Raw genomic sequence first — 121896 nt, forward strand, 5'->3', positions numbered from 1 at the left:
GCATCCAAATTCCAGTCCATTTTAATATATTAATCATAAACATTTTAACTAAAATCATCCCATAATGAACCTGAGTATTTACTAATAGTTAGCTGGAGTAGGATTAAAATTTTATTATTTATAAAAATTAATTAAAAAATAATAAACTTTATTAAAATACTTTAAACTATTTCACAAATATTATTTTTAATTTTTTTCAAGACACAAGAAAGAAGTACTCTGGATATAGATTATAGTGTACTCTTGTATGCATAATAGGAAACATTAATAAATATCAGTTTTGTTTATACAAATCTTAAACTACAGTTTTACGATGTCACATTATTGTAATCATATTTTTCTCAGTTTATCAATACTCATTTTTTTCTTTGAATATTCTGACATCTCTCACATTAAGTGACATTCTGCTTATCATATATAAGAAAACCAGATTCAGAGGGTTAATGAGGCAGTTACAGATATCACAAAGCCCTGGGGGCCTGGTGAAAGGAGGGAGCAGAGAACATCTCAAGAGTCAGGAAAAGTGTGAGTTAACGGACACAGGATATTGCAAAGGCTGTTTAGTGAAATAAATGCTGAAGTATTTTTAAAAGACTAGTATAGATCCTGCTAACCTACATCCAGTGTTCGTTTTGGTTTTATTCCAATAGGAGAATAATCTAGTTCATTTTTTCTTCCAGAAACCGCAGGGTTCACATAAGTAGCAGTATGGTTACTGGGAGTCTATGAAAACCATCACTTTATAAATGAAAGTCTGCTCCTCACCTGGCTATCTGCCAATTTAGCCAGCTACTCACTGTAGCAGTACTCTGGGTCTGGCCCTTTGCCAGTATCTGAAAAGGGATCAAGACATATGAGCTTCACTGGCTCTCACTTGAGGCCTCCTTCAGCGGACACCTTCTCCTGGAGGCCAGCAGTCGCCACAGCAGCAGAAAGACCCCTCATAGCCTACAGGGTTACCTCCTAATAGAGGTTATATTAGCAGGAGAATGCCCACATGTCCCAAAACATTTTAACGACATTCATCATGACCATCTGCATGAAAAGGCAACAGAAACACTACAGTGCCTCGTACCGGCATCCTGCATAGCAGGTAGGTACTTAAAGGGTAGTAACTACCTCTGCCCTGGAAACACGGATATGCACACTCTCATCTGCTTGCTGACTATGATTCATTTCCTCCAAGAAATTTTAAGCAATCTGTTTTACAAGATGGTATATGGGAAGATGAAAATTCTTTAAAAAAATAATATGGTAAAACCCAAACTCGAAACTGGGGCAAACGTGGCTGTGCTCTTCTATGCTTCGATTTTCTAGAACCAGTTTTGGGCAGCCGGTTCAGGAGCTGGACAAATTCAGGGGCCATTTTAGGGCAAGCCAGGGTGGGATTAGATGTTCCAGTCTGCACTGTTCTCCTAAGCCTGCCATGATCTGAAACTTAGCTCTTGGGCCTTGGCCAGAACCAGACTGATGTCCAAGGGTGAGCAAAGAAGGCAGCAGTGTTCAGGCAACTGCTGCACGGAATGCTCTAGATAATGCCTTTTCGCTCTATTCTCCCCCAATGCTGATCAAATGCCCCGAGTCCCCTGGAAAATAAATGCTAACCGCTATCTTTTGGCCTCAGTTGAAAACAGTTATCCTTTATCAATCTTTCACAGTACAAGTAACTTGCCCAATTTTACTCAGGCTACACTTTGCTCCATAACTTCATTAGAAAATTATCTGTAACAGAAAAAAAAAAAAGGACCTAGTTAATTAATATCAAGACCAATTAATATAAAGATTTGTATCCCAATTAGGAAAACATCATATTACTTCACGTATATCAAATATACGTATTTTGTCGTCATTCACAGTACATGTGTGAAGAGTGAAAATTTAATTGTAGATGCTTTGTTCATGGTTAATTCACCTCATATTCTCTGTGAGAACTTATGATAATGAATGTATTTGATATTTGGGTAGTTTTTTTGTACTTTCATTTGCAGTTCAATAATTGGTGACTTGAGGTGCATACAACATGAAAGAGCAAAACATCTCAATTACTAGAATGAAAGTACAAATTAGCTATTCTGCTATGTTTTTTTTAAAAAAATTAAGTCTTACTGGGTTGTAAGAAAAGTCTGTAAGATGTTATTCTTTCTGAATTCAGCTTTGAGTAGTGTGTTAAATATAGATTCCTTGAACACAGCATTACAAAATATTAGAAATGTTTAAAAAATACCTTGTCTATGCCTCAAACTAGAGAGGGAAAAAAGACGAATTTTAATTAATTAATTTTAATTAGTTTAGCCTAGATATAGCCAAATATAAGGAGATCCCATTTGTTTTCAGATGCATTTTCAAAAATGTGATTGGAACAGCTTGATATGTTAAAATTTTGAGATGTAAGGGAAATAAATGTCCACAGAATATTAGTTTACTTATATTTATAAAATATACTAATTTAGATATGTTGCTTTTTCCACTGTCATATTTAAAATATATTTAGCTCCACTACAACAAAATAATTATTGTACTACATTTTAAAGTCATTTTAAAAGCTCATTTATCTTTTTTTAAAAAATGCACATTCCATATTTTACAGATTTAATTTATGTTAGGCTAAGTGACTTTTCCAATCAATATGCTGTTCATCAAAATTAAGTAATTAAGAGAGTGACCCATAATATGAAAAACTGTAAGAACTGAAGTACAAAGTGACTCTATCTTTTCTGAGAGGTAACTGGGGTTAAAAAAAAACACACAAAAAACAACAAACCCAAACCACTATTACCTAATAAATATATATGTATGTTTACACAATAGGATATTCAAAAGCTATAAGGGGTTATAGTGGCCCAACTTAGGCGCTCAACAAATATTTACTAAATAACTCAGTAGTGAATATTTTTATACTATCTTCTTTCTGTTTGTTAATATGTATTATTTTTACAATCAGAAAAAGCATAAAGATAAGTAATTTATTCCCCCCAAAAACTGAAAAGTGTAGCTGGACTTGTGTTTCATTTTCTGAATATATTATACTTGTTAAAATTCCAGATCTCCATTGAAATTTTAGCAAAAAGTTCCAACCCTTATACTACCTTATACTAGTCTAGATCACTTTAGGTATTGTTTTAGTGCTATTAACTCTGTTTGCAGTTTCAGAGATCCCGTCATTCTTCCATTGTGTAAGCAATATGGGGAAAATTATTTGGAATGAAAGCGTACTAAATTTAACAGAGTTATTGCATTGAATTCTTTTCTACTACCTAGAAGTAAGGAAGTTACTATGAAAACTGTCTTAATGTTTTAAAATTATTTGGATAGTGAAGTTGTAAACAATTAATTACTCTTAACTAATTAAAATCCTGTTGACATCAACGAATTCAATAAGTTTCACACATTTATACTTTGCTCCTGGAAGTACTTGGGAGAGTGGCAAATTTTTCTAACTGGGACATTAGTTGCCAGGAGCAGCCCAGTCAGGACTATTGAGAACTTTTTACCCTGAATTTCATGTGTGCCCAAGTGTATTCTGAGTTCATTTAAACCTGTTGTTCCTCTCAATCCTGCCTTCCTCTGCTGTTCAAAATGTAAGGCGCTATTTATCTATACTATTGGATGGTTTCAGTCCATGTTGCTATGTGCCACCTTCCTGGTGACCCAGCTATGGTTTACTGTCCTCAGAAATCTTTTCATCATGCTCTATGGAACCCTCACTTTACTATTTAAACTAAATAAATAGATGAAAACCCAACTCCTTTATATCTTTATCTTCACAGATTGTTTTAGCTGGTTTCTCTGGGAAGTAGATGCTAAAATGGAGTTAGGAGTGCAAGAGGTTTACTGGAGGGTAACACCTGTAAAAGATAAAAAGGGAATGAGATTGGAAATGAAAGGCTCAGACAACAACGCAAATCTGACAAGGTCTCAGTCAGCCCAGCGGAGAGCTAGAGAACAGGCTGATGATTAGAAGGTTCTGCATGGGAAAGAACGGCAGGCCCCAGTGTCTCCATGGTGCTCAGTCACTGGCTGGGGCTATCCAGGAAAAGTGTGGCATCCACTGAAGAGCTGAGGCAGATCCCAAAGGTGCTGATAGCTGGAGGCTATCAGCCAACTGCACTCCTTGCAGCTGAACATCAAGATCTTTCTGAGAGATCAGAGAGCTGCAACTCCAATGCTGCCTCACAGATTAATTCCTCCACTGCCCCACCTCTGTTTTACCACTAACCTTCTTTCAACATTCAGCCCTCCCTTGATTTCACTCTTTTCTCCAGATAGGCTAGCCTCAGTTCCCTATCACCTCATCAGTTCTCCAGCCAATATCCGTAAATTCCTTGTCTCTTTGTCCCCAAGTGCCCACCCTGCAAAACCCTATTTATCTATCTGCCTTCTTTATTCCTATACTCAGATTGCTGGCTGCAGCTAAAGAAAATCACACACCACTGATTAATGTTCCATGGTTTCCAATCTTAGCTGAACCCTAAACACTATACAGAAATCCTATAATTAGGTATTTCCTTCTCACATGGCATCTGAAGAAACATCTTATAATTTTTGTTTTGCAACATGTTGAAGAGCATGATGGGAAAAGCATGAGGTTTGGGTCATATAGATTAAATTTGAATTCTAGACATCTTTACTGCATGTAGGCCTTACTTCTCTGGATCTTCTTTCTCAGTCTTGAAAATGGAGCTAATATTAACTGTTGATTACAGATTGTTTTGAGGATTACAGAAAATGTGTAACTGGTTTAGTGAGAAGTCTCAAATCATTGAAAGTATATATTCTAAGTTATTTTTCCCCACTAACTGTTTCCAACTGTACTCTTTTGAAAACCCCCCTTCCCACTGACTACATCTCAATCCAATGCCCTAATGTTTTGGACATTTGAAGTTATTTAAACTGTCCTTTTCTCTACAGTGCAGGTTAGCTAGGAGGCTCTTTCTCTCTCTCTCTCTCTCTCTCTCTCTCTCTCTCTCTCTCTCTCTCTCTCTCTCTCTCTCTGTGTGTGTTAGTGAAGGCATGATCTGCTTTCTTGAACTCCACACTTCCCTCCTTCCATTTATCCCTCTGGTGTCTGAAAAGGAAGACAGGCAGAGAAGAATTTGTCTCTTTATACATTGTAAAGATTGCTGTCTTTCATTGTGAATGGCCTTGCATCTTTTCTATAGGTTTAGTGCCGTGTTACCCCGAAAATAAGACCGGGTCTTATACCGTATTTCCTTGAAAATAAGACCAGGTCTTATATTAATTTTTTGCTCCAAAAGATGCATTAAGGCATGTTTTCATGGGATGTCTTATTTTTTCATGTACAACAATCTACATTTATTCAAATACAGTCATGTCATCTTCTGGAACATTGTCATAATGTACAAAATGCGTCCCTCTGGCTGATGATCTTAACTGGGGCTTATTTTCAGGGTAGGTCTTATTTTCTGGGAAACATGGTATGACCAGATAGTGACCATAATAAGTTCCATTGACAAAGACATCAGTCCTAAGCAGTTCCAGTAAACATTGATGGTCCCTTGGAAGACTCATCTTTTGGCTGAATTCCATCCCTCCCAGCCTCACCTCCCAGCCAAAGCACTACTCAGTGATTCAGTGGTACATATCTTACCTATTTTCTCATTGGCCATTGCAACCCAACTCTGGAGTCATAGGTGCAGGTGGAATTCATTTTCTGTATCTCCCAGGTATCAGGGACTTGAGATAAGGTGTCCTTGCCTCCTTGGCTTGGACAAACCATCTGGCCACCTCTCCACAACTTCCTTCCTCTATTTTGGTAGTGCCAGGCAGGGCAGGAAACCCAATAGCTGAGCAGACATCCACAGGGGAAGTTCAGGGAATCACAGCCTAGAATGAAGGCATCAATAAGTTTGGCCCCAAAGAATTTGGTAAATATTTCTCAAGAGTGTACCATTTCACCATAATCCCTGGACTAATTTGTATAATAGTAACCTCAAAGGGTGAGGAAAAGATGTCAATCAGTAGTTTACTCCATTCTGATACATGTATGCAAAGCATCATCTATAACTGACCTGGATATACCAATGGATGTTATTCTTTCTCAGAGCTCCATTTCTAGACTGCATGTCTATATTACCAACGTAGTTGCATACTTATATGTTCTAAGCACTTTACAAATATTAACTCATTTCATCCCCACAATAATCCTATGAGGTAGTTACTATTATAACCCCCAAATTGCAAATGAGGAAACTGAAGCACAGACAGGTTAAGTAACCTATATGTTTCCTATTCACCTTTGTATAGTTGAATGTGTCTGCCAGGAATCTAGTTAAAATTTTCAAATCCATCATCAAAACACAATTTCTTAGTTTTCTTTTTTTTTGTTGTTATTATAAATGATTATTTGAAATTATAACAACCCGTAATAAATTCATTAACTTGTCATTTTTATGGTCTAGAAGAGGTTATACTCATATGCTATGGTCCTTGTTACACCCTTGATACACCAGAATGAACTGTTGCTTGGAATTTTAGACTTTATGTACAAATCTATTTCTATTAAATAGCAATTGTTCTTTAGGAACTATTTCAATTATTATTGATTGGTTTAATTTTTCTACATTTTGTTGGTTTTGCTATTTTACATTTTTGTAAACATGAAATTCTCTTGAGGTTTCCCCATATTATGTACAAGATTTTCTTTTATTTTTAAAATATTACTTTTATCCATTGTTATATCACTCTTTAGTTCTCTGGTAATTTGTCAAATACGATAAATTTATATAAGAAAACTACATGTAAGATAATTCAACTTAATCTGTTTAGAGATTCGTATCCAAAGAATTTAAGATTTATGAATGCAACATTTATCTTTCATTTTTAAATAATCTTTTTTTGAATGCAACATTTTAAATGAAGAGTTTAACATGGTTTGATACTAAATATGGTGCTTTAGGTACTATTTTCCTCTTTGTGATCTAGTTTATATTTTTAAAAGTCCCTCACAAAACATTAAGTATCTGAATTTCATGTAAGCAACAAATTTATATATATTCACACACATACAAAGTCACTATTTTCATAACTTACTGTATTATCTCTGCTTACGATCTTGTGCTATGATAAATTTAATCATTCTGAGAACTATGGATACTGGGTGTACCACAGATGTGGGGGGAAATGTTAGTTCAGTATATACTCAGAAACCATATCATTGAAAAATGGATGGTTACAGTTTACTTCGTATACTATTACTTCATATAAATTTTCACTTAATATTTCAATTATTTTAATTGGTTTAGAGTTCTGTCCTTCCAAGTTTAAATAGTAGGAACGCAAAAATATTTTATCTTTGCTGCCAACTGCCAAAAATAGCAACACGTTTTTACTATACGCTGAAAAACTGAAAAACACATTGAAATATCTTATATAGTGTCAACTTCATATATACTTTTTTTTTGGTGTGTAATAGCATGCCTTTCACATGGATAAAATCATGTAGAAAAACCTGAGTAAATGATTTTTTAAAAATACTGCTTTGAATTGAGTGGAAGTTAGCAGAGTTTTGGAATAACAAATAAGTATATTTTTAAATCACAAAGGACCAAGATATGGCAGTAATAGTTCATACATTTCTTAGAACTGTATAAAAATGATTGGTATTTAATAAATGTAACTAATATGAGACTATAGTAACTATAAATCATGAAAAAAAGGATACTCTGCTATACAGTTGACCCTTGCACAATGTAGGGATTAGGGGCATGGACTCCTCCTACCCAGTGGCAATTAGGGTATAACTTTTGACTCCCGGGGTCCCTCGGAATCCACGGGGGATTGGTTTCAGGAACCTGCAGAGTACCCAAATCCACAGAGACCCTTATACAAAATGGCGTAGGACAATGCATACAGTCAGCCTTCACATCCACGGATACCCAAATGCGGATGGAAGATACTGTTTTCCATCTGCAGTTGGTTGAATTTGTAGATTTGAAGCCCTGGGGATACAGATGCTGACTGTATGTATATGGAAAAAATATGCGTATAAGTGGACCTGCATGGTTCAAACCCATGTTGTTCACAGTCAACTGTAGTTTTATAGCTTCTGATAATTCTTTTTGGAATTTATATTTCTAGGTTTCTTTTTGAACCTATTCAAGTGTCCTATTAAATGAGCTAATGCACATTTAAATCAGGAAGAGAAAACAATCCCATTTTTCTTTGATGTTTCTGTTAATTTCTGTTCTCAGGAAAAGTTGAACCTTGGCCAACTGCTTAAAATTTGGAGAAATAAGTGGAATTCTACCAGAGGGAGACTAAATGTAAAACTGCAATCAGATGAATTACAACACAAATGTGGTAAGTGATAGACTACACACCTCTAAATTTAACCTCTAAAAATTTGAAGGAGTATTTCCCAGTTAATAGGAAACTTTGTTAGCAAACTTCAAAAACAGGTAAAAACATCACTGGACTCAAAGCCTATTGAGCGTAGGGACTTTTTTGTGGTTTACTTCTGATTCATCTGCCAAGAGTAGCCTATTCCTCCTAGCAGTGCTCGACCAATATTTATTAAATGAACTATTTTGTATCTAAATGTCTGAAGGATTATAATATTGCCAATGAGAAGTAAGATTTATAAAAGTGGATGCCACACCCTTTTGTCCTTCCTCGGATACTTGCTCATGCCATCTGGGTTCAGGTGAAATGTGAGAACTGACCAGGCAGAGGAGGAACATGACAGTGTGGGTGGTAAAAGGAGTTACACTCCCATTACAGACTTTGCTGCCATTTTGACTCCTTTCTGGTATCTGAAACATTGGTGTGATGCAGCGTCCACACAAGAATGCAGGATATGGCGAGGCCAAAAAGGAACACCAACAGAGCCATAGGTAGGGGCGTCATACCACTATATTCTTGCTGGTGGCTGGGTTGGAGACACAGGAAGCAAGAGCCACAAGATCCGCAATCTGCCGTCTGCTTCTCTGCCAACCAACCTCCTAGCAAAGCCACGGCCGTTATATTAGTGGCTAATGGCTAACTGGTAACAGCTGATGGCCAGTGAGTTACAGATGATGGCCACCTACTACCTGTCCCAACACCTTTCCATGTGAGGCCAAGAGCCTGGAAACTGCTCTCTGGGACTCTGTCCCCACAACTGGGCTACTAGATTAAAATTCACAGCTCTTCCCTGAACCCCCTGGTACTAATCACCTTTGGGTATTTTTTTGCCTCTGCTTTTAACTGTGCACATCTCTGTGTTGCAGCTGTTTTACTTCTCTCCCCCTCCATTGAATGTTCGAGTTAAGGAAAACGACCTCTTTTCTACCCCCTGCCCCCCCCCCCGCAATGATTTATAAACGATTTTTGTGTAACTCATTATGATGATTTTAATCCCAATTCCAAATGAGACTGGGAGTCCCCCAACCCTTCCTGGATTGGTCTCTTTATCTCAGCAATAGTGCTGGGAAGGCAGGTCTTCCAGGTGTCTTTCGGAGAGGTGCACCGGAGGGCATGACAGTTTACCAAAAGGAGTGGGGGTACTGAAAGAAAGGGCCCCGAGCCACGTTATCGCCCTCTTCTCATCTCCCAGGGCGCCGGATGGGGAAGGAGGGGCGCAGCTGGTGGGTCGGGCCGAACTAGCCGCCACTTGCAAAGCAAAAGCTCATTAGGGTACCAACCGCGACCTGCCCGCAGTCTCCGCCCCGCGCAGCGCACGCCTTATGTAAGCGCCCGAGGCCCCGCCCCCGCCAGGCCCCGCCCCCGGCCCAGCTCGGGCTCCGACTCCGCGGGCGGAGGGGGCAGAGAGAAGCCGCAGCTGCAACTTCGCCTGGAGCCGCTGAGCCGGAGCTCAGCTGGGAACAGAGCAGCCGTCCTCGCGGAGCCGCCGCTTCCCCGACCCGGGCCTCAGCCCAGCAGGTTCGGCCATGGCAGCCGCCGCCGCCGCCGCAGTCGCGGCGAATCTGGCCCCTGTGCTCCCCGCCGGTCTTTGAGCAGCCGTTAGCCAACCCGCCCTCCCGCCGGTGCCGCCGCGGCCCAGGCTTCGCACAAGTTTCCGCCGCCGAAGAAGCAGGAGGCGAAGGCGGCGGAGAACGGACGTGGGGAGTCGGGCGCCCCCGGCCCACCCGCCCGCGATGTGGGGGCGCTTCCTGGCCCCTGAGGCCGGCGGCCGAGACAGCCCGGGCGGAGCCCGCAGCTTCCCAGCGGGTAAGTAACGGGACAGTCCCCGGGCTAGGGTGGGGGTCGCGGCCGACCGCGGCGCCTCGGGACCCCGCCGCCGCTCCCCTCCCTCCTCAGGCCTGGCTGCCCCCGGCCGCCGCCCCGACGCCGCCGCGCGACCGCCCGCGCGGCGTGTTTCCTCCCAGCTGCCGGCCCCGCGGCCGCGCCGGCTGACATCTGGCGGGCCTCCGTCCGCCCCGCATCACGGCCCCCACGCCCCATCCTGAAGCTCTCCGGGGCCTCCTTGGTTTGGGCTTTGTCCTTCTCCTTTTCCCTCGTGGGGTGTGTGGCGGACATGGATAACGGGGCTCCGGGGAGCCCCTGCGGGAAGGTCGCTGCGACCGTGCTGCGCGGCAGCGATTTAGAGCGCGCCTCCGGGGGGCCAGGGTCTGCTGCGCCCACGCCCGCAGCCTCTACTTTAGGGGCGTTGGGGGCGGGGGGGGGCTGCTGTGATGCCGTCGCTGCAAGTGACTCCCAAGGGGACTTCAGCCCCTCGCTGAAATCTGGTCACCGCCCCGCATCCCTCTTCGGAGTAAAGGGATGACACGTCCTGCAAGAGCCAACCGATGTTTGAGCAACGAGAGTGTTAATCCTTCCCCTTTCCCCTTCAAGCAAAATTTGGGGTTTGCCGCCTTGGCTGTGCAAAGGGAGCTGTTTGTGTCGGACAGCCATTTCATGCCTGCATCGCTCAGAAGTTGTGTAGGAGCCTCCAAATTAGGATAAATCTTCCCCTGATATGGGATGAAAAAAATAGGCTTGGGTTGCCTGTGACAAGCAGTCTAATGTTGACATTTCCTCCAGGCATTTTAATTTTAATTGAGTTTTGGACCTCTTTGAGAAGCTGCAAGTTATATGAACCTTTTATCCAGAAAAAAACCTACCATATTTACATATATACATTTTTCTACAATATTAAATGGTTCTGGAACTCAACTATTAAGCAACGTTGTTCCACAAAATGTTTGCTCTGTAATTGTGTAACTGACATTATTGTAAACATTTTCAAGACTACAAAACAGAACAGAAGCAGCATTTAGAAGTGATTTTTTGCTGGTAATATTTTTTGCTATTTATAGAATATCAGCTACAAACTCAGATTGCTACTTAAAGTGTCAAATAATGCAATTCTATGACAAATAGAAATTTTATATAATTTCAAGTTGTACACCTTGATGCTTTTTATGTATACATTCCGAAATGATCTCCATAATCAAACTAGTTAACATTTTCATCACCTCACATAGTTACTCTGTGTGTGTGTGTGTGTGTGTGTGTGTGTGTGTGTGTGTGTGTGTTTGGTGAGAACACTTAAGATCCACCTTTTTAGCAATCCAGGGTTAGATTTGAAATCATTCTGTTAAATTTGGTCATGCAGCACTTCTAGAAATGATAGAATTTAACGTAGGCATGAGTTTCGTGATAACAATATAAGTAGGGAATTATTTTCTCTAAAATGTATAATATTTGTCCTAAGAAGAGGAGACAGCAGTTCAGAGGTACTTACTGTGTATTTACAAATTCTGAAATCAAAGTAACTTCAGTGAGTGAGAAGATATTTCTTTATCCCTAAGGGGCTAGAGGGAGTGGTTTCAATAATTCATACATGTCAAAAGTCATCCGTAATGCCTTTGTAACCTAACCTCTTAAAATTTATTTGTAATAATATGTTTGGAGGTATACTATCACTAAAGCATTGTATCAATTTTTCTATTGTTTTCTGTGAGAAAGAAAACAGTGCTTAGAGGTTAACTGAAGACAGATTATATTGTAGTCTCTAAACCTTTGCTGTGGCAAAGAATATAATGAAAGAAGGTATTTTATAAATACTACCCCAGTTTAAGGAATTTGGACAGTATATCTTTACAAAGCATACATTTTATTTCAGCTTTGACAGTGACAAACTGTAAGTCAGGAATTTTTTTCAGCTCTATGCTGATAATTGATTACTTTCACAGTAATAGTGACAAATAGTAATTATTTGTTATGTTTATTCTCTATTTAAAATTTAGTTTTAAAAAGTTATACATTAGATGAAAAACTTTTAAGTGTGGTTTCCGTAGCAAATGAACAGATGGTAAAGGTCAAGATAATGACCTCTCAGTTGATTCATGTAGGGATTTTTTTTCCTTTCTGAGAATTTGAAGAAAATTTGTATTTTTGAAATATTGTCCAGTATGCCTTTTGACTAAGTTGAGCGATTTTAGGGCTTTTCTGAAAAAAAGAAAACCAGACTTCTGATTGAATTTATCAGCAATCATTTTAGTCCCGAGAGCCAGTGTGAAAACGGATATTTTAGGTGTCCTAAAACTGGTTTGTTTATACAAATATGTAACTAAAGGGAAAACCACAGGTAACATAGAACTAATATTCTAAAAGATTGGAGGAAACTTTCTTTTTAAGGTAATAACAATAAAAACAAATAGGAATAATAACGTGGTTTGGAAAATACTGAACTTTTAAACTTTGCTTTAGGATTTAATTTTATTATGACTTTATCAACAATTTTTCAGCTTTATAGAGTAACTATATTATAAGTGAAAATTAGATGAATATTTCTGTACAATCAAACAACCCCTGCCCCTTTTTTCTATTGGAAAGTGTGATTAGAAAGTTAATTTTAAATAGAACATGTGTTATGTCTTTTATGCATTTGGTTGAGTGTGTTTGAGAATATCCTGTTATTCAAAATGTATAATAGTTTCAAAGTTGGGTGAAGAATGGATGAATTTCCTTTAGGCTTCAAAAATCTAGTATGGTATAGTGATATTTTGAGTAGTTATATCTAGTTATACTGAATTTGTTACTTCCTGTTTATTTGTTATACATGAAATATTAATATATTCAGCCATTAACATTTAAAGGTAGGGTATGACAGTTTTTAAAATGTGCTAAAAATAAAAATGTTATGGAAGACACATGATCTGAAAAAATGTTATTTGTTCAGTGCCTGGAGCTTTAAATCTTCCTCTTCCTTGTTGATGCGTTACCATAAGGTGTTTAGTGATGTCATAATGGTAGTAGCAATAACTGGTATGACTACATCAAATACTAAGGTTTTCTGCTGCTGTTCTTAATTAGATGGACCTAAAAGTAATGTGGTAACAGTGAAACATAACTCTTTTGCTTAAACTCAGTTAGACATGTTCTTTTATAATAGGAACTGGGGGGGGTGAAGAGTGAATTTCAACTTCAGTGATGAATTTCGTAAAATGAACTTGATTAGTCATTGAGATTCAATCACTTCTTGGCTTGAATGAATCTGGTAAATTAATTTGAGGCCAGGCAATAAATGGTGAGTTGACAACCTCTTTTTTCATATTGTGAAAAATATTTCTGCATTTTGAGCACAGAAAGACTTTACAGAGTCATGATTTTTCTGACTGGATAAAATGTGTTTTATATACATATACACATATGTACTCTCTCTCTCTATATATATATATATACTGAGTAAAAGGTGAAGATGTGAAGTCTCCTAGGTAGTGTTTTATTGAGTGAAAGCTTAATTAGTTCCCTCAAATTGTGCATTGAAAAATGAAGAACGTGATCATTCTAGATAATTTCTAAAGCTACAATTAGATACTAATTATTATTTCTACTTTAAGGATATTCATATTGCACACTAGCAAAATAATATTCTACAAAGTGGAATTTATTTATTTATAAGCATTTTTTGTTGTTGTTGGGTAATATTGGGGAACAGTGTATTTTGCCAGGACCCATCAGCTCCAAGTCAAGTTGTTGTTTTCAGTCTATTTGTGGAGGGCACAGCTCACTGGCCCATGTGGGAATCGAACCGGCGACATTGGTGTTACGAGCACTGCGCTCTAACCATCTGAGCCAACTGGCCGCCCCCAAAGTGGAAGTTATTGTATAAGGTTATTCATTTTAAGAATGGGAATGATCTACATAAAAAGAACACCAAATTGCTCATTATACCAATATTTTACTTCCATTATCTATTTTTCTTTAATTAAAAAAATCCATTTTTTGTTACCTAGCATAGCGTTTGGCACCTAAGTGTTTGGTAAATGTTTATGAGTGGTAGGCATTGTACCATTGGGCTCTAGGTATACATCATTGAATCTGAAAGATACAGTCCCATCTCCAAGGGAGCTTACGTTATAGTGGGGATAAACAGTCTATAAGTAAACTAACAGCAAGATAACTCAGCCAGTGTTAAGTACTACGACCGAAAGGAAACTGAGTGAAATGGTAGAGGATGGGAAGAGAAGCCTACTTGGTGCAGGCTGGTCAGGGAAGGGCTCGCTGAGGAGGTAACACTGTACTGAGCCCTGAATGGTGAGAAGGAGCCACACACGAGGGGAGGAGTGTTCAGGTGGAGGATACAGAAACAGCTCATGGTAGAAGTGAGTTTGGGGAGTTTGAGGAATATCAAAAGCAAGAAAGTCTGGAGCATAGTGAGCAGGTATGTGAGGTGAGGGAGACCTGATAATGGAAGGCGCTGTAAGAAGTTTGGATTCTGTTCTACATGAGGGGAAGCTACCTGTGAAAGGGTAGAGGAGATGATTGTTCTTCCACTCAGCCCATTGAGTGTCTACTATGAGACAGACATTCTTCTATGCACGGGGAATGAAGCAGACATTTCTTGTCCTTAGTGTTTATAGGTCTCTTGTGGCTTTTTTTGTTGGGGAAGAAACTGTGGACCGGTAGGGGAAAATAGCAGTACAGAAGCCGGTTAATATTTTTGCAGTAATTACTAGGTGAGAGATGATGGCTTCGATTAAAGTGGTAAGATTGGATTTGGAGAGAAAAGAATGAGTTTAGAATAAACTTGAGAAATAAAGCTGACAGGTTTACTGATAGTTCGGAGGTGGCAGATGAGGGAAAGAGGAATCAAAGATGATATCTTAGTTTTGGCTTCAGTAGTTAATAATGGATGGTGGTTGTCGTTTCCTGAGTTGGGGAAGAGTGTGAAGAAGATAAGTGTAATCGAGTTCTCTTTTGGCCATGTCAAGTTTGAGATGCGTTTTAGAGAGGTGCAGGTGAGATGTTGAGTAGGAAGTTGGGTATAGAAATGTGGAACTCAGTAGGGACATGGGAGAGGTGGAGGGATGAATTTTGACAGTTACATGTATATAAATATATGGCATTTAAAGGTAATCACATGGAGAGGGTATAGAGAAAACAGCAGAGCCTATAGATAAGACAGTAGAGGATCAAACTCTGGGACAATTCCAGTTTCATTGAGATGTAATTTACATACAACACTGTATTAGTTTAAGGTGTACAATACAATAGTTTGATATATGTATATATTGCAAAATGATTGCTACAGTAAGTTTAGTTAGCATGCATTGCCACAGTTATAGTTCTTTCCTTATGATGGGAACTTTTAGGATTTACTCTCTTAGCAGCTTTCAAATATGCTACAGTATTGTTAACTATAGTCAGTATTGTTAACTGTACAATATTGTTAACTATTGTCACTATGCTGTAAATTGCATCCCCAGTTATAAATTACTTACAACAGGAAGTTTGTACTTTTTGACCACCTTTACCCATTTCCCCCACCCCCGTGCCTGGCAACCACCAATCTGTTCTCTTTCCATGAGTTGGTGTTTTTAGATTCCACCTTTAAGTATGCTCCTACAGTAGTTGTCTTTCTCTGTCTGGCATATTTCACGTAGCATAATGCTCTTAAGGTCCATACATACTGTCATAAATGCCAGGATTTTCGTTTTCTAAGGCTGGATAATACTCCATAGTATATAAGCACCACATTTTCTTTATCCATTCATCTGTGAATGGACACTTTAAGATTGTTTCCATGTCCTGGTTGTTGTAAATAATGCAGCACAAATGTGGGGGTGGGATATCTCTTCGAGATAGTGATTTTGTTTCCTTTGGATATATACCTAGAAGTGGAATTGCTGGATCACATGGTAGTTCTAGTTTTAGTTTCTTGAGGAACCTCTATACTGTTTTCCGTAGTGGCTGTACCAGTTTATATGCGCACCAGTAGTTTTCAAGGATTTCTTTTTCTCCACATCCTTGCCAGTACTTGTTATTTCTTGTCTTTTTGATAATAGTCATTCTGACAGGTGTGAGCTGATATCTCAGTGTAGTTTTGATTTGCATTTCTCTGATATTAGTGATGTTGAGCACCTTTCCCTGTACCTGATGGACATTTGTATATCTTTGGAAAAATATCTATTCAGAACCTCTGCCCATTTTTAAATCAGATTGTTTGTTTTTTGACTATTGAGTATGAGTTCCTTATATATTTTGGATATTAACCCCCTATCAGATATGTGATTTGCAGATATTTTCTCCCATTCCGTAGGTTGCCTTTTCTTTTTTCTAATAGTTTCCTTTGCTGTGCAGAAACTATTAATTTGAGGGAGTTTGCTTGTTTATTTTTGCTGTTGTTGTCTTTGCTTTGGTGTTAAATCCAAAAAAAAAAAAATCACTGCCAAGACCGATGTCATGGAGCTTACGCCCTGTGTTTTATCTTCCAGGAGTTTCATGGTTTCAGGTCTTATGTTCAAGCCTTTAATCCATTTTGAGTTGATTTTTGTGCATGGTATAAGATAGGGATCCAGTTTCGTGCTTTTGTGGCTGTTCATTTTTCCTTACACCTTTTATTGAACAGACTATCCTTTCCCCATTGTATATTCTTGGCTCCTTTGTAATAAATTGACCATTATGTGGGTTTATTTCTGGGCCTTTTATCTTGTTCCATTGATCTATGTGTCTGTTTTTTATGCCTGGCACTTCTTTTTTTATATCTTTACATATTTAATTATCACAATAACTATAAAATAAGTTATAATTTTTTCTCGTTTTGCATGTGAAGAAACTGAGGTACAGATTGTCTAAGTGACTTACTCAACGTCTCAATGCTAATGAGTGGTGGTACAGAACTTGAACCCAGAAAGCCAGATATCACAGCCCACATTCTTTTCCATTAAACTGTGCTATTAATTTTATAATAAAAGAAAAAAAAATAAGACTATTGAAGTCACTTACCCTAGAGATACACAATATTGAAATGGAATGGACTGAGATGAAGAAAATAAATATTACCTTATTAAGTTTCTTCCATCTTAGCTAGATATTCTCCAGTGTACTACAAGATTTTTCTGTCGTCTCCCCCCTCGGGTTACTATTAATATGGATATTTTAAAATTTGTTTTAATGTTCTATTTTAATTTTTTTTTATGTTTTTTTGTCTTTTGACCCTGTTGGAGATTATTTTCCCGTGTTTATTAGGAATTTTGGCCATGAGCTTCTCAAACCATTTATAATTTTAGCTGCTTTAGAAAATGTTTACTGATCTTTAAATAGATACTTAGATGCAAACTAACTCAAGGAATAGTTTAAAATCTCCTGGATTTAAAAATAAACACAGCAACAACCAAAAAAAAAAAAAACAAAAAACTGTTTTACTCCTTCTAAAAGGAAGAATATTTTTTAGATCTAATTATAAAGTTAACAAAATTTTAATTTTATACTATGAACATTTATGGGGTACCCAGTGGTAAAAATGACTACATTTATTGAGATCCTACCTAACTGTGCAGCTTTGTGTGAGACTAAAAAAAGAAAAAGTTTTCTTTCACTGTTTCCAGTTTGGTGAGGGAGAAGAAAGTCATATACATATGGGTTAATTTAATTTAGTAAATGCTCCTGTGGAATTTTGAATGATATATTGGGAAAGAGCACAAAGTAGTAGTTATTTAATGCCATCTGGAGGAATCAGAGAAACATTTAGAGTAAATTAAATCTGTACTGGGACTCTTAAAGAAGGTTGAGAAGGGAAATAGCTTGGAGTCATGAAAGAACCTGATCTGTTCGGAGGCAGTGATTAGGTATGTGTGGCTAGAGAGTGTTTGTAGGGGAGCTGGAATGGGGGAAGCAGGGGTTGCAAAGTATTAGAAAGTGAGGCTGCCAACTGGTGAAGAACTTTGCCAAACTTAGTGAGTTTGAGTTTAATATGCAGTAAGGAACCCACAGACCTATAAATCAGAAGAACGACATAAATATATTTATTTTAAGAAGATAGGTCTGATAGTAGGGTAGAAGCTGGCTCCAGTGGAGTTACTCCGGCAGGAGATCCTTGCAGCAGTCCAGCTCAACGATAAGATCTGCGACAGTGGGGACGGAGGAGAGAGATCTAATTAATACTTTTGAAATGGACTGATTCAGAAACTGATTAAATGTATGGGTTAAGGAAAACAGTTTTTTGTTGTTGTATTCCCTGGATTTATTCCCTTTTAACTTAGTTGTACATTAATTTCTATTGGTAGTAGAACTGGGGCAGTTGAAGGCCACTGTTCTGAACTTTGTGAAAAAGGAAAAAGTACTGTGTGCTTACTAACGTTTCAGAGATGTTAAAATGTGAGATCCGTGCATCTTCTGTCATATAAGGGTTACTGTGTTTTGATATTTTCTGTTTTGTTCTGTTCTATTTTATGTAAAAAAGTTGGTCTCAATCTACTGAATGGGTGATAACCTGCATTTTGAAAAACACTGCAATTTTTATTCATGATTTGTAGTATGTATTCAGCTTTTTATGTAAAATTGTAAATTTGCTTTGTCACTGGTCTTATTTTTATTTTCTTCTGACTTATAGTTGTCATTAAAGATAAGATTAGTTATTCTAAGTGCAGTTACAGATATATTAAAAGTATTGTAGAAGACCTGATATTGTATGCATTTTTGCTTCCAAGTTTAAAAAAGCTTAAGAAAGAAAATAAAATATAACAGGTTATTTCTTTATTTGATGTTAATCTTCGTATATTTTTAGTGTGAGGTATAGTAATAATTTTTAAACTAGGTTAACTCTGGGCATTTAGTATTCTGTGTGAAAGAATTGAAATTGATATTAAAAAAATGTAACATACTGTCTTCCATAGAAAAGTCCAGTGTATGGTGTCATGGGATCTTTACTATTCTTTCAGAAGTGCTTTTGTCTTTGTTCTAGAGAAACTGATTTTGCCCAGTCATTGAATTGCTTTAATATGATAGGACCTAGGTAAGACTTTATTGTCAGAGATCCTTTTTTTAAGTGCATAGCACATGTCTAGAAATTAAGTAGTTCCCATTTCATTAGCATAGTCATAACTATTATGTGAGAACATTTTCTTTATTATATCACCTGGTGAGCATGTTTCATGGTGAGTTCTGACTGCTTTGTGATTCTGGATTGACTTGAATGGAGACAAGACACATTATCAGATTGAATGCATTCGATCTAAATGAAAGATGAGAATGTTATTTTATTCATGACATTTGTTGTCTTCAGTGGTCTAGGCATATAAAATATATTGGGCCTTTTTTTTAAAAAAAAGCATATTTAAAGATTAAGACAAATCTGAGTTCAGGCTGGAGGAGATCAACTTATATAGGTAATTCTGTCACTTTCTTATGTTATTGTCATTTTGGGAAACCTGAGTTAATTGCTTTGCTTTCTTTAAAAGGAAAAGTTTAGCAAAATACCAAAAATAAGATGATTGTGATACCCTCATAAACAAATTAAAATATGTTACTGATTTAGAAGAGTAAGATGTTCTAAATAGGAGATCTATTTTTCCCATTGGTTGATCCAGTGATTTGTCTGCTGTGAATGGACATGCTATCTACTTCCTTCCTCTAGAGCTCTTTTGATGAAGATACCTTCCTGGAAAAAAGGCCATACTGGTCTTTGTCAAAGTATGGGAGTTGCTGTGTTTCCCCGGTAGACTCTCCTACAGCATTCAAAAGCTTCATAATTATTTTAACTAGGCCAAATAAAGTTGTGTACCCATTCTAGGAAAGGTATCTCCAAATACTTTCATTGACAGTTACTTAGCACAGGTATAGAATTATTAAGCAGTGCTTAATGACAAGTAAATTATTTGGTACATTAGTGGTAGGGGTTAAGCATTTTCAAAAAATAAAGCTTTCCCCCCGATTATCAAAATCAACAGTAATAATTACCAGAAAAATAAAAGCATAAAGGTCAAAGATATTGGTAATCCAACCATCTAGACGAAACTGCTCATAGTATTTTGTTGTATTTCGTTCCAGTTGCTCTGTGCATTCTTTGTTTGTTTGAATCTTTATTTAATCTGCTGGCTGCAGCACTGAATAAGATCTGGAACATACAGTTTTTGCCCTCAATGAGTATTACTATAGTCTAGAAGGAGAACAGATACATGAACAGGTAACTGCAGTTTCATGTAGTGGGTGCTCAGCTAACGACAGGTAAAAAGAGTTCAGAGAATTCCTAGACAAGATGAAATCCGAGGTTATTTGTGAATTTCCCATTAAATATTATTATTTAGATTGGCACATAAGCATTTTATACTTTTAGATATTTTTCATTATTTAAATGGCCAAAATTCTCTTCCTTTGTCTCTTTTGGATTAATTTGTAATTGGTTCTTATTAGAAATACTGTTAAGGGACATTCTTTTGTCTGTAACTCCACTCCCCCAAATGTTGGATTATTTCTTTTATTCCCATAGCTTTCTTAAGATATAGGCGAATACAATAATAACACATTAAAGTGTAAACGTGATGATTTGGTATAAATATACATAGTGAAAGGATTCTCACCAGAGTTAATTAACACATTTATCACTTCATATATGTTTATCTTTTTTTTAAAGCTGAGAATACTTAAGTTCTACTCTCTTAGCAAATTTCAAGTATACATGGCAGTGTTGTTAGCTGTAGTCATCATACTCTGCATTAGATTCTCAGACTTAGTCATCTTATAACTGGAAGTTTGTGTACTACCAGTCTCTTCCTGTTTTCCCACACCCCAGACCATGGTGACCACCATTTTACTCTATGAATTTAACTTTTGTTTTTTAATTCCTCATATGTTATACTATGCAGTATGTGTCTTTCTTTGTCTGGCTTATTTCACTTAGCATAATGCCCTCCAGGTTCATACATGTTACCGAAAATGGCAGGGTTTCCTTCTATTTTATGGATGAATAATATTCTATTATATATATACATCTCACATGTTCTTAATTCATTCATCTGTTGATGGACACTTAGGTTGTTTCCATACCTTGGCTATTGTGAATGCTTCAGCGAACATGGGAATTCAGATATCTCTTCGAGATAGTGATTTTGTTCTCTGGATATATACCCTGAAGTGGGTATCAGTTTATGTATTCACAAAAGTATATGAACATTTCCTGTACTATGTTGGACATCAATTTTTGAAATATTTGTCAGTATATAATAGTATGGATAATTTTATAGATTTTTAAGATTAAACACCTAAAAGCTTCGTTATCTTTTTTATTTTTCTTGTTATTAATAAGATTGCACATCTTTTCATATTTCTGGTTGCTATTTATATGTACTCCCATACTATTTATGCTGTTTGCTGGGTATTTGTAAAAAAAGAAATATGTCTAATAGATTTGTGCTTGGGAGAGAAAGTAATGGGCTGGTTGCCCTTTTTGATAAGAGTTCAGAGAGTTCATCTAGATGGGATATTACCTGCAGAGCTCATAGAAGAAAACATGTTGGTATATGGACAGATCAGAGTTAGGGTAGGGCTAGTGACAGATTATCTTCACCTGGTGCTTTAATGTGTGAGTGTTTAATCACATGAATTAAGGTAAATCCCATTCTGAGAGAGGTCTAGAATCCACAAAGTTTTAAGTGGTTGTTCTAGACCTCAAAGCTAGGAGGAGTGTCTAGTATTTTTTAAGCAAGGTTTTAAATGTATATAGTTTTTAAGGCTACTTATATACTTCATATATCTACAAAACCCAAACAAATTTAATAAATAGATTATACATCAATAAAAACTCAAAATAATATTAATGTTGCATAATATTTTATTAAAACTAAATCTTTAATGTTGGGATTAATATAGTAGAAAATAGCATCAGGTCTTGTTTTATTATTAATCTGTTTATGTATTTTGATTTTAATATTGGTATTAAAAGTGTGGAATAAAAATAGTTCACAGACTGGCACTGGCCTATGGATATACTTTGATTGGCATTGTAATAGACAATAAAATAATGAAATGAGCAAAAAAGTAAAATGATCGATAAATCAGAAAAAGGCAAATAAAAATTAAGTAACATGGACAACATAAGTGAAAATAATGTTCAAGAGAACATTGAAAAGTGAGTAAATTAGCTAAAAAATAATGATTTAATGTATTTCAAAAGGGAAAATGGAGCAAAGAGCCAGGAAGATGCTGTGATGTTAAACTTTTATCGAAAGATAACTGAAGAAATAAAAATTAAAATAATGCAGGGGTGGCCGGATGGCACAGTTGGTTAGAGGGCGAGCTCTCAACAGCAAGGTTGCTGGTTCAATTCCTGCATGGGATGGTGGGCTACGCCCCCTGCACCTAAGATTGAAAATGGCAACTGGACTTGGAGAGCTGCGCCCTCCACAACTAGATTGAAGGACAATGACTTGGAGCTGATGGGCCCTGGAGAAACACACTGTTCCCAATATTCCCCAATAAAAACAAACAAACAAAAAATAATGCAAAGTAATTTTAACCTTTAAGTGGTTAGAATATAGTAGAAAAAAAACGTAGATTTTTTTGACCTTCCATGAGCATATTCTACTTATATTGCCATACAATATGATTCAGTTCAAGTGTACCTGAGCCCCAGTTCTCAGTTAATGCCTATGTATAGAATCACACATGCTTACATATCAAATATTCCAGAGCAGAGTGTTGACATTTCCAGATAGATGATAGATTTGGCGTTTCAAATAAGACAGCAATATGTGTTTAAAAGTTCAGCTAACTAGATGCAGATATGAGGTTCCTTCAGTTTTGCCTACTCATAGAAATTATAAATGTGTTAATTTTTGCCTATTTTTCTTTGTAGGCACAGATTATTCTTCATCAGCATGGTTACCTGGTAATGAACCATTGTGGCAAGTCACATCTGTTCCATCCAACCATCGGAATAACCATATCAGGAGACATAGTATAGCTTCTGACAGTGGTGACACTGGCATTGGAACTTCCTGTTCTGACAGCGTGGAAGGTGAGCTAAAATTCTTAATGCGTAGATATGATTATTCGGAGAATGGTTGTGATTGAGAATATTCAAAGGACTGTATTATTGTTCATAGCCAAAAACTGGAAACAATCCAGATGTCTTTCAATGGGCGAATGGTTAAGCAAAATGTGCTCTGTCCAATACTACCATTGCTGTAAACATATTGATACATGCAACAGCCTGGATGAATCTCCAGAGGAAAAAACGCAGTTCCAAAGGGCTGCGTTCTGTATGGTTGCATTTATACAGCATTCTTGAAATGACAAAATTATAGAAATGGAGATTAGTGGTTTCCAAGAGTTAAAGGGGAGGGGAAAGTGGGAATGAGCAACATGAGTTGTGCTGTGGTGACAGAAATGTTCTCTATCTGACTGTATCAATGTCACTATCCTGGTTTTGATACTGCACTATAGTTTTGTATGGTATTACCATGGGGAAGGGAGAGCATAGAATCTGGACTATTTCTTAAAATTACATGTGAATTTATAGTTTACTGAAAATAGAAAGTTTAGTTAAAAAAGTGAATGAAGGAAAAACTAATATGATCAGAGGGATAAATCATTTGACAATAAATAACACTGAACATTATTAAATATTCAAAAACTATTTTTAAATTTCTTAGTTCAGAACAATAAAACACGTCCTTTGAACGTTCTCAAAAAGGTTCAGGAACTGGTAGCACCACGCTTGCCAGGTTTGACCACTGTATAGTAATCATGTTTCCGCTTTCTGTAGTCTATTCTTTGGATGCAAGTCAGAGGGGAAGAATTCAACTACACCTTCTAGAAGAGGAAGTATCTGAATTTAATATCTGGAATTATTCTTTAAGATACAGTTATCCCTTCTTTCCCATTTGTTTACTTATTCAGTTATTTGTATCAATATGGGCTCATGTGTAGACATGCTTCCTTTTTTAAATTAAACTTTAGACTATTAGAATTTCACCAATTTTCCATTGAGTCCTTCTGTTCTTAGTTCTTATCCAGGAGACCACATTACTTTTAATTGTAATGTCTCCTTAACCTCCTCTGATCTGTCACAGGTTTTCACTGTATCCTTGTTTTTCATGACCCTAACAATTTGGAGGAGGACTGGTTAGGCATTTTATAGAATGTTTCTCAAATTGAATCTTTCTGATGTTTGCGCCTGATTAGCCTGAGGCTATCGTTTTGGGGACGACAACCACAGAGATGAAGATGCTCAGATCCTATCGGGTACATGATGATAATATGACACCACTGGTGATGGGAACCTTGGTTACTTGGTTAAGATGTGTTCGCCACATTTCCCCACTACAACACCATTATTTTTCTCTTTCCATACTCTTTTTTGGAAGCAAGTCTCTAAGCCCTCAGTATACAAGTAAAGCAGTTTAGAACTGTTAATCCATACTCTCCTGTATTAGTTTCCTAGGGCTGCCATAGCACATTACCACAAACTGAATATCTTAAAACAACAGAAATATGTTTTCTCACAGTTTTGGAGACTACAAGTCCAAAATCGAGGTGTTGACAGGGCCATGCTCCCTTCAAAGGTTCTAGGGACAAATCTACCATCCTTGCCTCTTCTAGCTTCTGGTGGTTTCTGGCAGTCCTTGGCATTCCTTGGTTTGTGACATTATACGCGTAACTCTCTCGATCTCTGCCTTCTTTACATGGCCTTCTTCTCAGTGTCTCCTCTGTGTCTTCAGAGCTCCTTGTGTCTCTCTCTATCTCTCCCTCCCTCCCCACTCCCCACTTTCCCTCTAAGTACACTGGTAATTGGATTTTGGGTCCATCCTATTCCAGTATGACCTTATCTTAACTTCCATCATATCTGCAAAGACCCTATTTCCAAATAAAATCACATTCACAGGTACCAGTATTTAATATTTTTATGTATTTTTATGGACACAATTCAATCCACAACACTCTTTATTTTAGACTTTGTGGTAAACTGAAAGGCATAAAATAATTGCTGAAGAGTAATTTGAAATGAGTTGAAAATAAAGCAGGAGAACTGCTTTGAGAGTTTTTAAAAACGTGTTACACGCTATTTGGTCTCATCAGTGAACTTAAAAAAATAACTTTTTTAAAGGAGAGAATAATGTGGGAAAGATTACAGATCGGAGGATTTAAAAGTTGCAGAGTAGATGTTTGGGGATTTTCTTGGTGCTATTGTAAAGCTGTTTGCTTTAAGCAAATCATACTTTTTAATTTTGTTCCTGTCTTACTACTTCTCAAAATAATTTATTGAGAGATAAATTCTTTAGCTTTTTGAAACTTTAGCTTAGAAACACAGTATTACTAATCTTTTATTTTATAGTCAGTTACTTCATCATCCATAGAACATTATGATATTGATTTGGGTCCAGCTGGGAATTTTCCTTCCTGTCTGTCCAGGGAGAGCCAGACTGGGCAACAGTATGTCAGGGCTGGGTTGCTGCCTTTTAATAATGACTGACTGAAAAACTGAAAATACCCCATTGGGAATATGACTATGCTAGTATCTTTTTCATAATCTCTAGAAAGTCTTTAATCTTGCTGTGTATAACATCTTTTGTGTTGTTACTTAGAAAACTGTCTTTTCGCTTTATTCTTTGAATTATTTTAAAAAGAGTTTATTTGTGTTAACAGTAGCAAAAATCACTGCTTTTCTCATGGACTAATTCATGCAGTAGTAAAAACAAGTTCCTGTAATCTTTTAGGGATAAAGTACATGATGCCACTTTCTCCTTGAATTGGGCTGATATGAAAATGTTGTATTTTTTGGCCTTCCATTAGTTCTTGCCAATACCTCCAAACTGAACTCCAACTCCTTTCCCTGCCTGTTTTTTATTAATACGTGAAACAACAAGTGATTTTACTGGTAGGTTACACAGCACTGTACGGCATATTTTAATGAACAAAGAGTCCATTGAGTTGAAAGCGTGAGCATAGTAGGTAGTATTATTTAGAGGCTATTCTATGGATAAAGCACTGTCAAAGTTTGAAGACAAAGGACAAATAGGGTGAGAGTTCTAGGAAAGGGTAAGGGTTATAAGAAAGTGCGGATGAAAATAAGATAGCGTAGCAGGACTCTGGAAAACTGACAGTAAATAACAGAAACTTGGGACTTCTGTGGAAAATGAATCGTAAGTATGGTTTGAGTGATTGGTGTAGTGATGAATGATTTTGGTTACATTTTTTATTGACTGGAGAAGTGAAGTGTGTATACTCATGTTTAAAAAGTCAGCTATTTAAAAATGTTATCTGAATATAGGAAGTAGTTTTATCAGCTATATTGAAAACTATTTAGGAGGAAAGTTTGATGTCTTTGCTTATGTAACACTTGATTCCAATTAGTATATGGTTTTCCTCCTGAATTTATGTCTTTTCAGAAGTGCTTATGTTACCACTTTGTGGGAACTATTCATTTGTTTTTTACCTTCTCTGTTCTTTGGTAAGTGTCCTGAGTCTTCTAATTTATAAATCTTTGTTTTTCATTGTTGGATTTACTTCATGTAAAGGACTCAGGAAGATAACCTTTGTAGAAGGTTACTGAATGTTGAAAATGGCCTTGTCTTAGAACAGAGCTAATAGGTTGATATTTGTAATATAATCTAGATTTAAAACATGCTATGCATTTCGAGTATTTCATGGCAGTCTCATGTGGATGTGTTTTATATACTTTGGTCTTGATTATATAAATCTTTTTGTCGTCTACTAGCCATAGATCTATAAAGTGTTTATTTTTTATCATTTTTAAATTAAATAAATCTTTTTATATTATAAATATTATAGAATAATCTGAAAAGTGTTCATCTTCTTTGTACTATAACCTCCAGCTGAAAATTACCGTGGCATAGAATTATATTAATTTCTAAATAATATACATGAAGTTTGGACCAATGTTACCAAATGTAATTTGAATTTGTTCTACAGAATATTTTAGTTATCTGCCTTTAACTGTTATTATCATTTGACAGTGATAAGCACTTCACTGCATGGGGATTGCCCTGGTTCCTTTGGCAAAGGGAGTTAGTTAAGGTAGGTATGGTGGGATGTAAAGTTTTGGGTTAGGGAAGATTTTAGATCAGAGAATTCTTGGAATTCTGAAGAGTTCTGTAGCTCAGTTGGTGATGGGGAAAAGGAATAATGTTAGTAATTCCTGCTTGAATTTTCTTATGGAGTGTGGGGGCAGAGCCCCAGAAAGTAGTTTACAGGCTCTCGGCCTCACGTGGAGGGGTGCTGGCTCGGGTAGTAGATGGCCATCAGCTGTGACTGATTGGCCGTCAGCTGTAGCCATTGAGCCATTAGCCACTAATATAACTGCTGCGGCTACGAAGGAGAGCCGAGGAGAGTGGAGGAGAGTGAAAGAGAGTCGCCGGTGGGTTGCAGACAAAAGGGACAGCAGGTCGCACGTCCAGTGAACCCAGCCTCCAGTGAGACCATAGTGGTATGACTCCCCTGCCTATGGCTCCGTGGGTGTTCCTTTTTGGCCTCACCATATCCTGCGTTCTTGTATGGGGAGCGGGAGCAGAGACTCTGCATGACACCCCGCACGACAGGGGTCTGGAGTGCAGGCCCTCAGACGTAATTAGGAGGGAGGAAGGAACATTCCTCTGGAGTCTCAGAGCACAGTTTGCTGCTGGGCCAGTAGGTAGCCACGTGGAGGTGAGCAGTTCCAAGGGTATGATTGTACCAGGCTTCCATTTACTTGCTACCAGCTTCCAAAATTTGCTCTTTGCAAATAATAAGATTATGCTTATGCTATATAATTCAAATGTTTAATCTGCAGTAGTAAAATTTGAGTTCTTATTGACCTTAATAACTATTTCTCTTTGGATACAAGACAGTTACAGTTGAATATAGGTGTACCTCTATATACTAAATGTAAATTCAATTTTGGGAGTATAGATCAAAGTACATAGAATAGTTTTTGCATGAAGTCTGTGGCACATGACTTTAAGTAAACAGTACGTCTGTGAACTAGCAAACCTTAAACAAACGGAATGGTACTGTCTGGTTTGACCCCCCACTCTTCCACCCCACTCTCTGTTCTTTCTTTGTATTGTTTGGTTCAACCTGATGTTCCGAGTGATGCTCTTTGGACACTGCTGAATCCTCAAAGTCTCCTGTGAATCATCTGAAAAATAACTTGCATTCTTTTTTATTTTAATGTGTTTTATTTTAATTCCTTAAGGATCAATACATGAGTATAGAGTACATGAATACATGATTCTTTAAGAATCAATATATGAATATTGCATACATAATATATATGCTCTATGAATGGCATATATCCAGTTTTATAAGTAACCATTATATAAATAAAGGTACCTTTCCTTTCTTTCCGCTCTAACCTGCAGCTTTTAGAGGCTCGTTCATTTTTCATTTAATAAATTCTTATTGAATACTTACTGTGTTTCAAGAACTGCAGAATTGGAAAGAGATCAAAATGGAGGAGAGGATTACATCAGAATCTCAACAGGGATGGGCCTCTTGTACAGAACAGTGTTCTAAAATTGCCATTGAGTGATTTGCTTTTAGCTATGGTATTTTGAGATTTAAATAATGCTAATTGAGGGTGTGAGATTTTTATATTTAACAAGAAGTTAAGACACTAATTTAACCTTAGCAGCATCACTTTTTAGCTGTGGTAATTTGTACATGAGGTGTCAAGTTCCGGCTGGTAGGAAATAGATCTGTGACATGAGGCTAGATGCATCTGCAAGATTACTAAATCGTAACATAAGCCACACCAGTAGATCACCAGTTTCTTCTTAGGTTTTCTTTGCGGAGACCTGGAGTCCGTGTAAATAGCTGCTGTTGCCACAGAAATTAGTTTGAGAGGGAGTTGTTTTTGAAATATGCAGCACTTGTGTAGGGCATCACCTAGATGTGGTGCCAGAGCTGAGTGATTAAAGGAGAAGCAAGAGAAAACGGGGAGTCTAGGACCCTGAGACAAAAAAAGAACTTAATCTTTGCCTGGGCTTGGCTTTGTAACCTTCCGCAGGCTGTCTTCCTGTCCTGTGTCGCATGGCACTGGAGGCAGGCTGGCTTACAGGCAGTTTATCTTTTAAAATCTGAGTTCTTAAGTGTAGCTCAGGACAGTCTGTCTGGGCTAATTTTGACGCATATTTATATATTTTACTTTAAAAAGGTACAGATAGAGTTAAATAATTTTAAAAAATTCCCACCTGGTAATTTGTATTGGAGATAATTTTCTTATCTAATTAACCTCATTTATTTCAAATAGGAAGGACTGATAAAAATGGACTTAAGTCATATCTTCATTAGTTAGTTGTTTTTACTAAAAATAATAGGGCTGTTAAATAATATAAATTTTGAGGTCATCCTGCAAATATGTATCAGAAAGGAAAAAAATCAGAGAAGTTACCATTTGGTGCATTGTCCTTTATCTTATGAAGAAAGTAAGGCCTTTTAAGGTAAGGACTTGTTCAATCATTCATTTATCCACATAGCTAATGCTTATTGAGTGTCTATTATGTTAGAGGTTAGAATTAAACAGAATTTCCCCTATTCATTGTATACATACAGTTTAGTAGAGAAGGCAGACTTCCTGTCTGCCTTGTCCTAAAGCATGATGAACGGTGTGATAGGGGAAGTACGAAGTACTGGAGGGGGGGATGCATACCTAAATGCACTGGATTAGGGGAGGGACTCCTGGCAGAAGTGATGGTTTTTAAGCTGAGGCCCCAAAAAGTGAGTAGGAACTAGCAGAGCATCGCGGGTGGGGCAGGGGAGCAGCCTAGGCTGAGGACAGTGTGCTCAAAAGACAGAGGTGAAAGAACATTCTGAGGTTGCCTCAGAAGGGAGTAAATGATGCCAGGAGACCACATGAGTTGCAAGTAGGAGCTGATGGTGACTTGTTCATAAAAAGAGACAGTGGGAAAGGAGAAAATGGTATTATTCAGGAGATATTTAGGAGATGAAAATCATACATTCATTCTTTTTGAACAGTTCTATTTAGATGGAATTTACATACCATACAATTCACCCATTTGAACTGTACAATTCAGTCGTTTTAGTGTAGTCACGTAGTTGTATTTGTATTACCAGTGTTAGTTGTTGGACATTTTCATTACCCCGGAAAGAAACCCCACTCCCCTTAGCCATCATCCTCCAACTCCCCTTTACCCCAAATTCTAGGCAACCACTAATTCTGGAGGATGTCATAAAAATTTCCCAAGGCTTTCTCTTTTCTTTGCTTCTATATTTTACTGCAGTGGTTAGGTTTTATTAGCGTACTTTGCCAAATTGTTTCTTTAAAACACCTCATCTTAATGTAAAATATCCTTTCATTGTTACTCTTCATCCTTTTTTTAATAGAAAATTTCAAACATATACCAAAGTGGAAATAAACTAAAATGGTGAACACACATGTAGTCAACATCAGATTTATACAATTACAAATTATAATACACGACAATCTCATTTCAGTTATTCTCTGCTTACCCCCACACCTTGGTAATATTTTTAAGTAAATTGAGAGTTCCCTCTTAACTTTTTAATTATAATAATAATATTTATTGAACATTTACTATGTACAAGGCACTGTGATTAAGAGGTGTACAGATTGTTACAGTAAATTCAAAAATTAGATGTTAGGTACAATTGTATACCCACCTTATAGGTAAAGTAAGTGGTATTTAGACCATTCTCTAACCAGTTATCCTTGTTTTATTTTATTAGTGGTCAGTTTATTGGTGAATAATATTATGTTTTTGCAACTTCATAACTTTGGAACTTTCAGGGCTCTGATAATGCATATTCCAATAACATGACTTCTAGACATTACAATGGATTCACTGGTCAATTGGCTTTAATTTAATAAAAATATGCCATAAATTTTTGCAGTATGAGGTCTTATACTTTATACTTGATTTAACACTTTTTTTAATATTAGAAATCCTTCTGAGGTAAAATATAATCTTTTTACTGGTGGAAAATTAAGACTCAGAGGACACTAGTAATATATCTAGGATTATAGCTTTTCAAGCGTTGGAACTGAGATTCTTCAAGTTTAACTCTAAAACCCTGCCCTTAGGCCCACTATGTTTGTTAGATATCTGTACTTGGAAGGGATAAACTAGAGGGAAAGAAGCCCTGAGAGGTGTAGTGTAGGATAGGTTAGGTAATACTACACTGAGAAATAGGAGACTAGGATTCTATTTTGAGATCTGTACTTGGTCAAGTAATTTAACCTTTTTGGACTTTAGTTCTTCATTTGCATATGGGAGTAGGTCAGAGGTTATGTACTGAACACTCTTTTGCTTGTGAAATAAAATAATTTCAAGGCAGTGTTCAAAACAGTTATAATTTCCTTTTTTTTTTTTGCCAACCAAATAACCCTTTTCCTTTGCCCTGCATCTCTACTTAAATTTTCTTGCTAATTTGCATTATTGCTTAAAATGAAATATTTGAATTTTAAATGATTTAATGTGGCATATAGTGGCATTAACAGCTCTAGTAATTTTGCAGAAATTAAAATTGTTGGAGCTATATTTTGTTTTTTAATAGACCTCATTTGTATCTTCAGTGTTATTCATTTATCCATCCATCCATCCATCCACCTATTCATTCATTCATTCATTTTTTTCTGTTGTTTTGCTTCCTGTCCTAGTAGAATGTGAATACCTGAACCTGACCATGCGGAACTGAGTTGAGTCCATTTTAGAGACCGATGATGAACCCATATACTTCTGACCTGGAAAGGCTCTTTCATCACACAGCCTTGGGTTTAGGGAAGACTCTCCATCTCCCCAGACTTGCAGATAGATAGAGGACCAAATAATTTCTTGTCTGTTCTATCACAAAGTAATAATTTTGTTTTTGAGAAAATTTGCATTTTCAAAAATCACATCCCATAATTTAAGAGATTAAGTTATAGTTTGATTTGTAAAAAAAATTATAGAAATATGGCTCTTTGCAGGTAAACTGCCTGCCTGATGCTACTTACATTGAAACTAGTGGAAGACATCCAGAAAATGGTAGTTTGATTAAATTTTAAAAGGCACTGAAGAAAAAAATACTTAAGTTTTTGCGTTTAAAAAAAAAAAATCTGTTTTTACTGACCAGCTTTTCAAATGGCTTTTGCTTTGAATTGTTGACCTCTTTAAACTGTACCTCAGATTGTCCAAACTGTAACTAAATTGCCAACAAGCCAACAATCTGGCTGGAGATCAGACATACCCCTTTAAAAAAAATACAGGGTTTTATCTTGTTTTATATAAGCTTAGAGAAAGAAGTTTCTTTGTTGTGAATGGTTGCTAAGAGAATGGCCAAAAAAGACTTGAGAACTGCCTAATTTGTAAATACTAGACTTATGTAATTATTTTAAACAAGTAATTTTATAACTTTTCACTCATTTTCTGTTTTAGTAGGATTTAAGGTGGCTTCACAAAATACAATTGAGAAAAAATATACACTAGAAAACAATATGATAGGTAATAATGATTAGACAATAACAAAATGAGAACTAAGGTTTGCACAGAATTATGTACTATTGCTATCTGTACAATTGCTAAAAGAATAAGCCATACATTTGGCTGTAGGGAAACAAGTTTCTCACTATCTTTAAAATACAAGGAATAAAAGCAAGCAGTTTAGGAAAGCATGCTTTTCGTGATATTGATACCTGACATACAGTTTTCCTAATGTTCTTGACAGTTATTTTTGAATGATTATTCTCTTTTTGTAATCATTCTCAGACTCAATGCAGATACCATAATGCCAAAATAGGGCTTAATGTTTTAGGTTTATCTTTTGTAAACATTTTGCTGGCTTAAAAAAATTATTTGGAAAATTCTAGTCTAGGATTTTCACTTACTGTGTTAATTGTTATATTTTGATGCATGTAAAAAATCCTACGGTATACTTTTTCTGCCTTTCTCAAACTTTTTTTCTATCTTTTTTGCCTTCTTTTGATTGACTCTTCATGCCATTTTTCTAGTCTGTTAGAGTTATATACGTACTCTACCTATCTTTTTAAAATATAGCCTTATTGGGATATAATTTACATTCCATACAATTCACCCATTTAAAGTATACAGTTTAATATATTCTCAGAATTGTATAATTATTACCACAATCCAGTTTTAGAACATTTTTAGCCCCCACCCGAAATAAATCTATTAGCTGTCTGTCTCTCCCCATCTTCCTAGCCCTAAGTAACTATTAATCTTTCCATGTCTTTAGATTGCTTTGATCTGGACATTTCGTATAGATGGAATCATGTAGTATTTGGTCCTTAGTGAATGATTTTCACTTACATGTTTTCAAGATTTATTCATGGTGTAGCATGTATTAGTACTTAATTTTGTTTTATCCCCATATACTATTCCATTGTTTGGATGATACTCCATTTTTTAGAATACATTTTATTTATTCATCAATTGATGGACATTTGGGTTGTTTTGACTTTTGATTATTAAGAATAATGCCTCTGTGAATCTATTTTTCTTTTTCTTGGGTTTATACCTAGGAGTGGAATTGCTGGGTCATGTGATATCTCTATGTTTAATCTTTTTGAGGAACTGCCACTGTTTCCTAAGCAGTGATACCACACCCCCCAGCATTGTATGAAATTTAGTTTCTCCACCCCCTTACCAACATGTATTGTCTGTCATTTTGATGATAGCCATCCAAATGGGTATGAAATGGTATCTCATTGTGGTTTTAATTTGCATTTCCCCATGACTAAATGATATCAAGCATCTTTTCATATGCTTTAATAAGGCCATTTTTGTATCTTCTTTGGAGAAATGTCTATTCAATTTCTGCACCCATTTTTAAATTGCATCATTTATGTTTTTATTATTGAGTTTTTAAGGGTTCTTTATATAATGTAGATACACGTCTCTATTAGATATAAGATTTGCAAATGTTTTCTCCCATTTTGTGGGTTGTCTTTTTACTTTCTTGATGGTCTCATTTGCAGCAAACATTTTAAAAATTTTGATGATGTCCAATTTATTTTTATTTTCTCTTGTTGCTTGGGCTTTTGGTGTTAGAGCTGAAAAACCACTGCCTGACATGAAGATTTACACCTGTGATTTCTTCTAAGAGTTTTGTATTTAGGCTTGTGATTCATTTTTGGTTAATATTTGTGGATGGTATAAGGTAGGGATCCAATTTTATTCTTTTGCTGGTGGTAGTGTAGCTGTACCAGCTCTACTTATTCTTTTAATTGTTGATATATAAATTATAATATGCATCCCTAATTTGACTATCTATAATAGTGGTTAGAATCTTTTTCCTCCTTTCACAAATATAAGGACCTTTAAACATTGGAATGCTGATCCACCTCTGTTTTGAGTTATAGTCATAATTGACAAATATTATGGTTTTGTCCTTTTTTAACCTACAAATTAGATATTGTCTTATTGTTTTATGCAATCATTGTCCCTATGGGTTTTTTTTTAGAGATAATCATAAGTTTACTTTTAAAGAAATTTGTTCCTTTCAGGCTTATTTTTCTTCTTCCTGAAAGAAACTAAGGGAATTTTAGTAGTTCTATTTATGAGTCTGTTGATAATAAGCTCTGTTTTTGTTTAGCTGAAAATATATTTTGTCCTGAGTCTTGAAAAATAGTGTACTTTTCCAAACAGTACTTGGGTACCAATACTTTTAACCTTTTGAAGCTACTATTTCACTGTGTTCTGGATTTCATTATTGGTGATGAGAAGTTAGCTATCATTCTGAGAGTTCTTTTATGAGTAGTCTGTCTTTTCTCTGGCTCACTTCTCATTGTCTGGCTGGCATTTTGTAGTTTCCTTATGATAAACTTAAGTCCTGCTCTACAGCTGTGTGTGTAATAGTGAAACTGTAAACACCAAAGGGAAGGACTATATTCATATTTTTATTGCAAATAATATGTTTGCATTGTCTTTTCTACTTAGCACAGTGCCTTGTGCATAATACATTCCTAGGAGATTCTTTAGTTGATCTATTGTTGAGATTCTGTATATAGCACTTTCCCTACCAGACTGTAGTTTAGAATATTTAAAAATATTTACCTGAAAATATAATAAATGCTTAGAAATGTTCATTTTTTTTTTTTTTGAAGGATGGGGTTACATGTAGCATTAATGTTTTTTTCTCATGATATGATATGGTTGTGACATTAGCAGCAAAGGGAAAAAGTATCATTGTGTTGTGTAAAACTGAAATATTGACTTTGAATTAGTTAACACTTTTGTTTAAAAATGTAAAATATAATATTTAATATTGACTGATACGTATATTAAGCTGTTAATTTAAAATCAGAATATTTTGATACAGGCTTGTATAGCTTCCTGATTACTTTTTTTTTAACTGTAAAGACTCATGTTTTGTTGTTATAATATATGTTTGGAGGGTATGGTCTTTTTAAATTTAATTATTTTTTACTTTAATAAGGATAGAGCAGAGAGAGACTATCCCCATATATAAGAGAAGATAGAATCAATGTATTCCACTACAGGATAAGAAAAACATGACAGTAAAACAGCACGTTGGAGTTTTGTTCAGAATTCAGAGTATATTAGCTTAAATATAATTGACTCGCATTATGAGGTCACAGCAGTGCCCTTATATTATTCCCTTATGAGCTGAAATCTGTCTGAAACCATTAGCTCTTCGTTGCTCTCTGTGAATGCTGTAAGCCCTGTCTTTGGTTTTTAAGAGAACTACCCTCTGCTGGTTTCAGATTTCATTCTTACCTTAGATGTGGGCTAGATGCCATTGTAATAATTTGCATTTGGGATTTGTGGCTACAGTTAGATAATATAATAAAACACATTAGGAATCGCATTGCATATACCTCTAATTGACTGTTTCATTAGGGCAAAGTGACATTTTTAAATTGTTAAAATTAATATTTCCTGGACTAGTATCTAAAATCTAATAGTCCTTTTCTCAGATATTCATACTGTCAAATGTTTAATTCCTTTTTCATTAGTTCATGTGTGTGCATGTGTATATGTATGTGAATAGACTAAGCTTTAATTCTTAGTTTTTACAGTAATGAATTCTGATTGTCACAGGAAATCAAGTTTTACACTAGAACTCAGCTGTCGGTGATGGTTGAACTTGGGGTATTTAAGCATTAGTGAATAGAACCACAGAATCACTTACTAAAAAGTGTTATTTCCTGACCCTTCTCTATTTGGACTGAACCACAGTCTCTTGGAGCGCCACATCCCAGGTAACTTCTTTTCTATGCTAAAGTTTGAGAACTTCAGATAAGTGACTTTTAGTAGTAAATTCTACCCTCTATGTAATATTCTATGAATACCGTGTATCAGTTGTTTTCAGATTTGAGGGAGTAGATACTACTAGTCTGTTATGGAATTGGTTTTTATCACCAATTGCTGATTTTCTATGCTGTTGGGAAATACTGAGCTAGCAAAGGTAGACAAGAAAGTAGCACATTATCAGATATAAGTAGCAGCCAAGACAAGTGATCTCTGCTCTCAGAGGTTTTAGCTGTGACATGGAAAGTGAGACAGTCACCTGATACATCCTTCATACTTTAGTAACAGTGTTCTTTGAGATATTTCAAACTCTTCAAGGTCACAAAACAAAACATCTTTGCAGAAGTTTGACCAAATACAGAAGTTATGCTCCTTGAAAATAAAACAAGACCTGTATAAAGTTAAATGTGAAAGAATCTTTCTCCTTTTCTTCTGTTTCTACTATGTAGGGGGTTACCTTTGTTTATTAAGATTTGAGTGTATTCTTTCAGATCGTTTCTCTGCTCATAAATATATGTCTTTACATATACTCACTTATATGTTAGCATATTTTCAATATTGATATATGTGCAAAGAGATTGCACCTCTTCTTTCAAACACAGGCTATAACAATTTGTGTTCCCATCATAGAAGGATATTATAGCCTTTAATAATTTTATGACTCTGATAAGGCCTGCACTTTACTATTAGTGAGTTTGAGCATTTTTTTTTTAACGTCTTCTTTATTTTGCATTTCTTATTTGGTAATTTGCTTGCTGATATCCTTTCCCTATTTTTAAATTAGGTTGTTTTTTATTTTTAGTTTTGAAGTCTTTGTGTCATATAGACATCCAGCCTTTTGTCTGTTACATTGAAAATAACATTTTCTTTTAGCTTTTTCAATGTGTAATTATAACGAACATTTGCTTTGTGCCAGGAGTTCTTTTGAGTCATTTATGTGTAATATTTCATTTAATCCTCAGTGTTGTCATCTCCACTTTGTGGATGAGGAGACTATGATGCAAGGAGGTTAAATAACTTGTTTGAACACATATGACTACTAAACAGGAGAGTCACGGTGTGCATCTAAAAAGACTGATTTCGAAAATTACACCGCACCTTTACACTATATCTTTACTTACAATTTTTTCTAATGTAAAAAACTGAGAATTTCAAATTTGATAATGAATCTCATTTTTGTTTTAAAAAATTAAAGATATTTTTAAGAGGCGTGATGATTTTAATACAAATATTCCTTTAGGAATACTAACAAACATTTATCTAGTAAGTAGATATAACACCATAATATAGTAACACAAACAATCGTTAGACTTTTGGGGACATTTGCCCCGTTTCTATTTAGAATTGACCTGAAGGAGCATATTCCCCTCTGTTTTCTTCTTGTACTGATTTCATACTCGCCCATTAATCTTCCTGTTGCCAATCATTTTGCCTTAATCCATCCTCAACAGTGCTACCGGAATCATCATCATAAGTGCAGTTTTGATCCTGTCACTCTCTCCTTTGTTTGGAAACTTTCAGTGATACTACATTTCTTGCTGAATGAAGGCCAGGCTGTTTCCTTAGCAGGGTCTTTGAAGGCTTGTACAACTCTGCCCCATTTTTACCTTTCAAGAATTATTCTTGATACTTCATACTGCAGATAAATTATATAATTTGTTTTCCTTCTTTTGGAACCGTATTTTCTGACTTTAAACTTAGATCAATTAGTGTTCTTAATCAGCAGAAGAAGCTGGCTGGCTGATTGAGCAGATGAGCAATTTATTTAAGCGTGTTTGGTACCTCCCAGAATTTGGGGGCACGGCTGGAGAACCAGGCTTAAGGTTATGCTTGCGGGTAACATGCTTCACATCACCCCTGAGAACTGTCACTCCCCTGCCCGGCCAAGTGCTGGAGGAGACCCACTAGTGCTGCCTCACTGCTGCCACCTCTGGCCGGAACTTGATTTGGCCACCTCTGCTGCTGCCATTGTGGAATGCTGACACCTCTGCCAGCCAAAAATGGGCTTCGCGCAGAAGCCCGTTTCCTCATGGGACTCACTTCCAAACTGCAATCTTGTGCAGGTGCTTCAGAATGTCTGCATCTGAGTGGCAGGGTATATGTTGGTAATTTGAGGTCTGAAATTTATTTTGGGAGGTTGGACTTACAATGTGGGAATTTTCCTGAGTATAAAAAGGATTCTGCTGAAGTTGATGAGACGCTTGAATATAATAAGTGTCCACTATAATACTTCTGCTTGTATTCCTCCTTCTGTAATATATTTTCCCTCTTCATCTCCAGATGAATAAATTCTTTGCAAAGTCCTGCTGGAATTCCATTTTTTGAATTAGTCCACCTGTTGTTTTTTTCTCATCTGAATTTTCTTATGACCTCAGTGTTTCTTTTCCCATTACTTTATTTCTTTAAAACAATATAAAAGCTCAGTAGTAATATTTAAATGTTTACTAATATTAGCCAAACAATATAGAAAGATAGTATATAATCTATGAAAGTTGCTTTTCACCACTCACCTCCTCTTCTCCCACACTTGAAATTGCTATCCCTTTTCTAGATATCCTCTGATAAAAATTATAATCTTTGCTTTTTAATTTGGCATATTTGATAATAATTTGGCACTTGATGGTAGTACATTAACTGCGTACAGAGTCCCTTATTTATCCTTTGGGCTTGCATAGAACCTGCTAAAACTGTTCCTGTGTGTAGAATAATATTATGTGAAGACCTGACGTAAGGCAATAGCTGTGGAGTCATTTTGGAAGTGGAAACTTACAACTTGGGGATATAGTGAACGTGCAGAGAAAAATTGGAATCAAAGTATATTCCAAGAAGAATTCTAGCTTGGGAAATAAACGATTGATGATGCCATTAGGAAAACTGGGAACATAAGAACTATTCTGTATCTGCAGATAAATTGCTGGAACCTTTTCAGATTATTTTCCAATATTTCAGGAGCTCCTTTATCCGTATTTCGGATTTGAATAGAGTTTTGGGAAGGTGCTAAAATGTTCAGTTTTTGGCATAGATTTTCCACAGTTTAGGAAAGACACTGAAAAATACCATTTTCTGATAGAGCTGTGTCTGAGTCTTTAATGCTGGATTATGAGTAACCCCTTCAGTGGGGGATGTATTTTTCTTTTAAAGGCACAGCACTTAAACAGGGTGAATTCAAACCTGTTTCCAGTTATTTTTCATCTCTTAGTAGATGGTAACTGGGCATGTATTTTGTCATGTATACATTTTCAGAAAATAATGTTTAAAAGTTTGATCTGTTTCAGATAAAAGAATAATGATAATAATAACAACTCTCTCATTTTGATAAAGTGCCTCTGAAAAACTTGTACTGGCAAACCATATTCAAATTTTTGTTTTGGCATTTTGCCTCATTTTTTCCCCTGTTAATTACAACTAATTTGACATCTTTTCTCTTTTCCAGATCACTCAACTTCAAGTGGCACATTATCTTTTAAGCCTAGTCGGTCATTGGTTACTCTCCCTACTGCCCATGTCATGCCGTCTAACTCCAGCGCCTCAGTTTCCAAACACAGAGAATCATTGACATCAGATGGCTCAAAATGGAGTGCAAGCCTCCTGCAAACATTGGGAAACCACAGTAGGGGGGAGCAGGACTCTTCATTAGACATGAAGGACTTCCGGCCCCTCCGGAAATGGTCATCTTTATCCAAACTCACTGCCCCGGATAACTGCGGCACAGGTGGCATTGCTCCCACTGAAGAGTCAAGGAGTGGTTTGGAAAAGACAGGGATAGGCAAGGCTTTACCATCACAATTAAGGACAGTTGGCCCTAGCTGCTTACATGATAGTATGGAGATGCTTAAGCTAGAGGACAAGGAAATAAATAAAAAACGATCATCAACCCTGGACTGCAAGTATAAATTTGAGAGCTGTAGCAAAGAGGACTGTAGAGCTTCTTCCTCCACTGTTAGGAGGCAGACCTTAGACATGACATACAGTGCCTTACCTGAAAGCAAGCCCAATGTGACAAGCTCAGAGGCTTTTGAACCTCTGAAATATTTAATGCTTGGTCAACAGGCAGTAGGCTCAGTTCCCATTCAGCCTTCTGTGAGGACGCAGATGTGGCTTACAGAGCAGTTGCGGACAAACCCTTTGGAGGGTAGAACTACAGAGGACTCATACAGTTTAGCTCCTTGGCAACAGCAGCAAATTGAAGAGTTTGGACAAGAAAGTGAAACACCAATGCAGGTAAGGCCCAAAATTGAGTGTTTGCTTCCCTCTAGTGGATGTTATGAGTACAGTAGCACACTTGGTAGTAGGCATGCCATAGTGTGTTGTTTAGGTGTTATAAACTCCAAAAGTGTTGCATTGATTCAACAAAACTTAAAAAATATTTGAGGCTGATTAACATGAAAAACTTGGTATCTAACAACTTTTAATTTCCTTCTTATTTGTTAAATGGGCATAAAAATAAAGCAAAACATATTCGTTCTAAAGACACTTGAAACAAGCAAAGGAGCTGACATGGTATCGTAGAACATTAACTTGGCAATATGAGGCCTTGGATTTGGTTTCTGGTTCTATCAAATTCAGAACCTGGATGATCCTCTACCTATCACTTACTACTTAGTATCTCTGGGCCTCAGTTCCTTATTCTTTTGAGATATAATTGACATATAACATTAGTTTCAGGTGTACAACATAATTATTTGATATATTATGTATATATTGCGAAATGATGACCGTATTAAATCTAGTTTACATCCATCACCATACATAGTTACAATGGTTTTCTTTTTTCCTCTTTATTTCCCCTGTGATGAGAACTTTTAAGATTTACACTGTTAGCAACTTTCAGACATATATTAGGCTGGTGCAAAAGTAATTGTGGTTTTTGCAATTTTTAACCTTTTAAACCGCAATTACTTTTGCACCAACCTAATAATACAGGCCCCCTGCCCTAGCCTCTGGCAGCTACCACCATTCTGGTCTCTGTATCTATGAGTAATTTTTTTAAGATTCCATATATAAGTGAGATCATATGGTATTTGTGTTTGTCTAACTTATTTCACTTAGCATAATGTCCTCAAGGTCCAACCATGTTGTCACAAATGGCAAGATTTTCTTCTTTTTATGGCCGAATAATATTCCATTGTATATACACCACATTTTCTTTATCCATTCATCCATTAATGGAAACTTAGTTTGCTTCCGTGTCTTGGATATTGAAATAATGCTTCAGTGAACATGGGAGTGTATATATCTTTTCAGGTTAGTGTTTTTGTTCCCTTTGGATAGATACCCAGAAGGAGACTTGCTGGATCATACAGTACTCTTTTTTATTTTTTGAGGCATCGCCATACTGTTTACTATAGTGGCTGCACCAACAGTGCACAGGGTTCCCTTTTCTCCACATTCTTGTCAACACTTATGTCTTGTCCTTTTGATAATCACCATTTTCACGGGTGTGAGGTCAGACCTCATGGTGGTTTTGATGTGCATTTCCCTGATGATTGGTGATGTTGAGCACCTTTTCATATAAACAAATTAATTCTGTCAAAAATTGCAAAATTTCCCTAGAGCAAACATTTTAAATTACTGCTTATTGTTGCTACTAGTTAAAAATCGTAAAGATTAAAGGAATCATTACATAAATTGTGTAAGTGTCTAATCATTGTGCGGTACACCTGAAATTAATATAAAATAATATTGAATGTCACCTGTAATTGAAAAAAACAATTAAAAAAAGATTAAAGGAATATATTCTATGAAAGGGTAAGGAGACCACTTATCTAGGAACCTCACAAATCTGAGTACAACCCTGAAACACACACAACATAATGTGCTACATTCACAGGAGAACCCCAAACACATCCCGTGTGCCGCCTTTATTCTTGTTTTGGAAACAGTTCTTATAATCTTGATTATGTATATTTAAAGCACATAACCAAACAGCAGCATCATTATAGTATCTGAATTACAAATCATAAAAGAGTAATTTAACCAGATTTATTTGGGACTTAATCAGTTCAAGTGATTGAAAGATAGGAAACCTAATTTTAAAACTACTATTATGTTTTAGTTCTCAAGTGCTTGTGATTATAGAGCAGGAATCAGGCATTTTACCAGTTGGTGTCTTTATACAGAATTGCAGTTGTCCAGGGAGGCTGAGTATTCTACTCCAACCTGAAGTATGTGTGATAGAAAGGTAACAGAAAATTGGGTGAATTTAAAGGAATATGTATTAATTCACTCCTCTTTTATTCTGCTTAGAGGAACCTGTTCTGTAAATAAAGTTTCCCCCGACCTTACAGTGTAGCCGAGGGTAGGGATTTGGAGGGACTTTGTGGAGAAAAACTTATTTTTAAATCTTCCCAGTATATAATAGAAGAAGAAGGCTACTGAGGGACGACATTTGCATGTACCCTGGAGCGTCCTATTTTTTGATTAGCCTTATTTGGGATGGACTCTTTATAGTGCTTTTAAGTTTTGGAGTAAAAAGATGAAACTAGGTAAAGAAAACTTAGACACTTCAGTTGCAGTATTTAAATGACTGCTTCTCTTCTAATTCTCTTTTTGGACTATTACAGAAAAAAATCCTTAAATACCTCCTCCTTGGAGTATCCAAGTACTTATCTTTATTTTAAAAGCTCTCACCTTAGTTGTTTCTTAAAAGACTCCTAAAACACTGACTTCCTTTTAGTCTAATTTTTAATACAAAGGAGAGAGGCATAATAAGGATCAAACCATCCTCTCCCATGTGTGAATGGGAATGATTTTTAAGCACAACTGCTAAACTCTCACCATGAAACAAACAATTCTTTTACAATAACAAAAGGAATTTGGCCGAGAGTCTCAGTCTAACACCATCATCGATTTATCCAGAACTTTGTAGCTCTCAAGCTTTTCATTTCATTTGATCCTCACAGCCTCCTCCTCCCTCAGAAGGTTTGTATTGTAACATGAAAGTTGTACTCTCAGGACTCAGTCCAGAATAAGTATTGAGTCAGCTTCAGTCTTATGTGTTCAGTGTTCCTCAATTCCTATGGTTTCGTGCTAAATCAGCTACAGTGCAGGTAATACAATACTCTGGAGCGTGTTCCTTTGTGAATGAAGAGAGGCCATCTTGGTTAGGATATAGGCCTCCATGTGCAATGTTCACCAGCGTCTTTTGAGTCTTTCCTCTGTGATACATAACCTCTGTCCTCCCACCCTACCCAAAGCTGTCTGATCCTACAAGGACTATGACAGAGAGAAAAAACAACCAAGTCTTGTTTTCTCTTTGGAACGAATGTATCCCTTTCCATGCCCCTCTTGCATTTCTTTCTTTTTGGTGGGGAGGTGATAGTGGATGGGAAGGGAATGGAGGGTGTGTACTTTCATACACAACAATATCCATTGGATGATTCTCGTAAGTTTACAGTGGATCTTCCAGACAGTAGTGAAGAAGTGGTCTCTTTATTGACAAAGTTATTTATCCTCTTTTCTTACATTCTCTAGGAGTTTCTAAGTTCTGGGTTATAGTCATTAAAAAGTGGAAGATAAAATTTCGTACCTATTTAAGTCATGGAGGGGCTTGATCAGCCAAGATACAGGCTCCTAATAATTTCAACGTATTTCACTGAAAATTTTCACTGAAGTATAAATAAAAAATATTAATAAAATTTTGGTAAACATGACAAAGTTAAATGACTTGGATTTTTGTGTAACATGATATAAGAATGAAAAAGTTTTAACGTGAGAGCATTTTATGTATTCTGTTACATCCTCTGAAAAGAAATAGTTTTGTTTTTCTTATTTTTGCACCCTGTGTTTGTCTTAAAATTTGTTAATGTTTAAGATAACATAACTGTGCAAAGATATAGACATTATGAAACTCCAAATAGATAGTAATTATGACACATTAATTAGCTAAAAAGCATGTAAATGATTTTTGTACACTCGTACATGCTTTAATAAATAAAATTACTAATGTATTTGACCTTTTTTCATCTGTTAACTTTTCTGTGTAGTATTGGCATATAATTTTTAGACATTTTAAAGTGTGCTATTACTTAGAAGAGCAGACCATTTTTGAAATTTATCATTTTTCCACTTTGCCATAAGACTCAAAAGTAATCAAAGGGCAAGTAATTTCTGGGTAGAATGAAATTCATTATTTTATGTAGGTGTGCCCTCTTGTGTCTGTACTAGGGAATCTTGATTTTATTTTTTTGGAGAATGTCACCGTACACAACCTATAAAATCAAAACTGCTTATATTAGATTTTTTATGCTCATATCTATCATGAGCATATTAAAGAGCAGTTTCACTGAGTTCACGAAGGTTCATTTTAATACAGGTGATTTACATTAAATAACAATTTTTAACCAATTAAAATATAAAAGGCAACATTAAACATTTAAAAATTAGTTCATTTTTAGGACTGTAAATTAAGTTTGGAGTTTATTCTACAGTAGGAAGTATTTGAACATTGGGTATTTAAAAATTTTTAAATACAGTGTTTTATTATTTCTTTTTACACATCATGATAAATAGAGTAAATAAGTTCCATTTAAAGAATGAGTTTTTGTTCTACATTATACCTCAGTTAACGCAATCAAGTATAAGGTTTTAATTTCTATTAAAGGCAGAATGAAAAATATATTTCTGTTTTTTTTAGGAAAAACCCCGTATCTTTACAGTTTATAGTTTGAAGTTAATGTTGTAATGAACAATGTAATGAATGTATTATTTCAAATTTTCCACTTATTTTTTAAGATCATGCTGCTAATTATAGAACTTGGTTACTTTTTGCATGGGTAATTACTGACACCAGTGAGGTGAATGTATCTCTTGTTATTTATAAGCTTTTTAGTTGATATTAGGAGTCTCCAACCCATAAATGAGGCTTTGTTCAAGAAATCCCCCTGTCAGTTGAAGATCTCTTTTCTCTCTGTCCTCAGATATTAGTGAACCCCCTCCCATCTCCAGTGCCACTCAGGATTCAGAAAAATTTTAAAGCAGTGTGTCCCCTAACTAGTCTGCTAACAGCACTTGTGTTACAAACCAAAGTCAATATTGACTTTTCAAGTTCTTTTAGTGAGTGACTGTATTTTAACAAATCGTATAGGAAACTACACACTCTCTGTTCTTTTAATAATTGCTATATTAGTAATACATGTGTATCTTTAACTGAGGTTAAAATTACTGGACGATGCAGGATAGGTGTAAGCCATTTTAGACTTAATTTTAAAACAAGTCAACTTAAATTAACCAATTTTAGTGAATGAATTTTCTATCACCAATTTTTACTTCTGTTTTATGTGTTGTTTGCAGGTATTCTTAAATGACAGAAGGCGAACTGAAAATGTATTCAGCAAGAAAATAATTGTAAATTAGCATTTCTGGGTGTATAATTTAGTGTACTCTAGTGGCCTACGAATACGTCTTTACCACCTGGTTGACAGATTAAAGAAAGTAGCTATATCCTGTCATAGACAATTGTGGGACAAAAATTTATTTCAAAATGTTATCAAAGAATTTTTTTTAGAGAAAGAATTCAAATTTTTATTTTTTAATGCTTGAAATATTACATTTTTTATATTTCTTTCACTATTTTCCTTGCCTACATTGAGTATGAGGGTAGAATAGAATAGAAGACAACCTAGCAAATCATTCTGAAGTGTTAAGATTTCATGATTCCACAGATATAGTATGGCAAGTTATGTACTCTAACTCAGATAATCAACTAAGTGCAATAAATTAAGGTTAGACTCTATTAGTATGTTATTAATTATGGCTAATCACATTATCAGCTGTTAAATTAACCAACAATTCTCTTCTATTGATCAAAATGTCCTACAGAGAACAGATTTCTGGTTACCTACATGTGCTAGAATGCTGTAATTCTTTGAAAAAAATAGTTAAGAGAAATTTTATTTATGTGAAAGTATGGCATGTCTTTTTCTACTTGATTCTCATAAACTTCAAAAAATATTAAGTATAGAAAAAGAACACAATTTCTAATTTAGAATGTAGGTTATGATACTTACTACAAAGACTATGATAATAATGATAACCGATGTGAGGAATCAGTGGACTGTTTCAAATGATGACATTTGATTTGAATGATTGGTAATTGGCGAAGACGTGAACAATACCTAATAAACACCAGAGGCTTTTATTGTACAATATAAATTATATTTACCCCAAAATAGTGAAGCTAATGCTTTTATATATGAAGTGAACTTCTTAGCAGTGCCGTTTCAAAACTAAATCCCTAGTTCATCCTCAGAAATGATTTGGGATAGAAAACTTACAAGCTCTGCTGTGGAAATCAACATTTACATTATGCACACTTATAGTCATATTAAAGTTAAGTTTGAAAATAGAGCCCTTTTCACATTTTTACAAGATGCAGCAGATGAATACATTTGCTAACAATTTGTTCTGAATCTTGACCTTTTCACAAAGAAATTCTTCTACTGAAGAAGTGGTCTGTTCTCCTCTCTTCATGGCATGACAGATTTTAAGCCGGTGGTGATCAGTTGCAGCACTAGCGATCGCATCGGAACTTCAGAGAAGCATCACGATGATGCAGATCAACAAGAGACATATTAAGATGAGACAGAAATTGATAAATAGGTTCTGGAGATTTTGACGTGCTTGTTGAGGCATTTCAATGGTTGAAGCTCTTCTTATAGCAGAACGGGTAAGGTATTGGACTTTCTCCATGACACAGGAAAGCAAGGAAGTCTGAAGTTTTAAACGATCAAGAGAATGGTAAAAAGCGGACAGCCAAATGGGAGATCTCTCTCTTAGGTCGTCTGGAATGTAAAAATAGTACATAGATTAGGATCATATGTACAACCTAGTCTCTGAACAGATAAAACACAATTTTGTATGAATTAATCTTTCTCAACGTTGTATTTGTGGCATTAAGTGTCTCTATGATCTGTATATGTGTGTGTGCACACATAAGTGTTTTCCTTTCTGTCTTTTTTGGTGAGAGTCACCATGATGACTCATTTGTCTTATGTTTGGAGTGGAGTATCTTCAATTTTTGCCTCCTCCTCTCAAAATGACTAGACTATTTCGCTGTGAGCATAATTGTTATGAACATTAGAGTATTAATATCTCCAGAGCAAATCTCATAAAAAGAAATGCATGCAATGAACTATTCTTCGGATGTTGAGTTTAGTCCAAAATAAAATAGTTAAATGTGAAGCATTTTACCAGTACTATATGAGGTCAGACAATGAAGTCCGTGAACTTGTTGCAACGATGTTGCTGACCTTTTTTGATATCAGAGGGATTATTCATTATGAATTTGTACCAACTGGACAAACAGTTAATCAAGTTCACTATTTGGAAGTGCTGAAAAGGCTGCGTGAAAAAGTAGACGACCTGAACTTTTCGCCAACAATTCATGGCTCTTGCATCAGGATGATGCACCAGCTCACGTGGGACTCTCTGTGAGGGAGTTTTTAGCCAGTAAATAAATAACTGTATTGGCACACCCTCCCTGCTCACCTGAACTGGTCCCCAATGACTTCTTTCTTTACCGAAAGATGAAGGAAATACTGAAAGGAAGACATTTTGATGACATTAAGGACATCAAGGGTAATACGACGCCAGCTCTGATGGCCATTCCAGAAAAAGAGTTCCCAAATTGCTTTGAAGGGTGGACTAGGTGCTGGCATCAGTGCATAGCTTCCCAAGGGGAGTACTTCGAAAGTGACTGTAGTGATATTCAGCAATGAGGTATGTAGCACTTTTTCTAGGATGAGTTTGCGAACATAATTGTCCTATCTCGTGTAGATTCAAATGTCATTCCTTTTTATGATTTTAGAGCTTTGTAGAATAAGCTATTTTAAGGAACATTTTGACATGACTTGATATTAAGTACTGAAGACTGTTGGGCTCAGAAATCATAGTAATAAAATTATCATCTTACTGTCTACCACAGACAGTTCCTGTTTACAAATGACCTGTACTTACAAGTGGTGGTTTCCATTTGCTTTCTTTCTTATTTGTACTAATTAATAAACAAAACAAACAAAAAAGCAATACATTGTTATAGAAAAATTAGATATAGATTAAAAATGAACTGTAAATTAAATGTCCAGAGATAATAACTACTATGATTTGGGCATATTTTGTTGTCAATCAGGATTCTACTTTATAAATTTTGAAGTAAGAAAAATTAGAAATGGAATAAAAATATAACTAACTGCCCAGAGATAATGGCTGTTAACAGTTGTTGATACATCATTGTTAGTTTAGATAGTACTACCTTACCCCAGCTGCCAGATTTAATTTTCTTTCATCTCTATACATCCCATGAAAACTCAACTCAGCCTGTCAGCTCTGTTTCTGACAGAGACTAGTGATGAAGAAAGCACAGGGGAGAAATGAAAGAATGGGAAAGGAAAAGAGATGCATCAGACACGATCAGTGGCAACTTGGCATTCCTTTTTACATGGAAATCACGTGGTATATGGTGGTTAGATTCTGTACTTTTCAGTATTTCAACGTGGCTGTGTTATTAGACTGGACTTGAATTTGGCTGGAGACTCTGGCCTCCTTCATACGAGTAGTGTTGGTCTTTAGTGAGGCTATCTTGACAGCCAGCTTGTATCAAACTTCATTCTCTTAAAGAGTTGGTAACAATCTGTGTTTCTCTAGTATATATTCTCTAGCATATATGTGTGTGTGTGTGTGTGTGTGTGTGTGTGTATGTGTATGTATACAAAAGGTGCCAAAAAAATGAAAAAGTGTACACACATTTTAAGAAAGGAAAAGCTGTATTCAAATTACGCTGATGGTAACCACTTTGAGCACCTCTTGTAACTACAGAAGTCAAACGTGACTTGTGTTCAGCGTTTTGTTATCAGTATATATTGACTATTACAATTTTAATACAATTTTTTCCTTAAAATGTGTATGCATTTTTTTGGCACCCTCTGTATATGTGTATATATGCCTCTAGCATAGATTCTTCATTGTCCAACACAAGGGGCTATTACGTAAGTTATCTATTACACTCCCTACTTAAAAAATGGCAGCTTAAACTTGGTATGTATTTAATACCATGTTTCCCTGAAAATAAGACCTAGCCGGACAATCAGCTCTAATGCGTCTTTTGGAGCAAAAATTAAGACCTGGTCTTATATTATATGATATATTATTTTACTATAATATAGGACTGGGTATAATATATAATATAATATAATATAATATAATTAATATAATACCGGGTCTTACTATAAGACCTGGTCTTATATTATATGATAAATGTTATTTTACTATAAAATAGGACTGGATATAATATAAGATCGGGTCTTATAGTAATTTTTGCTCCAAAAGACGTGTTATATAGAGCTGATTCTTATTTATTTATTTTTTTATTGGGGAAGGGGAACAGGACTTTATTGGGCAACAGTGTGTATTTCCAGGCCTTTTTTCCAAGTCAAGTTGTTGTCCTTTCAAACTTAGTTGTGGAGGGTGCCATTCAGCTTCAAGTTGTTGTCCTTTCAGTCTTAGTTGTGGAGGGCGCAGCTCAGCTTCAGGTCCAGTTGCCGTTTCTAGTTGCAGGGGGCACAGCCCACCATCCCTTGCGGGAGTCAAACCAGCAATCTTGTGGTTGAGAGGACGCGTTCCAACCAACTGAGCCATCCGGGAGCTCAGTGGCAACTCAGCTCAAGGTGCCGTGTTCAATCTTAGTTGCAGGGGGCGCTGCCCACCATCCCTTGCGGGACTCGAGGAATCGAACAGGCATCCTTGTGGTTTAGAGCCCACTGGCCCATGTGGGAATCAAACCGGCAGCCTTCGGAGTTAGGAGCATGGAGCTCCAACCGCCTGAGCCACCAGGCCGGCCCTGATTGTCTTATTTTTAATAAGACAATCGGCTAGGTCTTATTTTTGCTGAAACACGGTATAATTATTTCTGTCTGGATTCCTCAGATAAAATACTATAGATATAAAGGGGTTTAATTTTTTCTTTAAGAAAATACATCTTTTAAGTTGTTTTCTGTTTCTATTTGTTCATAGTAGATATAGTGAATTTATATGCTATTAATTATGGGGAAGAATTCCTTTATTCGTTTATATATTTGACTAGTTGCTTTATATAAGGATATGTAACAATACAGTTAAGAAAGGAATAAGAGTTAGCATTGGTAATTCCTATTTGAACTTACATTTTTGTGCAGTTTTAGGACTTAAGTGGCCTAAAAGGTCTGAATTTAAAAATTATTTTGAGACAAAACATGGAAAAAGAGGAAGCTGGCCAGTTGTTCATCATGAAACATCGTATACGAGTCTACAAGAGTCATCCCCTATTCTGACTCTGATGAGTAGTGCCTCACTCACATGAAACATGTCACCGTGCCATAAATACTTCATTCCCTTTTATGATTCTGTCTTTTGCACATGTTGTTCTAGCTCTGCCTGGAATGTCTCCCCACCACCACCTTTGATTCTTTGCCAGGCAAACTTCAGTTGATCCTTAAGGCCCAGTTTAAATAGCACTTCCTAATAAAACCTTCCATGACTCTTTAAGGCAGTATTGATTATCACCTCTGCTAGTTTTCAGTAGGGTGTTCGTGTATCAGGATAGCTATTGGGCTGTCTTGTGATTTTGATTTATATGTCTGTGTCCCCAACTAGACTTCCAGTTTTTTGAGTAAAAGGACGCACCTTATTTGTTTATTTTTGTATACTGGTATGTAGTGCATAATTGGTACTATTCAAATCAATGAAGTTGAATAAGGGAGTTTTATGATTTACTTTAATATTTTTAGAAAATTGATAATGAGCAAAGATGTCAAAGATAAAGTGCTGTGATTAACAAATTAACCAATTAGAATAACAGAATGATAGTTGAACACATAATCTCCAGTATCCTTCTCAAGTCTCTTCCTGTTACAGATGAGGAAACTGAGGCTTACAGGATTTACACTAGAGGATTAAAATTTTAGATAAGTTGTTGGTAATGATTAGTACAAATGGGTATTTGGTGTTAGTGAAATACAAAATGGTGTGCCCTAAAGCAATGAGTTCTCTCCTGATGGAAGTATAGTGAATATACTTTAAAGATGATCTCATAATATTTTAACATCCAACTATTATTCAGAAAGGAAAGTTTGCTCCTGGAAACAGATTGAGTATAAAAGAGAACCAAAGATAGTGTCTTGTTGCTAGTCAAACTTAGAAATGTTATCATTCTAAAGTGATTTGTAGTCACTTTATAATCTTATGCTAAAACCAAAACCAAACCTACTTTACATGCTAAAATGTTAACTGTTGGCGTTCATTTTATTGGGCCCAATTTATTTTAGTGGTATAATCTGAAATGTGTTGAGTCCTAATTCTGATGAACTTCCAAAATCTATATGATGATGATAAACCAAAATTCACCCATACAAGATGAGGCTTCCTATTATATATTGAGAATTGAAAAGCTGTGTGTGGGGACAGCACAGTCCTGCGTTTGGAGTTGTCTGTGACCTTCATAACGTAATAATTAATGGCATAGTTACCAGGTATTGATCATTCTTTTCTCTGTACTCATAACCGTCTATGAGTTTAGAACTCCTGCAGTTTTCCCCCCTTCCTTTCTTAGAGCCAGCCTGTTAATAGAGTAATATTTGGTAGAGCCTAGAAAAATAGTTTCCTTTATTTTTCATTTTATCTGATTTTTTTTTTTTTTTAGAGCATTCATTTAGGATAGTCAGAAATAAATAGATCTTGTTGGGATGTTCTGAATTTGCATCTGGCTTAAACAGCCAGGGAGACGGACTGTCCTCTACCCCTTTTAAAAGACGCCAATATGTGTAAATTAGGTGTTTGGGACAAGAGGAGTGAGGTCACTTTAAAAATTAATTTATTACCCAGTCCCTAGAATCAGAATATTGAAAATACGAAAGATGCTTTGATAGGAGTTTGGTTGTAGAAATGCCAGATCGCTGTCACTTAACATTTGAGAGGCAGAAAAGTGCCCACGGAGTATCTTGTATGTCGGTGGGATCTATGATTATTGTAATTTGGTGGTGGTGGTGGGGGGATAACTAACTCCGAACTATTCTTTGTAAGATTTATAAAGCCTTTGGTTGGCCACTGTTCCTCTTTTTCACAAAAACGTGAAATTGAGAAGTAAATGCAATAAAATTCAAGCTAATCTTCTGTTTTTTGAAGTGGAAGAAGGAGAGAGACAAATCATTGGCAGTTCTAACCCTTCAACAAATTTGTGCCATGTTACGCAACATTTTTGGGGAAAGGTGCTATGTCGGCTCTGTAGGAGTCCTCACATTGTCTCAAGGATAGGAAATAGAGAGTCCTGTTTCCTAACGTAATGGCAGAAGCATTCTTGTGCAAAAGGAACCTCAGTAGACTTTTTAAAACTTGGTAGTTTACTTTATGAGTTGCTGGACAAGTAATACCATAATGGTGTCATATATACTGAGAGTCGTCCCACCTATAATTTAGGCACATTCAGCGCTTTGCAGAACTTTCTGAACTTCAGTTTTTGGGTGGTACTCCTGCTGAAATCATAAATTCCTGAGATTTTTTTTGTATTTGTGGAATTTAGAATTTTGCCTCCCTTTTATTTTTTGTCTATTTATTTTAGTAAATGTGGGCATATTTTGCTAGTAAATTTAAGTAATATACATCAAAGATTACAGCCTGACAGATAGATACTTTTTAGAATTTTTTTCCATTTAATTAGTTCACAAGGTCCGAATTCTCTATAGATTTGAGATTACACGATTTGTCTATATTAGAATTAATTGGGGGTTTAATTTTTTCCACTTTTTGCAGATAATCCAGAGGTGATTGTGCATACATTTTTTTAGCTTGTTCAATTAAATCAGGACAGTTCATCATTAGCTTTATCATCAACCTGTTAGCAACCAAAAGTTACTTTGGTAGAGCCATTTTCGTTTTGAGATTGACTAATGCTAAACTTGGAATTTCTAATTGAAGTTATTTTGTGTCAGCAACATTCTGTAGCTTTGTTGGACCACACTGGCTATTTGAAAGAATCTTCAAGCTCCTTCTGCCTGTTTATAAAAAGAATTGTGTAAACAAAAAAATTAATACATTCTCAACCCCTAAATTGACCTCATAATGAAATGCGTCCATTGCTTTAAAGCTGTGCCTTGAGCAGCCTTTCTTAAGCAACAGCATATGGAGATTTTTGTCTTTGAAATTGGCACATTGCTATTGCTATTTTGTCTGTAGACTTGTCTTCATTATGGTTATTATGTTAAAATTAATTTCTTTGCAAATAAAATATTATTTTTAACCCTGTAGTAGCTGAGACTTCAGATTCTTGTTTTAGGGAAGATAAGGTGGGGAGGGAGTGAAGGGAAACTTTTAAGGAAAAATGAATGCCAGTTAAATATACCCCCACTAATGTGAGTGAATTGGCTTTTGTTGTTGTTTTTTAGACCTGAAGGTGGAGTACATTTTGAAAAGCACTAGAGGTCCTCAGTTACCTACAAGTATACTGGGGTGGAGCTATGTATACTTAGGCCTCATTTTCATGTGTTTATTTGGTACTAAATGCTTCAGAATTATGTAGGGTGAGAACATTGATGGACTATTTCTAGAAATGTTCAAAGAGAGTACATATTTTCTGATTTAGGTCACTGTAATTTAGAAGGATTATTTCCCGGATTTCTAACCTTTAGGTTTACTCCTTGGTTGGTATGATCAGCACTGTGTTAATTCACAGTTGAGATGAAGGTTAGTGATTTCCACCGCATAAAAAGCAAAACAAGATTCATCTGTTCAAGCATTTCAGAACATATGGGGTTGAATATTTTAAATGGTAGAATATGAGGAGGTGAGAAAGGAAATTGAGGAAAGCTAAAAGATTTAATATAATACTGGAATAAAGTGTGAAAATGTGGCTTTGTGAAAAGTTTTGAGGAGAAATTAACCTGGATTTTAGGTAATCAAGGCTAAATAGATGAAAAGCATTGAGTAGTTTAGCAGTGAAACAAATTAATAAAAGGGAACTTTAATTTGATTGATTGTTCATGTTGTTTTTTTAAAAGTCTTCGTAATTGTTTTGAGTTTTACCTTCCAGGGTGTATTACTTAATAACTAAGATCATCTATAACATGCTTACATCCCTAGCTTTGAAAATAAGCAGGATAGTAGTATACTCATTGGCTATTAAGGACATAATGCCTTATACATAAATTAACTTGAAATGAAATGGAGAGGTTCTAAATAAAATAGAAGTTTGTGTCCTCTAACTTTGCCTTTTAGAGTACCATTAACAGTATTTGAGGACTTTCAATTTTTTTTGCTTTGCCAGTGACAGGTTTTATTTTTAAGCCATGTTGACCCATGGATGGGATGGATGTACATGTGGTTTAGAGTCAGAAAATCTTGGCCCCAGCCAAGGTTCCACCATTTCCCATCTGTGACCTTGGGCAACTCACCATTTTCACATCTGTTTTTTAAATTGTAAAACAGAGATGTAGTGTCAAACATATAGGGAGCTAAAAGGATTAAATGAAGTATTTGTATACATTAGTGCATTTAGAAAATTGTTCAAGAATAAAGAAGGAAGTTTCAATTGACTATTTATATTTCTAGGATTGTTAATAAATAAACAGTCTTGCTTAGAGAGGTAATCTAATCTTTACATTTAAGTTTTACTTAAAATTTTAATGTTACATAATTTATTACATAATTAATAATATTGCATAATCTATTTAGTAAATTAAATTTTTTATTCTTTCTTTGAACTATTTTATCTATACCAGTATTCTTCTATCTCTAATTAGTGAAATTAAGAAACAGTATGGATAAGTATGTAACCAAATGCAATTTTCTCTGGAATATTATTTTTCTTTATGTCTACTAAAATACTATTAAAATAATTTTTGATATTTGAGCCTTAGAAAATGATAGTGTTGTGACTTCTTTTAATAAAGCAAGGTACTCTAGCTCTTTTACGTGTTTTTAAAATTTAATCAATTTTTCATAATTTAAACATCTGGCACATTTCTCCCATTTTATTTCATCTGACAGTCTTTTTTAGCACTTAATTTTAAACCACATGTCTTTATAAACAAAGACAATACTTAAATTTCACCCTATGTTAGAGATGAACTTGTTGGGACATAATATCTGACACTAGCATAATGTGTGAAATTTGAACAACAGTCACCGTAACTAATTTCTGTTATTCTGGACACATTATCTAAGGATATCTTTAATAGCAGAATTTCTGCTCTTCCTAGATATTGTCAACGTTTTGGAGCAATAGGTGATGTGGTGATAGTCTGGTACTATAAAAACTCACAGACAGTTGAAATGTGAGAATGTAATTTGATAGGGATATGAGTAAAAATAAATAAATATGCATATAAGACACCTACCTACACTGAGTGACTTCTGTGTAATATCAAAGGAAAAACATTTTATCAATGTAAAGATACTGAGAGGCAGTGAGGGTGCCTCATTGGTAGGCAAAAACCAGGAATGTTTTTGCATGCCTTAAGGAAAGCTGCTTGTGGAATTACAGAGTTCTTATTTGTAGCAGTAGAGTTAACATTTGTCATAGGAATTCAGAATTTTAGAGGTGAATTTTATTTTGACCTATATATGTGAAAATGAAAAGAATGAAATAAAATCAATGTAATATTCTTTATACCATGACTGAGATTTAAGAAGGAAGACACATTTCATATAGTAAATTGAGATTTATAACATAAAAAGTAGAGTAGAATTCAACCAGAAGTTATTTTTCTTTTTCCCTTTCCCTCCCTTCTAAATGTGAGAGAGGAAACTGAAGATTGTAACTTAGTATTTTCATTGCTAGGTAGACTATACACTCATTTTATCAAATTCATTCAAATGGGATATTTAGGAATGTTTGTGCTGCTAAAATAAGATCTATTTTTAAAGTGCCACATTGTATTCTGTGCATTTAGAAAGAATTTTACACGTGTTCTTGACAAGTGTTTTGGAATTTCCAAACTTGTTATTTATGATATAGTATTGAAATTAATATAAGTAACTCAATTTATTAAAAGCTTGGATTTCTTTTTAGCAGTGTTTGTTAAAGTTGACTGGACTTTATAGAAAGGAAAAAAGTCGTCAAAAGCATTTTAAATAGTTTTGATTATATATTCTTCAATTCTACTTTGTTAATATTCCCTGTAAGGAATCATAATGATAATATTGGAATAGTTATGCCAATAATGTGCATGTTGTACAATCACAGGACTGTTCATAGTATTCCAGATGTAAATAGACATCCCCCTCCTACCCTGTTTCTCAGCAGAATAACAAATAACAAAATGAAGCCATTGTTTTTGCCTGAAGAAATCAAATCACCACTATCACCAGCCAAATTTGAAAGGTATTTTAATTGGCAGAAATTCACTTTGAAAAGCAAAATAAACGTGAAAATTAAAATGAAAAAACCAATAACCAAGATCAAAGATGAATGCAACCCTTTTCATTTCAAAGCTAAGTCTTATTCTTAGTCACTGAATTATAAGCATTTATTTAGAAATTAAGCTTTTTGTCATATCAGACATTTTATTGTCTAACTTTGAGCTATAATTTACAATATATGATTAATTCTTTTTAAAGAGTTTAGTAAGTTTGAATTACAGAAGCTAAAAATTTCCAAAATCAGTGAAATCTATTTCTTACCTTAGCTGTTGTGATGATCACAATATATAGAGTATTGTGAGTGGTATGAAGTCTTTACCGGTGTTTAGCTGGAAAGTTTTCTGTTACCAGATTTATGGGAACAATTGAAGTTGGTAGAGGAGAAAAAGTGTTCTAGGGAGGTCTTATGATGTCACAGAGGAATTCTGCAGATATGATTGGTTAGCCATAGTCTTACCACACCCAAACTTTTTAGAATGTCATTTATCTTACTTTAGCTATGGAAAGGTCATTAACACTTTGTGCCTCATTTTTAACTTTTAAAAGCATATGAGAGAGAAATGAAAAAACTGTTTGGGGTGGTAGAAAGCTCTTTTTAAAGACTTGTGCATCTTTGGGCTTAGAAACGATTGTATACTGATGATGATAATGTTGAAGAACTAAAATAGTTATAGTAATAGGAACTTCCATAGAATGAGAATAATACTGGTTTAAGCCAAACAAGTTGTACTGAGTTGCTGTTGCTACAGGTGCTTTGACATTGCAACTTCATGTCAGCTTCTAGCAAGACAATAATTAGACATGAACTCAGCCTGCTTCACTTTCTTATGGGTAACTTATGGGCAACTAAAATGTGTTGTGCAGCAGCTGCTGATGTGCCCTTAAATGGAGATGATTCTGGCTTCTTCCAAAGAAAGATAAAATCATTCTCTAGAGCAAATCTCTCATTGTTTAAAGAATCAGCTACAACTAACAGAAAACATATTTCACTGATGACCCTCTGTGAACATTGCTAACAGAAAATTTACAACTTGAAAGTAAAACTCAAAATTAAAAATATTTCATGAATAATGTTTGACATTTGCTCAGTGCTCTACAAGCATTCTTTCCTTCATTCCTTACATAATAAGAATCTTGTATTATCATCAATTGCCAATGATGACTGAAATATAAAACCTAGGCTTGAAATGCAAGCATAAAATGGTTTACAGTAATTTGTCAAAGGGGATACATCTGCTAAGAGAGACACTGAGGATTCAAATCCGGATCTGTTTAGTTATAATTCACTGATAGAAGGGCATGTTGTGGGGGTGGAAATCATACTTTGGATATAGATTTCATAGAGTAGCATACATCAACTAAGAAATTTTGATGAATATAAATGAATTATTGAAAACTTTTACTATTTTTAGCAAGTTTGCTTTAAGTGTCTGCCAGTTACACATTCATTTGAAAATATATCATTGTATCAGCATCTCTAGTTCTAAGAAAATAGAATTAGTAATACTCAGTTGGATAAACTAAGAAACTGCCATAGACTGAATAAAATATGCTATGGATATCTCACATGTTGCTATATTTGCTTTAAAAACCTACATAGGTGTGCATACGCATGCGCACGCACACACACAGACACACACACACACACACACATTAGAAGGATACTAACGAACTGGGTGTGTCAGAGTTGGTAAATGGAGACAAAAATATACTTTTCAGATTTGTACGAGGGTGGGGAGCTTCTGTGTTTACCTTTTTCCTTTTGGTTAGCTGCTGCTGTTTATTAGTACCAGTAGAGCTCTAGGAAGTGTTATATGTATTTCAGTTTTAGCCTGATTTAGCCTAAACAGAAAGTTGTTTAGTAGGAGCATTGGTGAGCTACTGTATAATCAGTAGTGTTCCTCAAAATTCCACAACTAGGGGCTGGAAATTGTTTTTAGAGGTGCTTTGTCAGACTCTATTTTGCATCAAGCTATATAATTTGAATTTTTGGTCACATGATCATGTACAACTTCCCTAAGCTGCCTTGTCTGTGGGCTGGGTTTGTTGTGAGGGTTTAATGAGATGAATTATGTGTAGTGACCATCAGAGGCCCTGCAACACAGTGTCCATTTAGTGTTAGTATTTAGTTTTTATTTGCCTTTAGAAGATGATTTTTAACCGGCAGTCCATGGGTAGAGTTCAACGGTCTTTGAACTTGGATAGGAAAACAATTACATCTTTATCTTTAGTAACCTTTAAATGAGATTTAGCATTTCTTCAGTTTTGACTATAGCCCACAAACTGCAGAAGTGTTAGCAGCACATTTGACTGTCACTGTAGCAATCTCAGATAATTTAATATGTTACAGTTGTTGCAGATAGCTTGGAATACTGTTTACTTTAATCACTACTTTGAAATTACCATAATTAAACCTGCCTGTAAATATTATTTATTGTGTTAAAGAAGCCCAAATACTACATCTCAAATTTGTTTTTTAAAATAAGTATTTCAGTGTAATTCATTTTCTTTCTAGTTCTGTGCATCTTAATTTTTTAAAAAAATTTATTTTAGAACAACCCTAAATTTACAGAATAATTACAAATACAGTACAGAGGGTTCCTGTATACCCTGCACCAGGTTCCCTCTATTGTTAATATCCTGCATTAGTATGGTACTTTTGTTACAACAGTTACACCTATGGTAATAGATTATTTTAACCAAAACCCATACTTTATTCAGATTTTCTCAGTTTTCCCCAGTGTCCTTTTTCTTTGCCAGGATCTTATCCAGGACACCAGATTGCCTTTAGTAGACATGCCTCCTTTGGTACCCTGGATTGTGACATTCCTCAGAGTTTGCTTTTTTTTTTTTTTTTTTTTTTGGTAACCCCAACCATTTTGAAGAGTTCTAGTGATATTTTGTAGAATGATCCCCAGTTGGGATTTGTCTGATGTTTTTCTTATGGTTAGATGTGTTTTTGTGAGGAAGACGAGAGAGGTAAAGTGCCATTTTCATCAGTTGTCAAAGTGTAAACTATCACTGTGACATCGCTGTTGTTAACCTTGATCGCCTGGCTGAAGTGTAATGTTCGTCAGGTGTCTCCATGGAAAGTTACTCTTTTCTGCCCCCTTCCTTACTGTGCTTTCCAGAAGAAAGGCACATGCACAGCTACGCTTAGGCTTCACTACCGTAAGAGTTTCAGAATGTCTATAAAAATTATTTGGAATCCTGTGTATTTTATGTATATAAAAACATTTGGAGAACAGATCAGTAAGCTTTAGCAGTCTGCCAGAAAAGTCCATGGCACACAAAAAATGAAGAATTCCTTTGTTAGAGGATGTTTTTCAGTTGTGTGTGGCGGCCTTTTTGAAAGAGGAGGACTGAGCTCCCAAAGAGGCTAAAATCCTGACTTCCGAGTTGGCTTTTTTAGGCCCTGTCTTTGCAGCTTCGTCTCTTATCACATTCCTTTGTAGTCTGTCTCTAGCCTTGTACAATTAGCTGCCAGGGACTCTCTGAACAGGCTGCTGTTCTATTTTCAGCCCCCCTGCTTTTTGTAGGAATGTCCTTCTTACCAACCTTTGTGCCCATCAAAGTGCTGTCAGTTTATATGTGCTGTGCAGCCCTCCCTGCCTTATATCAAACAATTTGCATGTACCTCTGGTATCATCTGTCTCTTTTATTGTATTTATTAGTGTATGTGCCTAGACTAGACTGCAAGCTCCTTGAGAGCTGATCCAATAATTCATATTTACATCGCTGTTTGTTCTTTATAGTACTATTACCTCATAGTAATTGTTAAATATTGATTGAACGAATGATTGGATGAGTGAATAAAGGGGGGATCAGGAAAGATTACAAGTAAATTGGTAGTGAATGAGTGATCCTGCAGAATTAAGTCTTAGGGACAATTATAAAATCCTTCTCAATTTTAAGACCATTGTGGGGGGAGTGAGGAAGGATAATTTCATATATTAGTTGTTTTGATAGTTTGAAATACTGTTTACATTAATCACTGCTTTGAAATTGCCATAATTAGACCTGCCTGTAAATATTGTTATTTAATGTGTTAAAAGAAGCTCAAATATTACATCACAAATTTGTTTTTTAAAATAAGTATTTCAGTGTAATTCATTTCTCTTTTTAGTTCTGTGCATCTAATTTGGGAGGTTAGGGATAAAAGTGGAATGAGAATAAATTCTGTCAAAATATTTCTTGTCCTTTAAAAATATTTTAAATATACTTGGGGGGAAAGAGTGGAGGAAGGCCAAGCCATAAGCTCGTACTCCCTAAACCAAGCTTTTAAAAACTTAAAAACAAATCTTTTTCTTTCCTCATTGGATTCATAATAATTCATAGTACTTTATTTACTCCTATCTGCCTTCATTTATGTGGTTACTTAGTTTTTATTTTATTGCAATAGTAGTTTCTTTAAATTTTAGTAATAAGCACCTCTAAGATTATTACCTAAAATAAAAGCCAGGATGTTAGTAATAACATATCTAACTACATGTTCTTGCCCTGTTTCTCCTATTCTCCCCACCCAAGCAAATGATTATTCTGAACCCTGGGTTTATGTCTTTCCATTTGTTTTTATATAGTTTTATGGCATTTAAAAAATGTATTCCTTAAAAGTATTTTTTATTTTACTTAACTTTATATAAAGAAAATCATGATGTATGTAATTTTTTACACTGAGTATTTAAACTCCAACTTGTAGTTGTGTCGGAGGCAAAAGAAGCATCAAGATAGATAAGTTTTTCTGGAAATTTTTTGACAAAACTAATTGAAGTGATAGTGAAATTAAAACATTTTAATACTTAGACAAATATATTACAGTAAAATGCAGGCTTTGAATAAATTTTTGTGATGCACACAATGCTTCAAAGATAGGAGGTTTTTTAATTAGACCTTCTAGACACCCAGGAGGAAGATTTTACCTAACCCTTAAGGATACCATATTATTAAAAGTTTGTGAATCACTTTTAAAGCTACCTAAGGAAGGATTAGTTGGAAAAACATCTAAGAGCAAAAATGAGAATGAGAATGCAGTCTGAGCCTGAGGGGATGGGAAGTGCCTAAGGTCATAGAGAAGGGAGAGTAGGGGGTACTCCTCAGGTGTGGGCTGAGGGCACGATACTGAAGTAACCTATGACACTTACGGTCATTGGGGAGGGAGATTCACTTTTAGAATTGACTTGCCAGATATTTGAAGGCCCAAGTATTTTATTTTCTCACAAATGTCTGATCTCTGGACAGACTGTCTTTATTAAAAATCTCAGTTAGCGACGGGGAAGAGTTAGGCATCAGGAGAGGCCAGATAGTTTAAAGGAAGGGCTGATACAGATTTGTACAATGTTGGGAAACTTTACAGAGCACACTGCGTGATAGAAAGAAATGCCTGAGCATGCTCTGTGGCTTCAAGGAACTTGTCTATCACTGCACAGCTAGTACGCAAATGAAACCTTTAACATTCGGAAATTAACCACCAGTGCAAGGTAACAGGAAGACAAGGAAATTCAGGATCAGGAGTCAAATTAGCACATATAGTAAAAAGCAATATGATTTCTAAGACAACTGCGTATTTTATACAAAGGAAGCTGACAGAACTGAAGCCATAAAAGATGGAATAACACACACATGCACACGCACACGCGCGCACGTCCCCAGCAACACCACTACCACCACCAAAACTTAGCAACAACAAAAAACAGCCCTCAGGTCTCCAGATACTTGCTTCGGAACTGCAGATCATGATGTTATTCCACTGTTAGAAAGATTTTAATTCTGTTCAATGAGTTTTCGTCCTCCCCCACATTAAATTCCCTTCCTCTGTGCTCGGCATGGCAGCACGCCAGCCTCTTGCATTCCCAGTCATTACAGTGGCACCATCATTTATTTTGTCATCCAAAATGGAAATTTGAGACTCATCCTTGTTTCTGTCTTAGGCCAGACTCCCCATTCACTAAGAAATCAAGTACAGATTAGCAAATACAAGTCTGTGTTCCCCTAGCCTCAGCAGCTCTCCTCTGAACTGTACAGAGCCTATTAACTAGTCTTTCTACCTTCTGTCCTGACCCTCTCCTATTCAGTCTTCACCCTGATATCCAAGTTGCTTTCGTAAATGCAGATTTGTTACTCAAATGCTGAGGACTTTTCTTTATACCTACATCTCCTTCAAGGTTAAAAACCCAAACTTTACAGCATTACCTACAAAGGTCTTTCCTGATCTGACATTGTCATCTGTTCCCACCATAATGGATATGACAACTGTACCACTATATGCATTATTTCTTTTAACCAAAAACAATTTTAGTGTCTTGTTCCTGGGGAATACCTTGATTGTTCAAAAAAACTTACTGGTTTACTGGTTGCCAGACACCTTACTAGATAAGGGATACAATATAAAAAAGTATTATCCTTGTCTTTATGCATCTTACATTTTTAAAAACTCTTTAAAAAAAACAAAACAAGAAAGGAATACATGTTCATTGAAGAATAATTTTGCTAATTAATATTTTGGTCATTTTTAATGTGCTTATATATTAAAATATATTATAAATTTTAATGACTTTATTTTCAGCATATAAATGTGCCCTAATTTATTAAATTAATGTTAATGGATATTAGGTAATTTATAATTTTTGCCATTATAAACCATAAAAAATAATACTGTGATGAACATTTGTGTAAATAAACCTATCTCCTTTTGTCTTTTTTAGTCTCTTGGCTCTGTAAACTTGTTATTTACTCATGGATGATCAAGCTCTTAAATTATTAGGTTGGTACAAAAGTAATTGCGACTTAAAAGGTTAAAAATTGCAAAAACTGCAATTACTTTTGCACCAACTTAATAATTTGATTTGTATTTGAATTCCAATTTAACAGTTTTCCAAGGTTTGTTAGTTAGTTGACAGCATTTCCTTTATCAATAAAGTTCTTTGAGAAGATAATCTAAGAATAGAGTTTTTCTTTGGCAGTATTAGACTGAACCTGGTAAACATTCAGAGTGATGTGACTGGGTCACCCTAGCAACTAAAGGAGTCACGCTTGTGGTTTAGAGCCGGTGGCCTCTTGAACTGTGTTCCTGCAGAAAGGATAGGGCAGATAACTCTACCTTAATTTAGGTCTGAGCTTTTATATAAAGACTGACAATATCAACAATTAAGATAAATTCTGAATTGTGTCAGGTGAGCCCTAATAAAACACAATAGCTTTGTCCTTCAGTTACACGTTTAGCCCTCTTTTAAGTTTACAGAACAAAAGTGCAACTGACCCTTGACTTTTCAGCATAGGTACATTCTTGAGAAGATTGGAATTTGATACGTAGAATTTGTAGAATTTGATATGTAAAGTGGATTCTGATATGTAGAATTCATATTTACCTTATAAATCAAGAGATGTAAAGTGTCTTAGTGGAAAAGATTAATAAGCCTAATTTTGTAATGTGTGGACGTTGTAACCTTTTATCAGCAATTTAATGAACTGAGAGTTGTACATCATTTTGATATATTTCAGTGAATCTGTACTTTCTCCTTAACACATCTCTAACTTAAAAGCTTAGAAAGCATAGCAAAAGGATGTGAACATATCATCATCATCTGCTGTTTTCATTTGCTCCCTGAGTTGGTCAGAGGTGGATGGGGAGTGGGTTCCAGGACCAGCCCTAAATAACACTGGGCTCACGAGGGTACTTTTGGCAAAGTTGTTTGTTAGGTTTTCCTGTGAATGTATTCATTTTTATAGGTTTATTGCTTAGTTGGGACTGTGGATAGGTGAAGAGTTGATTGTTGGCTCCATCCTTAATATATTGACTTTTAAAAATCAAACTTGATCGCTTCTCGGCCTTTTGGCTAAAATCAAGTATAAAAATCAAACTTGAAAAAATAAAATACTAAAAATTCAATGTTTGTATAATTATAAACCTGTGTAACGAATGTTAGAGAATCAAAAAGTGCTGGAGACTTCACATCTCCAAAATAGATCACAGTATGCGCACCAATGACTGTCTTTCAAATTTATCTCTAAAATGCATATTAAAATTAAAAGTTACGTAGATTACTCAGAGATTTACTGGGTCTGAAAGAAATGAAACTAGACCTTACGGGCTAGAAAGCATGATTTTTACTGAGATTAAGTTTGTAGACTGTTCGTGGTGGATAAGTTTACATTCTGCTTGTGGTATAAGTAAAATTCTGATTAATTTTAAATGGGAAGACATAATCTCTCTCTTTCTCTCTCTCTCTCTCTCTCTCTCTCTCTCTCTTTCTTTCTTCCGTTGAGTCTTCCAATTGACTTGCTCCTCAATCTAGGATATACCATTTCCTCCCTTCACTTTTGCGCTATGACTATGATGAGATCATGTTTCCCCATGAATTATCCCTTTGTTGGCATTTAAAAACAACAAAACATGGTAGTGCTAACAGATTAAATGTAAACCAGATTGAGTTTTGAGGGGAAAGATACTCCTTCCTTCAAAAAGAAAAGTTAAATTAATAGTAATTAGTTGTTTACATGGTGAAAATCAGTAATATTTTTAGGGTTCTCCTTATTTTCATGCACATGTGCTTTTAAGATATAAAATATAGGTATGTATTTCTCTCATCAGTTTAAAAAAATTTTTTTTCTGGAATCTTTTACCCTTGAAGTAACTCAATATATTTGCATTGTTATTTCAGTAAACCATACTAAGATGGCAAGGACAGCAGTGTAGAGTTAGTAATAAAGACAAATTAAAGACAGTGATAGCATTAAAAACTCAATTCCTTCTATAATTTAAATTTTAAGATCAAGATGTATGAGAGAAATTATGAATGGTGTTTTTAATGTAATTTTTTGTTTTTGTTAATAAAACAAAATAATTACTTAGTTTAAAATACAGTTTTTAAATTAAATGTACAGTTCTTTTAGGAATCATATAATCCATGTTTTTCCTTCTCTTGTTGAATAAAAGTTCTTTAAATTCTATGTAATTTGTAGTTTATTTTCATTTTTATTATTGAGCTTTGTGAATTTATTTTTGGTGAGGCATCATGATCTTTTACCAAAAAGCACTTGTAGAGTAACTCTTCAGATAGACTATTCCAGGAAACAGAGGAAGACTTGCTGTGTTATTTGACATGTTGTGAGTGATGAATGAGCTAAGGAACAAAGGCAAATGAAGGAGAGATAACAAACTTGAAGAATTGCAGAGGTTGTATTCAGTTAAGTGTGGTAGCACTAGATTATCTAAATTTAACAGTATTTGTCCAGGATGAGGCCAAAGAATTTTGAGCTATTTTGGGCTGCAAATAGTAAGCTTATTTTAGAAGCATGTTTGACCATTAAGTGACATATTTTGGCAACTTTTCATATCATCTGGGTCTCATCTAAGTAACATGTGTTGGGGGTTGTTGTAGATGCCCACTGCCCCTATTCAATTATGAGAGTGGAATTTGCTGTTTACAATAAGAAGTGCCTGTTTATGTGTTACGGGTCTATAAATCTGGATGGTTTGGTCTCGATACGGAAGAGTTATGATACTTCTTTGCCTAGTAAACTACCGTTTTCTTCTTTTAACCACCATTGCAAGACTGTATTATATGCATTTTTAGGTAAAACATTTAAATGAGGAATTTCTTTCCCTCCCTGAGATTGATAACTACAAATATATATGGAAAATGTTTACTTGTAAAAAGTATCCTTGTTTCACCTATACAGATTTTAAAATGTTTGTTACTTTTATGATATCCTTTCTATTCTATACCTCAAATTAGATCACACAGTTACGTGCCATTATAATTATCTTTTAGGTTTCATATTCATGTCTAGTTAATGTTTTGTTATTGACAAGCTATAAATATAAATTATGTATTCCTAAGTTTAGGCTATTATTTTCTCCTTGATTACTTATATTGGCTACAGTCAAGTAGAATCATGACTGACTACTTGAGATTCTGAGTAGAACAGCATTAACAACAGCAATTTTCTATTTTATTGATATGTGAATTTTGAAACTTTTTTTCTACAGATATTCAAAGATCTCTTCAGTGTCTTACTCAGCTTCTATCAAAACAGTGTCTATGTTTTTTGGAGTATTGTCAAAATGTATATTTTGCTACCAGTACGTAACTGCTACAAAATTATATGCCTCTCATGACCAGTTATGATTTTATTTAATAGAAATCCTTGTTTTCTAACTACTTGGGATAAAAATGTGTATATAAAAAAAATTGAATATAAAATACTTTACTCTTTTATATATTTGGAAGCAGGGATTGTCCTCTGTCTTAATAGAAGCCTTCTTTGTCCTCCTAGAGTATTGACAAGTCTTAAGAACCAGCTTGTAGGTTGTTGTAAGGAAGGAAAAATAATGTTCCCTCTACCCTTCTGAGTTCTTAGCTGAGACCACTGTCATAAAAGACAGATTAACAAGGGAAAAAACGAACAAATTTATTAACATGTATGCCTCATGTACGACACATGCAAAATGCCCAGGGAGAAATGAGGAACTCAAAGAGATGTCTTTAGAATTCAGGATTAAAAACCATTTTAATAAGGAAAGGGGTGGGCCTCTAAGGGAAGAGTAGATGATTTTTAGGAAAGGTGAATGGGAAGAACAGATGGGAGATATGATAGTCTGTGAGAAAGTTTGTCTGGTGTGGTGTCTGCTTCTAGTCTCCTCTCGTGTGATAAGAGTCAATTCTCCCTGATTGATGAAACTTGCAGGGAGGGCATTTATGACAGTTGAGGAGTTCCTTTTGAACGATCTGTCTTTAGGCAGATGAGTGGAGTTCAGAAAAGCCTCTCTCTGCATTTGCTTTTTTACAAGTCATACACACGACACACACACACACACACACAGCGAGAGCGAGAGCGAGAGAGCGAGAGAGCGAGAGAGCGAGAGAGCGAGAGAGCGAGAGAGAGAGAGAGAGAGAGAGGGAGGGAGGAAGAGGGAGAGGGAGAGGGAGATACAAACTACTCAACTTTGTTGTTGGGAAAGCAGCCATAGATAATATGTAAAAGAATGAACATGGCTATGTTCCAATAAAACCTTGTTTATGGACTGTGATTTTAAAATTGTATGTAGTTTCCACGTATCATAAAATATTTTTTCTTTTGATTATTAGTCATTTAAAAATGTAAAATTCATGTTTGGTTTGCAGGCCATATAAACATAGATGGTGAACTGGATTTGCCAACCCCTCTTCCACCTGATTTTTTTCTACTTCAGAAAGACGTACTCAGGTTCAAGTCTTCACTATGATTATGGATTCATTGGTTTCTCCATTTGTTTTTAATAGTTTTTCTTCATATGAAATACATTATTAAATGTATAAACATTTATGATTATTTTATCTTCTTGGTGAATTTTACCTTTTACCAATATAAACTTTTCTGATTTTCATTTAATGCTTTTTTTGGGGGGTGGGTGGATGAATTTTATGATATCCAAGAATGATACTGCCACTCCCGCTTCTATTTTGTTCATATTAGCCAGTATTGTGCAAGGGTGTAGTGGGCAAATCATAATAACTCCTGATCCACAATAAAACAGAAGAAAACATTAACTTTTATATTAGGCTTGATTTTCAATAACTTAGTGTGACGGTTTTAAGGCAGTTGCTTGGCAGCCCTCCTTTCTCCACTTGTTAATGTTCCAAATTTACGATAGTGCTATCTAGAGTGTAAAGTGTGCACTTACATGTGCTTATGATTCCTATTGTGTCACTGTCACAGGGAAAAGGCTTTTGGGGATTGTCGCTGGGAAAAGGCTTTTGGGTACAATGATTGGAACCTGCTAAGTAATTGATACGCATAAGATTCTGTAAGTTCTATTCGGCTTACCAGGTGTGTCATTAAGAGAAGACAGTTTCTGTTTTATAAATAAAGGGGAGGAACATTAAATTGCTGAAACATTAAATTGGTAGTTTTTGGACTAACCTCTGTGAGACTGTAATGTGGAAATGTAAGGAAGAACCAATTTGAACATAATCTAATTCCCTTTTCACTCTTCAGCCCTTGTGTTAGAACTTACAAAAGATAAAAAGTACCAGGGTAGATAACTGATTTTTCCCATGTGTAGACAACAGAATCCTGTGCTGGTTCTATCAGATTCTTGGTTAGCCTTGTCAAGACTGGATTCTGAACCGGTGTACATTATAATAAAAATAAATTTTCATCAATTGTTCCTTTTCTATATGTTTTTAGTAGTGTAGCATTATTTATATTGTATGCCAAATCATAAAGGTACGTTGCTGTCTTGCTATTTGAGACTTCACAATATGATTTTTTAGAACAAATCTTGCTAGGTACTTCAAATTGCTTTCTATAACTTCATTTAATATACATAGACTATGGATTCATTATAAAAGCCTTAGAAGGTAAAATGTCTCCATAAAGGTTATTTTTAGTGATAGGCAGATATAAACAGGTGTTTAAAATTACTTTCAGGTCTACCTGCAGCTTTTGGTTTTTGTTAGGTTTCGTTGTCCTTTTCAACTACTTTTAGGACTCAGGGTGAAGTTTAGTGAGGAAGACTATCTTGCTGCTGATTTGGTAATTCTTTGTATATTGCATCTTCATTACAAAGAAAGGGTTCCTTTTTCTTTATTCCTATTTGCTCAATTTCATAGGTTAATTTTTAGTTTGTTTTCTAAAGGGTTTAAAGGGAACTCAAATCAGAAGAATAAATTCTCATATTTGTTTTACGTGTATTCATGGAAGTATTTGGCAAGTCCTTTAGCAGTCAGTCCATCCTGTCAATGGAGCAAGTGTTGTAACCAAGTACCGTGTTTCCCTGAAAATAAGACTGGGTCTTATATTCATTTTTGCTCCGAAAGACGCATTAGGGCTTATGTTCAGGGGCTTGTGTGCCATCCTGAAAAATCATGCTAGGGCTTATTTTCTGGTTAGGTCTTATTTTCGGGGGAACACGGTAGTACTGTCATTTGCTTTCCTCTTGTAGATCTATTTTTTCTTTCAGTTTTTGCCCTCTCTTGATGCCAAGATGTGTTACACAACAAGAAAAAGACTTTTCCTTGGGAAGTTGTCAACCATGGAAAATTTTTTAGCAGATGACTTGTGAGAGTAGCATAGTTAATATCTTCTTGAGAAGATCATCATCTTTTGTGTAGGCACTTGTCTTTCTTACTGAAATAGGTGCAAGATGTATACGGCAAAACATAGCTTCAGATATTATGGTGTAGGTCATGCCTGGTGTGAGCTGTTTTTGATCTTTGGAAGAGAAGACCACAGATCCTTAAGCTAGCTACCTTAGAAGTCTTTGTTAGGCATGATAACAATATACAAAAACCAATATTTAAAATATTTGTCATCTGGTATCAGGATATTAATTACTATACAACTCAGTGGATAAATAAAATATATATAAATAAAACATGTTATTGACCTTTAGTCTCCAAATAAATGGAATACTTAGTACTACAAATTAATAGTGCAAATTTTTTACCAAATCATTCTGATAATTTCCAAATCTGATGTTGGATTTTGGAATTATTGATATGGTGTTTTGTTTTGCTTAGCTTTTACTAGTTTTAATTCCTGTTTGAGTTACAGTTTGATAAAATAAATTTCATGAAATTATTTACCTATAAATTGAGTCATTAACTAACATGGAATTTGATAAGTAGATACTTTCTCTTAATAGCGACAATATTATTTGTGGTGCTTAATGTTCTTTTAGCTTCTGACAGCATTTAGTTTCAATTTTTTCCCCAGCCTTTGTGATGACAGGAAATTTGGAATACCTTCTTAGTTAAGAAGGCCATAGCACTAACAGTGTAGCGATGTGGTACCTAAGAACATGTGCTTTTTTGTTGGGCTGCCAGGGTTGAATTCCAGCTCTGTAAACTAAATGTAAGCTGGTAGGTAGTACTGAGATGAGATGGGAGAATATGGGGGTTGCTGACTAATGTAGGAACTAACCAACCAGAAAGAATACCATTTATGGATGGAACACGACCCTAAAAGGGCCCCCTTTTATGCCAGGAAGTAATTTGTTGGATGATGGGGAGAATTCTGAGTGGTGGCCTGGGTAGTGGAGAGGATATTCGGGGGGGGGGGGGGGGGGGGGGAGGGCGGCAGCTAGTTATCAGTCACAGTGAGAGTACGTCAGTATTGTAACAAGTAACGTATCCTTATTGGTACATACTGGCTGAATATCAGCCTGGGTTATGTGTTGGGCAAGGGAAAGAATGAAATTCCGAGACAGGACATCTGATTAGCCTGCCCCTGTTACACTATGTATCACCTATACTGCAAATATCTGCCCTTCTGACAGTTGTGTACCCTGTTATCACCTAGTTTCTTTTCTTCTTAGTCTGTTCATCTTGTCCTATCTTTCGCCTCCCTGAAACATCCCATCCTAGTATTACTTGATAGTCATCTTAATTTAAAGGGTTAATCTAGGACTTGTTGATGTTACACAACTAGTGGTTTATTTAGAATTTGGTCTTGTCAGTAGCATCTTTGGAAAACAAAGGAAAAAAATACCACTGCACATTTAATTCTCCTAAAGTTGCTTTGTGATGTTTAGATCATCATTTAGATTGTCAAGGAATTTATGTTCTTACTTGATTTACCAATGTCATTAGTTTCCTAGAGCTGCCATCACAACACAAACTGGGTAGCTTAAACAGCAGAAATGTATTGTCTCACAGGTCTGGAGGCTGGAAGTCCTAAATCAAGGTGTCAGCAGAAGTTGGTTCTTTCTGAGGGCTGTGAAGAAGATTCTGTTTCAGGCTGACTGTCTAGTGGTTTTCTGGCAATCTTTTGTGTTCCTTGGCTTGCGGATGCATCACTGTAATCTCTGCTTTCATTTTCACATGATGTTCTTTCTGTCTCTTTTCATCATCTTCCCTCTGTGTATGTCTATTTTCAGGTTTCCCCATTTCCTGGGACACCAGTCACATTGGATTAGGGCCCACCCTAATTACTTCATCTTGGCTATATCTACTTATTTCCAAATAAGTTTACAGTGAGGTATTGGGAGTTAGGACTTTAACATATCTTTTTGAGGGGACACAGTCCAACCCATAACACAAGTATTAAATTTTGTTTTTGTTTCAGTGATAGAAATTTGAGGATATCTGTCAAATTGGTTTTTATTGTTGATTGCTTTTAAATATCTGAAATATTTCTTAAATTCTAAGCAGATTATCAGAGGGTAAGAGGGGAGACGGGGGTGGTAGATGAAGGTAAATGGGGTCAAATATATGGTGATGGAAGGATAGCTGACTCCTGGTGGTGAACACACAATGTGATATATAGATGATGTGTTACAGAATTGTACACTTGAAACCTATGTAATTTTACTAACCATTGTCACCCCAATAAATTTTAATTAAAAAAAATTCTGAGCAGATTGTTTTTCTAAATATGATACTATTTACCCTGGAGACTAGTAATCATCTAGATTATCTGCTTAATCGTATTTTCTATGGGTACATTTACTACTTTGTGAAAATATTTTAACTTTTGAAACTTTAATTAATCAATGATGTGGTGAATGACAGTTTGAAGTCTGAATGCTGCAGATACTGTATTTCCTTGTGGAAACCCAGTAATATTTGTGTAGTGTAGCCATGGTACATTATTTTGTTGTACTCTTTCCTTAGGAAATGATTAACCTCTTATTTCCAGGAAGCTTCCACAAGATAATGAGAACAAGATCTTATATATAGTATTATAATGAGCCAGATTAAGTGTTCTGCTGTCACTGATTCTTTGTTAGACTTGTACATTTACTTTGAAACTTCCTTGAAAATTTTCAAGTTATGTTGTATTCACAAATGTGATTTCAAGTAATCTTTTTAAAAAATCAAAAGAAGAATTCTCTGTTTTGTTAATGAAAATCATTGGGAAAATATTAGATGATCTATAAATAGTTCCTTTAGACACTTTGAGTATACTAACAGTATAAACATATTTGTGCAGATTTTGACTGGATCATCTCGTCCAAGTTATTCACCTTCTGGCTATCAGGATTTCACGAAGTGGGAATCAATGCTGAAAATAAAAGAAGGACTCCTAAGGCAGAAAGAAATTGTAATTGACCGGTGAGTCTGTTTTTTAATTACTAAGTATATTTCAGGCATGCAGAAATGTAGATGAAAAAAAATACCTTTGTATCCATGACGTAGAGTTTAAAAAAATAGAACCTTACAAATACATTAATGTCTCATGTCTGTGCTTCCCTGATCCCAGTCTCTTTAAGAACCACTATCAGAAATGAGGGTTGGTTGGTTGATCTGTCTGTCTGTCTTCTACCATCCTTCCATTTATATGAGAGTCATTATTTGAAAACTCCTCTTCTTCTTTGAACATGTATCAAGTTAGCTGCAATGCTAATTAACTGTCAAAGCTTCCAGATAGTGTCTTTGTATTTTACACTTGGGGACTATCAAATTGCAAGGCTACTTTAATTTCCTTTAACTAATGTATGTTAGATATGGAGGCACAGAAACTATGAAAATCATGAATCTTTAAAATTAAACGAATTAGAGATAAGAATTTTGGAAATTTGGGGGGACATTCTAAAAATTTTGCATGTTTGAATACCAAAGTCCTGAAAAAAAATTCTGTTGTACTTAACAGTCTCCTGATTATTTTGAGCAATAAACCTTAATATTACTTAATTATATTATCTATAATGTATTGTGGGTCCACATTATTTATATGTACTTAATTAAACATGTTATGTGTCATAGTAATTGAGAAATAGTTTGAGGAGGTATTTTTTTCTTAACCTATGGTTACCACTTATTTTCATGTGCTAATATCGGATAAAGTAGTAAACATTTTAGCTTTAAAATTAATCCAAATTCAAACCTTTAAGTGTACTTAATAGTTGAAATTTCAAAAGATTTTGCTTACAAATGTATCTGTATTAAGCAAGACGTACTGGAACATAAACTAGAGCATGGACATCTGGACTTTCTTATTCGGTACTATGTTCTCTACGTCTTGAACAGAGGCTGGTACATAGTATATGCTTAATGCTTGATACTTCTTAGAGGAATGAGGCTCATAGAAGAGAGTTTTAATTGACTTTATGAAAAAGCTATTTAAAAATATTTGAGATTTCTAATCCAAGTGAATTTTATATATGAATAATTACAGACCCAGCTGGATTTTATTTTGAACACTTATAATTTAATTCATTGTATGTTCTTGAAATTAATACATTTTTACTTTATTTTTTTTAAAAATTTTTTTCCATTATAGTTGACATACAGTGGTATATTAGTTTCAGGTGTACAATTTAGTGATTATATATGTTCGTATACCTTATAAAGTGATTATCCTCATAAGTCGAGTACCCATCTGGCACCATACATAGTTATTATAATATTGACTATATTCCCTATGCTATACTTTTTTTAAACAGACCAAAATTCAGACTTTTGTTAATATGTATGTACTTTCCCTGAAGCAGTCAGAATCAATTGACTTTTATTATTTTTTTGAACACCATTATAATTACCATTTTATTACGTACAATAGGTGCCTTAGTCCATTTGCGCTGCTATAACAAAATACTACAGATTGGGTGGCTTATAAACAACAGAATTTTATTTCTTCCAGTTGTAGAGGCTGGGAAGTCCAAGATAAGGCACTGGCAGATTCAGTGTCCTGTGAGAGCCAACCTCTTGGTCCATAGAGGGCCGTTTACCTTACATGGTAAGGGGCAAGCGAGCTCTCTGGGGCATCTTTTTTTTCTTTTACAAAATAAGATTTCATTTTGAAAGTCATTTGAAAGACACTGAGTAAGGAAGAACACCTAAGATCCAACGAATGTAGAGTCTTATTCATATTCTGTCTAACCCTCACCAATGGTCTCTGTTGTGCCAAAAAGTTGCTTTCTTTGGTAATTCCTATTTTCAGCTTCCTGGAGAAGAGATCTTTTCCCATAAGCCATCTACTTTTTTTTTTTTTTTTTTTGTAGAGTAGAGCTTTATTTCCAGGAAACAGCGTGTTTGTTGGAGATGGGTATTTTCAGAAAAACATCAAGGTAGATCTAATATGTTCAACAAAGTGGGGGCTGGGGCAGGGCACTCCCCCAGAAGTGAAGTGGAAAGGCTCTCTAGTATTTCCTTATCATCTTGCCGTGACCAGTAATCCCCATGTGGAGACGGCATCCAGGAATACGGTTCTGTACGGAGCTGTTCTGTCTTTGCATTGTAAATACTAATCATCGGTCCTCCTGTTAAAGCCCATGCAGCACACAGAGCCTCCTCTGGACCTCGATCTTAGAAGGAGGCTCTGTAAATCTCTGGCTTAAGTTTTATTGTTGACAGCAATGCTGTAAATTATTGGAAAGTGGTTTTCATTTTCTTCCTGGTCATTTAGTTCTGTCACATATAATGTCACTAAGTGAATGTCATCTTGTCTGTCAAATTCACTAAGAAGTTGATGAGTAAGTTTTTGTGGCAACTGCCTGTCGTCATTGAAGCTGCCCTTGAGGTGTACTGCCAGCCTTCCACATTGAGCGTGGTCGGAAAGGATTTTATGGAGTTCGTGATCAAGGGGACCTCAGCTTCAGTGTTGGTTCCATCACAATGTGTCAAGCAGGTCACCCCATTACCTGTGTGCCTCAGCACCACAGTGTGACGCGTGTAGAATCAGCAGAACGTGGAATGGAGATGGAGCCATCCTACGGGGAGGTCACTGCAGTCTGTCTTTGCTGAACATACAGAAGTCCACTTGTTCCACAGACTGACCCCTGAGAAGTCAGGCTCTTTCCTCCAGAAGCGGGTGAGCTCCCCAGCGGACTGCGGCAGCCACCCTCGCTGCCCATGGACCACAGCAGCAGCATCACGGAGGCCGGTGGCCACTGCGGGCTGCTCGCCGCCGCCTGGGGCATCTTTTATAAGGACACTAATTGCAAATGTGAGGGTTCTGCCCTCATGACCTAATCATCTCCCAAAGGTTCTTGCCTCCTGAAACCATCACATTGGGCATTAGGATTTACTGTATGAAATTTGGGGAGACACATTCAGTCTTTGGCAGTAGACAGTTATTGACATAATCTATTAAAATATATAGTCTTCAATTTTGCATATTGTAGGAGACCAAGGAAAACCAGTGTTACCCCAGTAAATTTAATTAAAAAAAATTCAAAGTCATTCAAGTTCAGTTTCTTATTATGAATTTTAAGATCAATAATACTTTTAACTCTTATGTCAAATTATTAGAATACTGAAACTTTTGCTTTTAACTATCTCTTAGAAAAGTATATTTTTTATAATGTAACCTCAATTTATGATTTGCAGGCAGAAGCAACAAATTACCCATTTACACGAGCGGATAAGAGATAATGAATTACGGGCACAACATGCCATGTTAGGACACTATGTAAATTGTGAAGATTCTTATATGGCTAGTTTGCAGGTAAGATTATAGAAGATTTTGCAGTTGTTTTGTTAGTAAAGCATGTGTTAATTTTATACTTAGCTTGTAAGATTGGGGTGTTTTTTGAATTAATAATTTTCGCATGGTTCATGTTTATATGTGTAGTAAAAGATATCCATGTACTGTCTTTCATCTGTCCAGTTCACACCCCCTCAAATATACTTACAGGAACTACTGTTAGCAATTTCTAGAATATTCTTCCAGAATTGATACATATCACCAGTAGATAAAAATGTATTTTATCCCCCTACTTTCACAGAAAGCATCAAAACGTATACATTATCTGGTACCTTGTTTCTTTTCCCCTTTATATTACATAAAATTACATAAAATACATTGATTATTTTCATATCATTACATAGACAATTTCCCTTTCTTTTGCTTTTACAACTGCTTGATTTCTCATTTTATGGAGATAGCATAATTTATTCAGCCTGTTCTTACTCATCAAAATTTGGTAGTTTTCTGGTTTGAGTCTCTATAAATAATGTTGTGAAGATTAATCTTTTTTTAAGCATTCTTTTGCTCATTGCAAGTATTTTTGTAAGTGAAATTTCTAGGCATTGTATGAGTTGGTAATTTTAATGATATTGTCAAATTGCTATCTAGGAGAGCTTGTTCTAATTTTTAGCTCCTACCAGCAGTGTATATATAAGACAACCCACTCTCAACTCATAGCCGGCTGAGTGTGTTATCAAACTTTGAGTTTTTTGCCCTTCTAGTAAGTTTATATAAAGGATAGAGTGAAAGAGTTACCTTTCTTTGTATGTTGTTTTTTTCATTTCTTTTGTGTTAAAATACATATAACATAAAATTTACTGTCTTAACCATTTTTAAGCGTACAGTGTTGTTAAATACATTAGTTCTATTGTGCACTACCATCCATCTCTAGGGCTCTTTTCCTCTTCTAAAAACTGAAACTCTTTACCCACCAAGCAGTAACCCCTCATTCTCTTCCCCAACCCCTGACATTTACCATTCTACTTTCTGTCTCTAAGATTGTGATTGCTTTACGTATCTCATGTTAAATGGAATCATACAGTATTTGCCTTTTTGTGACTGGATTATTTTACTTAGCATAATGCCCTCCAGATTCATCCACGTTGAAGCATGTGTCAGAATTTCCTTACTTTTAAGGCTGAATAATACTAAATTGTAATGTATATCACATTTTGCTAATCCATTCATGGCAGTGGATACTTGGATTGCTTCCATATTTTAGTTTTAGTGAATAATGTTGCTATGAACATAGTTTATATTTTTTATTTGAACATTGGTGTACAAATATCTCTTTGAGACCCTACTTTAAATTCTTTTGAGTATATACAGAAGTGGAATTGCCAGATCATACGGTAATTACATTTTTAATTTTTTTGAGGAACTACCATCCTGTTTTCCACAGTGGCTACACCATATTACATTCCCACCAACAGTGTACAAGTATTCCATTTTTCTACGTTATTGCCAACACTTGTTATTTTCTGTTTTTTTGATAGTAGCCATCCCAATGAATATGAGGTAGTATCTCATTGTAGTTTTAATTTGCATTTCCCTAATGATAGTGATATTGAACATCTTTTCATATGCTTATTGGCCATTTATATACAGGCACACCTTGGAGATATTACAGGTTCCATTTCAGACCACCACAATAAAGCAAATACCACATATAAAGCAAGTTATATGAGTTTTTGGTTTCCCAGTATGTATACAAGTTATGTTTATACTTTACTGTAATTTGTTAAGTGTGCAATAGCATTATGTCTAAAAAACAGTGCACCTACCCAATTAAAAAGTACTTCATTGCTAAAGAGTACTAACCATCATCTGAGCCTCTTTGAAAAATAGTGCCGTTAGAATTGACACAAACCTTCAATTTATAAAAAATGAAGTATCTGCCAAGCATAATAATGAGAAGCACAATAAAATGAGATATGCCTGTATCTTCTTTGGAGAAATGTCTGTTCAAGTCCACTGCCCATTTTTGATTCCCATTGTTTGTTTTACTATTGTTGAGTTTTAGAAGTTATCTATGTATTTTGGACATTAATTCCTTATCAGATATATGATTTGCAATTTTTTTTCCATTCTGTGAGTTACCTTTTTACTCTGTTGATAGTGTCTTTTCATGTACGAAATATCTTCATTTTTATAAAGTCCAGTTTGTCTACTTTTTTTTTTTTTGCTTATGCCTTTTTTGTCATATTCAAGAAATTATTGCCAATTCCAGTGTCATGAAGCTTTTGCTATATGTTTTCTTCTAAGAGTTTTATACTTTTAGATCTTATGTTTAGGTTTTTGATCCATTTCAAATTCATTTTTGTATGTGATGTTAGATAAGGGTCCAACTTCATTTTTTGCATGTAGATAATCCCAGAACCATCTGTCTCATCCCCATTGACTAGTCTTGGCACCTTGTCAGAATCATTTGACCACATGTGCAAGGGTTTATTTTTGATAACAGGATAACAGAACAATGCAGTTTCTCTTTATAACTTTATTATTTTGAATATAGGTGTTACTTGAATTATACAGTTACTATCCAAAGCAAGTACAATTTAATGTTCATCTGAAAGCAAAGAAAATACTTTTTGACACAGCATCAGGCCAGTAGAGGGCTCTCCGAGTCAGTCAACAAGAACAAATGGAAATAACTGGAAGGATATGGAAAAGGGGGCTACTAAAAATATTAGAAGGATTTTAAATTATGCGGAGAATTAAAATATTGTTGAGAAATTTGATTTTAAAAGATAAAGGCAGTTGATAAAAGGGAATATCCTAAGTATTAAATGGATATGATTAATATATAAAAGAAACTTTTTTCATCAGATAGCTGTAGAGAGCTGATTAAATGGCAGCAGTTAGAAGAAACAACAAATATGATAATAAAATATTTCTTTAGCAAGGGAATTTTTACCTTGGATCTATGAGCGATGTTATTTTTAATGCACAGCATTTTGTATATGCACATTTGTAGGTTGTGTGATACTTAGACAAAGTAGGTAAAGGCTGAAAAAATCTTATTAAATGTAGAAATTAAAGCATTCTGGCTTCAGACTTTTTATTTGTTTAATTTTTTCTAGAGGTTCAACTACAGCTTTTCATGCTACAGAACTCATTTCTGTAGTGCAAGTTTGCTCATATACAAATGGTAAATAGGGGAATGATGTCAGTATAGTTTTGAAGTCTCATTGGTTCATAAATGGTCCCCTCCTGCTAGACAAGGGAATTAAAATAGTGGGAGTAAAATTAGAATCTATGGAAGACTGCAGAAGAGACCTAGGCTCACCTACTGCATTGGCAAACATAAGCCTCCATAAGCTTCATTTTAAGAAAATTATGAGTCCCTGTACTTTCTTAACAGGTGCATTCCCTTCTGTAGTGGTTTGTATGCAAGTCCTTTATCAGATGTGTCTTTTGCAAATATTTTCCCCCACTGTGTGACTCGATAATTGTCTTTGGCAGAGGAGAAAATTTAAATGAAGTCAAGCTTAATTGTTTTCTTTCATGGGTCATGCCTTAGGCAGTGCTTTCAAAAGTCATTGCTATATCCAAGGTCATATTTTGATGCTCTGTTATTAGGCACATACACATTAAGGGTTGTTATATCTTCTTGGAGTATTGACCCTTTTATCATTATGTTACGCTCCTCTTGATCCCTGACAACTTTCCTTGCTCTAAAGTCTGCTTTGTCTGAAATTGATACAGCTATTCCAGCTTTCTTTTGATTGGTGTTAGCATGATATATCTTTCCCATCCCTTTTAATCTACATGTGTCTTTTTTTTAAGGTGGGTTTTTTTTAAATATTTTTTTTTATTTTTCAGTTACAGTTGACATGAGGTGTGATCGAACAATACAGTGAATGTTTAAATAAAAAAATTATTACAGTAAAAGACACATTGCCATTAATCCCCCTCATAATTCTCCTCCTCACTTCGAACACACTTACCCATCATTCTTGCCACTTTCTGAAGCAGTTCTGGAAGTCCTCTTTCATGAATGTCTTTAGTTGCACTGTCGTGGCTGCCTTGATGTCCTTAATCATTTTGACTTTGGGAAAGAGCCAGAAGTCGCACAGTGCCATATCCGGTGAATAACGTGGATGAAGGCACACCGCGTGTTTTTGTTTGACTGAAATTGCCGTACCAGAAGCAACGTGTGACACAGTGTCTTACTGTTGTGATCACAAAATATGGTGAATGCTGCCGCTGAGTGCCATCCAACGCAAAGGCAGGGATCTTCAGTATGAGAAACGGCACATCAAGCCTTAGTAACAGTATGTGACAAGTTTCAACTTGTTTGATGCAGTCAGTTGGGTGTGAGCTATGGTTGAGGGAAGGTGTGTTTTAGACTGTGCCATAAATCATCCTCTATCATGACAATGCTCCGTGTCATACATCGTTTCTGGTATATGACAATTTTTGTCAAATAAAAACATTATGGTGTGTCCTTATCCACCTTATTCACCGGGTCTGGTACCATGTGACTTCTAGATCTTCCCAAGTCAAAATGACTTGACATTAAAGCAGCCACGACAGCGCAACTAAAGACACTCACGAAAGAGGACTTCCAGATCTGCTTCAGAAAGGGCAAGAATGATGGGGTAAGTGTATTCAAAGTGAGGGGGAGTATTTTGCGGGGAATTAATGGCAGCGTGTCTTTTACTGTAATAAATATTTTTAGTTTAAATATTCACTGTAGTTTTTTATCATACCTTGTACAATATTATATTAGTTCCAGGTGCACGACACAGTGATTAATTTATGTAACTTATGTGTTGATCACCATGATAAATCTAGTATCACCATTTGACACCATAACATATTTATTACAATATTATTGACTCTCTTCCCTATGCTATAGTTTACATCCCCATGACTATTTTGTAACTACCAATTTGTACTTCTTAATCCCTCCCCCTTTTCAACCCATCCCCCCAACACCCTTCCATGTGGCAACCCTCAAAATGTTACCTCTATGAGTTTGTTTCTATCTTTCTTTGTTGGGCTTACTCAACTCAGTGTAATACCCTCTAGGCCCATCCATGTTGGTGCAGATGGCAAGATTTCATTCTTTCTTATGGCTGAGTAATATTATCTTGTGTATATGTACCACCTCTTCTCTATCAATTCATTCATAAATGGACACCCAGGTTGCCTCCATATCTTGGGTACCGTGTTTCCCTGAAAATAAGACCTAGCCAGGCAATTAACTCTAATGCATCTTTTGGAGCAAAAATTAATATGAGACCTAGTCTCATATCATATGATATCATACCATACCCATACCCATACCATAGACCTGGTCTTCTATTATAGTAAAATAGCCTGGGTCTTATATTAATTTTTGCTCCAAAAGACACATTAGAGCTTATTGTCCGGTTAGGTCTTATTTTCAGGGAAACACGGTATTGTAAAGCTGCAGTGAACATATGTATGCACATGTCCCTTCAAAGTAGTATTTTGGATTTCTTCAGATAAATACCCAGAAGTGGGATTAAGTCTGTGTTCTTCAAGACCTAGTTCAAGTTATATAGAGGCATCTAGATATATATACATGTATATGTATGTGTATATATGTGTATGTGTATACACACACACACACACACACATACACAAATATAAAGCCTTACAATTGCCTTACACGTTCAGCTATCTTAGTACTTTGCCAGTTTCATTGTGGTTTTTGTGTGACAATTTATTAAACTGGTGCTGAGTTGGAATTTATGCCAAGGCCTGTTTGTTGCTAAAACCTGTATGTACTTACTCTTTGTGCTACACCTTATTTCCCGTTTCTTTCCATGTGTTCTAAACAAGTAAGCTTTTAAAGTCTTAACTTTTTTTTTTCTTTTCCAATAGCCACAATATAAGAACACTTCACTCCAGACTCCGTATTCAGATCAGTCAGTGTGTAATTCCCAGCAAGAGGAACTGGAACAAAAGCTTGCATCTGCTGAGAAAGAGGTTTTACAGCTTAATCAATTTCTCAAACAAAGAATAAGCCAATTTACTGAAGAGAAGAAGAAATTGGAGGAAAAGGTAGGTATTTTTAATAAATTAGGTCAACAACATTCCTTTAACATATAATTTATGTCATCTACTCTATACCAGGTGTCATACCAGGCTGTAAATTTGTATTGAGTGATTAGTTTTATAGTAATCTTTGAGAAAGGCTGTCTACAAAAACCCAGGGATTTTCTTGAGGGATAAAAATACCACTGGAAATTATATTTTTATAACTAATAGGGAAAACTTTGTAAAAGTTAGTTGCCTACACTGACATGTGATACCAGTAAATTGTTCTCTTTTCCCTTTTTGGGCCCTGTTTCTTTGTCATGTTGGGCATGAAGGATTGATAAATGAAATAAGGGTGGTCTTTTTTTCATAAGCAAATGACTTAAAGTTATTTAGGCTGAAGCCCCCGATTCAGAATAAGTAGTTAAAAGTCAAATACCTATTTATACTCAATATATCTGTGCATTTATTTGATTTTTCTGCCTGTGTCAAAGTATCTTTACATATTTCATCTCATTCCTTTATAATATTACTAAAGATAATGTAGGATACTTGCTAACCCTAATTTACTGACGAGGTACAGATCCTTAAGCTTGTGTAGATTCTCTCTTGATGTACTCAGCTTATTATTCTATAAACTGAATCTTCTTCTATTCAAGTGATCTTGAAGCAGGTCACCATGATTTCTGCAGGGAGATTTGGAGCTATTAGTAGAGAACTAAAAACTGACACTCTGTGTGTGTTTGTGTGTGTGTGTGTGTGTGTGTGTGTGTGTGTATGAGTTAAATTTTTTATCTTCCTAACACTGACAAAAATTTTACATTGTTTCTCTTTCTAGCAGTAAGATGTATTTATCTTGGCTAACTTCAAAGTAACTTAAGTATCTATTTCTTCTCTATATTTTGGGGGCTTCATACAATACCATAATTTGGAGAGCTAAAGAAATATTCATTGGTCATACAGATGTAGGAGGGATTAAAATATTTTCTCACCTACGACTTGTTAATTAAAAGATTGTGTCAAAATTATTTTTCAGTGGAAACAATTTAAAAATTTATTTTTGTTCTATCTAAATTTTTTCTTTTATTACTTTTGGTGTCCAGTGCTTAATAAAATTGATTTATATACTAACTGTATATTTGACAGCTCCTACTTGGATGTCAAAAGTATTTCAAACTTTTCATGTCCAAAATGCAATTCTTAGCTTGCCTCTGACTGCCCTATTGTTCTGAAATGAAACAAAACAAAATTTTCTTCGGTGTTCATTACCATATATTCAGTTACTCATGCTAGGAAGTTTACTAAGCCTAATCAAGCTTGTCTCCTAAATATTTATAGACTCTCTCCAACACTACCAGTGTTCAAGTTATCATACCTTGGCAAAGCTCTTGTAATAGACTCTTCATTGGTGTCTCTGAATTTACTCTTGCCCTATCTGCTGTTTCCCTCCCTCCACTTTTTTTGTAGTATTGTAATTCTGTATTTTATGTATTATATTTTTTTAAATTGAAGCATAATGTATATACAGTTTTATGTACAGATTTTGGGTGTTCAGTTTGACAAGTATTGCTAATACTGTGTACCCATATAACTACTATCTAAAATGAAACACAAAACATTTCAATCACCAAGAAGTTCCCTTGTGCTTCTTTCTCGTAATTTTCCTTTTCTTCCCTGAAACACTTTTTTATCTCACTGTAGATTAGTTTTGAGTCTTATTGAACTTCGTATAAATGGAGTCATACAGTATGCATTCTTTTGTGTCTGTTTCCTTTCACTCAATGTTTTAGAGATTTATTTATATTGTTGCATGTATTGGTAGTTTGTTCTTATCAATTGTTGAGTTACATTTCATTATATAGATAGACCACAGTGTATCTACTCTCCTACTCTCATGGATATCTGGATTGTTTGCAGTTTGGGGAAATTATAAATAAGGCTGCTGTGAACATTCTTGTACCAGATTCTTTGTATACATATGTTTTCATTTCTCTTGGGTAAACTCCTAAGAGTGCCATTTCTGGGTCATACAATTCATAGGGTAGATATTTAATTTACAAGAAACTCCCTAAGTTCTTCTTAGTATTATAGCATTTAACACATCCAGTATTAATGTATGAGAATTCCAGTTGCTCCATAGCCTCCCAAATCCATTCTTGATAGTGTGGAAGACTGAACACTTCAAAAGAAGAACCAGTCATTTCACGTACTTGGTTAAAACCCGTCAATGCCATCTCATTGTCTTCAAAATAAGAATCAAATTCTTCCAATGACCTGAAAAACCCTTCCTAATTATATAGCCTATGCTCTACCAATCTCCTTTTGGTACACTGTGTGGTACAGTGTCTTACAGTTGCTTAAACAAGTCAGGCTTTGTTTCTGGTATCAGGTTCTTTACCTGGTAAATGCTTGGCTCTCTCCTCCCACTCACCAGTTACCTATTTATGTTGTCAAGTCTCCGCTTAGGTATCTTTACTTTTCAACCCCTCCTTTTATATGCCTAGAGCATTTTGTTCTTTTTTTCCCAGTACTTAACACAATTTTGAACAATCATTTTTTTATATATTTTTCACTGGAAGCTCCATAAAGGCAGGGACGTACCTGCATGTGTCACACTATAGCATATATAGCACCAGCCATGGTGTCTGGAATATTGAATGAATGAATGAATGAATGAATGAATGAATGAATGAATGAAAATGCTTTCAAGTGATTTTTGCCAAGAGAGAAGAAAAGGGAACGAGATAACCCCAACAAAGGACTGGGGAAAGACTAATTAGAGTTGTCAAAGATATGAGATAGGGGGCTGATGGATCCAGTTCTTAAGAAAAGTAGGGAAAGGTTGATAACAAACACCGAGATGGAAGAGGTACTCTTAGAAAGGAAGAGTAATAGCCTTTTTGTGGAGTGAAGCAATTAAGAATACAAATGCCTATGCCAGGGAAACTTAAGGAAGTGGGTGAATGTAGAGGGTAGAGTTTGTTTCAGAGGACATGGAGATGACTTAAGTTCTTGAAGGGAGTGAAGCTAGAAAATAAACTCATCGATGATGCATCAACTACACAGCACTTTGGGCCCACATGAGATTGGATTGCATTGTTTCCCTCTGCACTTTGTAATCCTCATTAAGACTGATTCTGTGAAAGAAAAACATCTAATGTAATGATAATAATAATAACAGAAGTTACTCTTTAATGAGCTCTTTCTTGTATGTGCCAGACAGCTTGTTGTTAATGTGTATTAAATGTTTTCTTATTTAATCCTAATCTTCAGAAAACACTATTAAGTATATTATACCTATTCCCCCATTTTAAAAAAATGAGGTGACTGAAGCTTTGAGAAAAGTAGTTTGAGTAATTTGTCCAGTCTCATATAGATAGAAATTGCTAAAAAACTAGGAGTAAAATTCAAGACAGTTTAACTCTACAATTGATGCTTGGGTCCTAATTATAATGATTTATAAAAACTTTAGAGGAAAACATTTCCTCATTGATCTATGTTGTTCTAATTATTGTATTTAAAATAAAAATAATTTGTTTGTCAACCTCTTCTAAAACAAGGCCTACCTATTGCCTTCTAGGAATGATCTCAGCTTGCATAATACCTCTTTAAAAGGGAAAAACTTAACTTTTTATACATAGAATAAGAAAAATTTATTAGTGATACTTCATTTACTTGGCGGTAATTACTGGAGTTCAAACTTCAGTAACCTCTGTTAATCTGAAACAAACAACACAAAACTTCGAAGTTGAAACAAACAAAACTTCAAAGTTAAAACAAAACAAAGAGCTTCTCGTCAGTGAGCAGGGCTGAAAAAACAAAAACCCAGAGGTTATTTGTTATCAACTTGTGGTCAACAAATAACAGATGGTATCCAGCAGGAGAGTGTTGGCAGAGATGTGTGATCAAGGGCAGCAAGCTTAACATGATAGCAGAGAAGGCAGTTGACCAATCGAAGGAAAAGAAGAAAACTAGGACATCTCTGCGTAGTAGAAAACAACATGCCTGACCTATTCCAGTGGCTGCTTTTTGAGGACATCATTGTGTCACATCCAATAATTAAGTGTAAATTAGGGAGCATTTAGTAAAAATAGGTTGGTGAGTTATGTTTACTTACAGAGTCATTTGCTAAGGCAAGAGCAGGCTTTGTTGGTGGGCAATCCAGGCACAACTGGTGACTAGAGAATTTATGGGAATCTGGTTATTATTAGTGTGGAAGAATTTAAAGAAAATTGTCCCTGATGTTTAGTCAGGCAGTCGATACATAAATTGAACTCTGTTTCTGTGACTTGTAGTTAAGTCACTAAAGATCTCTGGGCCTCATATTCAAAAGGGAATTGTATCTTACAGTCTTATAGGTCACCACCACTGCCAACAGCCTGTGAGTTCTAATAAATCACAAGTTAAGTTGTCACACCCGCACATTGGTCTTGAATCCTGAGAAAGCCCCAATAAATAATAGGATTTGTCTGTTTTACGAGTGTTGCTTCTTATCCAAGGTAATAAATGGATCCTAATGTTATTGATAGAATAAATAGATGAAATGAGATGTGATGCAATTTTCCAGTTGAAGTTGTTTTAGTAAAAGTTGTTATACATTGGTCCTGAAAGAAATTAGATAAGGCATGAAAGAAACGAGATTGTGGACAAGTGTTAGTTTTAATGAAATTTGAAAGAGTACTCCATTATACTACACGTTCCTGGCATATATTTCCTGGTGAATATGGGAAAAGATTGTAAAAATATTTTAGAACCCTATAAGTTTCTAAAAAAAATGTTAAAGTAGAAGACTGACAATTTAAGGTGAATATGAGTCTGTAATTTACTTTTTTGGCAACTGTTTGTGTATATATATTGTTTTTAATTGATCTTAAGTATGGAAGAGCTTTGAATATGAGATATGAAATTTAAAGATAGTGAATTACAGGTAGAAAGGTGAAAAAAATTAGTATATAAAAATCTGAGGTTCAGCCTACACAAATTGGTATTTAATAGAATCATGTACTGTATGTGTTGTATAATAGGTGCTCAGCATATTTTATCAGTCCTAAAATGACATTAATGATAAGGCACACCTTAATTTTATGTAATTTTTAGAAAGAAAAAATGGTGCAAGATTAATTATGATGCAATGTCTTAACAATAGTCCTACTTGAGGTATGGATTGGTCTCACTAGTTTCTTTATCAGTTCCTAAGTTTTTGATAATTTTAGTAAGCCCTCCTAGCTTTGATTACATTACTTTGGTACATGATAAGCAATTTCTTTGCAAGTTTGTTAGTAACAAAATAACTTTGTTTGTATGTATCTTCCATTCTTTTGTTTTTAAATAAAATATTTGACTTTTTATCTTTTTTTCTCTACATTTTTCTCTATATATATTTACAATTATATACATATGTGTAATTGTTTTTTTATTTTTTATTTTTTATTTTATTGGGGAATATTGGAGAACAGTGTGTTTCTCCGGGGCCCATCAGCTCCAAGTCATTGTCCTTCATTCTAGTTGTGGAGGGCGCAACTCAGCTCCAAGTCCAGTCGCCATTTTCAATCTTAGTTGCAGGGGGCGCAGCCCACCATCCCATGGGGGAATTGAACCGGCAACCTTGTTTTTGAGAGCTCGCGCTCTAACCAACTGAGCCATCCGGAAGCTCAGTGGCAGCTCATCTTCAGTCTAGTTGTGGAGAGTGCAGCTCACTGGCCCATTTGGGAATCGAACTGGTAACCCTGTTGTTCAGAGCTCAGGCTCTAACCAACTGAGCCATCCAGCTGCGCCCCATATCTCCCATTCCTGATTCACGTAAAATATTGCATATAGCTTTGCAAGAAATAAAAATTTGAGTTAATCCTCCAGAGAATGACTTGCTTCACTAATTTCAAAATTGTACCCCGCAGCTCTGTTTCTGGGTCTTTCTGGGTATGCAATAACTTTTTTCAGTGCAAATTATAATGTAACATTTTAAAAGATATTTTAAACATCATTTAAACTCAACACAGTTTCAACATATACGTACCTAACACTGTTGAAATGTCACCAATATGAATAGCCTTGACCAAATTTACACATGTGCAGTCAATATAAACTATATCATTACTGCTACCTGGCTGACAGAAGTTTATAGGATGCCATCAGTTGTGCAAGAAAATAAAAAGTCCAAAAACTTGATTTCAGTGATATGAAAATTTGAAGAACTGTGAATATTTGAGTTGATGGAGTAAGGGAAATCTTACTTGAGTTGGTTGTGGTATTAACTACAACCAGGACCTAACTGTTGGAGAATTTGGTGATGCCTAAGATTAGAATGTTTGTTTTGTTACTGTATTTTAATGATACAAAACCATTGAAGATTCATAACCTTTTTTTTAAGCTTAAAACCAGAGATAGATACATCAATAGCCTGAAAAAGAGGTGCCAGAAGGAATCTGAACAAAACAAAGAAAAACAGAGAAGAATCGAGACCTTGGAAAAGTATCTGGCTGATCTTCCAACTCTAGATGATGTACAGAGTCAGGGTCTACAGGTAACATGAAACAAAATGCTCATTTTTAAATGACGTGAAAACATTTTAAGTTGATGTTTTAAAAAATCTTTTTTTTTAGAGTTTAATAGGCATGCCTTTATTTTTTAAGATTTTTATTAAAATATAGCTAACATACAATATTATATTAGTTTAAGGTATACACCATAGTTATTCACTATTTACATACCTAAAGAAGTGATCACCATAATAAGTCCAAGAACCATCTGACACTGTAATACTCATGTGATACTTATGCTATCACAATATTATTGACTATATTCCCTACACTGTATATTACATCTTCTTAATTTTTCCATAAATCATTTCTTATATTTTATTCTGTGACCTCCATTTAGTCTTCTTTTCTTACCATTTTCCTTTCTTAACATCATCAAAGTCTTTTTGCCAACTCTTTGAGACCTGCCCTCTTGAAATCTTGTTTATAAACCCATTAAACCTACTCTTTAGTTTCTTTCTAGTCATAGGATTTTCAGCCTCTGCACTGTTATTGACATTGGGGGTGGATAATTTTTTGTTATGGAAATCTGTCCTGTACATTAAAGGATGCTTATAGCACTTCTGGCCTCTGTCTACTTGATACCAATGGTACTGCTCTGCCCCTTCCCCGTCACCCCCCAGAAATTGTCTACAGATATTTCCAAATGTCAAATGTCCCCTGGGGCGGATACTGCTCCCAGTTGAGGATCATTGGTCTAATCCATGGTGTGTCATTGTTATGCAGCTCTAGATCTACAACACATTCTCTGTTTAATTTATAAATTGTAAAACTAAGAGAGGGTAACATCATGAAGGAACTAAAGAAGGAGCAAGGAGTTTGCATGAGTAAGAACAGCAAGGAATATAGATTAAAAACATGCATTCATACCACCATATACCCATTAGGATGGCTAATATCAAAAAAGCAGAAAGTAACAAGCATTGGCAAAATGATGTGGAGAAATCAGAATCCTTACGCACTTGGTGGGAATGTAAAATGGTGTAGCCACTATGGGAAACCATATGACAGTTCATCAAAAACTTGAAAATGGAATTACCATATGATTTATCAATTCCACTTCTGCGTATATACCCAAAAGAATTAAAATCAGGGTTTCAAACAGATGTTTGTGCATGATGCATGATCACAGCAGCGTTATTTGCAGTAACAAAAGGTAGAGACAACCCAGTGTCCATTGACAAATGATGTGGCATACGATTATACATACAATTCAGTCTTAAACAGGAAGGAAATTCTGGCACATGCAAGTGAAATAATCCAGTCACAAAAAGATAAATACTGTATGAAGTACCTATAGCAGTTCAAATTCATAGAGACAAAAAGTCAAAGGGTGTTTGCCTGAGGTGGAGGGGAAGAGGTGGATGGGGAATTGTTAATGGGTATGGAGTTTGTCTTGCAAGATGAAAAGAGTTCTGGTGATTAGTTACAAGAATGTGAATGTACTTAACACTACTGAAATGTCCACTTAAAATGGTTAAAGTAGTCATTTTATGTTATGTATATTTTACCACAATTTAAAAAATAGCCCAAATTGAGAGCATTTGCCTTTCTCTCTGTTTTCTAGAAATTTTTGACCCCGTTCTCTTCTCCACAATTCCATTCTCCCACCTCCCTTTACACGGAGGAGGAGATAAAGTATTATCAAGTAGATGAAATTAAGATGGTGTGATTTTCACCATAGTCTATTAATCCTTGAGAGCACAGTAACAATTTTTAGTAGAAACACATTTAATAGTCCATGTTTTATGAACCTTAAAAAATTTTTCTTTAGCTGCAGGTTCTAGAAGAAAAAAATAAGAATTTGCAAGAGACTTTGATAGATATGGAAAAACAGATTGAAGAGATAAAAAAACAGTGTGAAGAGAAAGAGACACAGTTAATATGCCAGAAAAAGAAAGAAAAGGAGTTGGTAACTACAGTTCAAAGGTAAGAAAACCTTCAGTAATTCTTTTATGTTATTTATTTTTTTTCATAAAGCATTTCAATTAAGATAATTTGTAATGATTACTCTATTATTCTTCTTAAAGATGTACAATTAACAACCAGAAGTATTGTGCCATTGAAATAGGTAGCCTCAGTTTAGCATTTCAATGCAGCATATACCTTGCCAAAGGTTTAAGATGAGAATGTTAAAAAAAAGAAAAAGAAATTTGGAAACTGATGGCTTTGTTAAAATATAAGTAAAAAATTTAAATAACAAAAAGAGGGCCCAAATACTCAAAGTGCACTGCTCAATGAGATATGTCAAAATGAAGTAAATTAATAGTTAGAATTATAGTGAATATCATTTTTTAGTTTATTTAGCTAAAATATTTAAGCTGGGAAATTACTCTCAGATTCCTGGAAAACCTGGAGCACTATGTTATATATGCATGTACATGTACTGTCTGTTTTATAAAACTTAATAGATTATCAACCACAAATACATCAAACTATCCTGAATAGGACAACAAAGCACCAAAAAACTAAATTTAAGAAATGCATTCTTTATACTTGTATCAATTATATATATAGCTCAGTGTATTCTCAGCTGTTTAATCAAAATCATCTGATAATTCCATGTTAATATTGCTTTACTACTACTTTCAAAGTCTTAAATATGCCTGGTTTATCCCCTTTTTTTCCCCTTGGATTTTAGTGCCGATAATTCTAATTTCTGGGACAACTCAGTCTTCAGTATTTCTAAAGTCAGTCCCCCTCCCCAATTTGTATACTTTTGACTCCACATTTATTATTTCCTGCTTTCTTGCTCCTTGATTTCCCCTTTTATAACTCACCTTATATCCTCCTATTCTTTAGTCTCAAAAGAGATTTCTGACCTACGTTAATTCAACCATGTATCTTTTTCTTTAATCTGATTGATTTATCTGTTCTGTTTTATAGGGCATTATGATCATAAACTCAATATGTGTTTTTTTATGAATACAGAATTAGAAACACCTGAAAATAATTTGAATGTTTCTTTTTTGTTCCGTTCTGTGCTTTTACATATTTAATATATTTTATACCTACCCTTTTATTTAGATTTTCTCTTTTATGTTTTTGGACAACATTGAGCCTAGTATTCTTGATTTGGAAAGATTTAATATAGTACATTTCAGAACATATTTTCCATTTCTTAACTTTGTCTCCACACGCTCTGAGAGGATATTACCCCAGAAAACTTCTCTTGATTTCAAATAGATGTAAAGGACCAAAGGTCTATAATTCTTTAGTACTTGTGTGGGTATGATGTCACTTGACTTTGGGGGTAGGGGTGTTATTGCAGTTTCCTCAGCTATACGACATAGTATTCCTTATACTCCAGAAGAACTTCCGATGTAATGAACTATATTATTACAGTTTTCTGTTTTTATATACTATTTTTTTTCATGCTTTATGAATACATAAGAATTTGGGGGATTTAAAAATGAAATAAGAAAAGTTTTCTGTTAGAAATGAAAATGTAAGTAAATACATGGGTGGGATCCCTATAATGCAATAGTTGGTACCTTTGCTGTTCAAGAGATTTATACTTTTCTAAGTAAGCATGCTTCATAGCATAAACAAAATGAAAACGGATACCTGAAAGAAGACTTATTTGGTATTTTTTTATGACAGTACGTTTTTCCCTCCTCATAGCTGGCTTCTTTTTTTTAAATATGAAAAATCTTGATAGTTTTAATGTAACTTATTTCTGTTAGAATGTTACAGGTACATAGTAGTGTCTTGACACTGAATTGGGAAACAAACTTATTCTGAAATAGAAATAATGTTTTTCACTTTCAGACTGAAAAAGCAAACTTTTTTATGACAAATAATATTTTATTACAAAGCAGTATACTACATTTGTAATATATAAAAACTTCTCTGGTGCCATTATTTATCAACAGATCTGAAGCCCTGATTGTATCATTTAGAACTGTCAATTCTTTGTCCACAATCTAGATATTGTTTTTCTTCTTTTCTTTTGGATGACAGGTTAGCCATAATACTTAGAAGAAGAAAAATAATGAAAATCAAAACCCAAATAAGACAGAATCCATTTCTTTTAGTACTCTGCGACTCTTGAGTATGATCACAGGCTAAAGCAGAGCTATTCCTAGGTGTGCCATGCTGTTACATTTTGGTTTTGGTTATTATTATAAATGGTATATACCATTCTTTTAACCCAAACATGACTATTCTTCCTTTCTCAAGCTAATACCTCTCCCCTGCGTTACCTTTTATCCTTTTTTTTTTTTAAATTAAAGTTTATTGGGATGACAATTGTTAGTGAAGTTACATAGATTTCAGGTGTAAAATTCTGTAATATACCATCTATATATCGCATCGTGTGTTCACCACCCAGGGTCAGTTCTCTTTCCAACACCATATATTTGATCCCCTTTACCCTCTTAATATACTAGAGGGGCTTGCTTTTGTTGTTTCCTCTTCTAAAATGCAACTCCGTGCCACGGATAGCATGAGAAACTGTTAGGTCAAGTAGTACATATATTAGATTGCTGCTCTTATTAATGAAAGAGAAATATAATTCTGGTGATTTAGGCAGCTGTCTACAAACAAACTTTTGCTGAGCTCAGAATGAAGGACAAAGACGTATATTCATGTATTTAGGCTCCCTATCACAATCATCTTAACCAAGGAACTCTGCCTTTAGGAGAGAGGGAAAGAAGAGGGCTTAGATTGCAGAGCTCAGGGATTTCACTAGGGCCTAAGAGTGTCGCTTACTAAGCAACTCTTGACTCTGGTCTCAAATTTGTCATTTTTGAAAAGATGATCAGCCTCCATTATACTTCTTGTTTGTATGAAATATAGGTGCGCGACTTATTCATATACTGTCTGTAGGTTTTCATTATTGTTTGATTAAAAAACACTATAACCCCCAAGATGGGGCTTCATTCTTTGTTGAAGTCTTCTACTAAAGTCATCACACAGCTTATTTTCTTCATATAATTGTCTTTAAAATAAAACAGTTTGCAGCAAAAAGTAGAAAGGTGCCTTGAAGATGGAATCCGCCTTCCAATGTTAGATGCAAAACAGCTTCAGAATGAAAATGATAACCTGAGAGAACAAAATGAGAATGCTAGTAAGGTCAGTACATATCTTTAATAATAAATGTGAAATCTATACTATGTGGATATGTGTATCAACATATAATTTATAGTTATTTATATTTTGCTAATATTTAATACCTTATGGAATTTTTAGTTTAAATGTTTTATTTAGCAAGAAAATAGTAATTTAAGTAAATTTAAATAAAAGCCAAACTAAGAAAATTACATTACTTCTTAATAAAAACAAAAGTATGCCTTTTCCTTCCTAACTTATTCAAAGTCTGTTTCAAAATTATGTTTATAAATTTAATTACTTAACATTTTTATCAAGAAGTGGAAGACTTTTGCAGTTTTGCATATGTGATTCAAATCATATGGCTTTTTAAAGGATACTTGGTGTGAATACTTAAAAGAAAAATTACACCCTGATTTTTAAAAAAATAAATTCATAATTTCCTGCGGTTTTCTTTTTCTTGAAATAGTAGTACTTTTAAAAATCAATAGAAAAATTATTTGATTCAGACCGATATATTTTGTGTCTTTTAGATAATAGACAGCCAACAAGATGAGATTGACAGAATGATGTTAGAAATTCAGGTAAGGAGTGTTTTGTGCTTATTTTAACTTAGTTATATGCCAATTTACTCTTAATGGTTAAATAACCTACAAATATTAAAGCATATATGTATTTGCTTTAATATGTATGTATTTGCTATATATGTATGAAAACATAGCACTTGGGGTGAAGTTGCAAATTCTTTAATATTAATCTTTCGGTTTTATAGAAGGAAAATGCTATTCAGTAAATCGGTTCTTCAAAAAATTGTAAAGATTGTTTTCCTCTATTCCTTCCTTATCCTCTTTTTCATTGATTGTAGTGCATAGCTACTATTGAGAACACATTTGGTTAAGCTTATCAATGATCTAACTAAAGACAATGGACTGTTTATAGCCCGTTATGACCTCAAGAACCCTTTCTCTCCTAATAATTCTATATATTATTCTGTGTTACCAAAGCATAACACTTTATTTACGTATTTGTGTCTTTACCTCCTACTTAGTTTCTTAAAAGTGGAGACTGGGGTAGATTATTTGCATATCCAGACTTTAGCGTGTCTGGCCCATAATACACAATCCAAAATTTGTGGATTAAATAGATTTTTATTCTCTGATTGAGTTGCCATATTTACTGAGTACCTTCTTATGTGCCAGGCACTGTCCTTGGCACTGGGGATTTATCAGTGAACAAGCAAGTTCTTGGCCAATCTAGTGCGGCGAGATGGGGGAAATGGAAATATATCAGTGATACATGCTATTAAATAAAAAGTGTAAAAGGTAATGACAGTGTTGCATTAGATACAGTGGTGATGAAGATTTTCCTGAGAAAATGAATTAAACAGAGATATGAATGAAGAGAATCAGGGAGAAAGCATTACAGGTGGAGAGAGCAGCTTGGTGTACTCCGGACCGGCAAGATGGCTGCTGGTGCAGTCACTGAGGTAGAGTAGTGAGAGGCGATGGTGGAAAGCAGCCTGGGACCAGATCACAATAGGGGTGTGTGTCTTTGCATGATGGAAAGCTATAGGACAAATTTTGCTGAATAAATATTTTTGTACCTCGTGATTCTAATATTTTATGTTTAAAATGGGAGTAAAAAAGGGAAAGGTAAATGGTTTGCGTGTCAGAATTATGGACAGTCTACTTTGGTTGTCTTTTGGCCATATTAAATGATTTGTCAGTTTAATCAAACACTAGTCCAGTTGAACTAGTGTGTTTGTCTACTGAATTGATTCACAGAGGTTATTCTTTGGTTTGTATTCCTACAGACTTAACTTCAGTTGTTCTACAAACCAAATCACAAGATGGTTAGCTTTCCTTACCATTAATATCTGACTAACAGACCGTAATGAAAGGAATTTCTGTTTCACTTGGTAACGTTTTCTGAGAAGTAAATCTAGTAAAACTTATCTCATTCCAAATTAAGGGCAGTCAATATTGTCCTTTGGCTTTGACATTTTGGTGGATAAGACTTGTAAGATTTTTATTTATCACATGCTATTTCTCACATTATAGACGTTCAGGATATATTTATATTATTTGAAATGTGCATTTTCCCCATTTGTGGAGGCATCTTAATGCAATTTTAACACATTAACCAGGTCTTTTAGTTACATTAAGTATGTCATAACTATATATGCAGGAGGATGTGCAATTATATGCCCTTTCATTCTTTGATCTTAAAATGTTTGAGTAAACATTATTTCTTCAAACTAATTAAAGAATGAGAGTTAAATTAATGAGATGCATTTATTTCCAAAAATGTTTGGGCCCAGACAATACAATATGCTCATTAATTCTATTACTTTGTGAAGCAGTGGCACTTCATCCCCCTCTCCCCCTCTCCCCCTGGCCCCCTGGCCTCCCGGCCCCCCTTAACCTTTCTGGCCATCTAGTTCTATAGATCTAGTATATCATTTGCTCAGAGAGACAGACAGCAAATGTTGATAGCTATCCAACTTAATTGTATTTATCAAGATATTATTTGAACAGAAAACTATAGATGAAGACAAATATGCCTCAGATGGTGAGAACATTTTTCACTTACTGTTACTTGTTTAAACTTATTTTTTACCCTCTCACAGTTGAAAAAGCTAAGTTTCTTATTTGGTGCTTTGTGATGAATATAAAAGGTGGGTACTCTGTAAAAACCTGAAAATATTGTCCATTCTGAAAAAAATGAATACTAATTATTTCCCTAACATTAGAAACTGCAGAGAGAAACCTAAAGAGAACCTTTGTATTGGAAAGTATTCTTGTTGCTTTGTAGTACAGTTAATGGGCATATTATCAAGTTGGTACATATAATTAGAGCAGTTCCCTTCAATTACTAATTTTTCAAAACTTCCTAGATTTCTCCCATCTGTTTACATAAAGAATGGCCAACCTTAAACCTGTATAGGTTATGATGTCCTTTTCATATGCTATAGCTGTTTTTTAATTTCTTCCAATTTCTTTGCATAGCCAAAATAACACAAAATACTTTAAGGATAGCAGAGAGCTTCCCAACCATTTTTTAACATGAATTATACATTTTAGCTCTCAGTATAGTATTACATTTATTGTAAAATTTCACTGCCATTATGGTTTGCGTGTTCTTTGTTCGTCCATAGTGCTGGGTGGTTGTTCCGTTTTAGAGTGTTTAGTAGACCAACAAACTTAGTATTATTAGAATTTCATGGGGTTTTTTGATTAAAATTTATTGGGATGACAGTTGTTAGTAAAATTACGTAGATTTCAGGTTCTATAAGAGGGTAAATAGGGTCAAATATATGGTAATGGAAGGAGAAGTGACTCTGGGTGGTGAACACATAATGTGAGATATAGAGGATGTATTACAGAATTGTACACAGAATTTCAAGTTTTACTACTACTTTATGTCCCTTCAAACTATAGAGGAGATGAAATTTATTAAAAGTTTATTTGGCTGATTTGGAATATTGCATGGCCTTGGGTACAAGCAGGTTATTTTTACAGTTTAAATTTGGACACGAAAGAGAAAAATGAAACCCCTAGCTATGTTCATTTTATGTCCAATTTATAGGAAGTAATAATAAGGCAGTTAGAGTGAAACTGCTATATTTAAAATATAGGTATAGTTTACGACCTTACACCAAAAGTCAAATAAATTCTTGTCTGGTTTAGGTCAGTGGCAAGTTTACTAATTCACAACTTTGAAAATGGGGGAGAAATCAGTCTTCTACTCATTATATTGTATTTATCGTTGAATATAGAGAAAGTAATACTTCATGTAAAAGTATATGTTGATTTTGAAACTGAGTTCAGCGCTATAAAAATATAGATTTATCTACTATTTTGTTCAACTGCCAAGATGATATTGTTAACTGGCATGAAAACCTTGTTTACTCATTGATCCTGTAGCAATACTGACTGACATTACATCCATGAAATCAGCATAGTTAAGCTGGCTTCTTCTATAGGCTTTTCTTCTGTCAGTATACCATATAAAAAGACATTTTGCATACAACATTTCTCATCATTTCCATAAATGTTGCTGCAGTCAGAATGTGAATGAATTCTTTGGGCATTAACTTACTTTCTTTTTATTCCTCAAAACATATTTCACCTACGTAATAAGCCTGTCTGTCTCCAGTGAGCTGTTATCATTGTAATCTTTTGGCAGAGGCAATACAGAGTAAAAAACTTTGTTATGTTTACTTGTTTTTTTCTAACATGTTAAAATGTTTCCTCATTGAAAGAACTTAGGCATTTTAAATTGTCTTTCTGAATTGATAGCTATTAATGATCATAAGATCACAAAAGACAGAATGATGCTTTAAAGTTTATTAAGACTGTTCACTCTTAAAAGAAGGGTTGGAAACACCAATCTGAAAACCGTGACAGTCTGTCCTATTTATAACACTTCAAGAGAGGATGTTTCCACAGCCTCAGAAGATACTATTCCAGTTTTAGTTAATCTGTCTTAAAGCCTTCATGTAGCAAGTTTCTTCAATAGAAATGATGGGAACATGGGTCAGAAGCCAATAGAATGCCTCATAGGTAGAATATAACTTTTATGTAGCCTAAATATATATTGATTAATGCTTCTCATTATTTGATGTTTATCTCCTATTTTTATGTTATCCAATAATTGTTTTGTGATCCTAAATATTTCTTTCTTCCTAAAGTTTTTTTTTTAATTTTTAAAGTTTTACCTATATGAATTGCTTTATAATGCATGAAAAACTAAAAATATTCTTATCAGAAATTAGTATTAATTTTTGAAAAACCTAACAGCCTAAAAAATGTCTTCTATCAAAGAAAAATAGCTTTTTGAAAAATAAGCTTTCTCTAGTTTGTACTTATACAGAGAATAATCTTTAATGTACATGTAAGCCTGTTGCATGCACGTCATAGTTGTTGCTTAATTAAAATGTTAGAAAAATATGTAAAAGATAGATTTAAATAACTTTTGAAAAATCAGTTCTTTGTGTCTAAGGTAGAGAGTTGCAGTAAGGTAGTCAGCTCATTGAATCATGAAAGAATATTCTTGAGCCTGTGTTGAGTGGTCACCAAACCTGTATGGATATTCAAATTCTTTGGGATGTTTTTAAAATATAATTTCTGGGCCCCATTATGGACCTAATGAATCAGTATCTCTGGGATAAAGCTTGAAATATGTATTCTTAGCAAGTTCCCCAGACGGTTCTTTCTTACAGCCTGGCAGCAGTCCTCGTTCTGGATCTTGGCTTGCCTTTCCAGTGTGGAACCCCTGCCCCAAAAACTAACACAAGGGCAATCAGGGCCCCAGGAATCTCAATGGTACTGCACCTGAGGTAAAACCCCGTCCCATGAAGGAGCCTGAGCAAAGGGAGCCCCCACTTTTTGCTGTACTTGCCTGGAACTTGGCCTCAGCTATAGGTACTGAGGGCAGGATGAGAAATGCTGATGTTCTGCCCCTCCTGGGAAGATAGTTCTCCAACCGGAAGTTGGGTGGAACTTCCATCTCACTGAACTGTGAGAGTGCGGATGGAGTGGATTTTGTTTCAGATATCACAGATTTGAGTTGTTCTCACAGAGTTTTGGTAGATTTTCTTGGATATATGTGTTTCTTCATTTGCTGTATGCCCTTAGGACCATTTCCAGAAACTTTAAATGTGTTTTTTTTTAAATAATTTTCACTAGGGAGAGTCTGAGGAGCTCCACATGCCATCATACTGGAGGCAGAACTCGCAGTCAGATTGTTTTTAAAGTTATATCTGGTAGCAAGATGACAGTTAACTTAATGAAGGAATTTGAGCTGTACAAATATGACTACCTATGACTCTTGGGATTTGTTAATAGGCAGATAGCTAAGGTATTGTCTGCACACACACTGCATAATTTTTACAATACTTTACAAGGTTGGAAATTCTGATGAATTTGGAGCTTAGAAAGGTTGAATAACTTACTTGTGATCACACGCATGTAAGCTGTGGATCCAGAACCTAGTTTTATCTGACTCCAAAATCTTACACTGTTTAACTCGCCTTTCTCTCTCTTTTATTCCCACTGTTTATTTTAATAAATAATAAGTGGGAATTATTATTATTCCCACTTATTCATTATTGAGATTTAATTGACATATGGCGTTATATTAACAGTTTAAGTTTGAAACATAATTTGTTATTTTTATGTATTCTAAGATGATCACCACAATAAATCTAGTTTACATTCATCACTACATAGTTACAAATTTTTTTCTTATGATGAGAACTTTTAAGATCTACTCTTAGCAACATTCAAATATACAATACAGTATTATTAATTGCAGTCACCATGTTTTACATTATATCCCCAGGAATTATAACTGGAAGTTCATACCTCTTACCCCGTTCACCTATTTTACACACCACCCCCTACCTCTGGCAACCACAATCTGTTCTCTGGTAGCTGTCTATAATACTATAAGTATCTCACTTTGTATAATGCCCTCAATGTCTATCCATGTTGTCACAAATGGCACGATATTCTTTATGGCTGAGTAATATTCCATTGTATGCCTACCACATTTTCTTTTTTCTTTTTTTTTAATTTATTGGGGTGACAATTGTTAGTAAAATTACATAGATTTCAGGTGTACAATTCTGTATTACATCATCTATATATCCCATTGTGTGTTCACCACCCAGAGTCAGTTCTCCTTCCATCACCATATATTTGATCCCCCTTACCCTCATCTCCCACCCTCCCACCCCCCTTACCCTCTGGTAACCACTAAACTATTGTCTGTGTCTGTGAGTTTCTGTTTCTCATTTGTTTGTCTTGTTCTTTTGTTGCTTTTGGTTTATATAGCACGTATCAGTGAAATCACATGGTTCTCTGCTTTTTCTGTCTGACTTATTTCGCTCAGCATTACACTCTCAAGATCCAAATATAGGTATTTGGATCACAAATGTTCCTATATCATCTTTTCTTACCGCCGAATAGTATTCCATTTTGTATATATACCACAACTTCTTTATCCATTCATCTATCGAAGGACATTTTGGTTGTTTCCATGTCTTGGCCACCGTAAACAAAGCTGCAGTGAACATTGGAGCACATGTGTCTTTATGTATAAATGTTTTCAAATTTTTTGGGTAGATACCCAGGAGAGGGATTGCTGGGTCATATGGTAATTCTATTCGTAATTTTTTGAGGAACCTCCACACTGCCTTTCATAATGGCTGCACCAGTCTCCATTCCCACCAACAGTGTATGAGGGTTCCTTTACCTCCACAGCCTCTCCAACACTTGTTACTATTTGTCTTGTTGATGATAGCCGTTCTGACTGGGGTGAGGTGATATCTCATTGTGGTTTTGATTTGCGTTTCTCTGATGATTAGTGATGTTGAGCATTTTTTCATATGTCTATTTGTCATTTGTATGTCCTCTTTGGAGAAATGTCTCTTCAGGTCGTCTGCCCATTTTTCAATTGGGTTGTTTGTTTTTTTGTTGTTGAGTTTCATGAGTTCCTTGTATATTCTGGATATTAGCCCTTTATCGGAGGCACTGTTTGCAAAAACCTTCTCCCCTTCAGTTGGTTGCCTCTTTATTTTGTCGATGGTTTCTTTTGCTGTGAAGAAGCTTTTAAGTTTCATATAGTCCCATTCGTTTATTTTAGCTTTTACTTCCATTGCCTTTGGAGTCAAATTCATAAAATGCTCTTTGAACCCAAGGTCCTTAAGTTTAGTACCTATGTTTTCTTCTATGCAGTTTATTCTATCAGGTCTTATGCTTAAGTCTTTGATCTATTTGAATTAATTTTGGTACATGGTGACAGATAGCAGTCCAGTTTCATTCTTTTGCACGTAGCTATCCAGTACTCCCAGCACCATTTATTGAAGAGGCTGTCTTTCCTCCATTGTATGTTTTTAGCTTCTTTGTCAAAAATTATCTGTCCATATTTATGTGGTTTTATTTCTGGGTTCTCAATTCTATTCCATTGGTCTGTGTCTGTTTTTCTGCCAATACCATGCTGTTTGGATTATTGTAGCCCTGTAGTACAAGCTAAAGTCAGGGAGTGTGATACCTCCAGTATTGTTCTTTTTTCTTAAGATTGCTTTGGCTATTCGGGGTCTTTTGTGGTTCCAAACGAATCTGATGATTTTTTGTTCTATTTCTTTAAAAAATGCCTTTGGGATTTTGATGGGGATTGCATTAAATCTGTATATTGCTTTGGGTAATATGGCCATTTTAACTATGTTTATTCTTCCAATCCATGAGTACGGAATGTCTTTCCATTTCTTTGTGTCTTCTTCAATTTCTTTCAAAAATGTCTTATAGTTTTCAGCATATAGGTCCTTCACATCCTTGGTTAAGTTTATTCCTAGGTATTTTATTCTTTTTGCTGCAATTGCAAAAGGAATTGTTTTTTGTGTTTCTTTTTCTGATATTTCATTGTTGGTATACAGGAAAGCAATGGACTTTTGGACTCAAAGTGAAAAGGTGGAAATTGACACTCCAAGCAAATGGTCCCCTAGTATAATTGTTTTGGTCAATTTCTCCCTTTAGTTCTGTTAGTAGTTGCTTGGTATATTTCGGTGCTCCCTGATTGGGGGCATAAATATTGATGACTGTTATGTCTTCTCGTTGTATAGTCCCCTTTACCATTATGAAATGTCCATCTTTGTCTCTTGTTATCTTTTTCACCTTGAAGTCTGTTTCATATGATATCATTATGGCTACACCTAATTTTCTCTGGGTACCATTTGCTTGTAGTGTCAATTTCCACCCTTTCACTTTGAGTCTATGTTTGTCCCTATAGCTGAGATATGTCTCTTTCAGACAGTATATGGTTGGGTTTAGTTTTTTGATTCAATCTGCTACTCTGTGCCTTTTTATTGGTGAGTTCAGTCCATTTACATTTAGGGTGATTGTTGATATGTGAGAATTTCCTGTCATTCTATCTTCAGTTTTCTGGTAAGACTGTGTCTCCATTGTTTCTTTGTCTTTTTGTCGTTGTCTATTATTTCTGTGTGATGGTATTCTATGATGTTTCCCTCTGTTTCTTCTTTTATTACAGTATGTATTTCAGTTCTGGATTTTTCTTGAGTGGTTACCCTTAATTTTATGTAAAAGAAAGTTTGATATTTAGAGTATTCCATTTTCTTCAGCATGCTTACTTTCTCCATTCCCATATTCCGGTTCAGGCCTTTTCTCTCCCCCTTTTTATGCTTTGGTTGCCGCAAATTGTCCCTGTTGATGGTGGTCGAATAGCCTCCTTTAGTATTTCTTGTAGTGCAAATAGTGAATTAGAAAATTCCCTCATCTTCTGTATGTCTGGAAAGGTCTTTATTCCTCCTTCATATCTAAAGGATATCTTTGCTGGATATATTATTCTTGGCTCATAATTTCTCTCTTTCAATAGTTTGAATATTTGGTTCCACTCCCTCCTGGCTTGTAAAGTTTCTGCTGAGAAATCTGATGATAATCTAATGGGCTTTCCTATGTAGGTCACCGTCTTCTTTTCCCTGGCTGCCTTGAGGATTCTTTCTTTGTGGTTGATTTTAGACAGCTTCAATACAATGTGCCTCGGAGAAGGCCTGTTGGGATTGAGGTAATTAGGTGTTCTATTTGTTTCTTGGATTCGAGGATCCAGTTCTGTCCACAAGTTTGGGAAGTTCTCATCGACAATTTGTTTGAATATATTCTCTGTTCCCTTCTCTCTTTCTTCAGCTTCTGGTATGCCCATTATTCTTATATTGCCCTTTCTGATGGAGTCAGAAAGTTCTTGCAGAGTTGTTTCATTTCTTTTAAGTCTCAAGTCTCTTTCTTCTTCCATTTGTGTAATTTCCAGGTTTCTATCTTCGATGTCACTGATTCTTTCCTCCATCTGGTCAACTCTACTACCTAAGCTGGTTATTTCATTCTTAATTTCTTCTATTGAGTTCTTAATCTCCAGAAATTATATTTGGTTCTTTTTTAAAATTTCAGTCTCTTTCATAAAATGCTCATGTTGTTCTTTGATTGTGTTTCTGAGTTCATTAAACTGCCTTTCTGTGTTTTCTTGCATCTCGTTAAGTTTTTTGAGAACTGCAATCTTGAATTCTCTGTCATTTAAGTCACATATTTCCATATCTTTAAGTTCCTTTTCTGGAGACTTTTCACTCTCTTTCCGAGCTGTCTTTTTGCCTTGGTTATTCATGGCAATTGCTGACTTATTATTTCTCTTCCTAGACAGCTACAGGAGTGGCTTCTGCAACAGGTTGATAGGAAGAGGTCTTTCTTTTGTTTTCCAGTACTTGTTGGTAGAATGTTTTATTTTCTCTCTGTCTGCAGCCTTTTTTTTCTCTCTCACATGATAGTGCTATGTTTTCTCTGCACTATTCCAGCTTTTTACACAATGGGGGGGATTCCCTGGGAGATGGGCTTCTCCTCTGTTAATAGTTCGCCTGGGTCACAGGGCGCAGTGTCCCGGTGGGTATGCGGAGAGCTTTTGGTGTTCCAAAGCTCTTCCAGCTCCAGATTCAGAGCCCGTATGTTTCAGCAGTTCTGTTTACTCCTGCAGGGATCTGCCCAGATAGGTGGGACCAGGGGTAGGGTGAGTTGTGAGAGGTGGCCCGGAGAAATGGCGGCGACCACCACCACAGCCGGTCCTGCTTCCACAGCTCCCTCCCCTTTGCCGGAACTAATTGGGCTGTGAATCTGTGTCTGCGGTCCATAGTTCTAAGAACACAAATATTCTGTTGTTTTGATCTGACACTGCTACTGTTCTGTTTCTAGCACCAGGCAGGTGGGGGCGGGGCGAGCTCTGGGAGGGTAGGGCGGGGGCGGCTAGTCTCAGTGCCCAAGGCTTCCATTCTCTGCTTGGCAGTGAGGGCTTAAACCACTGTTTTCAGCCTTCTTCCCTCAGTCTTTGCTCCGAGGTCTCTGTCGTGAGTGTTGGGTTCATCTGTGTTATATGCTGTCCCCTCAGCCCTGTGGGCCATAAACGGAGCCCTAGCAGTCCGAGTTCTTCCCTCTCCCGCAGCTGCGGTAGTTCCGGATGCAGCGAGCTCCGAGCACGGAGCTAGGTCTGCGTCCTGCGCCTGCCCGGCTCCATCTCCACACTTCTCCCTTCCCTCATCCCCCGCTTGTGTGATTCGCCCACCTTTAAGTGAATTCAGTAGTGGGCCTCTTCTCTTGCCTGTCTGCTGTGCAGGGAGTCCTTTGTGGAGTTATTGTTGTTCGATTAGTTGTAAATTCCAGGGGAGTTTTACAGAGGCTCACCTCACGCCGCCATTTTGATGATGTCTCCCACACTTTATTTCTTGTGTATTCATTAACAAAGTGTTGTTATAGTTATTTCTACTACTTTTGTCTTTTAAGCCTTCATACTAGCTTTCCACCACTTTTACAACATTAGATTATTTTGAATTTTACTATATATTTAACCTGTACCAGTGAGATTTATACTTTTATGTTATCAATGAGTGCCCTTTCATTTCAGGTTAAAGAAGTCTCTTTAACATTTCTTGTATGATCAGTTCAGTGTTGAAGTATTCCTTTAGGTTTTGCTTGTCTAGAAAACTTTATTCTTCAATTAGAAAGGACAGCTTTGCTGGGTAGAGTATTCTTGGTTGGCAGTTCTTTTCTTTCAGCACTTTGAATACATCGTGCCACAACTTTCTGGCCTGGAAAATTTCTGCTAAAATTTTTCTGATAGTCTCATGTGGGTTACCTTGGATATAACAAGTTAATTTCTCTTTTGCTGATTTTAAGATTCTCTCCTTGTCTTTAACTTTTACCAATGTAATTATAATGTGCTTTGGTGTGGGTCTCTTTGGGTTCCTCTTTTTTGGAAATCTCTTGGATTTGGATATCTGCTTCCTTTCCCAGGTAAGGGTAGTTTTCAGCCATTAGTTCCTCAGGTAAGTTTTCTGTCCCTTTCTCTTCTTTCTTCTCCTTGTGGGACCTCTATAATGCAAATATTGGTTTGTTTGATATTGTCTCTTAAGCTATCTTTACTCATTTGCGTTCTTTTTTTCTTTTTGCTACTCTGATTGGATAAATTCTAGTGCCCTGTCTTTGAGTTCACTTATCCTTTCCTTTGAATCATCTAGTCTGCTGTTGAGCCTTTATTGTATTTTTTCAGTTCAGCTGTTGTATTCATCAGGTATGTAACTTCTATTTGGTATTTTCTTATATTTTCTCTCTTTGCTAAAATTGTCATTTTGTTCATGCATTATTCTCCTGACTTTGGTGAGCATCTTTATGACTGTTATTTTGAACTCGTTATCAAGTAAATCACTTATCTCTGTTTCATTAATGTCTTTTTTGAGGTTTATCTTGTTTCTTTCTTTGGAACATATTCCTTTGTTTCTTCATTTTCCTTGACTCTCTGTGTTAGTTTCTATGTGTTAGATAAAAAAGAGGCACTTCTCCCAGTCTCAAAGGAATGGCCTCATGTAGTAGACGAACTGGCTCTTAATTCGTTTTTTTAAAGGCATTGTGAGAAAATATTATTCAAAATATGCATCTTCCTTATTAATGCTTTCTAGATACCATTATTATCGTATTAAACATGCTACTTATTAATTGGTATTTCTTATGATAGTAACACTGTGATCTTACCTTTTATGTATAGTTACATACACTGTTATAAAAATAGTGTGCTTGTGTTGATAGAATCATAGCAATATGAAACCTTTCAGCTGTTCTCAGTAATAAATTTAAAATGATTGACTTATGCCTTGTTTCTACATAATTGAAGTGTGTATAAATTTTAACCAAAAAAATCTCAGAGGAACTTGCTTTTTAAGGTAATTGTTGTTGCCTGATTTACTTAACTAGACACAGTAAATTTAAGACCTGTAATATAAATCCTATTAAAGATACAGACATGTTAGTAGACTAGTATATAAAAATTGGACAAAATACCTTGTTAGATAGAAATCATTTTTCCATTTTACAACCTAGGGATAAGTTTAGTTTTTTGTGATATTTATGTATGTTAAGGTTTATTTTAAAGATGCAAATTATTTTCGAAAATATTGTTTATCGTATTTCAAAAAGGGGGGGTTGTTTCTTTTCTTGAATTCTGTATCTGTGCTTCACTTGTGATCTTACCCAGTCTCATGGCTTTAAATAATAATGCATGTGCTTACTCCTCCATACTTTTTATCTCCAGCTCGTAATTCTCCCAACCTTACAATTTGTATGTCCGGTTGCCTACTTAACATCACGACTTGACATATCAGACATAAAATGTCCCAAACTGAATTTATTATCCCTGTCACCAAAAAATAATAAACACTATTACACCTTCCATATTTTCTATCTCTATAAATGGCAAATCTGCCTTTCCATTTAATCAGTCAGAAAGCTTAGACTTATTCTTGACTTCTCTCTTACCTTCCATTTGTGAGCAAATCTTTTACCTTCAAAATATACCTAGCATCTGGCCCTTTCTCCCAACATCTACTGTTGCCACCCTGGTCCACGCTATCTTCATTCTTTATCTAGATTATTTCTTCTTGTGTCCACCCTTGCTTGCCTACAATCTAGTCTCATGCACCTGAGTGACCTATAAACAAAAATCAGATCAAGTTATATGTCTTCACAGAACCCTTCATTGGTTCCTCATTTTCTCCAGAGTAAAAATCAAAGTTCTTACACTGGCTTACAAGGCCTTACCCAGTCTGTTCCCCACATTGCCTTCCTTCTCTGAATTTATCTTTTACTAATTTTTGCCACCCTAACTCTCTTACTTTTCTCAAACACAGAAGTTACCCTCTGTCTCAGAACCTTAGCACTTACCGAAACCCACTCTCTGGGTATCTGTGAGACAGACTTTCACCTCCTGCAAGCCTTTGCTCAGTTGTCACCTTTTTCACGAGCCCTTACTCTACGCTTTTGAAATTCCAGTCCCCTTTCTTCACTGATTTAAATTTAGTCTTACATAGGAAATTATTAATCAGATTTACTAGGTAATAGTCACATTCAACATGAGTTTAAATTGGTAAAAATATAAAACATTATAATCTCCTAGAGAATTATATTACAGCATTATCAAAATACCTTTTGGTTTCAGTTTTCATTATTAAAATGTGAGATTTAGAGTAGTTTATCTGTGGTGCCTTTTCTCTACAATTTTAATAAAATAGTCACAAATCTTAAGCAAATTTAGGGTGAATTTTGAATTCCAGCACAATAATCCTGTCATGCCAGTAAGCATTGATCTTTATCTAGGTAAATCCTCATATATCATTCAATCAAATGGTTTTGATGCGGTCAAATGGAGTTACAAAGGAATTTCATTCAGTATTCAAAAATACATGTTTCTTTGTTCTGTGAGATTCATTTTTGTAGAATATAAGATAAGTTTTCTCTAGAAGGAAATGTACTTACTATAGGGCTTAATTCATTTGTATTCAACTTTTGAGTTATAAAATGTAATCTTTATTTTGAGTTTAGCAGACAAATGAAAGTAAAACACAGCAAGGTTGAATATCTGTTGTTGAGAAAACTGTTTCATATTTATAAACTCTTGTCTCAATTCATGGTGACACCTCTCCTCCCTTAGGACATCCAGAGATAATGTGAGGGGGAAAAAACCTTCATAGTGGATCGTTCGCTATTTAGGTGGTCAGCATTCCACCTAAATATAGTGCTGAGGAGAAAAATATGAATTCTCTTCTCAGGTCATATATTTATTTATTGATCTCATAGTTTAACAAGAAGAAAAATGTTGATAGAAACACCTAGAAATCACTGGTGACTACAAGGTTTATGGCAAGTTTTTCTTTGATGTGTAACTGAAAATCAGACTTATAAGCTGAAATGATCCAAGTACTCTTAAAATATCCTCTATGCTGCTTTGGTGTAATCAAGGTTTCCTTACAATAGTGTTGTGTCTGAGTAATTTGTAATTTTATAATGGAGTTAAGAGAGAGATTAGTTTACCAAAATCCCATAATAGGCCTTTGCCCTGAATTCAGCATCATATTCACTTGGAATACTATACACTGAGAAGGGTATTTTGCTGTGTTTCAAATGACAGAAAATAGAGGTAGCTTTAAGATCTTAATATCTCATATCTTAAGATAATGTAAAAAAAGATACAGATTTGCTAATACATTCCAAATACATGAACAAAGATGAATTAGTAAAATAAGAACTGCTTGTAATATAGCATTATACAGCAGCTTTAGATTTAACATATTTTACCCAGCTTAAAAATTTCTTGGTAAGGATAGTATTTTTTTCCCCCTTTGTAGTCATCCACTCCAGAAGTAATGTCGGTTGATTTAAAAGTGAATGCTTCATCTTCCAAGGGGCTGGGGAGGATAAATCTAAAGGATTCGGAGCCAGTATTCCTGGTTACCTACCTGACAGCATTTTCCTTTCAGTGTTAACATGCTTTGTTTTCCAACTCTGTATTCCAGTCTATGCAAGGGAAACTTTCTAAAGAAAAACTGACCACTCAAAAGATGATGGAAGAACTGGAAAAGAAAGAAAGAAACCTGCAGAGATTAACAAAAACATTACTTGATGTGAGTAGAAGAAATTCAGATTACTTTCAAAGGATGATTCAGTACCTATTTAAGTTAAAGCAATGCTCATTTTGTACATATTCATATAACATTTTTAGTTGAAGATTTGATTTTGATTTGTTAGTTAATTAAATCCATTAGGTTTCTTACTAAAATTATAATAAAAAAGGCAAACTTATTTTTTTTATGTCTTTAGAATACAATTTCATAGACTTTACTACAGCAAAGTCAAATGTGAGATAGAGATTAGGTCCCAAAGCCATCTAATGAGGCATAAATCGAATATAAACAAAATTACCCTTGGAAATATTTAAGGAAGGTGCAGTGTTGACACTGTCATTGGAGCAGATCACATTTTTTTCATTTAATTATGAGATGAAATACTTGGCTTGCATTTAAGGACATGTTATACAAATAATACTCAATTTTTTAACTGTCATCATGCCATTTTACCTCTTAAGTACTTCAGAATGCATCTCCAAAAATAGGGACATTTTCCTACATAACCATATCACCATTGTCACACCCAAATAAGAAAAACATTCCTTGATATTTGATGTCTATATTAAAATTTCCCCACTTCACAAATGTTTTTATAATGACTTGAAAACAACATTCTGTAAGGACCATGAGTTGCACTTCATTTTGTCTTATAAATCTAAGGTCCCTTTCTTCTCCCATGTTAGTGACTTGTTGAGAAAACTGGGCCTATTGTCTTACAGATTTGTAGATGGTCAGGTCTTCTAGATTCGTTTAATTGCTTCTTCATTATGTCATTTATCTTGTTCTCTACCCCCTCTATTTCTTATAAGCTAGAAGTTAGAGCTAAGAGTATCATTAGATTCAGGTCAAGCATTTTTTTTTGGCATGAATGCTTTAGGTGTATTTACATTATCAAATTATATATGTTTGGTTATCCCACTGTAAGTTACACAAATACTGATCTCACTGGGTTAAGCTGGTGGCAGACGGATTTTTTTCCATTGTAACAGGAGAGACTCTGCAAACAGCACGTAATCTGTGGGTAATACTTGGGCAACTGTTGAATATGCAGTTTGCCAGCACCTTTTTCTTTGGTGGCTTTAGTATCCAACAGTGATCATTGTCTGAATCGTAAGATGATTAAAAGAATGGTATTTTTTCTAATTATATTTACTAGCTGTCATTCATCTATAAAAAACAAATATTTTCCTCATCAATACAAGCTTTTTTGGTTATTCTAAAATACATTCCTAAATAGAAATATAGTTAAACTTACCTCTCATTAGCAATTTTCAGGATGAGGAGTAGATACCCTACTTCCCTGAAAATAAGACCTAGCCGACAGTCAGCTCTCATGCGTCTTTTGGAGCAAAAATTAATATAAGACCCGGTCTTTTGTTATATTATATAAGACCGGATCTTATATTATAGTAAAATAAGACCGAACCTTATATTAATTTTTGCTCTAAAAGACGCATTACAGCTGATTGTCCGGCTAGGTCTTATTTTCAGGGAAACATGGTAGTGACAATTTTTGGGATAATGTAGGGGTAACATTTCTTGGATATAATAAATCATGAGTTCATATTGATACTTCCAATTCAAATTTAACAACTCAGAGATATTCAGAGATATTTCCTTTTTTGATTTTGTACTTGTATTTCTTTTTCTCTTACATTGAAAATTTTGTTTCCTATTAACATAATATCATATTTTTTTTTCAATATACAAAAAATGGTCACACAATAACTAAATCACTATTGCTGATAAAACTACAGGATGAGGTTTAAAGTTTTTTTGTAGTTCTTTTTGTTCTTGGGATAAATCTTGTTATAGAAAAATGCATACACAACCAAGATTCTCATTATGTGAGAATGAGAGTCTTCTAGAAGCTAAGACTGTTTGGATTGTTTCCTCTCTTAGGTTTACCCTAGGAAATCCATGGCACAGAGGAACCATATCTACTATTTTTTCTGTTTTTTTCCTACTCTGTATATGCAATTAAATTTGGTTAATATGCATATAATATGACTCCACTGTTTTGTTTATAGACTTGGAGGAAAATGTTAACCTGCATGGCTTTTGAGTACCTTCCCTGAGTTCTAACCACCAGATTTTTGTTTTCTCTATCCGTTGCAGAACCAAAGACAAACAGATGACACATGCTCTTTATTGGATCAGGGCCATGAAGCAGACCAATCCAGGCAGCAGACAGTTCTTTCAAAACGGCCATTGTTTGATTTGAGTGTGATTGATCAGCTGTTCAAGGAAATGTCCTACTGTTTATTTGACTTGAAGGCGTTGTGTAGTATTCTTAATCAGCGTGCTCAGGGCAAGGAGCCTAATCTTTCATTATTGCTGGGAATCAGATGTAAGTGGGTGATGACTTGTCCCTATGGTATTGCTTAACAATTAGAAACCTGTCTTCATGAATCAGGAACTCCTGACTGCATTTCCTCTGTTTTTAATCTCCTTTCCTCCTTAGATTTATAAATCTGAATCAGTCTGGGTCTTTGAATACTTGTTATTACTTTATTGCTAGAACTTACTTCACTATACTTACAGAAATGAGCAGGGGCATAATTGATATGGAATGCCACTTGCCAGAATGCTTACACATCTGCCTGTGTGGATGAGCTATTCTGAACCTGTTAATACGTGACTGGAGTGATATTAGTTAGGTGTGATTTCCTGCTTTCTCTTCTAAAAACAATAATTCTATATGCTTTCATGTGGCAGTTGTATAAATTAGTGACCCAGCCATCTGTCCACTGATAAAATATTGGGGAAAAAAATACTCACTAGCTTTCCTATGTAGTGTATGTTCTACAGCAATTGCTTTAATGTAAATGCCAGTGCTGTCACATGAGCCTGTTTCCATGGCCTACAGACCTGTCGCTCTTGTCATGCATACCTGCTGGCTTTGTCCCTGTCAGTGTGACACCCACCCATTTTGCCTCAGTTCTACCTTTGTCTGCACATAGTTGTGAGAGCTGCCACAGAAATAACCAAGTGTCCCTTCCTTTCTGTGCTGCTGTTGCAGGAACACTCATCTGTGCATGTGGTTCTAACTTATTATATTATTGACTTCTTGGTCTCTTTTTAATACAGAAGAAAGGGACTTCAGTTAGGAGATATGAATGAAGTAAGACCATAAGGTTTATACACCAACATGTTGTATTGAGTAATTACCTAGTAACACAGTAAAATGTGACTACTGTGGGAACTAGTTTTGTTTCCAATTTTTTAAAAAAGATCCCACCGTCTTGCATCATCATAGTTATTTTGGCAAACCAAATATGGAATAATCTTGATTAAAATATATTACTTGTTAAATGAAACGTAACTGTGCTCGGGGATCTCGGCAGAATTTTCCCCTCTACTTCAGAGGTGTGTTCACATATATGCGTGTGGGTATGTAAAAAACATTTTAAAGTATATTAGCTCTCTCAGTACATGTTTATTAAATACTTTTTATAGGCCAGGCACTAAGGTGCTGATAATGCAGATAATTTGAATACAGCCTTGCTTACACATTAGCCAAATTATTAGAACATTGTGATAAGTACTGTGAGTGAGATGTGGACGAGGACAGTGGGAGCACAAGAGAAAAGAAAGCCACCTACGTCCAGCTGGTACAGGCTGCGAAGGCTCCACGGAGTAGTGGTGTGGGCTTCAGTCCTAAAGGAGGAGAAGTTTGACAGGTGAACAGGAGGCGGTTTAGTTAGCAGTGATCTCTTGGAACAAGAAGCAAAAGCTCGCTCTCAGAAGATCCATTTTCCCCAACATTTTAGGTCATCCTTTCAATTGTTTTGTAAACTTTTACATTTTTACTCTTTTATATAGTATTTTGTTAACTTTTTCAGTAATAGGATAAGAGTGCTATCCTAATAGGAATAAAGGGAGATTTGAGAACCCTGCCACTTCACCGCCCAATATATATATACTCCAGGCTTGAAAATTTAATCCCAGAGTTCTTACCTTATGGTTTGGCATTGTCAAAATTAGGCCAGCCAGCTAATTTGTCAAAAACCACTTGATCTCTTCCTTCTGCCTCTGTAGCCTGTGTGTAGGCCATCAACAATACCTCACTGTGCGTGTTTATGAAAGTATATGTATATTATTAAGAATAAGCCACTATTCCTTGCTCCCTCCCTTCACTATCTTACAAGGTTATTCAAGGTAAGGGAAATAATTGGATAATTGAATCCTTATCTCATCATTCCATGGATTATCTGTTGACACTGTTCACCCTTCCTTCTTAAAACTCTCTGCTACCATGGTTTCCATGACATCATTCTCTAGGTTCTGCTTCTACCTTTATGACCGCTCAGTCTCAATCTTCTGTGGACTTTTCTGCCACTTAAATATCTGTGTCCCCCAGAAACATTTTGCTGTTGTTTTTTTGTTTCTCTTTTTATATACTTTCTCTGCGTGATTTTATCCATGTCCTGTTGTGTTCTGTTATCACTGTAACTTTGACCCATACAGACATTTATCTCCTATTTGCCTAGAATGTCCCTTTTGAGCACCTGATAATATTGAGCTGTGCATTGGAATCAGCTGTTTCATAGGCATCACAGACCCAGTATATCCGAAAAAGAACCACTTGATCTCTTCCTTCTGCCTCTGTAGCCTGTGTGTAGTAGTAGGCCATCAACAATACCTCACTGTGCTTGTTTATGAAAGTATATGTAAATTATTAAGAATAAGCCACAATGCCTTGCTCCCTCCCTTCACTATCTCACAAGATTATTGAGGGTAAGGAAAATAATTGGATAAAAAGTGCTATTGAAAGGCAAAGTAGTGTTTGTTGTATTTCAGCTGAAACTTTCAGCAGGAAAAGAAATGTGTAATTGAATTTCCTTTGTTGACCTGAGAAATCGGGAGCATTCTCTTTGGTTGTTAGTGAAGCATGCAGGTGTGTAAGCAAAATTACTCTTACTCTCATTCATACTATGATATTCTGTCACACTTGAGATAAGGTGTTCTAATTATTAATATCTGGTTGTACATAGGAAAGAAATATTAAGGTTTAAAGTCTGTAATAGTCAATGGCTTATAATTAATTAAAACATTTCATACAAAGAAAGAATATGCCACTATATCCATTATTTTTGCTGACCTTAGCATCTAGCGTAGTACCGTGTTTCCCCAAAAATAAGACCTAGCTGGACAATCAGTTTGAATGCGTCTTTTGGAGCAAAAATTAATATATGACCCGGTCTTATTTTACTATAAGACTCGGTATAATATATAATATAATGTAGTGTAATGTAATGTAATACCGGGTCTTATATTAATTTTTGCTCCAAAAGACGCATTCGAGCTGATTGTCCGGCTAGGTCTTACTTTCGGGGAAACACGATACTTGGATCATTGCATGTGTTCAGTTAGTGTTTGTTAAAATAACAAATGGCTCCAATAAGCTACCAGTGCAAATCAAGTTGTAGTGTAAGGAAAGATTTCTTTTACAATCACTGGCTCCACCTGCTTTTATGTTGAAATATGCTGACAAAGAGAGGAACTGGAGTAAATAATTAAAAGTTATCTGACTCAGGGCCTCACTCTCAGTTATTCAGCCATTGGGCACCTAGCTATCAGTCGGATTCAATTGTTTGGGATTGTAGGGTCCCACACACACTTTCCATATATTTTGAAAATTATGTTTTTATGCCAATACCCCCACTTTGCAGTCTATAAAAATTTAAGATATTACCCCTCATTACACAAATGATTTTCAGATTTTTGTTAAATGGGAAGAACTGAGTGCTCTAGTTGAACTTGAATAAAGTTGTTAAACGATGCTCTTTTCTTCTTCTGGAATATTGTCATCCATTAAACATGTTGAATTCGTGCTTTACTGTATGAATTTAATGCATTTTAATTAGCAAAATTTAAAAGGACTAAGTAGATAAGATATATTTAATATTAAATGATGCATAATTTTTCCTTGTTAAATATTTTTTATTTTTCAGTTATAGTTGACATACAATATTATATGAGTTTCAGGTGTACAACATAGTGATTAGACGTTTATATAACTTATGATCACCCCAATAAATCTAGTACCCATCTGACAGTATACATAGTTATTACACTGTTATTTTGTTTAAGTTTTTTTCAATTAAAGTTGACATTCAGTATTATTTTATATTAGTTTCAGGTGTACAGCATAGTGGTTAGACATTTATATACTTGACTAAGTGCTCCCCCCCAATTTGTCTAGTTACCCACCTGACACTGTACATAGTTACTACAGTATTGACTGTATTCCCTGTGCTGTACTTGACATTTCCTTCACTGTTTCGTATCTACCAATCTGTACTTCTTAATCCCTTCACCTTCTCACCTAGCTCCTCACATCCCCATCCTCCAGGCAACCATCATTTTGTTCCCTGTAGAATGATGCGTAATTTAAACCTGAGCCTGACTGGTATTCAGTATATAGCATTATATTGCCAATGATAATTAAGTTGAAAATCCTAAAAAATGTTCAAAAAACGTGAGACTTTCTCTCCATATTTTATCTCCACAGCACTGAACTGTTCAGCTGAAGAGACTGAGAATGACCACAGCCCAGAAACACTCACTAAAAAACTGTCAGATGTATGCCAGTTACGGAGGGACATAGATGAATTAAGGACTACAATCTCAGACCGCTATGCTCAGGACATGGGAGACAGCTGCGTTACTCAATGATCAAGTGTTGGTCCCACAGCAATAATGACCCGTGTTAAATGCTGCTGTGTTATAGTTCTTCGCATTTCTTTTTAGGAGCCATATTGGAAAGTTGCTAATGACATACGACTTGCACATAGGGTTTTGTGTGTGGGTGTGTGGATTTTTTTGGGGGGAAAGAGATGTGAGGCAGTCTCAAAGGGGCTTACCTAATCAGGACAAAAATCAAATTACCATTTGAAAATGTGATAAAGTGTATAAGAAAAAAAAAATTCTGTATTCTCAAACTACTGATTGTAGGACCAAGCTGTGAACAGTGCCCTTCAGATACAGGGGGTAGGGTTTCATTTTATCCTATGTGATTTTGTATGTGTGTGTCTGTGTGTGTGTGTGTCTGTGCACGTGTGTGCACACACGCTTGTGTTTATTCACAAAATTATAAGGATTTCTAGGGTCAAAGCAAAGCTTCTGAGAAAGGCACACACTGTTTATTCTTGTATTTCTTTTCTTTCATGTAGAAGCTTGTGTTGTACTTTGGGGTTTTCAAAGGCTGGCTGAACAAGAGTTCCAAAAGCAGGCAAGTGTGCTAATAATAGTACAGAAGGCAAAACCATTGTATTTTGAATAACCACTGTGCTGAGATGACGAGGTTGTAGGGTTGGGTCGATTTTAGTACTGTGTGTGTGTGTGTGTGTGTGTGTGTGTATGTGTATGTGTATGTGTATATATATGTATATATACACACACATATATATATATTCACATACACACACACACACACATATGTGTGTGTGTGTGTGTGTGTGTGTGTGTGTGTGTGTGTGTGTGTGTATATATATCAGCTATTTTTCCGGAGTGATTGTGGATTGCCTTAGAGGTGTGAAATTTTGATGTGGTAATCTTTTTCACTAACATATAATTTGTATATTACAAGGCAGTTAACATAATTTGAACTAATTTTAAAATGTCCCTTATCATTTACAGTTTTTTACTTATATATATTAATGTAAACAAAGCCATATATAATTAATGCAAACCTTCTAAGGCCTCCTTTCATTATTGTAAAAGAAAGATTAACAGTAACTCTGGAACAATAGCTTATTTATCCAAATCTCAAATGTTTACGTTTTAACAGTTTTATATCTGTTTTAAAGTTGAAACTACTTTAAGAAAAAATCAACCTGTTTTCTTTATATCTGAATTATCACTAGCATAAAACAAAATCTAAATCAGGTGATACTCAATTTCTTTTACTAGGTAAACTACATTAAAAACAGGGTTTTTTGTAGAACACAAATTTGGTCAGGTTAGTTTTACTGGAGTACAGGATTTCACCATGAAATGCAACCAAGTTATAAGTAGACATGCAATCATTTAAGCTTCCAAATGAACATTTCCCTGTTTTCATTGGTATTTTGGAAGGACTATATATTTTACTGCCTTCAGAGCATTCATTACATTCTTCTGAATATACCTCGTTATGGCAAATATTGTCCTTTACAAATTGGTTTGTTTTCTTGATGCAACCAAGTGTTATTTAAATCAAGATTAAATAAGAGGTAGAAGGAATAAGGGTTGTGAATCAAGCAGGATAATACTGTTTTGGGCAACAACAACTGTTTTCTTGTCAGGCTTACATACTGATACAAAGATTGCTCCGAGAAAAGGTTTTTCTTAAATATTTTCAGCAGTGAAAACATGGGGTAAGGCCTTCAAGGAAACTACCCAGGAAGACATTCAGTTCAGAATTTGGCTTGCATACAGCATTAATAAGTTATTTTATAGTTATATTTCAACAATCAGTTATACCATATATTAAGGACATCAGATTTTCCTTCTGTTCAGTGCCTAAGTCTTTCTTGCTCTTCTTACTTCTTAGGAACAGGGCACTAAGAAATCAGTGCACTGTAGTGATTCTGCATCCCAAGGTCCTTAGCCTAGTAAGGAGGGACTTAGTCACTGGTAAGCACCTGGCTTTCTGAAACATTTCATACAATGTGGTCATTTGTCTTTTATGGTGGTTTGAAAACATTCAGGGAGGAGTAAATTTGTACTCAAAATCTGATACAAAGAATTCTGCCTGTAAAAATATCTGTAAAAATAGCTCTTTACAATAAAGAAGATAATAGCATCTAAAAGAGGTAAGCCACCAGTGCAACACATGTTTTTACATTCTCTTTGAATAGGATGACCAACCTCCACATTTTGGAAATAAAGGCTCCCTAAAATATAGTACTAATGGGCAAAAAAAAAAAATCACTGATTTGAGTCACTAAGTTAAATGTCTTAACTTAAATGTCTCCTAGGTTTTTAGTATATGTTTTGAGGTTTTATGGTTATTGTTTTAAACAAACTTTTGGTCATGTGTGTCAATCTACTGTAGATACATTTTTGTTTTGTAGCTTAATTGTGATAAAATAGTATTTTGTTAAAATAAGTTTTCTAAAACTTAACAGAATTGACATATCTTGAGGTAAAATTTTTTTAACTTAGTAGGACATTAACAAACTACTGCTAATGTATTTCAGTTTCTAAAATGTATACTCTCCATAAAAAAGGGAATTAAGATGTGATAGTTTAAGGATAACCTTGAATTACAAAATGTAAACTTTTAGAGTCTGGAGTTTTTGAAGGGACCTAGATAATAAATAGATAGCTTTGGAGGATATTTTTTGGGGAAATTAAACTAGTAGTATTCTAACTCATCAGTATTTAATTTTTATTTTTCAGAAAATTCCCCTCTCCCAGAATAACCTTTTGTGTTAGTTTGAACTAGGATGTTCTTGGGTTATTACAGTGGTATATAGGTCTGAGATGAAAATTAACCTAATTTTAAAGTAAATCTATTTGAAAATTTCCTTAGATATGAAAACTTTTAAATTATGCTTTTGTGAATTAACTGTCTTCTGAAGAAGTATCTTATGCAGTATTAACATTTATTATTAGTCTTCTAGTTTTTGAAGTTGAGCTTATTCTGCCCCAGTAACATTAAAACAGGGATAAAGGAGCAAGTGTCTCAATGAAAGATCCAAATTGTGCAGATTAATGGCACAGAGGTTATCTTCTCATTTTATGTCAGAATAAAAGGATGACTTTGGTTAAACTGTTAGTAAATTTTTCAGTGACCTAATTTTAAAAAGCTTAAATATGGACTAGGTAAGTCATGCCTGAATTTTTCTTTTAATAAGTATGGCCCCTTTTTATATTATAAATAGGATTCAATATTTAATGTTAACAGTATTATATTTTAGTGAAATTTATTTTGGTTGTGACAGTTTATTAAACTGAATTAGATTTCTTCAGTAGCTTATTAGAGATAATCTCAAGGGCTGGAAAGTGGTATTAAAATGGATATTGTACATTTCTGACTTATTAATGAGCTTATAAATTATATTGTTATAGTTCAGTACTTATTAATAGGAGTCTCTTAGAGGATGTTTTTAAAGGAACTATTTTATTGGGAAAACATGCTTTCACTATCAGTAGTAGTTCAGTGAATAACATAGCAGCTGAGAACTTGGATTTTACTTTTACATAGTATAGTTCATGTCAGGCATACCTTTAGTTTGGGTTATTGGCATTCTCTTATGTAGATTTCTGTCATTGTAGATATGTAATTACGATAATAAGCAATTCTCGTAACCATGCTTACTCAGACAGCATCATTTGAAACTGCCGGTAGCTATAGCTCTCAGAGCCAAAGTTAATTGATTTCATTTCCATTTTTAACAGTTCTTTTCAGTGTTCACAAAACAAGAAAAACTGTTTGTTATAAAGAGTATAATTTCCAGTTTCACCCCAAAATGCCATCGTGGTATTTTGCTATATGGTAATATTATGCATTTAATCACGAAGGGGGAGCGATTTTGGATGTTTGAATTTTTTTCTTATTTAAAGAAATGTTGAGTATATTAAGAATGTAGTTTGAAATCTTTAAGTAATTAACAACACTATTGCAGCTGCATACAGAGAGAACCTTTGTGCCTTTTTGCCTGCAGTAAGCATTCATTTCTGTTTTACATGTGCTATAAGAATGTTGATGATTAGTGCACCCTGTTCTTCTGTAAATAGACTGATTAAGGAATTTCTTTAAAGCAAGGAGCAGTTTTTCATTACTAGGTAGAGAACTTAGTAAACATGAAAGGAGGTATCAGATATGTCTTTGGAGCCCAGCCTTTTCCCACTATAGTGAACAGGAAACTCCTTTGAAATGTCATTTGTGTGTATATGTGTGTACATATATGTATAAATAGTTATTTAAATACATAAATATAAAATTCAGCATCACGTTGGTGTGATGATAGGAAATACTAAGGTGCTAGGTGGTTCCATGTAAAGCACAGCGGAGTGTGTAATCAGTCGCTGGGACTGGTTTGTAAACTTAGGTTCAGTTTGAACCACCCAAAATACCTCACGTGTAAATACAGTGGTCATGACTTAATTGAAATACAGTTATTGTAAAAACAATGTGAAGCCACTGGTTGGCTTATGCCTTCTAATCTCATTCTTGCCTCTTTTTTTGTAAAGGGGTTGTTTTTTGCTTTTGTTTTTTCAGTAGGGTTTACAGCTAGAATTTGGAATGCCAAAGTTCTATTTATTAAATTTAAAAAAAAGTTTTCAATATTAATGGCTAAGTATTTTTCCACTGGACTATTATTGTTTGTTGATGTTGGAATTTGTATTTACAGAGAAATAAATTTTTTATAAAAAGATTCATGTCTTCCAAGTGCCTAGTTAATATAAGAATGTATCTGAAATTTTCAAGCTCTCCTGAATTCTCAGTAATAAGAATATGCTGACTTGACTTTTAAGTAAAATCTTTGTATAAACACACAAGAGAATGCTTGACTAGAACATGAAGACGTCTGCTTTAAGTCTGTCTTACAATTTCTTTTTGGTTACTGAAAAGCTTTTTCTCAAGGCCTTCCCATAAAGGGTGCTGAAGTTTTCTGATCATAGGTGCTGTAAATCCGAAGTCATTTAAGCTAGTAGTGCTATGTCCCCCTTTTGAATTTCTAAAATCCCTATTTATATCAAGAGTGTTTTCTACTTTCCAAGAGACAAAATCTGGTTTTAGTTTTGCGTATTGCTGAAAAGTTGGGTTGGGAAGTCAAATCCTTGTTTCCCTCCTTCTAATCAAAAGTTGAAACCTTATTGAAACATGTATATATGTGACCTTGTGAAAAGGTTGTGCTATGCAGGACCTGGCCATCTTGGCTTTGATGGTTTGCCAGCCGCAGCCCAGAGATGCCCTGTGGATGGCACCCTGGGTCCTTCTTCTGACACATATGGCCTCCATGTCTCTAGGAAGTTGGTTAATATTTAGCTGAGCAGTATTTGCTTCCAGTCCAGCTAACTTGGCATTGCTCTGTCAGAGCCTTTAACGAGGCATCTAATTCAGTTAACAAAAGGAGCACTTTGAAAATCATGCATCACAGATGATTCATGTTGAAAGTATCTTAGCAATAAAAGCAGAGTGGATTAAAATCCTAAAGTGACTAGTGAAGAGTTTCTCCTGCAGGATGAAAGCTATAATTATTTTTGATCTGGTTAAAAAAATATATTTTGATGGGACAGTCAGCAAAGAGCTTTGAATAGGGTACATCCGGTGATTCTGCCAGTAGTTTGAGCTGCTCTTTATGCCAAATCCCCAAACAGAACCACTCTATGTAGAAATGCAGAGGACTTGGTTAAAAAGAGTGTGAAATACGTTGTTAGTGGACAAAACGGCAGAGTGTGGATCACTTTACAGACGAAGAAAACTGTCACTTGTCTGTGAAGACAGTCTCCTTGATTTCGGGGACATTCCAGTTTGGAGACTGCAGTTATGATAAAAGGTTTTTAAAATGTTTAAACAAAATTGCTGTCCCTGACAAAAATTCAGTGTGACAAAAAGAAAAATCTTTCCATCTTAGCCAACCTGTTTTCACTTAAACACAGT

General features: G+C 35.2%; 2 protein-coding genes and 1 pseudogene across 2 annotated transcripts; 1 reads left to right on the top strand and 2 right to left on the bottom strand.

Moving 5' to 3' along the window:
• Window positions 1-9742: 9742 nt before the first annotated feature.
• Window positions 9743-118211, top strand: CEP85L (centrosomal protein 85L). Its single transcript, XM_088795492.1, has 14 exons — window positions 9743-10167; window positions 23018-23179; window positions 39847-40634; window positions 72711-72832; window positions 76049-76166; window positions 82047-82226; window positions 88570-88722; window positions 90513-90667; window positions 93697-93814; window positions 94324-94374; window positions 109185-109292; window positions 111414-111645; window positions 115813-116676; window positions 116798-118211. The coding sequence occupies exons 1-13, from the start codon at window positions 10095-10097 to the stop codon at window positions 115974-115976; spliced, it is 2424 nt and encodes an 807-aa protein (XP_088651618.1). The 5' UTR covers window positions 9743-10094; the 3' UTR covers window positions 115977-116676; window positions 116798-118211.
• PLN (phospholamban) lies at window positions 45471-57194 on the bottom strand. Its single transcript, XM_019740969.3, has 2 exons — window positions 57057-57194; window positions 45471-47194 (listed from the first exon to the last, which is right to left on the bottom strand). The coding sequence occupies exon 2, from the start codon at window positions 47100-47102 to the stop codon at window positions 46944-46946; it is 159 nt and encodes a 52-aa protein (XP_019596528.1). The 5' UTR covers window positions 47103-47194; window positions 57057-57194; the 3' UTR covers window positions 45471-46943.
• On the bottom strand, window positions 74537-75802 carry LOC109452174 (protein N-terminal asparagine amidohydrolase pseudogene; annotated as a pseudogene).
• Window positions 118212-121896: the final 3685 nt, after the last annotated feature.

This window comes from Rhinolophus sinicus, chromosome 2, assembly GCF_057876585.1.
Source record: "Rhinolophus sinicus isolate RSI-liver-muscle chromosome 2, RSI-T2T, whole genome shotgun sequence".
Classification (NCBI taxonomy): Eukaryota; Metazoa; Chordata; class Mammalia; order Chiroptera; family Rhinolophidae; genus Rhinolophus; species Rhinolophus sinicus.

Coding starts and splice junctions, on each gene's coding strand:
- PLN (XM_019740969.3), bottom strand. CDS start 47,102: ATGGAGAAAGTCCAATACCTTACCCGTTCTGCTATAAGAAGAGCTTCA.
- CEP85L (XM_088795492.1), top strand. CDS start 10,095: ATGTGGGGGCGCTTCCTGGCCCCTGAGGCCGGCGGCCGAGACAGCCCG. Junction 88,723..90,512: donor TACAGAGTCAGGGTCTACAG/GTAACATGAAAC, acceptor ATTTTTCTTTAG/CTGCAGGTTCTAGAAGAAAA. Junction 109,293..111,413: donor TAACAAAAACATTACTTGAT/GTGAGTAGAAGA, acceptor TATCCGTTGCAG/AACCAAAGACAAACAGATGA.